Below are 121,896 nucleotides of genomic sequence, written 5' to 3'. Positions count from 1 at the left end.
CTGGTGGTGCTCAGAGGGTTTGATTAGGCAGCGGTCATTATACAGCGGAGCGGTCATTATCATGAGATAACTCACCGCTGAATTAAGCGATTGACCAATCAGAATCAAGCATTCAACCAAGCCATGTAATAAATCAAGGTAATAGACTAGACTGACTAACCCTTGTCCAGTGCGTTAGCGATAGTTCTCAACGCACTAAGACTGATAATTCCGACAGATGGCAGCCTCGGGCCGCCTTACTACGGCATCCTACTATACCGCGCAAGTAGAAGAAATATAGTCACATGATCATATGGAACTAAATCACATGCTTTTGTTTCCCTTTTGCACTGCAAAGATTGCAGTATGGCTCTCGCAGAATGTAGAGCGTTTCTATGCAATTCAACCTTTTTCTTGTTATTTCTCTGTGTTCTTTGCGACGGCCGCTTCAAAGGCTTTAGGAAATTTCATCAGGTGAAGGTTCTGGGCAGAGGGGCTGACTTTGAGGAGCAATGGTTCACCCAAAAACTGGATCACTTTAATGGTGCAGACAGCCGAATATGGAAACAAGTACGTGTTTCTTTTTGTGTGTGTGTGTGTGTGTGTGTGTGTGTGTGTGTGTGTGTGTGTGTGTGTGTGTGTGTGTGTGTGTGTGTGTGTGTGTGTGTGTGTGTGTGTGTGTGTGTGTGTGTGTGTGTGTGTGTGTGTGTGTGTGTGTGTGTGTGTGTGTGTGTGTGTGTGTGTGTGTGTGTGTGTGTGTGTGTGTGTGTGTCTGCAGACTTGTCATGCAGAATTACCATATGACATATACTAGTATCCTTGAATACTAACCCACATTCTCTCCTTTGTGCCCCAGAGGTACTTTGTAAACGACAAGTTCCACCAGGCAGGGGGTCCTGTGTTTCTAATGATAGGTGGAGAGGGCCCAGCCAACGCGGCGTGGATGGAGAATGGCACCTGGCTCATCTACGCCCAGAAACTAGGAGCTCTGTGTCTGATGCTGGAGCACCGCTTCTATGGAAAGAGTCACCCCACAGTGTAGGTGTCACAGTGCTGATGTGTAGGTCACACAGTCACAACTACTGTTTATTTAATGATAAATGGTGCATTTATAAAGTGCCTTTAATCCAAAGTGCTATGATGTGCTTTAAAATCACGCATTCACGCATGCATTTATATCGATGGCAGAGGAAACCATGCAAGGTACCAACCTGCTCATCAGGAGCAATAATGGCTTCAGTGTCTTGCTCAAGCACACTAAGACAGGAGGTGCCGGAAATCGAACCGGGAACCTTACGTTTCACAACCGGCCACCCTACTCTATGATCTACTGCCGCCGCTCTTCGTATACATAAAAGCCAAACCAACCAACCCCCTTTTGATTCTTGGGCTTTTAGGGCATTTTTCTGCTCTTACAACTCTCACAACATTATTCTATTCTGTTGTCAGTTGTAAGAGCTGAAAATGCCCTAAAGAGGGAGCCCCTTGTTTTCAGAATAATACTCAATGGCTGGTCCAGAAAAAGTTCACCTGTAGATGTATTCTGTAGAATAGTCAGTGGAAGTAGAATGATGTACTACTACTGTCAAATAAGCTTGGTGCACTTGATGCTGGGTTCCTAGTTTCTGTTCAATACATTAATACAGATTGGCAATAAAAAGAAGCATGATGAACATCTAAAATGTTCATCAACATATAAAATGTTCATCACCCCCCCTAAAACATGATCATCAGGTACTATGATTTTACTAAGAGAGAGAAGAACCAAACTCCTCAATACAAGGCGGTCTCTTTACCCATATTTGTTGTTGATGTGTCCAGTTCACCACTAGATGGCAGCCTTTCCTTCATATTTTGTAGGATTTTGTGTTTTAGTTCTCATGCTGACAAAGTCCAATAATGTTGTTTACCTCACTTCATGTTTATGTGTCACGTCACAGCAGTTTAAAGGACCGGTATTGAAACTTACTGGCTAAGTATTAGTATTTCAGCATAATGCTAAACATATTCTGGTAAAACACAGTGTCCAGTAAATACTTTCACTTTGTCCTTCCTTGGTTGGTGGTCATACTTGGAAAACATATATACTGTATATATTGGGGAGGGGGGGACACTTAAATATGCACTTGACTTTGGACTAATACATTAATTAGACTGGTTCTTCCTCCTATCCATTCAGTGACCTGAGCACAGATAGCCTGCGATTCCTCAGCAGTCGCCAGGCCTTGGCCGACTTGGCTCACTTCCGCACGGTCATGGCAGAGAGTCAGGGACTGGCCCAGAGGATGTGGGTGGCATTTGGTGGCTCGTACCCAGGTTCGCTGGCTGCCTGGTTCAGGCTTAAGTACCCTCACCTGGTCCATGCCTCTGTGGCCACCAGTGCACCCGTTCATGCTGCAGTTAACTTCCCAGGTAGGATGAAACCTAGTGTGACACAATATGCAGCCAGAGAGACAGACAGGCTCAAACACAAACCTAGCCATCAGATTTAGAATCAGAAACACTTCATTCCAAAATAGGTGGTATACTGTACATCCTAGCCGCAATTTGCAACACTAGTTATTTTTACAAGGGGGTGAATCTAGAGTTGCAATACCCTCCATTGACATCCCATTGATCCAAATTGCATTTCCGATCTGCTAGTATTAAACAACGTTAAACTCACCAACATTGCAGCTGTAGGGAAAGCTTTAATTATCCTCTTTCAAACTGCAAAGCGTTTGTTTCATAAAAATCCACCATAGACATGTTATGAGCTGCGTACCACCTGTTTCGAATTTTCACATAATGGAGGAGCAGCAGCACGACCTGTTAATAAAAACGAGTGCTTCTAAACAGCAAACAAACGCTTTGCAGATTGAAAGAGGATTATTCAAGTTTTCCCTGCAGCTGCAATGGTGGTGAGTTTAACGTTGTTTAATACAAGCAGATCGGAAATGCAATTTGGATCAATGGAGGGTATTGCAACTCTAGATTCATCCCATTATAAAATAAGCTAGTGTTGCAAACGGTTGCAAATTGCGGCTATGTACATCCAAGTAATTTTCATTACTACCAAAGTGTGGTGACAAGTTACCCAACTTGGATACAGGACTGCCAAAACGTTTATGGACATACAGGATTGCTTCATGTTTTTACAGAACATTACATTCAGACAATACTAGAATAAAGGAGATGGCAGATGTTGACGTTTACAGGTTAACATTTGGCCTTATATGGCTCAGTCTACTCTTACTTAGCCTGTCTAATAAGCCAGACTAATATATATATTTCTTTTACTCTTATCACTAGCAGGGTGGGACATGTATGCCTTACAGAGGAACCACCTGTTCCAGACATACAAACCAAATAAAGCTGTGTCCTGTGTTAATGTAATCTAATTTGAGCAAACATCTTTTTTCAGTTTCTTTGTAATTTTCTGCTGCCATTTTTGCAGCAGTATTATGTAGTATTGCAGTATGTGCTGCAGTATGTGTTTTAAAGATGACAGATTCTCTCTCTGTCTCTATCAGTGTCTGTATTGTGTTTGGCTCTTGTTTTCTTCAAAGGCTGTACTTGCTTTGAACAGGGACCATTCCTTTTTCCACCCACACACGCACACAAATGCACACTGTAAAATCCTATGAGGGTTCACTTTAACAGTTAAATTAACCCTCAGGACTTTGCAGTGCACACACTTCATTTCAGTCCCCGGCACACACACGCGTGCGCGCACACACAGACAACCGTATTGACGTCAGATCTTTCAGATGTAGCACACAAATTATTATTTCCCAGAACAACACGGCCAGTATTATTACCGGTAAGTGCTGGCCTCTTACTCGCAGAGAGTGGGTGGACCGTGTTCTCACAACATTCATTTCTAGCACATAAACCGCAACATTCCCTGTTTGGTGGAAAGTCATAATTTCACCCTCACTGAGTTGTTTATATACACACATGCACTCAGGTTGAGCTTTATTGGGTCAATTAGTACTGTAGCTGACAGAAGACCAATACAAGTCATACTTTTTAAGTACATGGTTTTAAAACGGTCTTGATTTGTCCTTTAAAATTTAACCCAAATTTAACCAAAATGTTAATATTCTTTCTTTGATCCATCTGTATGTATGTCTATGGGTCTGTCTCTCTTTTGGTTTTTGTCCCTTTAGTTTCTCTCTCATTTGCTTATCACCCTCTCTGTTCTGTGTTTTGTCAGAGTATTTGGAAGTGGTTTGGCGTTCTTTAGCCTCCGAAAATGCAGAGTGCCCCCTACTGGTGAAAAAGGCTTCAGACACCCTTCTGGAGCGCCTCAAAGACCCAGAGGCCTGGGACAACATCACCAAAGACTTCAGGTACAGTAACGGCTCCACTAAACAAACCCTTCAGTTTCTTATGAATAGGCCTACTAATGCACTGCAAAGTCTGTTCTGACCCCTGGCTTGACCTATACTGTATCTAGTTCCTGAGATAATGTCTATTTCCACCTTTTCATTGAGCGATCGTGTCCCCCAAATGACAACTCTCAAACTCATTATTTCTTCTGGCAAATCAATTAGCCTCTGTAGGTCTGTCAACAAATATCCCATATAAATAAAACATCTAGCCTGGGTTCCAGCCTGATTCACTACGTTACGTGTTTTTTTTTGTCACGAGCAAATTGCTCGTGAGAGCTGTGTATTTGAATATTAATAAACAAGAATTGATTCAATTAAATTAATTACCAGCTGATTACAATCTTCAGAATTGTGCTATTATCTGAAATGTATATATCTGTGTCTGTTTGTGTGTGTGTGTGTGTGTGTGTGTGTGTGTGTGTGTGTGTGTGTGTGTGTGTGTGTGTGTGTGTGTGTGTGTGTGTGTGTGTGTGTGTGTGTGTGTGTGTGTGTGTGTGTGTGTGTGTGTGTGTGTGTGTGTGTGTGTGTGTGTGTGTGTGTGTGTGTGTGTGTGTGTGTGTGTGAACAACAGGATCTGTCCAGGTGAGTGTAGCCTAGTACAAAATGGAGCCAAACATTGGTGACTATCAAGTCATTAGAGGAAATGGAGGTTATTTGGAATGTGTTGTCTGTAGCTTGATTTAACAGACCGAAAACAAATTAGAGGGAACATTGCCGCGGACCACCGCACCAACCTCTGCAGGGACCCCCCTTATATTCAATCAATTCAATTCAAGAATTGATTCAATATGAATAATAACCAGCAGCTTCCGTATAGATGTGTGTTTAATATAAGGGGGGTCCCTGCAGAGGTTGGTGCGGTGGTCCGCGGCAATGTTCCCTCTAATTTGTTTTAGGTCTGAGTAAACACTCAAACCTCCTGAGCAGACATCAGCAACTGCTGAGCAAACATACATCACCTTGACACCAACTAGCCCAACATGAGAGAATGCGAAGTGAGCGCCCCACACTTCACACAGGTGTGATGTTTATTTTTTTGCCAAATGGATTTTGGGAGTGAATCAATGAATAGTTAGATAAGGCAACAAGTTACAACATTTTTGTTGGTAATATCAAGGTGGTAGGCTAGCAATTTTAGGAGCCTTTTCAGGCTGTGACCCGCCAAAGTAATCATATTTGAACTGGGGACCCCCCCACCCAGACAAGCAACAGAATGGTTCCACAGAAATAGCAGATGTCCAAGGTCGTTGTGAACTTGTGGATTGGCTATTTGCACAATTGTTGCCTCTGTCTTATATAATAATATCTTGACAACAGTGGTTGTCAAGATTTGTCATATCAAGGCCCATTATTTATTCTGCATTTGAGCCACGGACCACCATTTGATGACATTTAGCCTTCCAGACCCAAACTAAAGAACTGTATTGATGTTGGTACCATTAGGAGAGATAACAGGCCAATGTTGATCAAATTAATTTTGCTACATTCTCAAATTGTGTAGAAGTAATGCAGATGTTTAACAATTTTTCAACTGTTGAGAGTGTGAAATTGAACCAAAAGGACCCACTTGGTTTAATTGTACTCGCAAGAGTTAAAGATCTCTAATGGTTCATTTGGTTACCAAGTCTCCATCATGTAGCTGGGGACCACCTGGTGGTCCCCAGACCACAGGTTCAGAACCACTGCTTTAGTGCTTTTCAAAATACTCTTATCAACATGGGAGAATGTTTGTTTTGTTGCAAATGCCATGGAAGAGGGCAGAAATTCTCAAAGCATAAACTCCACACACACGCTGCGCGAGACGAGACCCCTCCGCTCCGCCTGCCTCTCTCTCCTGCAAGCCATAGCTGCAAGCACGCGCACACACAGGCTGTCAACATTAGCTTTAGCAGGCATTAGCATGGTGCAAAAGTAACTGCTGTGTTTGTCTCCCGAAACTGTTCAGTTCAGCCTGCATGAACAGGGCTCGAGCGCTCGGTTTCTGCCCCCTCAATGTCGTAACTCTTCTATGAGTTGGCTCTGGGTCAAACCAGCGCGATGGGAAATGGCTGTGAATGTGCGTGGCAATGGAATTGGCCAATGCGAGCTCTATAATCGTAATACTTTGGCACAAACCAACTATTGGCGAAGAACAATATTGATGTAACTAAGAGTTTCGATGAGTTAGCTATATTTTATATACAGAGATTTAGAAGGAATAAGCGAAATCGTGAGGCGACAATTCCTCCTCCTCCTCCGCTGTTTCTCTTCTCCTGAGGAGAGATCACAGTGGGCGGTGGCTTCCAGGCGTGTGTGTGTGTGTGTGTGTGTGTGTGAATCACCGTCTCCACACCTTAGCGCAAAACGGTTTTAAGCTGCGCACTTCTTAAGCTGCGCGCAGCTTAAATTCTGAGTTTTTAGACAGCTGGTGGATGGAAAAGAAGCTCCACCTCCGCTGACTTTTTGAGCGGAGGAGAGCGTTTCCGGGAATCTGGCCGCCGCGCAAGTATTCCGCGGAGGTGGAGCTTAATTTCCATCCACCAGCTGTCTAAAAACTCAAGCTTTAAGCTGCGCGCAGCCGAGAACGTGCGCAGCTCTTTCGACCGTGTGGCAGCACCTTGTTTTTTGTGGGCTTTTGAAATATGCAGACTTGGCAACACTCAGCAAGAAGTACTCGGCAGTATGGTTGCCAGTGTTGCCAACTGTCGTGACAGAAATAAGCTAAGCAGCCTCCACGTTAGGCAGGAAATATGCAATATGCAGACTTGGCTGGAAATATATGCAGACTAGCAGACTTGGCAACACTCAGCAGAATGATCTAGTGTCGATCTAGTGTTGCAAGTTTCCCATCCTAATATAGACCAGCCCGATTCTTCGAATCAGCTGGTAACTTCGAATCAGCTGGTAAAAACACACACTTGTGAAGTGTAAAGGTTGTTCCATCATAGCACATTGCTCGGAGCGACAAGTCCGGACTTGTATGTAAACTATTATATGACCTAACTGAGGCCTAAATGAGGCTACAGAATCAAGAGATCAAGAGACTCAATAGACTTTCAGAGTTTATTTGCCATTTGCACTAATACATAGGAATTCTTTGTGGACAGCTCACAGTCAGTTTTTAAAGTACAGATAAGAGATCTAATTCTAAATACAATACTGAAAAGGAAAATCTGTAAACAAACCCTGTCATCTTAAAAAGCTAAATATGTTCAGTTCAGCTCAAGTTCCAGCCTTCAAATATAATAATAATAATAATAATAATAATAATAATAATAAGTACTACAGTTACAAAAGAACATCAGTGTATATAATAAGATAGAAGTATGAGTCATTAATAACAGGAGCAAGATGGGATCAGAACAGCACAGGTGTGCCTGGGAACTGGTGTGCAAGGGTGAGAGTTGGAGAGGGGAGCACTGCGTTGCAGGTAGGCTGTTTGGGGGCCACCATTTTAGACGGGTCCATTTACAGCTTCATTGTTGCCCTCCCCCACCCCCTTCAGGCCTTTTGGACCGAGTCCATAACGCTGGAATGTCTGAACCACTCCAGCCCTCTTGGGAGGCTTGAATCTCTCGATCCGTATACTCATACTGACACCCGCTGACTGAGTTCTGATTGGCTGCCTTTCTACGCAACCCATAGAGGGGGGGACGCAACCAGACACTTTAAATGCCATAGTCGAAACGGTCACGCAAGCGGCGAAGCAGAGCACACTGGAGCGCGTCCCCGTTTTTACTACCCAGTTTCGCACCAGTGAGAGGAGGGAGGGGCTAGCCCACACCGCCGCAGTCGGCGCACACAGAAGTCAAGGCAGACGGCTGTGGAACGTGAACTCGTGAAGCACAACTTGTTGAAAGAAAAAACACAAATAAAAACTTCGGCGAAAACAGAAGCCCAACACGAGGATAAAGGAAACATTCAGTTCAAATGTCCAGTTGGCTAATTCACAACAACTACTACATTGCTGTTGAAACTTTGAATTTCTCTAACTATTAAATAATATAGCCTTTCCATAGGAGTATCTTTTTATATTTGTCCAAGAAGAATACAGGCAGAGGCAGTAGCATATTAAGTTATGTAATAACTAAAACATTATAGTGGCTATAGGCTATTATGGGGAATGTAGGCTACACCAACTCGTTTACCTCAGAATGTTTTCAATCTGGATACAACCATAAAATGGTCTATGGTCTAATCTAATGGAATAAATTGATGATCAATTGTAGGACTTTTGACGATTCAACTAACTGTAACTAGGGCCGTCGCCTTGCCCCCCTGCCCCTCCCTCCCCTTACTGGTGCGAAACGCTGTAGTAAAAAAGGGGACGCCACCGGCGTACACCCGCTGATTTAACAGTAACACATTCGGACCCCCACGCAGACTACCGCAGACCCCGGCGCCGACCTCCGTGGGGACCCCCGTTTGACCTGCCATTCCACGGACCACGATTTTGACACAAAAAAAAAAAAAATGACTATGAGAGATGTTCTTTGTACCTGCCAAGCCAATGTCAACACTACAACCGACAGCTGTGCTTGAGGTGCGACATATAATGGCTTGGAGAATGTGCTACCTGAGAGTGCACAAATACAACCAAATGGACCCATAACAGTCATGTGCATGTCGTCACGTGCACACCGGATTAGCTCAATTATTATTATTATTGTCTCCACCAGGCCGAAGGCATGGGGAGAGAGTATGTTTTGCACTCCGTCCGTGTGTGTGTGTGTCCGTCCGTCATGGGGAGAGAGTATGTTTTGCACTCCGTGTGTGTGTGTGTCCGTCCGTCCGTCCGTCCGTCCGTCCGTCCTTCCTTCCGTCCGTCCGTTACCAGCTAATCTCCGGCACCGTTAACCCGGTCGATGCCAAACTTTGCACACACACTCCCTGGATGCCAACGATGAACCTCTGCCCCACATTTTCCAGAACGGCCTGTTATAGCGCCACCATGAGGCAGCTTTTCAAAATTTTTACCTAAAACTGCACCGATCTGCGTGAAATGTTGCATACACACTCCCTAGAGGACAAGGACAAACCTTTGACCTGCATTTTCCGCATCTGCCTTTTATAGCGCCACCAGGAGGCCGACTTTTGTAAAACACATTTTTTGATATTACTCCTCCAGATTCTGTCCAAAAATCTCACAAATCGTTACACAGTATCTCTATGGTCATGTGCTCAAGTCGGATCTGTCCGATATTTCATATTCCATCCTAATTGGCTATAATTGGCTTTCACAGTTTGCAAGATTGCCCCGTTTTGAACAAAAGCCTCAAATCATGAACGCAGCATGCAATTTACGTGAAATCTTTCACACATTTTCTTACTAGGCTGAGGAATATATCCCACCCTTTTCACATTGGCCTGTTATAGCGCCACCAACAGGTTGATTTTTGCAAAACACATTTTTGGAACAAAATGCCTCAAATCATCCAATTGCCATCAAAGGCGTATGAAGAAATGGCACCCTTTTCACATTGGCCTATTATAGCGCCACCAGGAGGCCACAACCTGACCTGGCTTGGTGGAGACCTGTGCCCCGAGGGGAACTTTTTCTAGTTATTATTATTATTATTTCTTTTTTAAGGTGTCTTATTTACATTTCATACCACAATTCTGGAGACATAAGGCAGCCACTGGTAATGAACTGAAAATTGATCAGTTCTTGTTTTTTCTTCTTTTAACTTGGGGTATTTTATTTATGTATGTTTGCATAACTTGCCATCACCACTGTGATGTTTTATGGCTTTTCTTTGATGGTATTTTCTGTTGGATTGTTCCGAGTTGTTGTAGTAACAACATGGTCCGTTTATATGAGGAAGTAGGCGGAGTTAGTGTATTTTATTTGTCTGGTTAGCCAGGCAACTGTTATAGTACATGATGTCATAGGCACACAGTGTATCTGTGCTATTTTGACTGTGGTCTGTGAGGACAGTGTTCATGTCTGTCTGAGAACACACAGGAACGTGCAGACATTCCCTCATACAGATATGCACACATCACTTGGTCAAGTGGTGGGACCACACCCACACACGCATGCACGCACACGCACGCACGCTCACACACACAAGCTTGAAGTATACACACCAGACCTTTAGTCTGCCTGGCTCCCTTACCACAATACCTCAGACACAATGTTTGCGTCATGGATCCATCCTGACCTATGCATGCACGCACACGAATGAAGTTTGGGTCATTTCTAAAACTGACCTATAACATCATTTGTAGAGAAGCAAATTAGCACTAAGAAGATTCTTTATGAATGAAGTGACCAGTTACTAATGACCACACACATTTTGGTCTGTAGGCAAATACAGGCAGGCATACGAACTCTGCTGCCTTCTGGATGGTCCACCAGCTCCTCCTAATCACTGTTAACTTGACGGATTGCCCTAATCGTGTGGGTGCGTTGGGCTGTCCTGCAGATTGCAGGAATGTCCAAGCTAAGACATTGGACAAAATTCTGTTCAGTGTCTGTGATCATTGGCAGTCACCACATATGGAGGAGACTATGCTTCCTGTATCCTAAAACACTTGTTGAGTTTCCCAAGTTTGTGCATCTACTACTTTTTGTGTTTTGTGAACGCAAAATGTTAAATGTGTGTGGGTGTGCATGCTTGTGCAAATTTACACTCCTCTATATACATAAGGGCTGGTTATTGAATTATGCATGTAAGCACAGTGTGGGGTTTCAAGAGAGCTACTGTAGGAGAGAAATGTTGAGTGGCGTCCAGTATGAGGGTAATGCCATGTGTTTTCAATTAGCTGTCACCAACTGCACAGTAAAAAGACCAAAGGTCACAGGCCACATTGTACAAAAACCGAACCGTTTCTTTTTTGTGTTAATGTAACTCAGGAGTGTACAACTGTAACCAAATGGACCTTTTAATGGTTGATTTTGTTACATGTGTATATACACTGTTTGAGCTATAAATTGATAAATTAACACATAAGATTTTACTGTGTACCATTTCTCCTCTTTCTCTTCCACCGTTGGTGTGTGTGTGTGTGTGTGTGTGTGTGTGTGTGTGTGTGTGTGTGTGTGTGTGTGTGTGTGTGTGTGTGTGTGTGTCGACATCCTGCAAGTGAAAGTGCGTGAGATATAACCTTTTATTCCTTGGGTAAATCCCTGTGTCGTACATATTGGTATAGCTATATTAGCTGTGTGTGTGTGTCACGACATCCTGCAAGTGCGTGAGATGTCAAAATGAATTGGAATAAAAAACAAATGTAGCCTATATGTATTGGGTCTGGATCGCTCCTGTAGTGGGAAATACAGAACGATCTGATGAATCGCCGACAACTTTAAAACTCCTACAGTCTGTAGGGGCCATAAGTTAGTAGCAATCAAAGGTATACTGTACAATACACATGAAAATATATTATCAGAGTATACACATTGGTGCAAGTACAATATTTCCAAACTCCAATCAGGGGTGTACATACTGTTAAATGCTCTGACAGCTTCAGGGGAAAGAAACTCTTGCCGAGTCTTGAGCCTTGGGCTTTGAGACACGCCAGGCGCTTGCCCGTCCACATGGTTGTTCCTCACTCTGCTCTTTTTCCTCGGCCAGACTGTGCTCCAAGCTGCAGCTCCCATCAGACATGGACTCAGCCTACCTCCTGGAGACACTGGCCGGAAACTTCATGGATGTGGTCCAATACAACCAAGACAACAGGGAGTTTGAGGTGAGGGAGGTGTAAGACTAAGATAGAGAGAGGGGGGTCAATAAAGTTGAGGTTTATTGCTTTCAATTGCTACATACAGTATGCTGTACCTGGCAAGGTATCATAAAGTAATCACGGCAAAAAATAAAACTATTTAGTGATTCATTAACACATAATCCCTCTGTAGTTTAGGATACATTTAGCAGAATAGTTGTCTGGCAACACACAGAGACACAACACAATTTGTTTGGTGTGCAATGCAGATGTTTTACTTCACCTTTATTTATTTAGAGAGAGAGAGGTTTAGAGTTTACACTAGATGAAGTAGGAATTCTAAAGTTTAAACGCCAAAGTACCGAAACAATGTAATTAATTCGTAAACAATATCCTGAAATATCATTGGTACTATCACTAGCCGACCATTTAATTGCACAAAATAATTTGATCACTTTGGAAATGAACTATAACATCTGTGGGTTTGACATACTATACTGATGAAGACAGCATGTTAGCATAACAATGAAGACACTGAAACTTGTTTCTCTCTGCTGCGGCGAGTTGGTAAACCGGCGAGTTCTCCGGTATTCGTACCACCCAGTCCGGGTGGCGAGGACAGCGCGTATTATTGAGTTAAGGGGGTGGTCGCACACAGCTCAGGTAGTGAGTTGAAACGCATAAAAGCCACCTTTGTGTCGCAGTGAGAGGTCCCCAGGACTGCACCTCCAAAAGAGGGATCCCCAGGGGTTTTCCTCTGGCCTGTTTTGCTTATCCGAGATGTGGGTGGCCCCTCTTGTAACCCAGTTAGCTTGTGATACAGCAAAGATTAGACAAAATGGGCAAGATACTGAAACAATCATTCCAAGCTCATTCAGACAGTTTCATATTTGACAACAGGACTTCCCTCTGTGGCTGTGTTTTGCTTCGATGCACACAGAAGTATGTATTTATTTTTCTCAATCATTATCTATCACCATCTTTTCGGTCCCCTTGGTCCCCTTTTCCCACTATGACACACCCTTCCTCCTCCTCTCTTCTCTTTCCCCTTCTTTCTCTTTCTCACTCTCTCTTTCTCTATCCCCATGTTGCCTTGAGAAGACGTGACTCCGGTTACCAATAAGCTGATGTGAAAAAGCAACAAAAGAGTCTTTGGTCTCTCTGGTTTCCTGTTGCCCCAGGCGACAAGAGACGCTTTTAAAGAAACCCAGAGGAGTAATGGGCTATGAAGTCCACATCGCTAACACACAAACACAGCAAGAAGCTGCCTGCTCTGGGCCAAAGGGCTGAAATGTTGGGCTCACTACCAAGTTTTAGGTACCACAAAGGAATTTGGAAAAGAGGAGTGCAGGATGGAGCTATGTGTAACCCAAGCAGGGAAATCAAACCTTGGACTTCCACGCTCGAGGTGTTGGTGGGGAGGGGAGGGGAGGGGAGGGGAGGGGGACCAGGTAGATGCAGGTAATCTACCTGGTAGATAGGCTATCTATCTATCATCTACTTGCCCTGCCTAGTAGGGCCTACCAGTTGTGTGCTGCATAGATTTGTCTCTCAATATAGGCTACTTCTACAGTAACTAAAATGCATTACCTGTTGATTGTGTGTAAAACACTACACAACATAGGTTTCTTCTGGAAACCTACTTGGAACGATGCAAGTTGGAAATTAATGCCCCACCCAGTTATTATGTCTGTGTCCCTTTTATGCCCATATATGGAGTTCTTTGTCAGGCATGCCCAAATATGGAGTCTATGCAGATGTTAGAAGTCAGAACATTCATTGTGATGTCAGAACAGGCCAGTTCCATATATGGAGATATAGGGGTGATCAGGTCCAGAGCCCGGGCAGAGGGTTTTGTGCTGGTTCTGGACAACCGGCTATCCGATGGACTCAACACCGGGCACTGCACTCCTGTGGGGGTGTGTAACGCATGTGTCGAATTTGAAGTCGGTGGGGCGAACAGTTCTCGAGTTACGTGGAATTACAGACGTACATACACACAGAGACTTGGTGCATTTATAGATAGATTTGTAGTTTTGCATTGATGTGATATATTAAATATTTTAAATTGGGTCATATGTTACTATGAAATCAAGAAACCAGTTAAATCTAGAAAAAATATTCATTGAATAAGAAAACAACAGGGAAATCAGAGGAGAGGAGGTCCTGAATGATAGGATCTCTTCTTACGTCTATAGATGGGGGCCTTAACTACTATGCCATCTCTCGACACAAGTACATTCTTGACCCAGATCAGCCTCTCTGCCAGTGCCATTCCTTCTCATACATGCCCAGATAGTTTTGATGAATATCAACTCAAGGTGCTGGTATTGCACAAGACCTGCACAAAGGGCTGTAAGTAAATATAGGAAGTACAGTGAGAGTCAAATCTGTGATACATTTTTCAGCCCCAAAAATGGTAATGGTATTTGGTTTTATGGTTAGCCAGAAAGTTATTGAATGCAGGAATATACAGCTCTGACTCAACATTTTGTTTACCGCCGCTTATGTGCATGTATATAAAATATGATTGTTTTTCAAAATATTCATAAATAAATAAATCTACAAGCTCACAACGCATCGCTTTGCGTCGTGATCAGCAGATTAAACAATTCTTGATATAGGGCTTAAATGATTCATTCATAATGATTTTTGAGTGGTGTAAACCACTCCTACAACTGGCTTTGTTAGTCTGTCTGTCTGTCTGTCTGTGCAGAAAAAATGAGCATGGTTGCTACGGTCACCCAGTTCACCCGGGTGTGATTTCATTACGTCAGACATTACGTCAGACCACAGCTGATCAGGCTATATAAGACCTTACACCACTCAGTTCACACGGGTGTGATTTTTTTTACATTTGTGTCACAAATTTCTCTTTTGGGTGTTTGAGCTGAAAGGTTGGGGAGCCAATGATGTAAGCCCAGTGTTGTGCCATTGCAGGGTGTCGTGGGTACCAATATCACCATCAAGGTGCTGTGTGGGGTGATGGCAGACGCCTCACTGGGGGGACCCTACGAGCGCTACGTGGCCGTGGCACGCCTCATGATGGACACCTTCTCAATGAAGTGCCTGGACACCGGCTACGACAACTACCTTAGAGACATGACAAACACGTCCTGGGATGGACCCGGTGCAGGAGGAGGTAGGTGGGCTGCATGCAAGAGTCATTTGTTCGGGTAGCTCAGTAGCTAGAGCGCTCATCTTTGAATCACAAGGTTCTGGATCGTGGATGAGTTCAGTTGGATCAGTCTGTGGTGCTCCACCTGGCGTAGTACCTTGTAAAGGGCATTGGCACCCTCTTTCTTGGCTGATGCCAATAATAAACCCCTCCTACTGTACTTATTACTTAATTGTGTGCTCATCATTTCAGGCTATTTGGAAAAGGCCTCTTTTAAGACGGAGAAGTCCACTCTACATTTTGTATCCCTGCCCTGAGCTACTATTAACAGTTCCAGCATTTGTTTCCTCTGTTGATGCTGGTGCCTTAATATGTTAGTCTAGTGACTCTAGTGGGTATCACTGTGAGAGGAAGTGGTCTCTTAAAAAGTTGCTACGGGGGGGGGGCTGTATTAACTGTCCTCCTGCCCTCCCTCCTGGGAGTATTTGGTTTCACTCTCTTTCCTTTCTTTGTTTTCATTTTGTGTGTGTGCGCGTGTGCGCCGTGTGGCATGTGTTTCAGGGAGACAGTGGGTCTACCAAACCTGCACTGAGTTTGGTTTCTACCAGAGCACGGATTCACCAAACCAGCCCTTTGGTGGCTTTCCACTGCCGTGAGTATTGTGTGTGTGTGTGTGTGTGTGTGTGTGTGTGTGTGTGTGTGTGTGTGTGTGTGTGTGTGTGTGTGTGTGTGTGTGTGTGTGTGTGTGTGTGTGTGTGTGTGTGTGTGTGTGTGTGTGTGTGTGTGTGTGTGTGTGTGTGTGTGTGTGTGTGTGTGTGTGTGTGTGTGTGTGTGTGTGTGTGTGTGTGTGTGTGTGTGTGTGTCTTGTGATATATTCATTACAAAAACACCATTAACAGCACTTTCCACGTCTGTGTTAGTAATTTTCCTGTTTATGTCCAGGTACCACGTCAAGCAGTGTGCAGACTTGTACAATGTGAGTGCTGAGACACTGGCAGAGGCGGTGGCCCAGACCAATGAGTACTATGGTGGCTACAACATCCACACCACCAGGATAGTCTTCCCCAACGGCTCCATCGACCCCTGGCACGCCCTGGGCATCACCCGCGACGTCACTCCTGATCTTCCCGCGGTCTTCATTAAAGGTAGTAGCGCAACAGATTACAGCAATGATTGTGAAAGTGTGAAATTTTGGATCACTCTTTGATTGTATTTCAGCATATCTTTGCCTATACTTTTGTAATGTCAATCACCAAATATTTAGTATATAGACAATATGTTAGGCCAATAAAAAAGACTATATACCAAATTTCCCGCTTTAAACAAAAGAAGGCTGCTGGACTAATAGCACTCCCACAGTATGTTTCTGAACATTTTCAAACAGGAGTTAACATTTATAACCATCTAAATTAAAACATTTAAAAAACACACCACAAGTGAAGCAGATAACAGCAATATTTTGGGAGAAATGGTGATACGAGCGGGACACCTGCATGTCGTCTCTCACCTCCTTAAACCTCTTTGGCCTTCCTCTCCTCTTACCTGACATGTACATGTTTCAGCATCCTTCTCCCAATTCCCCCTCATCCCTCCTTTTTTGAGGGGCTCCTATGTCCAGCTTTTAGTGTGTGTGCACAAACTTTGTCCTACACAAACATTAAATTCCCATTGACAATGAATGGACAATTTTACGTCATAGTGTAAACGCAAACATTGAAGACGAAGGTGAGGACGCACATTCTGATTGGCCTGAAGGAGATTATGTATGATGATGTTTAACTTTAGGTTCACGACCTGGGGTTATTTTTGCCTCAAGCAAAAACGCTCAATAGAAAATCATCTACAGGGGAGAAATAATTAATGAATTACCTGCCAGCACTGCCAATGTTGCATGTATCATTTGAATAATGTTGGCAGTCTGCATGATTAGGGGCTGAATACAGGCTTCCTGGGCCTACCCAGTTATTACTCACTGCAGCAGAAAGCTACACATTGTCAACCAGGACCATCTGCAAGGGTTTGATCCGTTTACCCACTGCAATTAAGGGCAGTCTATTTTACTTCAGCTCTATTCTCATTTGTTGCTCCACTCTACCATAATACACAACTTAATTTTGTACATGTATCATTAATTGTGACTATTAAATATATACAGCACATGTTTAGTATTATATCGAAATAGGGAGATAAGGTCTTTCATTTAGCAACATGACCTTGAGTGGATCAATGCCTCAAAAAGCCAGAGCTCGCCCAGTGTTTTATTATGTTCTAGTTTGGAAATACAACCATAGAGCTATATAAGAACACTAGTAGTTGTAACTGTCATCTTTTATACCTCTGTTATCTCTCTTGTGATCCAGGGACAGCTCATTGTGCCAACATGTACCCTGCCAGAAGCCAGGACCTTCCCCAGCTTACCATGGCACGAGACTACGTCTTCATTCTCCTTCAGCGATGGTTGAAACAATGACCTATGATCAAACAATTAGACTAGTCACTAGCCAATCGGGCACTAGAAAGCAAATTGATTGATTGATTGATTGATTGAAGAATTTATTAACAGTTTGCAGAATTACAGTACATTTCAAGCACAAACTCAATACAAAGGCTTTGAAGTTTGATCACTTTGATGTTTAATCACTGATGCTTGAATCAGGCTTCTGCTTTTAGCACTGAAAGGATTTTGCCTAGAAAAGGCTCTAAAACCGCTAATGTTCAGGTTTTGAGTGGTGTAAACCACTCCTACAACTGGCTTTGTTAGTCTGTGCAGAAAAAATTAGCATGGTTGCTATGTTCACCCTGTTCACCCGGGTGTGATTTCATTACGTCTGAGTGGTGTAAACCACTCCTACAACTGGCTTTGTTAGTCTGTGCAGAAAAAATGAGCATGGTTGCTATGTTCACCCTGTTCACCCGGGTGTGATTTCATTAAGTCAGACATGATTTCATTACGTCAGACAGGCTATATAAGACCTTACACCACTCAGTTCACACGGGTGTGATATTTTGTACTCTGTGAGGCTATCTATTTTGGACTGATGAATTAAAGAGATTTTCTTTCTTTCTTTTCTTTCTTTTTTTCCCCCACCATTCAGATACATTTTTGAGTGTCCCTTACGGAGTTATGTGGGTGGGTGCCTGGGTGGGTGCCTGCCTGGCTGGCTGGGTATGAGCACAAAAACAGCATGGTTGTTTTTCACCACCTGTGCGCAACCTAACACACACACAAACACACACGCACATATTAACTGTATATATGATGATTTTGGGTGTGCCAGTACAGTACAGTGACAGTGACAGTACAGTACAGTAGAGGGTACAGTAGAGGGACCGGCACACGGTAACTCTGTCATTTCTCTACCGTTTCGGACGCGGGGGCGGCTCGCCGGAACCGGCCCGGCACTCTGGGTGCGTTCCTGTGGGACTGGAACCCCCCCATATCTTTTAGCAAGGTAAACAAGCAGGAAAAGGGCGCACACCAGATCTATGTATAGCGCCTGCTATATAAATGCACCATTTACCATTTAACAATGAAAAAAAGGAAGAAAATATCTTTTAGCAAGGCCCTAGATTTGTATTGTATAATTTGATTTCTCTTTTTGAATAATAGCTTGAATGTCCCTACTTTAACTATCTGTTCTGGGAATGCACAATAACTGCCCAGCACATACATAGTGGGACCTGAGTACCGTACTTAGAAATGTATTTCATGAATACAGATATTTTTGTTGTAATGTATTATATAATGTGATGAATGTTGGGTTTTTAACAAAAAGGACATGCTGGTCAGTTCTCATGATCTTATGTAGAACTTGGAAACTGGCAATGTAACTTGTAAACTGACAATGTTTTACCCATGGTTTTACCAAAAATGTGTTTTGGATCATTAACAATATACTGTTGCTCGATCTGTATCCTATGGTATTAACAAATCACATACTTGGTTCGTTATCCAAAGGCATTTGGTTGTGTAATGTCCTTATATTTTACTGTACTTTTTACTATACTTAGCAAAAGAAAACAAATTAATTTCACACAATTTCACATTAAATTGTTACACAGACATGATGCAGCACAAGTTTCGTCTCTTGTGAAATGTTTCATGTCTTTGGCTGTATCACCATGACATGGGGCATTAGAAACCAAGAACATTCAGAATATTGGGTAATGTTAAAATGCTCTTATCGTCTGTCACATTTTGAATCCAGATACATGTAGAACTTTCATAGCATGCTTGTCTGCCATGGGGGGGGGGGGAGCCCCTGGCTTAGGGCATGATCCCAATACACAGCTGTGTGGGTTGTGTTCATTCAATTCCTCAGTAAACCTCTCAATACACACACACTGTTTATTTTCACAATCTACCCTCTGCAGCTGGACTTGTATGACCCTGCTCAAGCAAAACACACATGCACAGCACACAACCATCCCTAATTCCTGCCATGAATCTAATAAAACCCATGAGCACCATCCCAGGTGGGTGGCATATGAGATTTCCTTTGTTTGGTTAATGTGTGTTTTGTGCTGTGTGCACAACTGAATGATCTCTGCCTGGGACTCTGCTGGATTCTATTTCTAATGCCACTGTTAGCCTAAACTAGTGTGTGTGTGTGTGTGTGTGTGTGTGTGTGTGTGTGTGTGTGTGTGTGTGTCTCTATCTCTCTGTGGGTTTGTGTTTAATTCTGTTAAATAAATGGACACTGTTGCTCATGGACCGGTGTACTTTTCATAACCTAAAAGTGCTTTGAGAATGTACATAGCCCTGTAGCGTAGACTTATTCATTTGTATAGTGGTTTTGAGATGTCTCATGTCTGCAGGGAAGGCGAACAAACACGTCTCCTCCTGAGGATGTCATTTCCTGCTGTATAGTGTACACAACACGCTGGTAACTGTTGACTGTCACACACAGTCACTGCGTATGAGTTGCTTATTCCAAGTAACCCGACTTGAAGAGAAGGCGGAGTTCGAGTGACAAAAGCCTCCATTAAACGACACGGGGCTCAGTACACCTCACCTTGCGTGGACAAAAGGTATACATTTCACTTTTGATTAATAGAATCCGAGCGGGGAAATCGAATAACTATCCAGAAGACCGAGAAGACGTTTGTTTAAAAACAAATATCCCGTTTCACGTGTGGCAACTCGGCCGAGGTAGGCACTGGAAGACACTTTAAGTTTATTTACCCTGCAAACTTTATTATTTGGGTTAAATTAAGTGTAAAACGTATCCATACATAGGCCGATAAATGTAAACTGTTCTGTGATTAATAAGTCGACGTAATTTAGATGGGCTATTTCTGTTTTTTATTTGCGTCCACATGATTATTGTTGTTCATAATCAAGGCATCTCCTACAGGTGGTGCAAGTGCTCCTTATTTTGATAACGGTCTCTTTCCACTCATTTCCACTGTCTTCTTGCATAACTTGGTTGTGTGTGCAGCTTTTGCATTTTTACCGTGAATTCGATTATTTAGTCTAGTAGCCAGCCCATAGAGCCCCATTGTGAACCCGGACATGTTGATTACAACAATTTTCGTAATCGGCATAATTTGTGACCATACCATTAAAGGACCACTTCACCACTTTTCAACCTATCTTCATATACTAGTCCTCACTAATAAACATGATAAAATGGCTACCATTTTTTTCTACTCGGTCTGTGTCTCATAGGAGGACTGTGGGCAGTTCAGAAACCCGTCCACCAGTGACATCATCGATGGGGAATCCAAGCTATTAGAAACGGCAGGCTTTCTAGTACTGAAAAGTTGCAATGCAAAAATGGAAGCCATCATTCTCATGATAATACAAATCTAAACATTTTTGTAAAAAAATATTGTTTAAAAAAAATCTGCCTAACGATGATGTCACTGGTGGACGGGTTTCTGAACTGCACACAGTCCTGCTATGAGAAGCAGACTGAGTAGAAAAAATGGTGCCATTTTATCATGTTTATTAGTGAGGACCAATTATATGAAGATGGGTTGAAAAGTGGTGAAGTGGTCCTTTAACAACATATAGAAGGCAAAATATTCAAAATTTCATCATGCTTTATGTAAAAACGGCCATTGCCGTCATCACAAATGTGATGATGTCAGCACAATTGGGCAAGTGGGCATGGCCGTTTTTAGCCCAATTAGTGTTTTCTTTTGCAAAACTAATGCTTGGAATGGATTCAGCATCATGAAAACCCCCTAGTTTGACACATCACATGCTACATAAAGAATGATGAAACTTTGAATATTTTGCCTTCTATAGGTTGTTAATGGTATGGTCACATATTATGCCAATTACGAAAATTGCTCAACATATACAAGTTAGCATCCGGCAGTTTCTACATGCTGGGGACCCATACTAAACATTTCTAACATAAAACGTTGGTGTACTCAACATGTCCGGGTTCACATTCTGGCTACTAGACTAATTCTAAAGTTTCTGTTGATGGCGTACGTGTTTGCCACCTGCAGTCAGATAATGTGGATAGCCGCAATTTGCAACTCTAGATTTTTAAAAATAATGGAATGAATCTAGAGTTGCAAACCTCTTTCAATCTGCCAAGCGTTTGTTTCATATAAATCCACCGTAGACTAGACGTGTTATGACTAGTATGAGCTACTTTCTGTCAAGAAATTCTCTGCAGGTGATTCTTTGTGTGTGTTGTAGACTTTGAGTTTGGAAGCACTCGTTTTTATTAACGGGTCGTGCTGCTGCCTCCTGCATTATGTGCAAATGCGAAACGGGTGGTACGCATGGGCCGGGCCGTTCAGTGTCAGTGACTGACGAGCGCTTCCAAACTCCAACACTTAGAAAAAGAATCACCTGCAAAGAATGTTTTGACAGAAAGTAGATCATATTCCTCATAACATGTCTACGGTGGATTTTTGAGTGGTGCGTGCAACCACTCCTATTGACAGCTATGTGTGTGGGTCCATCTGTCCCTGTGTCCGAGCACGAAAATAGCGTTTGTTCACCACAAAGTGTCACTGTTGCACAGCCTAACACACAGACACAGACACACACAGGCCAGGGAGGAGGGCTTGTCTAGTACAGTACAGTACAGTACAGTACAGTACAGTACAGTACCACTCACTTCAGACGGGTCTGATTTTTGAGGGGCGCCCTCCTATACACAGGTTTAATGTTTGTCTTTAGTTCAATGTTTGATTTGTAAACGACATTGACAATGAAGGGAAAATTGTCATATTGTCTCTTTATTGGCGTTTAATGATTGTGTTTGCACCGTTTGTTTTACATCACCTAATCAACATGAGTTAGACTTTAATATATTAGCGCCCCTCACACACAGGTGTGATTTTTATGAAACAAATGCGTGGCAGTTTGAAAGAGGATAATTCAAGCTTGGCCTAGAGCTGCAATGTTGGTGAGTTTAAAGTCGTTTAATACAAGCAGATCGCAAACGCAATTTGGATGAATGGGGAGTTAATGGAGGGTATTGCAACTCTAGATTCATCCCATTAAAAAAATCTAGAGTTGCAAATTGCAGCTAAGTTGGATCATGTCTTAAAAATGGTTCTGTTGTTGGATCCGCAGAGTTTAAGTGATCCATCCTAATTATTAAGAACAAACACTGCTTTTTTTTCATTTTTTTTTCAAGTGTCAACAGTGAAAATGTGTGGGGCTGTTTTATAGGAATATAGACTGGGTTGAGTTTAGAAAGAATTACTGACTTGATTAAACCAAAATAAATGTGTCAGAAAAAGTATAGCCTACTGGTTGGATTGTGTTTGGACATGGGAGTATTTTTTTTTTAAACCTTTTTATTTATTGCTTTTGACAAGATGAGGTACAGTATCATCCAATTCATGTCAAAAGTACTTTTTTCTTTTTCTTCGTTTGTGCTCTTACACTCCCCCCCCCCCCCCCCCACACACCCTTGGTCCAACATACTACGTGCAACATACGACAAAAAACAAAACAAACCATACAATTACAAACAAAAAGACAAGAAAAAAACAAATAATAGTTATGATGTATCTCGCTATCCCTCTTGGCACTTCCTCATGGCACATATAGTATACATATTTTAATTTTTTTTAGAACTTGTCAACCTGTGGAGTTGATGGTTGTCTCCTGTCTTTAGTTCAGTTATATGTTTAATCATAGGGCCCCATACCTGGTCAAATTTTCCTGGTGTTCCCCTCAAGTTAAATTTAATTTTCTCCAAGTTTAGATACATCATGAGGTCTTTAAGCCATATAGATGCTTTAGGTGCCAGTGCTGATTTCCACTCCAATAAAACCCTTTCTTGCTAATAAAGTGACAAAAGCCAGATTTTGTTTTATACCCCTACCAATAGGATGATGACCTGGTATAACCCCAAACAACGCCATCGCTGGGACATGGGAGTATTATATAGCATATTAATACGTTCATTACGTTCAGCAAAACGTGTTTAAGCAAGCACAAGTGTAGCTTAGTGGTTGCGGTGAACCAGAATGAGTCATTTTGAAATTAACAACTCATCCTACAAGATGAAAACTATAGACTACATTCTGAATCAAAATATCTCAAACCCTGTTCACACACCATACAATGTTTGGATATGGTGGTTATTGTCATTACTTGCAATCCAGACATTGTTATCCAGAGCGACTAAACATGTCAAAGCAAGTTAAATGTGAAAGTACCGCAAACATTGTCAGTTATTATAAGTGGCCATGGATTTGAACAAAGATTATGCTATGACATGGCTTTTTCAATGAATTGAGTAAAAAAGGACCCCAATGGAAACAAGCCAATATACCGTAATAGGCTTATTGTACTGTACTTCCCTGTGCTTGCTCCATGCAAAATGTATTCAATCACTCAGTAACCCATGAGATGAAATAAACAACACCATCTGAACTACATAGTCAACAAACTGAAAACCCTTCCATTTGGGTAGATCTAGGTGTTGATAGAATCCAAGAAAGCTCGCCCCAAAACACACTTGCCCCAGGTCAAATATGGCGACCAAAACTATGCCTAAACCTAACCTTATTCATAAATTTAACCTCAGTAAAACTATGCCTAAACCTAACCCTATTCCTAACCTTAACCTCAGCGAGTACAAGTATACAAGAACCGCTGGGGGTGAATATGTTTTGGTTACCATCCTGTAGAGTAGACACTGAGGTTACATTTTAAGTTGCTCCTCCTCAGCCGAGTGAAAACCCAAAGTAATTGATGTTGATGTCTTGAAGGACCCCAATGGAAACAAGTAATAGGCTTTCTTATGTTTAAATCTGCAGACCTTGTATTGAACTGTACATCCCTGTGCTTTGTTCTGCAAACTGCTAATAAAAGTATTCAATCAATCAATTGTGAGAGAGAGGCTCTATCTCCAGCTTGTTTAACAACCTAAACGTACTTCTTTGACTGGGACCCACAGGGGTCTATAATTGGTACATTCTTCACATTTTAACTTGTTTTTACACGTTTAGTCGCTCTGGATAAGAATGTCTGAATGTCCTTTGTTTACACCAAATCATGCCCGACATGCCCATAATAGGGACATTAGGGTTCACGTGATAAAAGTAGGTGAACAGATTAAAAAGTGTTTTATTATAGCAATGTCTATACGGTACAATACAGGTGGAAGACCTGTGTTGCATATAAATATTTTTTATCTCTACATCATCCTGTCTATATGAAGCAAAAATGTAAAAAAAAAAATAGAATCGTCTTTTTTTAATCAACAAAAGAGGAGGGGGGAGGGTAGATTCTGAATGTGATGATTCCCAACACATTGAAAGGTACCTCTTTTGTATCATCAGGTGTTCTGCAGAACAGTATGGGGCACTCCATCTTTTTGTGTCTGGGTGTGCTGGTGGTGTTATGTGGCCACCAGGGGGTGCACTCTGAGCCTCCCAACTATGGTGAAAGAGGCTCTGATTTGGGCTTGCAAGTGTTCCAGCATGTAGCCCGCTCAAAGCCCCTGGAAAATGTTGTGCTCTCACCCCATGGAGTGGCTTCTATCCTGGGCATGCTGCTACCAGGAGCCCATGGAGAAACCCGAAGGCAGGTGCTCACTGCTCTTCGCTATAAGAAGAATGGTAAGGGATTTCTTTTCCTTTTTTTTTATAGTGTTGATGCTAAAATTTGAACAAAGGTGAATACTCATGGCCTTTTGGTTCGAGTGTCCGGCGTCCGCCCTGAGATTGGGAGGCCAGGGTTCAATCCCACGGCCGGGGTCATACAAAAGGGGCACAGGCTGTACATCATGGCTGGGTGATGCACTGTACTTGCGTTGGATACGATTTTGTCCATGGTGTATTGATGTGGTGTCATATTGTCATTGATTATTTTACATGCTCTAATTGGACTTCTTGTGTAAATTAATTAATGCAGGTGTTTAACAAAAATGTAACTCTTGTCTTGAGCGCAACAATGAAACCAAATGTATGGTTTCATTTTACACTGAAGAGTTAAAGATCTATAAGAGTCCATTTGGTTACCTCTAATGAAATTATGGTAACTCCATTTAGCAATAGCTGGGGACCACTTGGAACCCTCTCAAGGACCACTGGTAGCTGGGCCCCAATTCGTCCAAAATCAACAAGATCGTGCACTTGGTGACAAGTTTTAGATTTTTGGTATGGTGTTAGGTATGGTTATAGGTTTTCAAAAACCATCGCAAACGAGTTGGGCTCGCCCCCTAGTGGTCTGTTTGCAATGAATCAAATATTAAAGTATATGGTTAAAAACCAAAATAATTGATAAAATAGATTTTCCAATGGATTCTATTAGTATTGGGTATGCTAAATAACATATTAAGATTTGGGTGAAAATAACTTCTGGAAAGGCATAATTTTCAAGATGGCATTCACGGTGGCCTCGGTAAGCTTAAAATGCCTATAAACTGGGATTTAATACATACAAAATCATCATCATGCCAAATATCTAAAACTTGTGCATAATTGATATGATTTTTTACATACTAAATCCCAGCTGTATAGGCATTTTAAGCTCACGGCAGCCGTCGTGGACGCCATCTTGAAAATGATGCCTTTCCAGAAGTTATTTTTTCCTACATTTTTAGTATGTTATTTAGCATATCCAATACTAATAGAATCCATTGAAAATGTTCTTTTATCCATTATTATGGTTTTTAACCATATACTGGCCCATTTCATATTAGATTCATTGCAAACGGACCACTAGGGGGGCGAGCCCAACTCGTTTGCGATGGTTTTTGAAAACCTTATGCCCATCCCTAACACCATGGCAAAAATCAAGAACTTGTCACCAAGTGCATAATTGTTATGATTTTTTATGTATTAAATCCCAGTTTATAGGCATTTTAAGATCACGGCAGCCATCGTGGACGCCATCTTGAAAATGATGCCTTGTGGTTAGAGTGTCCGCCCTGAAACTGGGAGGTCGGGGGTTCGATCCCCGGCCGGGTCATACCAAAGACTGTAAAAATGGGACCCAATGCCTCCCTGCTTAGCACTCAGCATCAATGGGTTGGATTGGGGGGTCAAATCAACTAATCAAATGATTCCCGAGCGCGGTACGCCTGCAGCTCACCGCTCCTTGGCTGCGGCACACCGCTCCAAGAGATGGGTCAATTGCGGAGAACAAATTTCACTGCGGTAACGTGTGTGACAAATTGTATAATTCTCTAATATAATCCATTGAAATTTTTCTTTTATCCCTTATTATGGTTTTGAACCATATACTGGCCCATTTAATATTAGATTCATTGCAAACGGACCACTAGGGGGCGAGCCCAACTCGTTTGCGATGCTTTTTGAAAACCTTATAACCATACCTAACACCATGCCAAAAATCAAAAACTTGTCACCAAGTGCACGATTATAACTAATTGGGACCCAGCTATGGTGGTCCCCAGACCACTGGTTGAAAACCACTGCGCTACAGAAACATGGCCCTATGGGCCACAAGGTTCTACTGGGAGTTCATCTGGTAAAACAAGGTCTGGACTCTGTACACAAAATGTACAACTTTCTTTGAATGTAAATCAATGTCATGGCTTCAGACCTTGCAGGTGTGCTGGTTGAATGTATTGTTTTAAGCCTCAACTGAACTCCACTGCGTGAGAGCTGATTCCATTGTCCTTTCTTCCTGTTAGGACCTTACAAAATGTTGAAGAAGCTCCACAAAGCAGTGACGGCCAAGTCAAACCAGGACATTGTTACCATCGCTAACGCCATGTTTACCCAGGAGGGCTTCCCCATGGAGCAGGCCTTTGTAGCCACCAACAAGGCCAACTTCCAGTGTGAGAGCAGAAGCCTCGACTTCAAACACACACAGAGGGCAGCAGATGAAATTAACGCCTGGGTCAACAATAAGACCAAAGGTATGTCCTTTTTGTGGCTTTGTGGTCATTTCACTTTTCTTTATGCAGTTGGGTAAACAAAGACAAATTATAAAAAAAATGTAAATACTGGTAATGAGAAAATAAATGAAATCCTCTCGGTTTTAGAATTTCCAGACATTTAAATGTGCAAATTTAAATGTGCAAATTTGCGATATGGGTCCATTGGGAAAGTAAGTTCAGAAAGTATGACCTATTGGTTGCAAAGGCAGACCTATTGTCATTCTCGGACAGAAAACGTTTCCATATTCTCCTTATTTCAAGTTTTAGTTTGACCTACGTCGTCATACTACTACAGTGTCAATTGTCAAACAAAAGTAGCAAAAAATAGCAGATCTACAAGCGTGAGAATGTAGATCCGCTATTGTAACACAGGTCATTTTTTTCTATTTCCTGAAAAGTATGTCGTTTTGGACATACAAGGTTTCTGCCTGACAGCAACAATATCCTCTTTGTTCAGGTCACATCCCCAGCCTCATCAAAGCAGACATGCTGGACCCTGATCTGACCCGTCTGGTAGCAGTCAACTCCATCTACTTCAAAGGCCTTTGGAAGTCCCGCTTCCAGCCTGAAAACACCAAGATGAGGAACTTCAACGGAGGCAACAAGAATGTATACAAGGTTCCCATGATGTCCCAGCTGTCTGTCTTCAACATTGGTGAGTGGCGATTACTTGGCCTCCTGTCGTATAAATAGTATAACAATATGTGAAAAGAAAATAAGCTGCTGTTTTTGGCATTTGCTGCCTAGTTGTCAAGTAGTGCCATATTCATTTCTACGGTGTACTAGGGGGTTGCTAGATGGTGCTAGACAGTTGTTGGTACTAGGTTTGCCAGGTGGTCAGGTGGAGTTCCGCCTTCCCTGTGTCCAACCTGCATTTGAAAGGTCACTGGTTCGAGCCCCTTGCCCTGAGGTAGTTGCGACCATAGGTCGCAGATTACTATGAAAGTCAGTCAGTCAGTCAGTCCGTCCGTCCGTCCGTCACGCCTTGTGACATGCTCCATATATGTCCGTCTCCATATATGAAGATCACGACACTGACCTCATCAAACCCATGGAGAAGACTGGATCATCACCTAGATTTGCATGGAGCCGCCTAGCAACTCTACATCTGACATCAAACCTCAAAACCTTAGATCTCCATATATGGAGCTGACCTGTTCTGACATTCCATATGTTGATCCGCCCCCACGCACCCTTCCTCGTCGATGTCTCCCTTTTGACTGATACCTGTCTATTCAAACTCTAGATGGGCCCGCCCCAAAGTTATTAGCGCAGCCATGCCCGGCAGCCGGCAAAAACTGGAGTTCTCAACAGGCCCGAAAACTAAGGCCCGGCCCTACCTGGGCCCTAACTGGGCTGGCCCGAGTCCCCACCTGGCTTACTAAATGGCACACAATTTACGCCCTACAGTACCTGGCCCGAAAACGTAAAAAACAAAAAAAGAAACGGCGCTCTTCTGAAAGTGGCCGATCTAGTGTTGGTCATTTCTCATAGTTTATCAATTTAATGTAAAAAGGCACTGCAGTGCCTTTTAAAGGCCCCTTGTGTGAGTGCTACCTAAAGCATTTTAAAATTGAGCATAGAGCATCCTTTTTATGGTTTACTACAAATGTAGTGTCCATTTATATGATTGGTGACTTATACAGCGTATACATTACACTGTAGTGATGTACGGTAGTGACTACAGTACATCAGTTGGATAGATTTGACCCTGTGTGAAATGAAATGATATGACTATTCTATATTTAGAATAGTCAAGTCTCGCAGAGTAATAAAATATGTCAGGTCAGGTCAGTGGGCATGGATCTGGTGCTCAGCTCACCCGCCTTTGTAGTTCACTACAGTTTGTCATGAAGTTGCTTTTGGATATTCTGTGCCTTGATATTCTGTGCCTTGATATTCTGTGCCTTGATGCTTGGCTTAATTCCTCAAGTCCTTGTACATATCAGAGGAAAGTGTTAAATAATAATTATTATTTTATGTAAAATATGTCATCTTTTTATTTAAATGTTCAAGGGAGATGACAAAAGAAAAGAGAATGCAAGTATCTAAGGTGCAAAAAAAACCATAACCCACTCAGCTGTGGGTTCATATGGTTGGGTCTTTTGAAAATATTGTTTTGGGTTTTATTTTTATTTTTATGTGGTACTGGGTTTTTATAGCCATTTAATAAACATGACTTAAACACATTTGCCTGTACTCTGGCATCATTGTGGTTTGGTGTTCTTTGTTTGGCCACAGAACTCTATAACCCCTAAGGCAGTATTTTGCAACTAAAACCCACAACAGAAGAGAAATTTGTAATGATTTAAAATGTCAAAGCAGTACTATTAGTCCCTTTCCCACTGGTCTGAAAACCCATGTACACCCACTAACATCTGGCTTTTGGCTATTTGGCTTTTGATGCTATTTAGTGGGAGCGGTTACAATCTGCATTCATTCCCGGGACGGACAAATTACTGCAGTAATAGTATGCACAGGTATTTGACTCCAGCTTCGATAGGCAGCGATGGAAGCATGACACCCAGGTAGACACGGTCAGAGCTATTGACAGAACATTCATAAAATATTCAATGTGAAATCGACTTACAGTTGATTGTGGAATTTGTCTGGGTGCTTAGAGATAAGAGCATGAAGAATGCGGAGGTAACATTTGCCATCGGACAACCATAGTTCCAAATATTGAATCCTAATAATCGTTATCTTTACATAAATACAGAGACCCCAAAATTTCACAAACTTGCCCCTAAAAATAGATGTGTAAACTGGAAAAATAATTTACAAGCCCAGTGTGCAAGTAAAATTACAACCTTCTGTAATATTTTCAATCCAATGTAAAATAAATTCTACTTTTTTTTTTTTGTAATCCGAATCCTCTATTATAACCCTCCATCCCCATGCCTTACAATTAATCAATTTTAATTACTGTAATTGCATGAGAGAGAGACACAGACACAACAAACGTACTTATTTATTTTATCCTAGGAACAAATGTATTGATATGTGTATTGTGTATGCATATTAATGTAACACACCAGTAAAACAACCATAAAGACATATCCGTCTACTGTGGCTGGCTGTCAATTCCCCACATATAAAAAAAAAAGACATATACAGTAGAATGGGCTCTACCGTGTGCCCCGTGCTACATGGCACTTAAACATCTGTTAATTACGCACAAGGCAGCTGGTGTTACCCCTAAACGATATGCGGCAGCCTTATCCGCTGAACATTATGCCGATTCCATTTGCGCCTAGAGGTGTGGCGGAAGGGCATGTAGTTATCTGAACATGAAATTGCTTACATGCCCACACGCATATGGAAAGGCGCCTTGCGGGTCCTCAGACCACCCGCTATCTGTTGTCGTGCATTCTCGGGTGCACATTGGGCACGCAAGGCATGCAAGATCCCAGAGCTGATCTGAAAGACTTGTACTGTATTTTACTAACAATTGATGTGGTAATTCAAAGACTTATTCCATAATCCTATGAAGTAAAATAAAAGTTTACCGCTGTCTTCATTAATCCTTGTTTATGTTTATTTGTAATTTTTTATGTTTCTTATTTTCTCTGTAAATGTTTTTGATGTTTCTTCTATTTGTAATATGTGAAGCACATTGCATTGCACTTGCTGTATGAAATGTGCTATACAAAGTTTTGATTGATTGATTCTATGTTGTTTCTCAGTGCAGCGCATTCACACTTTTCACTTTTGCCCCCTGCTGCCCCAAAATATCTAATCTAACAGCTTTATGAGCTTGTAGATCAGATATGTTTTGGAGCAGCTCTAGCAGATAGAAAATGCAGAACAATCCCTACACTCAAGCATTCTGATGTGTGCTGCACAGTGGCATTTGCTCAAAACCACACACTTCAGTTACATGAATGCATTGCGCAGGAAATTAAGAAAGGATTGCGGCTGCAAAGTCGAACACCGGCACTTCTGAATTAAGTGAATGTGATTGTCATTACAATTTTACTGTAATAACTTAACTATTTCCGTGCCCATGACGTCTTTAACGACTTTTTTCAAAGTGGTTATTTGTGCCCATGACTTTAACGTATTTTTATATTTTTATGCATACAGACTAGCCTCGCATCCATGTACCGTAGGCGGGTGTTTTTTAATTCCGCTATGGTGGGCGATTACATTTTCCCCCTCCATTCACTCCTGTTATAAGCACGATCTTTAGCAGCGTTTTTCTCTGAATCTTTTCTTCATCTTCGCCTGGATTGGCAATTAGGCGATTTTTGTAGCTCAATGAAAAATCTCCAGTTAGCATATTAGCCCTTCTAGCGGCACCGAAGGAGCCCTCGGGTGACACATATATGGCAGATTACGACTTCTGGTCAGCTGCGGTAGTTTAATGGACCGTTCATTTTACTGTCCGTGCGGGCACGATACACCATTTGATATGCGCATGCGAATGCTATCTTCACCATGACCACAGGGAGTCATAACCTTCAATATTTTGTTCTTCTCTCAGGTCTGGCCAGTACTCCACAGGGGCTCAAATACAAAGTGATTGATCTGCCATATCACGGCAACACCATCAGTATGCTGATCGTCCTTCCCTCTGAAGAGGACACGCCGCTCTCTGATGTCATCCCACACATCAGCACGGCCACTGTGCAGAGCTGGACCAAGTTGATGCACCAGAGGAAAGTCCGGTTGCTCATTCCCAGGTAAGATGAACACACACTTTATTTTATTTTGAAAATTTTCTAGAGGATTGTCCCTTGAGTTGCAGCAACTTGTGTGTCAACTAAATCCTCCATTAGAGATCATATTAATGCAAACTAGATTCAACGAACTCAACTCTGAACACATTCTAAATATGCCCCCGAAATATTGTACTGAGCAAATGGACTGTTACCACCTTCAATAATAATAGTCTTTATTGTCTCCACATCATATATTTTCTTTGTCATGGACACTTATACAGAACATTAATAATTCTACTCGAGTTGGAAGCATTAAGACCCATTTTAACTCTCAATGGCTTCCTTTCTGAAAAATAACATTATTGTAAAAAGATTCACGAGTTTAGATATTGCTATTTACAATGAGAAGTGGACGGGAGCTGGTGCCACTTGGACCCGGACGTAATGTAGGACTACAAAATGACGTCGGACTAAAATACAGGATAGTTCATCGTGTCAAAGTGTCCTTGAGCAAGACACTTAACCCTGAACAGCTTCTAAAGTGTGTGTGCATGGATGCATTTAATGAACTTAAACTTAATTTAATAAAGAGCTTTGGAGAAAGCTACTATGTAAATGATAAATACTGCTTCCTGTCAACAACAAAACTGTGACAGTTTAGAATCTGTATCACACAATGATTCTTTAAATAATACTACTCATACTTATTATGGTAGTGCTCCAGTATATTCAGTGCTACATTATTGTGTGTGTGCGTGTGTGCGTGTGTGTGTGTGTGTGTGTGTGTGTGTGTGGTAGATTTACAGCTGAGGCACAGGTGGAACTGGAAGCCCCCCTTGAGGCGCTAGGGATAACAGACATGTTCAATGAGGCCAAAGCTGACTTCAGACACTTGAGTGAGTGACGGGCCTGACGGCATGAATCCAACCTCACATAGCCCGTCTGACCATTAGCTTCATAATAAAAGTATCATTGGTTGTTTACTGCAACGGAAGCCACAAATAACTATGAATCACATCTCACTGTCCAGTGTGAAAAGCTGAATCACTCTGCCGTTCTTTTCCGGCTTCTCCCACTATTGGAATAAACATCTTAGAACACATGAACACACTTTTGTTTTTAAAGCACTTTAGCGACCCCTTGTGGATTAATGTGCTGACAAGTGGAAGTTTACAGCATGGATTCAAAATAAGGTATTTTCTCAGGTGCTGAGCCTGTGTTCGTATCCAAGGCTCTCCAGAAGGCTAAAATTGAGGTGAACGAGGACGGGACAAAAGCATCCGCTGCCACTTGTGAGTACTAATCTAATGTGTTTGGGGGTCGTGATGCTCACTTGTATCCAGGTTTTCATATTGATATTTTATGCATTTTATTTTATGTAATTTTTGTTATATTTGTTATGTCTGCTATTGTGTAGTTTCCAAAAATGTGTTCGTTTTTCTGCATAGCTGCCATTTTGCAGGCGAGGTCTTCTCCACCATGGATCATTGTAGACAGACCTTTCCTCTTCCTCATCCGACACCACCCAACAGGTACCATACATTTCCTGTCCAGGTTTAGTCAACCATGAATTTGCAATACTCAATAACCAGGCCAGCATGAAGTGGCATTTTGGAATATTGCATTCTATATTCACATTATTAGACCATATCATAAGGCAAAGGATGAATGTCACAGGCATAAGCTAGTCGCTTTGTCTTGTCACTTAGAGCAGTGGTTCCCAAACCTTTTAGATTGTGACCCAAAAGAGAAATTAGTTAGTTTGCCCGGGACCCAAACTAGTGAAAATAGCAGATCTACAAGGTCACAACGCAAAGCTTCGGCTCGCTCCATGTTGTGAGCTTGTATATCGGCTATTTTCACTACTTCTTAAAGATTTGTTGTCTAATTTATGGAATTTCTTAGATTTTTCTTTTATTTCTTCATAAAATTAGTGAAACAAAATCATTGAATTGGTTTTAATTAATTAAATGTTTTGCTTTTTGGGGTAATGTTTTTTGAAAATGTTTTGAAATAATAAAGGGACCCATAAAAATGTGTTTGCGACCCGCATGTGGGTCTCGACCCACTGTTTGGGAAACGGTGACTTAGAGCACTTTGAAAAGAAAGTGTTCATCTGCTTTTCTCCATTTATTCCTTCAAAACACCAAATGTCTTTACCAAAACTAGCCGATATACCAGCGATATACCAGTTAACAGAGCAGAGGGGAGACGACAGACAGAGAACCTGTCGCTTTTTAGTTTAGAGGGACATCACTGCCTTTACGAGGCCGACTTTGAAGAGTGGAATTCTCAATAATACATCCCATTCCCGACTGACTTTGTTCATTCATGTCTATAATTTGAACATGTCACGGGCTTATATATGTTCTACCTACCGCGGAGCTCCGACGGTGTGTTTTACCGTTTTCAACTTGTTGTATTAATTAACTTGGCTGAATTTTGGGAAAATAACCCAGCTAAATGGACGAGCGGCCCGGAAAATAATTTTCCATGCATTTTTCCCATAGACGTTTCAAAAAGTATTTATTTAAAGATCTGTAAGCCTCGGACAAAGCCAACTCGGATCGTAACAAATCATGACAATAAACTAACAACAACACAATATTTTGGGCCGAACAAATAATTACAAAGAAGAAAGACAACAAAAAAAGTGTTGTACCCTGCCCTTTTTTTCTTCTAATTTGTTCGGCCCAAAAAAATGTGTTTGTTGCCATGATTTGTCACGATCCGAGTTGGCTTGGCGACTGTCTGAGGCTTATTTTAAATTATTACTTTTTGAAACGTCTATGGGAAAAATGCATGGGAAATTCTCTTCTGGGTCCCTTGTCGTTCTGAAAGGGGGCGGCACTGTGACGCTCTATAGTGCATGGTTATACGCTTTGACTTGTCTCTAGCGTCTCTGTTTTGGGCTTGTCAATATGGGTGAACAGCTTCCAAATTCAGATCTAAAAGCTCACAATGTGAGCTTGTAGATCAACTAATTTCACTATTTTCCATATGATCAAGAGCTTAAGTGGTTAAAATTTCACTATTAAAAATGTACCTTTGACTGTTATGTATACCATTTCAAGTTTATTTGCATTTCAGCTGGATGTTTATTTAAGGAAACTAGGTTTGATGGATGCATTTGTTCTCTGTTCCAGGTACTATTCTGTTCATAGGTCAAATCAATCAGCCTTGAGCCTACAGCAACCTTCATCTGTGTGGGACTTAATGGCACTTGACACACACACACACACACACACACACACACACACACACACACACACACACAGAGAGAGAGAGTTGTTGCCTCATGTACAATGTGGACATGTGATTTCTATGTTAGTCATTGTTTCTGTAATGCAACAGGTTGTATAACGTTTTGCAATGACTACATTTCCAACTGTTTTAAATTCATCTTTTGTATATTTCAATTTTCATGCATTTTTTATAAGACCATGAATGTCAAATATTTGTTTTATCTGAACTCTGAAGATAGTTTTGTTTATTTATCGTGTTGAATTTGGTATGTAGTCCATTTTAGAAATCATTTCAGCTGCACACCATCTAAATAGTCAGTTTAAACTGCCTGGTGCGTGTCTGTCAACAATGTAGCCCTAGAATGTCTCCTGTTGTTACATACAGTATTCTAGGTATATCAACAATGTAGCTTCTTTGAAATGAATGTTCTCTCATTTAGGAAGAGTTATGTTCTGTTGTCAAACTTTACTTTATTAATATTCAATAAAGTGAACAACACCCACACCCATAACAATGTCAGTTTCTTGTGTTTTGAGTTATGTTTCTGTAAAGAAATTCAGCTACAATATGCCTGCCCTGCAATATTCAGATGTTCATATATCTGTGAAATGTAATGTAATAGAATTTTTAAATTTCATATTTGATAAATGAAATTCTAATAATTAGAATTTCATAATAAAAGGAACATTTCTGAATCTGATCTAATAAATTAGAATCTAATTTATTAGATCAGATTCAGAAATGTTCCTTTTATGCGTGTAAATGTATTAATTTTATGCAGAAGTTCAGAATTTAGTGTGGCGCTCACATCGTGGAAATACGGTAATCGTTCTGACAGAAGAGCTTACGGTCAGCTGACCCTCCTTGCCTTGCGAGTGGAGGAGAATGAGAAAACAACAGCTGAGCTGAAAAATAAAAACATTGCTAGTATACGATCGTCATGGCAGCAGAGATTCACTCGAGGCCACAAACATCCAGACCAGTCCTCCTAAACAAGATCGAGGGACACTCGGACACCGTCACCGCAGCCGTTTTGATACCGAAAGAAGATGGAGTGATTACGATTAGCGAGGACCGGTAAGTTTGTAAGCTAGTGTTGGTGGGTACTGGGTAGCTCTAAACATCAGCAGCTAGCCAGGCTCAGTCTATTTCTTGGGTTTCAAATCAATCATTGGAGCCCCTGGATGAGGAGAACTAGCTTGTAAAATAAATCGAGTGTCCTCATTCCTCAGATATCTAATTCCCATAAGCTGTGGTTGGTGAACAAATGACGGTCGGATATGGACTTTCCAACTTCATCAGTCTAGTGGGCGCCTCCCTTTAAATAGCCGGACCCAACGTGAGATTGAGAACCTTAATGCCATGCAGCAACCAGTGGGGTGCAAATGATTAATGATCAATTAATTTGGACCTGTAGTTATTTGGATCCATGGTGGATCCAACTGTCACATCATGATGATGATATATCAATCAACGATGTCTCCCTAAATGCGTTACATTTCTCAGTCTTGGTGCTGAAAGCATTGATTGATTGATTTTTGATTGAAATATGTATTAACAGTTTGCAGAATTACAGTACATTTCAAGCACAAACTCAATACAAAGGCTGTTAACTGTGAGTGGACGACCCAATTAAGCATTACACTTGTTTACAAGAGGGTCCCAAATACAGAAAAGGTAAACAAGGGTCTCGAAAGTGGCTAGGCTCCCACTCCCAGCTGTGAAAGCGTCAATACATTGTTATTAGATTGTTTCAGACACAATATTCTGATTCCTGACTTAAAAAACGTCGACAGAATAATATGATTACAATATTTCATTCTGAGCTCCAACTTACGTTGATCTACCGGTATGTGGAGAAGTGCTGAACACGTGAAACATTCTCACTTTCAGGTCCCATGAGACTGTTCTGCTGTTCTGTCACGATAGCCATAGACAGAAAACTATAACAAGAGAAGTAGAGAACACTGGACCTTTGTTCATGAACTACTGTACCACATGACTATTGCCTCCACTTTAGTTTAGGTTTTAAAATACACATTTGGGGACAGGGACCTTACCTGGAAGTTGTCAGTCAAATGAGGGTTGTGGCAGTGCTGCTGAACTCAAATCTTATTTTAATTCAGTAAACATTTATTAACACATTTATTACATTTAAAGATTCATGCATGAGGTAGTGTCAACATCCTTGATTCCTTATTGTGGCGATTCATTCAAAGAGTTTGAATGTACATACTGCCAGCATGAAGGGTTCCTTGCTATTATATTTCCTGTTGTCTTTAACCATTATCCCTCTCAGTTAGTCCATAGCTCTAATGCGCAACGCATTAGAGCTATGGACCAGAGCTACCTCTCAGTCAGCTAGTAGACTAAAAAACAGGGTGGCCAGGGTGAACTTGATGGGTTCAAATGGAAAAAGTGGTGTCTGATGTTCTATTCGGTCCCCAAGTTCTTATATAGTTTTTGTTAGGCATTTGTTAGAGGCAAATTTATTTTCCATTATGTCATTATTCTGCACATTGCTGTAGTTAATAAATCTTCCCAACCCCTTATCCTTATGCGCAATTTCCAGAACACAGTCAGCGATCAATGTGTTAGGGACAGAACAGGAAACGGATTGTAGTAGGGTTATGTTAATTGCTACCTTGATTGATTGATTGATTGATTATTATAAGTTATTATTATAAGTATTAACAGATTGGAGAATTATAGTACATTTCAAGCACAAGTCAATACAAAACTGGTAACTGTGGACGACCATAAAGCATTACACTTGTTTAGGATCCACCATGTTCAATCCATCATAATATTTAGAGATGTACAAATATACACTTCTATATAGCCAAAAACAGGAAATCATCATAGAGGAGGTAAATAGGGGAAGAAAACATGACCGTTAATGGCCGTTGGTAGGCATAACCAAACCAGTAACTGTGTTCACAGTAGCCAGGTGCGTAAACAGTAGAGAGAGATTGCAGTTGCTACTTGCTACTAGACCAAAACAATAATAGACAACAGTCACAACAACATGATTATAAAATCAAACTCCAGTAATCCATTGGATATTAAAAAAAGAAAAATCACGTACTGTCTCCTGTCCACACTACAGCTACCAATTATGCCACTGTCATAAAAGATAATCTTTGACTGTGACACTTTGGCTATTCTTTTCAGAACAATCCGAGTATGGCTGAAGCGAGACAGTGGCCAGTACTGGCCCAGCATCTACCATACAGTGTCGTGTAAGTAGCATGTCTAAACGAGCACATAGAAAGTGTGTCCATAGTGCATATGCATGTGATTGCTGTCCTACCAGTTGTTGATCGTTTCTTCTCATCCACAAGGACGGCATTTTGCCAGACATGACCGTCTGGTTGATCTATTCTGGTCTCAGATAACATGAGAGAAGTATAACAAAAATGTACACAGTACTGTAAAACTAGACTGGTTTGATCACACGAGATGACGCAGATGTCAATTAATTGCAGGATATTAATCCTAATATATATAGATATATATTGTGTTAATAATATATTTGCCTGCACAATTGACCTTAAACCAAGCTTATGATTGAATCCATGATATATTGGTACCCCTTATCATTTTATGTATATACAACTGAACTTCCCCATGTGATTAATTCACACAAAATGCTAATATTACGCAGCAATAAAGCGTCAATTTATTTTTTAAATTAGGTTGATTTTTCACCATTGTTTTTTGAATGAACTACATACACTAATGGCATGGCATCTTCTCTATGTTTATCTATCTCTTGTCACAACACATTTATTTTTAACTTTGCATCTCCCTCCTCAGCACCATGCTCCTGTATGTCCTACCACCATGACAGCAGGCGCATTTTCATCGGCCAGGACAATGGCGCTATTGTGGTGAGTGAAACGGAGCCGTACAGATGATGATATTGACACCCGGGTCAACTCCACTGGTGTTTCACAAATGGCCCAGTTTAAAAACAAAACGACCAATTCTGGTTTTAAGACGAAACCATTATTTTCTGCATGTGTTCATTTTCTAAAATCCTCTGGGCTTCCAGGAGTTCCTCATCTCTGAAGATTTCAACAAGATGAGTCATGTTAAGACATACCCAGGTGAGATCTCAACAGAGGGCCTTCTGACTTGCACAAAGTACATCTAATCAGACCATTAGTGAAAAAACCTCCACTTTACTCTCTGGCTTCCTTTATAGTTGTGATTACACAAATACCTTCATCACCTAAGCCCAGCAATGGCGCTGGGAAACCATTGCATTCAAATTATACCTTGATTACACATCCCATCACGCTGGCATTATTGGTTGATTATAATGACACTTTTCTCTCAAATCAAACCAACAGCCACTCAGGCTCTTGTCAGTGGAAAACAATCTTAGCTGTAGGGAAACTGGAGACCCTGCCGTTTTTTAGAGGCAGAAAACCAGATGTCACTGTTGGAACGCTCCATCTGGTTTCCACTAGTGCTCTTTTGGCAAGAAAGGAGAGAAGAAAGGCAAATCCACAAGGACTCAGTTGGATTTGCTGAATGGGAAAATGTATCTTACATCATGCTCATCACTTGCTGCCAGCAGGGAACCCTCATTTGATGTGATTTTATTTATCCAGTGGATATGTATTTGGATGCCTACATTGAATGCAACTTGTTTGTGTCTGTGTTCATGTGTGTGTTGCAGCTCATCAGAACCGTGTATCGGACATGGTGTTCACTCTAGAGAGTGAGTGGGTTGTGAGCACGGGTCACGATAAGAGTGTGTGTTGGATGTGCACACAGAGTGGCAGCATGTTGGGACGACACTACTTCACCGCCTGGGCTTCGTGCCTACAGTATCCTTCTGTGTGTGTGTGTGACTGTGTGTGACTGTGTGTGTGCTGTAAGATTGGGCACCTCAATGTTAAATTAGCTATTTTTTCCAATTATGTAAAAAAAGAATTTGAAAATGATCTGAAGTATACATCATTTGTACATGCTTGAACATTTGACTGTTATGGCATAATATTTCTTTCTATAATTACAAAACGTATGGCTAGCCAGTCTTAACACTAATTATGCTAAGGACGTGTATACCGGTACACGTCTTTTCTAATCAGACTGTGGGGGGCCTTGGATGTGTATACACGTCTTTAGGTCCTTTTTAAATGATCAAACGAGATCGCTGTAATTTAAAAAAAAAAAAAACATTTTTGCCTTTCCTTCTTCAGCGATCCTAGACTGGTTTCGCGCATACGCACTGCCTTCCTTGTTTGCGGCCCGACTAAAGTGTCTCTTTACTAGGGATGGAGCTCGATACCCGATAAAATCCGATAACAAGCTTATTGAGTACCCGTTATCAATAAGCTTTGGGCTTATCAAGCCTGTTATCGAGCATAGCGGCCCATGACGGTCATGTTCAAACAATCATGGCAAGAGGCGATCAAGAAATAAATGTAATCATCAATGCTGGCACAAACATGTCAGTCTAAAAGTGTATTGATACCTGCCAACCAGCACTGCCAGGGTAAACAAAATAACACTTTTAAGTTTAACAGTTTCTTTAATATTATTTTATTGGTAAAAAGGTCAATTGCCTGTTAGGAATGTACTGTATTTGAAGGCCCTAGTAAAAGATACTGGTTCTGTTCAGAATGTATTGTCTCCTGTCTTTCCACAAAATAATAGAAAATGCTCGATAAGAACCCAGGCTCGATAAGCCTGATCTATAAGGTGATCGTTATCAATAAAAATGAACGAGCTCCATCCCTACTCTTTACTCTAAATCTACGGCGCTCTCCATGGTTTTGACCAAAACGGCAATGTTCTGTCTTCATTTCTGACTTCAGCAAGCATCTAGAGACTTTAGATGTGACAGCATGAGGTAGGAACGGAAGATTATGCCTCCCGGTTTTGGGGGGTAATGGAAGGCGGGGTACAATCTGCCTCATCATCTCTAGTGCCTTTTTATTATGAAAAATTCCCCCGACAAAATAAGTGTTAATAAGCATAAACAAGAAGTGGAAGGGTAAATATAGGTCGGATAATGATGCACTGTGCATGTTCAAATCATGTATACTTTCCGGTTATCATGAACGCAGTATAAATGGCTTATCTCCAGAATAGATACCATAATAACGCTTCCTTTCATCTTGAATTGAAGTCTGACGTGTGTTTCCGTGCAGGTGTGTGTCACTCGGTCAACGTTATGACAAAGAGCTTTTAATCTTTGAGCCTTGACTAAACGCCCAGATACGACCATGAGACACAGCATGCCTTTATAGGGGACTACTCAGGACAGATCACCCTGCTGAAACTAGAGAGACAAACCTACTCTACAATCACGACACTGAAGGGCCACGAAGGTAATGACAGCTCTGGGCAATTAAGTGAAAATGCATCAAAATGTAGGGCCTCTCACTGACTTAATCTTGCTCATGTTGGCTAATCGAATAATAGAGAAGCAGTTATCTGATATTCTTTTATTTTACAATTCTAATATTTTCAATAAAGACCTTGTCAGAGAACTGTGAGGTCACAGTGTAAACTTGTTCATTAATCTGACTAATAATCGTGATACACAGTATAATAGGCAAGTAATGCATGCACACACGGCCACACAGAGCACAGATGGATCATGGGAGTTGTGCGCTTAGACTCGACACACAAATGCACAAATCGGTATGCTGATCATAAAGCCAGATAAGCAGACATGACTGCACCATTATGATCAATGACCCAGATTCCTCCCGGGACTTAATTATGTGAACAAAATGGAGAATGCTTGATATGACCACATGAACAAGCAGTAGCTAAATATGGCTTCTGAACTAGGGTTGAACTTCGTCAGTCAATCCAGCGGCATAACTAAATTATTTATTGGGTTACATTTTTAATTGTAACTTGTAAGTAATACTGTATAATCAGTTTTGTGTATCATGTAAAATAAAATTCTAATATATCCTATTTACAACCACAATATGTTCAGATAATTTCTTGTGATGAGCATTTTCCATCCATTTGATACTTAATTACCTTACTTTACTGCGATTTAATAGTCTTCATTAATGGCATAGATGAATCAGTTATGATAGTAGTTGGTTGCAGCCCTGTTATGCACACACATTACCATGGGGAAGCAGATGGTAAATGGACTATAAAGATAAGCATTTCCTATGCGTGACCTTTTTCACTTTGTGCCTCAGTGCATTTCAGTCTCTCACTAATCGCTACTTACTTGGTGCATTTGTATTGTAATTATGTTTTTTCTGGTTTCACCAAAGGATCATTGTGTTAACTGCTAGCAAGACATACAGTATGAATGAAGTATGAATTTCAAAGACACATGCACATGGTCCGTAATCCTATGCTAAGAATCATGTGGATGGCATGACTGCCTGAGGAAGAGCTTTTTACTAGAAACGTGTCTGGTGTAGACGGCAACTGAAGTCTGTTTGTTTCAACTAACCTTTTTTTTCTATGTGGGCAACATTAAACATACTTTTGCTTTTATGTGCCTACCACATTATGACCAATTTTAGCCTTTTGGAAGCTCTTTTTCTCACTTCAGCTAGTGCATGACTGGAAAATATTGGTTATTTGCTATTAATTTGTCTGGAAAATCATGGGGTCAGAGCTTTGCAAATCAATATGACGGTGCTCTGCATTGTATCATAATGTCATTATCTGCCTGTTTTCTATTTTATTTTATGAATGACAGAAGAGGCATAGTGCTTGACTGTTACAAGCACTAGGCAGAAGGCGTTGTAGGCCTTCAGCCAGATATATGCAGAAGACAGCAGCTGTTTGTGTCTTATTGCTGAGCTCCAGCTAATATTCTCAGTCACCTCCATTCTTGTATTTGGCAACAATTTGAAGGTGGCTGTAGTGCCTCCACGAGGCACCGGATGGAGCCAGCAGGCAGAAATGCAGCAGTCTTCTGCTACAAGTGTCCTATTGCAGCTCAAAATCAGTGGTGGTCACTGGTCAGTAACTAATATTTGGTTTGTTTTTTGCAAGCTGAGGACTTTCACTCTATTTTATTTTAAATGGAAATATATATTGTGAATGAAATACATAAGCCCTATTTCAAATATAGTGAAAATAGCCAATCTACAAGCTCTTCTGAAAATGAAAAAAAAAGTTATTTTTATTTGTATTTATTTATGTTTTGAACATTTTGGGGACATGTTCAAAATGTCAATACAGGAATGCTGAAATGTAATTTATACTTAAATATTGACTATTTACTTTGTCCACCACTTCTCACAATGCATCTTTAATGCATCTCACACATGAAACAAATGGTAAGAATTCCCCCTCCGTCTGTGACTGTGCCCTTTCCCTTCTGTCTTACCCCGTCTCTGTCATCTCCACACCTTTTACATACCCCAAGGTAGCATAGGGGCGCTGTGGTGGGACCCAGTCCAGAGGCTGCTGTTCTCAGGGGCAGCCGACCACAGTGTCATCATGTGGGACATCGGAGGCCGCAAGGGAAGGACTCTGCTGCTACAGGGACATCAGTAAGTACCTGAGGTGTTGTGGGGGAACGGGTGTGTCTGTGTTCCTATGCCTGTGAATGAAGGAATGATTTGATTTTCGTGTCTGGCTGCCTTTCACAGCCCATCCCGGTTTACGGGATTATTCAGACAATTTACAATAGAGGGTATGCGCGTGACATCATCATCAAACCCGGAAGTTATGCAGGAACGACTACTGAGTGGCAACAAAATACTTTCTGGCCTTGACAGCCCATGCATTCCAAACAGAAAAGTCCTATCTGATTGCATTAAACAACATTAAACAATGTTAAAATCACTTTGCCTGTTGCTTTGCCACTCGATGTGCCATTCGCTTTAAGCTGTGCCCTCTATACATTTTATTTCCTGTGCCAACTGCTAACACGCTGACACCAAAATATTAAAGCACAATGTATACAGTAAGTAGTCCAATTGTCAAGCTAGAGACTAAAATGGAGGCAAGGGCAAGAGAGAGTTTGTGTTTACGTTACAAAGGCATAATATAATATTAGGGCCGGGACTTTAACGCGTTAATTGAGATTAATTAACTACAGAAAAATTAACGAGTTAAAAAAATTAACGCATTTAATCGCACCTTTTTTTTCCACGGCGGAACGTTTCTCACTGGGCGCATTTCTAGTACTGAATAGGCTCTGCATGCCTTGCACTGCTTGCAGGGGGAGGAGCAGCCCCCCCCCCCCCCCCCCCCCCCAGCAGCAGCAGTCCACTCTATACTACAGCTCCGTCAGACAACAACACCACCCAAACGAGAAACGAATCGAATGAAGCCGCTTATATCGCTTTTGCTCCGTGGATGGGGCATTTAGATTTAAAAGCTATCAGATGGACGCGTGGATAGCAGCATGGTTGTGTGCAATGTCAGAGGGAAAGGATCCATAAGCCAATGTTAGCTCCATGCTAGCTGCTTCAGCTTAGCATGTCTCGCACTGAGTAGAGGCTTGCAGAGGCTCGCGGAGATTTCACCACAGCACGAAGCTGTCAAGCTGTCCTCGATGCGAAACATACTGAAGCAGCAAGTGTGAAAGTCCGTGGTCAGACAATGGCCTGCCCCAACCCCATGTGAAATGCACTCCCCAGCTAGTTCATTCCACCGTTTTTTATTTTATTCCTTTGTCTAAGTGTTTCCCCCCTAATAATGCCCCACCATGCAAAGCACATTTGAGTATTCATAGACACTTTATATAGGCACTTGCTGCACTTGTTTATCTGTTGAAAAAAAAGTTGTATTGCTTAAAGGGGAATACCACTCATTTTCAACATTTTTCTATGGAGTTTTGTGGAAAACTGGAAATAATAAAAAGTCACCTCATTTTGTGTTGCCTAGAACTGGAGGTCTTACAAAAAACAGTAACAATATGAAGTACAGCTTTGTGATGTCACTGAGATGTACTTGTTACTGTCACTGATTTTTTTTCAGACCTCCAGTTCTAGGCAACACAGAATGGGGTGACTTTTTTATTATTTATTATTATTAACAGCTCTAAGGTATATTAATGACAGTAAAAATTTGAAAATTAGTGGTATCCTGTAGTCACTATTCATTGATTCACTGGGATACCAAAAAACATTTGAAAAAAAAGGTTTATCACTGTTCTCGGGTTGAATATTGATATGCGATTAAAATGCGATTAATCGAGATTAATTAATCACAAAGCTTCTAATTAATTAGATTAAAATTTGTAATCGAGTCCCAGCTCTATATAATATAAATCGGATTGGATAGTATCACTAGCTACAGCAAGCTCAATGGGGTGGCTGCAGTGCTGAGAGAGAGGGAGAGAGAGAGAAAGGGAGTGAAGCTGATGTTCTCTCTTCCATATTGTTCTCATTAATACGTGATACAAGTAAAAGATTGAGGCATTTTTTTCTCTTCTATCAGATAACTAATTGTCTCTCCCTGCCTCCCATCTCAGTGGCAGGTCTCAGTAGAGCCAGTAACAGCCGTCCCTAGAGGCAGACTGTATCTTCTCTCTTTAATCTTCATACATATTTCACTACCCTGCAGCGCTGCTGTAAGAGCTATCAAGCCATGCACACCGAGGCATGTCTGTCCAAGCCAGCATAGATCCTGTTGCACTGTTGTTGTTTTGAAAACGAGAGTTGTGTGACAAGCTGCAGGTGGTTCTCAGACACTTCCCAACCCATAAGGAGCAGGTATTTACCTCATGGTCTACCGGGTCCTAGGAAATGACCTGTCCTTCCTTCCTCCTCTTAGCTTTCTACCCCCATTCTCATCTTCCCCCTCTGCGTGTCCCTCTGTGTACTGTGCAGTGAGCGTGTGCAGGCGGTGCGCTACCTCCAGTTGACCAGGCAGCTGATGTCGTGCTCCGCAGACGGAGGCGTCACAGTGTGGAACATGGACACGACCAGAGAGGAGGTATAATTCATCACACACTGGGTCCCATAGGATGGAATACAATAACCACTTAATATACTGGCCCTATATACTGTACTTCAGTGGTTCTCAAACAGTGGGTCGGGACCCATATTTGGGTCACGGACCCATTTCTATGGGTCGTGACTCGTGAGTATATATCCTTTTTTTTTCGTTTACTAAATGTTTATTATTTCAAAGGATTTTCAAAAGTTTAAAAAAAAATCTCTCAGCAAAAAGAAATCACACTTTTTCATGAATAAATACATTCTAATATTTTTCATAAAAATAAAGGGAAGCTCCGCACACTCAGATCTGCGCACAATCAATGTATTTATTTAGCAAGCTTTCGGTCTACTGACCTTCTTCAGGCTTGATTGTGTGCAGAATGATCTGAGTGTGTTGAGCTTCCCTTTATTTTTCTCATGTTCCCTTTGTGGCTCCAGCACCTCACTTAAGTTTTTTCAGCGGATGAGCGGTGGTTCTTTTTACATAAAAAGAAAAGAAAAAATACTACAAGCTCTCAATGCGTTATGAGCTTGTAGATCGACCATTTTCACTATTTTGAGTCCCAGGGAGACCAAATATTTATCTTTTTGGACCAGGCTTAGGGAACCCGTGCACTTAATATGATGAATAGCAAAAGAAGCTGTTCTACAAGCTCCTTTTTATTTACATTTTGAATATGAAAATATATTATATGTGCCCAGAATTGGGACGCCATGGTGTACTGTAACTGGTTAACATGAACAGAATCTTCTGTATGTCTTTTCCATAATACGACCATGATCTCATTTAGGTAGCATTTATTGTGATTATTTATGCAAATCAGGGAAAGATAAATCAGCAGCCCAGTGAGCAGTTGGGGTAACCAGTGTAAAGATTAAACAGCCTGTTTCCATGGATACTGTGCAGTAACGACACAGTACCGCCCTCTGCTGTTGTAAGGAGAACATTTCTGTACACCGACTACTGAGACTAGGCTATATGAACTTTCTTGACAATAGGATTGATATCAGCCAACATTCCATTTAAGTGTATAGCATAGCACACAATAAGGAAAGAAAGTTTGTTTGTGTAACACATAGGCGTGTAACAGTAAATCAAAATTAATTTACTTTTCTTTTGTCGATTGAGTTGATTATTAAAAAGCACTACAATTATTATTCAAGATTCTACAATTAATTGGATTCGGAAAAGGAATCAATTGAGTAATCACTAAGAAAATAATGGCTAGTTGCAGGCAGCAGGCCTAATGGCACATTTCAACAACAAGTGTTTTGCACAAAACATGAGTAAGAGCATTAAGAGAGTGCAAAAGGGCCTCACCGTTAAGGCACATACCACAATATAGGCTCTAATGCAGCCTGACAGCAACGACGTTAAGGCACATACCACAATATAGGCTCTAATGCAGCCTGACAGCAAGTCCCGGGTTCGAGTCCCGAGGTCAACAGCCTTTGCTCTGTCACTCCCCATCTCTCTCACTGTCTTTCTTTCTCTTTATTGTATCAATAAAGGCAGAAAGGCCCAAAAAATTGAGTGCAAAAGAAACGCAGTATAAAGTAAAAGACATTTGAATACCAAAAATAAATAAATTAGAATGCAGAAAAAAGGCTAATAAAAGTGTTTATTCATTGTATTTCCTCAAACTAAGTCCCATTTAGCTAAACTAACAGTGTTAACACATTGACTTGCTGTTAATGTACAGTATGTTCTAGTATCTGCTATAAAGATGTTCCTGTGTAACAGAAGTATGAACCTGTGGACTCCTGTCTCATCTACTGTAGGCTCCGCAGTGGATAGAGAGCGACTCGTGTCAGAAATGTGAGCAGCCGTTCTTCTGGAACATCAAACAGATGTGGGACTCGAAGACCATGGGTCTCAGACAGGTAGGAGACCTTCATCTCCTCACACCCTGGCCTTGACCCTTCACAAGATCACAGTTTAGAGCTAAAGAAAAAATAATCCGATCTTGGGTCATCTCAGTACAGGTACCACATTGGTCGTGCATTCATGGATTTTTTTTATTTAATTTTATTAGCAAAAAACATCAAACTAAGCTCGGTTAGCTCAACCGTCCGGGCACCTAGGCTGCCGAGCCAGCCTGCCGGCGTGCCGCGGGCTCGACTCCCGATCCCGACGGCCTTTGCTGCGTGTCTTCTTCCTATCTCTCTCCCCATTTCCAGTCAGTCTACTTTCAACCTACTGTAACAATAAAGGCAGAAAAAGCCCAAAAAATATCATAAAAAAAGAAACCTCAAACTAAAGTATTCATACAAGTAAGACGCGCAAACGCGGGAAGCGAACGCAATTGCAATAACAACAATTAGAATAAATTACGTACTTTTTAAGGTTTTTTAAGTTAAGTTTTTTTTTAAGTTAAGTTTGTGTGTGTGTGTGTGTGTGTGTGTGTGTGTGTGTGTGTGTGTGTGTGTGTGTGTGTGTGTGTGTGTGTGTGTGTGTGTGTGTGTGTGTGTGTGTGTGTGTGTGTGTGTGTGTGTGTGTGTGTGTGTGTGTGTGTGTGTGTGTGTGTGTGTGTGTGTGTGTGTGTGTGTGTGTGTGTGTGTGTGTGTGTGTGTGATACAGCTGCGCCCTCTGGTGGTGGGCGGGTGTTGTTACAGCGTGACAGACACACACACAGACAGACAGACAGACAGACATGATCTGCTGGGTCTCATAGTAAATGCTCACTGCGTTCGCAATCACTGCGTTCGCAATCACTGCGTTCGCAATCACTGCGTTCGCAACTACACAAACCATACAATTTACCTTTGAGGAAAGTCAGATCCAATGTATCTCTATGTATGTATGTGTGTGTGTAAGCGGTCAGCCCAGACTCATTTCCAGTTGTATTTCCTGTCTGCAGCACCACTGCAGGAAGTGTGGCAACGCGGTGTGTGGGAAGTGTAGCTCCAAACGCTCCACCTACCCCATCATGGGCTTTGAGTTCCAGGTGCGAGTGTGTGACGCCTGTTTTGACACCATCAAAGAAGAGGAGTAAGTACCTGGATTCTCAGTTCAACTGCCTCACTGTTATACAGTTTATTAACCACTTCAACCCTGCCATCCTTATTCTCGGTATGTCGTAATGGGCGAACATTCAGCCAAAGTAGGTGGACATTTGGTGACAATAGCAAAACTACAATCTCACAACTCGTCGCAATGTGACATGTAGATATATATATATATATATATATATATATATATATATATATATATTAATGCTGGGCCGTTATCGGCGTTAACGTGCTGCGTTAACGCGAGACTCTTATCGCGCGATAAAACAAATATCGCCGTTAATCTATTCTCAAAGTTGGGTCTGGGAGCTGGGTCTCTGTAACTGCGAGTGTAGCCTTAGCCTGCTTCAAATGGAACCAAAGGACCCTTTTCTAAAAATAAATGGACTAGACTCCTCTGCGGGGACCCCCCTTATCTGCGGACCCCCACACAGACTACCGCGCCCCCGAGGAGGTCGGCGTGGACCCCCGCGGAGGTCGACGCGGATAGTCTGCTTGGGGGTCCGCGATAGTCTGCGTGGGGGTCCGCGCCTCTGCGGTAGTCTGTGTGTTCTGTGCGGTAACATCATGATGCCATCATCCATGCATCACAACCAAAACAAACTAGGACTAGCTTTGACGGTTGCCACATTTCATGACTGAGAGAGAAACAAGCAACCAGGTCTATGAAAATGTTAACAGGCCAGATCAAGTCAGAAAATCCGAAAAAGTCAGAAATTAAGTTTAAAATTAGCAACTATAGTGTTGACTGTCAAACATCATTGTCCAATGTTGTTTTAGAACAGTGGTTCTCAAACATTTTCATCTCAAGGACCACCAATATTTTAAAGAAACTTTACAGATAAACAAGTCCAAAGTAGCTTATAATGACTAGACTTGGCAACACTGTGAACAGTTCCACAAGCTCACAATATGAAATATTTATCATTATTTAGGTAGCGCACACATATTTTGAATGCCTTTGGCAGACTTCAAATGAGCCATTTTAATCGCGATTAACTCCAGGATTGCAGTGAGATTTATCGCGATTAAAAAAAGTTAATCTATGCCCACCACTAATATATATATTATATATATATTATATATATTATTATATATCAATATTATATCATTGACAAAACTGAGGACAGATGATCAATGAAAGAAACAACGAAATAAAATGCAGATATCCCCCAAGAAACAAGACAAAACGAAAACCAAACATCACTTTCAGTAGAGGGTGCCAGTACACAGGTTCATGTATTTTTTTATTTGCATTGAAATCCCCTAGGTCGCTTCATATAAGAACTGTGTTTGAAAATGATCATCCCGGCCTTTCTGTCAGGGGGGTGGCTGTGCGTCGTTAATGATGTCCATTCATATTTGATACAGCCAGTTTCTGGAGAAAATGGAATTAATGTGGCCACAATAGCCTTGAAACTACATATGAAAGCAATGTCGCTGCTAATATACAGGTACGTCACGCCCAGCTGTCAACACATTGCGTTCCTGAGATTCCTCATTGACGTAAGCTCAGCTGGCGGTGACTCGACTCGTACTAACCACAAAACATTAAATATCAATAAAACATTTGGTTTGGTTTATTTTTCAAACGCAGTTCTTATATGAAGATATCTAAAATCCCCCTATGGGGATTTCAATGCAAATAAAAAGTACACAGACCTGTGGACTGGCGCCCGCTACTGACGGTGACGTCAGGACTTCGGAGCTCTATACCGCTGGCACTGTGATACGTTCGCTTCTCAGGGCTTTTGGGTAATCGAGTCCCAATGCAATCCTATGGAGAATCATGGCAGCCTGCGGGTGGCTCTGTTCTTACAATGGAAAGGAGGGTGCCAAGTATAGAGCCCTGATTGACCCTTGTCAACTCGGTATATAGTGCAAAGTGGTTAAATAAATACCTGTGTGTGTGTGTGTGTGTGTGTGTGTGTGTGTGTGTGTGTGTGTGTGTGTGTGTGCGTGTGCGCGTGTGCGCAGTCGAACACCCTTGGCTACATTCCACGAGGGGAAGCACAACGTTGCTCACATGGACATGGACCCATCCAGAGGCCTTATGGTGACCTGTGGTAGCGATCGCATCGTTAAGGTCAGCTGTTCCACTAACTTCACATAATTACAGAAAAAGTCTGTCGTCAAGACATTAAATTGAGTAAAATCTGTAAATATCCTACACAGCTATATCCTACCCGGGATTTGAACCCGGTCTAGCTGCTCTTCAATAGCAGAGCAGGTAGATCCACTACAACCACCGTAGTTGTGGTACCATGCAGATTTGTCAAAATGAAAGTGTCAGTGAAATTGGAAAAAGAAAGAAAAGGGGACAATTGACTGACGGGTTAAATTGTTAAAGATTAAACACTAGTTTCATGAAACCTAAAATGTCATTCCTTCATTGGTATATTGAGGTTTTATTACTCTTCTTAAGCCCGATTTAGGCTCCAACGACTGTGTCACACTCCAAAAAAAGGCAGACCTACAAGTTCAAAGCGTGTTGTTGTGACTTTCTAGGATGGCTATTTCTGGCACGTATGGATAGAGTATTTATGGAGCTTTACTGGACCTTTTCTCTCCACAGATCTGGGATATGACACAGGTGGTTGGCTGTAGCATAGCAACAGGGTTTTCGCCTCGCTGAGAGGCCTCGCCCCTCCTCTGGGATCCCCGTTCTCCACCAACTCTCTGGTGACAGCTGTCTGACTGCAGTTGTCATGGAAACCCCACCATGCATATATCCCCTCCTATCAGCCATGTCCAGGCAGTGTGTGTACTGTATGTGTGTTGGGAGGGGGAGGGAGTTTGGGGTGTAAATAGCTTGGCACTTAAATTAAATAGTTAGTCCAACCAACAAATTTCACTTACTTCATTTCCCCCGAAATCCACTATACTGATGACCCAGGAGTCTTATATGAAAGTGTGTGACTAGTTTCGACTCCTGTATTTCATTTGACAGAATCCTAAGCACAATTTGTTTGAGTGAGTGTGTGTGTGTGTGTCTGTGTGTGCGCGTGTGCGTGCATTTGAGTGTGCATATGATTCCTCCAATGGGAGGAGGACTGTTTACGTACTATAGTTCTGATTTAGTTCCTTTGACAAAGGTCAGTTGTTGTTTTTTTGCACTGTAACATTGGGGTTTCACACGATTGCCAACCCTCTAGTCTTGTAAACACAAAGCTCGTCATTGACTCTGCAACTTCACACGCCTAACTACACCCCACTAACTGCAAACTATTCAGTCTTAATGCCTACAACAAATGTGCATAATGTGTATAGTACAGTATACAGTATGTGATTGTGCTGACATTCAAGTCTGAGTGATCAGAGATCAGTTTTGTTTGTTTAAGTCTTTCTAACTATTTCTCTCACTTTGTCTCTTTCACTAGCTGGCCTTAAATCACTCATTTTGTCTCAGGAGTTATTTCATGGTCAGCTTTTATCACTTGGGTTCACTCTTGCCAGCAGTGGTTGGGAGTGGTTGGGAGCCTGGGAGGTAAGGTAATCATACTGTACCAGCACGCAACAATTGGCCACCAGCACTCCATTCATCTCAAATGTCTAAAGACAAATCATTCTCTGAAAGCGCTCCTGTAAGTGTTCTTTCACTTACATTGATACCACTTGACATAGCACTGATGTTGTAGACCAGTGGGTCTAAAGGTGTTAATTTCATGGACCCTCATAACTCCGAGTGTACAAATTAAACCAAATGAACCCTAGCCTGGCCTAGCCAGCTTGCTTTCTGGTCTAGAGGGGCGGGCGCGCCCCTGAGGTCTCAATTGTTCAGAAATTATGTCTGTTATGAGCTGGTCACTGGGCTCTCATTGACTCCAGTGCATTCTGCCGAACTTCCGGGTGTAGTTTGGCTCCCATGAAAGCATCCATGAAAGTGTCATGGCGCAGCCCAGTCACGTGACCATTTCCTTTCCTTCTGAAAGCTTCCTTGTCCTAGACCAGGAAATGTCTCTCGTTCCCCCAGGCTTTCATTTTTTGAGCCGAACGCGAACGAAAATAAAAGCCTGAGTACCGAGGCTAAATGAACCCTTACACTCTTATGCAGACCTGTAAGGGTCCATTTGGAACGGTGGACCCCGCTGTGTGAGAACCACTGTTGTAGATATATTAGTTCCAGACCCACAGGAACGCACCCAGGGTGCCGGCCCGATTCCGGTGAGCCGCCCCACGTACGAAACTGTTGAGAAATGACAGAGTTACCATGTGGGGGTCCCTCTACTGTACCCTCTAATGTACTGTACTGTCACTGTACTGTACTGGCACACCCGAAATCACCATATATAAATATACAGTTAATATGTGCGTGTGTGTTTGTGTGTGTGTTAGGTTGTGCGCACAGGTGGTGAAAAACAACCATGCTGTTTTCGTGCTCAGACGCACTCACCCACCCACCCAGCCACACACATAGCTCCGTAAGGGAGCTATGTGTCATCATCATAGATGATGTCAGTCATCTATGATGTCATGACATGTCTATGACATTTGATCCCAAAATGTGGGCGAGGTAGCAGCCCAATTCGTGCCCCATTTACTAAAACTGGAAGAGTTGAGCTCTTCCATCAAAAAAGTATATAACATGCGAAAATAAATCGGTGGAGGTACTTCTGGGGCCTATTTGGCAGTATGCACAAGACATTTGGCACTGATTGGTCCAGCGGTTTGCAAGATTAGCTTTGATTGATTGATTGATTGATTTAATAGTTTATTAGACAGAAATGTAAAAACGGCAACAAAGTACAGTCAAACACACCAAAAGGGATAGCACCAAAACAGGTCTTTGATGCAAAGCCAAGCCATGCCATACAAAAATGTGTATATACAATTATACACAGTATTATCATCCAGGCATGACAATGGCAAGGACAATGACACATTCTGGGTGATAAATAGTTTATCACATTCCCAAAGCTTTACTTATTCACAATATGAAAAATAGAATTTGATTACCGTTACTGTAAACAAGGAACTTCTTTGGTGAACGGAATTGGAGGAGGTGGTGGCATTTCCAAGCACTGTGGCTTTCATTTTGTGGTGCAAAATTGGGCTTGGGCACATGTTAAACAAAGGCACTTAGGTACAGAACTGGTACGAATGGTATGTAGCATTTATTGGTGTTTCGTGGTCCCAGCTGAAAAGGGTGAATTGGCTGCTCCATGTGTTTCCACTTAAGCCTTAAAGACACCTTTCTACAATTTGCTCATGGCTGTTACCTCAGTCACTCTTCATTTACTTGAATTAAATCTGCATGTCTTGGTGGATTTTATTCTTTCTTTTCCTTGTTTCCCGTTTAGGCCTATACATTTTCACTGCACAACTGTCCCATGGTTAACGTTTTCGCCACTGCACTGAATTGCACAATATGTGTATGTATTTGTAAATTCCATGTTCCTTTGTGAGAGAGATTTGCTGTATTTGACCTATGTAGTGTAGTGTCCTTACATTACATTGGCTAATATACTTTAGAGTGCAGACTAGCGCTTGCCTTATTGTATGTAGGAGCGGAGAAGGAATAAGCATTATACCGTTTGCGATTCCTGATTTAGAAATGTCGTCACATTCCAGGTTTCATGTAGTGTGTGTATTTATATTTGTAGCTATGTTGCTTCATTATTTACTTGTCTGTGTCCATCACATAGTATTCATTCCCACCACCAGGCATGTCACATATATCCATGTCATAATTATATTCATGCATGTCCCATCCTGGTCCATTGCACCGTGATTGTCATAATAATGTTCCAAAATGTGACAGTGTAACATTACTCTACATTCATGGTGTTTCTCATACTGCTACTGTTGTTCCACACCAATGTCATTAGTCCATTGAAAATGCCTGTGACCACTAGTGGGCTGCGAGGGTATTGCAAGTGGGCCCCCAAATAATCGGCAAAACATTATATATACATAATATTAAAAAACACCTTTTAGTATTTCTTCTTTAAAACCTTGAAAGAAATGTGTTTTCATACGTTCCATTGATCCAAGCAAGCTGGAACACAATCCATTGACTGATCATTAAATAAACATGTGAATGAAAATGCATGTGGCTTCTTCTGAGTTCTGACCCATCAGATGGCTGGGCTGCCAACACTTTTATCATACTAGTATACTCAAGTGGTCCAGGAAGGGCATCGCTGGTCTAAAGACACACATAGTCACCAGGGACTTACAGGGTTATTGAAGATGCATTGCTACAGTACAATCAGGATTCAAACCCCAACCTTTCTGTATTGGTTGACAAGACCTGGAATTCTTGGGTTCATTAATTTTCCTTCCCTCCTGCATGTGGCAGATTTCACTGTATCATCCTGGGCTTTAATTTGACTCAGAGTTGCAAATGGAAGAATTATATTAGGATTTTACTATGTTTGAGCTTAGCTCACTAGTCTAGTATAGATGATGACAGGTGTGACTGAGTGGGGCAGGGCTTGTAATTTGGGTTCATTGCTTTGGTTTTCTTTTTGATATGTAGTAATGAAAAAGTATTTAATTATTGTTCCGTCATTGTTTTGTAAATGTTATTGGGTTTTTTGCCAAGTTAAGAGCCCTGTGTTTGTGTCTACATCAGTTCAATGGGATTGATTGGCCTCATTTGAACTAGAGGCCCAGGCACACTTTCAGATTTTTGCTAATTCAAAGCCTCTTTTTTTCAAACTGAGGCACAGACCTGTAAATCTGTAACTTTATTTTAATAATTTTGTTTTCTTCTAACTGCTTGTTAAACAAAGTTGCTGTTCCAATTTGTTGCTGTAATTGTATATCTCAATTTCTTTTTTTAAAGAGACCTTTTGGTTGACTGACTTTTGTCTTTCTGTGAACGTGCTGATCACAGAGAGGAAAGAACTGATGCTTAATAAAATATATTATGACCTCTTGCACAGACTGTATGCTTTACTCGGTAACCTCGCTTCACCAGGCTTTCCACCTCGGAGGAAAGCCTGGTCTCTGTGTGAACCGGTCTGGAGCAGATGATATAACTACGTCATGTTGTAGTATTGTTTTGTAGTCAACAGGCAGGAACAATCAATCGGAACTTCCTTTTCCCTCAACAGTGGGATGCACAGATGGGCACTAGGGGGTGTTTTGTTTGTACAGTGTACAGTATGTGGACCATGGTGACATTGATCAATTCTTGATGAAAAGCTTCTAATATATTATTTAGGCCCCAAAATCTATAAATCTCACACTATTAAGGCAACCGGCCGGTTTCACACGCTGCACAAGGTGCCCTATTTTTTTTTCACTTGAGCACCTGCCACTCTAAATTTCTGTGCACGCCACTGTCCCTCAAACCGGAAGAATAACAATAAAAGATCACGTAAGCCTGCATCTTTTATTGAGAAAAATCGGTTTGAGGGAAAAGGAAGTTCCGGATGATTGTTGACTACAAAACAATAGAGGGTATGCGCGTGACATCATCATCAAACCCGGAAGTTATGCAGGAATGCCTACTGAGTGGCAAAACTACTTTCTGGCCTTGACAACCCATGCATCCAAACAGAAAAGTCCTATCTGATTGCATTAAACAACATTAAACAATGTTAAACTCACTTTGCATGTTGCATGTTGCATTGCCACTCGATTTGCCACTCGATGTGCCATTCACTTTAAGCATGCGCATACCCTCTATACTACAACATGACGTAGCGATATCATCCGCTCCCGACCGGATCATAAACCCGAAATGGAATGCTGCCCAGGATTTACTCTGTACTGGCTAGCCTTTAGTTTTTAGAGAGCAAAGGTAATGTCTGTGAAAATGTGTTTGTTGCAGTAATTTCCTCTTCTACCTCCATTATCATGTCTATTAAACAAACAAAGCACAAATGGTATTTTAACCTATAGGGCAAATGTTGCAACAGACATGGAATCATAAAATAAATGCTAGTATGCTCTTGACAAAAAACATTATTTAATTAAGCATGCATTACAGAATAAATTAACACCAAAGCTTGTTACAGTCAGTAAAACTCTCCTTTTCTAAGGTGCTGGGCAGATATCACAAGTTCACATAAATGGCATGCAATCATATAGTGCTTATCTAAAGCACTTTACAATATGTATAAACATCTCATTGCACATTCACAATTGGCAGTTGTGAATGGTGTGTAAATAGTGAGAGCAACTCTCAAGCTTGAGCTCAGCCTGTGACATACTGTAAGTAAACAATACTACTGGCACTGGAATTAAATAATTTGCATAGACATTAAACATTGTCAGCAAGACTGCACGCATGTTACATTAGACACATGACAGCAAACAATGGTGAACATTAGGTTGAGCCCTTATAGCTGTGTGTGTGTGTGTGTGTGTGTGTGTGTGTGTGTGTGTGTGTGTGTGTGTGTGTGTGTGTGTACGCGTGCATACGCACACGTGCGTATGCATCCTTGTGCACAATGAGGGTATGTTGGCAGTGTCTTAAGTCACATCAGATTCCCATCTGATTGACTGCATCTATAAAGTCACTGAACAGTGTGTGTGTGTGTGTGTGTGTGTGTGTGTGTGTGTGTGTGTGTGTGTGTGTGTGTGTGTGTGTGTGTGTGCACAGAAAAAATATTATGAGCTTAAAACAACATTGTATCCTAACAGTGTTTAAAGTACAAGCTGACCTCGCACATATGAATATATTAGTATTAATAAGTACGTATTTTACGTATCAAAGGCTCCCATGCAGTATACCAGTTCCCAACCATTAATGCAGTGGTTTCTGGGGAATGGGTGCAGATCTTTAGGTTCTCACCTTAAGTAATAAAATACTTTGTTTTGTTTGTTTTTCTTTAATGGTACCACGGTCATTCCAAGCTGAGATGCATTTGGTAATTCTGCCTTATTGAGCAGTACAGGTTGAGGAAGGGAAGATGTTGTGGTTGTAGTGCTGATGGGTGGGTGTGGTGCTTCAGTGGGGCTGGTGGGTCTTAGCCAGGTGGTTGTAGTGCTGATGGGTGGGTGTGGTGCTTCAGTGGGGCTGGTGGGTCTTAGCCAGGTCCTCCAACAGTGAAATGAACTTCTGGTCCTCCAGAGGAGAACTACGGCTCCAGGCCAGGGGCAGGTGGGTGGGCACCACCCTCCGGTCTACAGACACACACACGGTTTGGGCTTAGAAAAACCAAAACCAACGAACCAACACGTATACTAACAATGTAGTCGTGCCTACAAACCTTTTTGTAACCATAAAAAGTACACTTTTCCTCATGGGTATGAGAAAAATGTCCCACAAAGGCAGAGTTTATTTAAGTAAAACCCGGGGTCCCCCCAGGGCTCTATCCTTGGCCCCCTGCTTTTTTCCCTCTACACCAAATATCTTCACTGAACATAGCCGGTCTACAAACTCAGGTAGACAAGCTATTTTTGTTGAATGTTTGCCTATCTTCACAGAATGTTCGACTATTAAGAAATGTCCAGATAAAGGACTTTAAGCAGAGAGCGATCGAACATATTTTTACTTCCATGCAGTATATTTCTACGTTCTGGGTAATAACAAGTTAGGTGGTTGTTTATGTGTGCGCTTCTCTGTTCTTCTCAACAGATCACTCAGGACATTTAAGTGTGTGTGTGTGTGTGTGTGTGTGTGTGTGGTGTGTGTGTGTGTGTGTGTGTGTGTGTGTGTGTGTGTGTGTGTGTGTGTGTGTGTGTGTGTGTGTGTGTGTGTGTGTGTGTGTGTGTGTGTGTGTGTGTGTGTGTGTTTTATAGGGGTGTGCACTGTACTCTGGCAGTATCTGGCACAGAACAGCCCACTCCAGCTGCAGTGGATGCACGCCAGTCCTTCACACACACACACACACACACACACACACACACACACACACACACACACACACACACACACACACACACACACACACAGCACACACACACACACACACACACACACTGTTGACACACTTAATCTTTGGCCCCCATCTGACCTACAAATGACAAACACTGCATTGAGCTAGCTATCTCATCTCCTCTCCTCACTATGTCTATACCCATGCAGTAATTGGTAGTTCCTACCATGGAAGAAGCTTCCACTGGGGTGGGTGGCTCCGGCATCAGAGATGGCCAGCCACACCACAGTGTCAGCCCCCTGCTCTGGGGCACGCAGGTTCTCCCTCATAGAGCGATGGAAGTCTGGGATGGCATTGGCCACTACTGGAACTCCAGAGAGAGAGGGGGATACCAGAGAGAGAGACGGGGGGTGAGAGAGACAGGGATAGGTATAGGAGATAGAAAGAAAGAGAGAGAGAGGGAGAGGAAGGGAGATAAAGAGACAAATGAATCACCCTGGATTACAAAGTAAAAACAAGAACACACAGGTGCTCACAGTAGATACAAAAAAGTTAACTATAGTAAAAAGTGTCAATGGTGCCCACAGATCAAACTGGATCAAAACATGTTAAAACAATAGAGAGAAACAGCCTTTATTTATTAAAAGGCAATTGCCAACATGTTGTCAGCCTCGAAACGACTTCATCAGGTCCGGGTGGAATGATAATTTTGCCCTGATGAAGACCTTCCGAGGTCGAAACATCTTAGCAATTGCCTTTTAATAAACAAAGGCTGTTCCTCTTTTTTTGTGTCCAGATCATCTGTTGTTTTTCACATCAAATTCAGTGTTGATTTAACTCTGACAATAAAGAAATGCATCCATAATACATTATTAATAATGCATGCGTGTGTGTGCGCGTGCTTGTGGTACCTGGAGTGTCCACCCAGCCAGGGTGCATGACAGAAAAGTTGATGTTCGCATGCACCTTTGCCAACTGCTCTATCATCACCACCTGCTGTCTCTGAAACACACACACACACACATTTCTGTGCAAGGCCATTTCATGCTATATATTCTGTTTGCTACGTTTAGAAAGTTTGCAACCATGTAAATACTTTGCCAAAAGCTCCTTTTATGTAAGTGGTCTCCATTATACATACTGTACATGAGAACATGCATGTGAAGGGGTGGGTGTACTGTATATAGATGAGGAAATGGCCAGGTCCCCCAGCTGATGGCTGCTCAAATGGTCATGAGGAGTGCTCAGGAGAGAGCTGTTAGGTTCTTGCTCAGGGACAATTAGGCTATCCTGAGTGGGCCGGGGGTCAAAGCGGTGACCTTCTGATTAGCAGATCAGATTCTCTGCCACTAAGCTACAGCCGCCCCAGGAGAGGATACATAACATAAATAGTGCTTACAGTGGCATTTCATACAACTGTCTGTTGACCCATCTGTATGGTAGAGCATGTTAATACCATATTACTAACACTGCAGTGGTTGTATATCTCTACGTGTATTGCATGAAGGTCAAAACACAATTTTTGCCACCAATCAGGCTTTCTATCTTTGCCCAAAAGTATAATTTTAGCACTCGAGTAGGGGACAGTGCTTTCGGGGAGGACATTGAGGTTATGGATTGCAGCTTCAAGTAGTTGGGTAGTTGTAGGTAGAAAAGCCCATGTCCTTTCTAACCTTATTCTGGGCATAGACCATGGTACCGTCATAATTTCCTGCACAGGACTGCAGGTTGCCTATCCTCAGCTTCTGAACCAACATGCCCCCGGATGACACCGTGACCTGAGAGAGATGGAGGGGAGGGGAGGAAGAAGAATGAGAGAGGAAATGAGGTCAGGAGAAGACCATTGGATTTTCACTGGAGAATGATGAAAACAATGAAACGCAATCGGGATAAATTCACTCTTCCAATGTATTCAGGCATGCAGCCTGAATGTAATACACAGTAAAATGTGTTCATTTAACATAGAGGTGTATTACTATGTACGGCCTCGGACTTGCTGGCTTAATGATTGCTCTCTATTTCTCTCTCTGTCTCTCTCAATCTTTTGTGATGTGAATGGTTTACTTTATAATTTGATAGTGACATTTTGAACATATGATCCCGGCCACTAGTTCTCATTATGCGTTGGCAGTGGGTTCCAAAGGTAAGTCAAAATCTCAAGGCACATAGTCTATGTATTCATCTTTGTGCAAAATAACCTGTTTTATCACAGTTATGAATTACTCTATACATGTTTATTTATATTTTCTAATGCCAAATAAAAAGTTTCAAATATATATTTTTGGGGTTATGGAATTTGCCTCTACAATTTTAAATGAGTGTAAACAAAGTACTGATATAGGCTATATAATTGATAAAAATAAAATAAAATAAAACTTTATAAAAGTTTTATATTCTGCAATAATCATGTGTAACTCTTTGTCACACCATTTGGGAACCACTACGTATGATACAATATTGAATTGAGGCACTCACCACTCTGGCATCTGTGCTCTTCTCCAGCAGAGGTATGAGGCTCTTGGTGAGAATGTACACTCCTAAAAGACAAATGAACACTTTCATTATTCTCTGCTTGCTTTTTCCTAACTATTTCTGCACGGTTTCCATTGGGCTATTTTTAAGTTCAGGTCTCTGGTTTAATATTCAATGTAGTACTATAACAACTTTCAACCTGGTGTCCTTATTTTGGGCATCATTATTGTTTATGTATAGAAACATTGATGTGGATTGATCTGATACCCAGCATGCATGTCTGTTTTTTCATATACCACAATGTCTCTCTCACCCAAGACATTGATGGCGAAGCTCTTCTCTAGCCCCTCCGCGTTCACCTCCCTCTGGCTCATGATGCAGCCAGCGTTATTGATCTGCACACAGTACAACTCGTTAAGGTACCAATAATCACAATTAATCGCAATCGCTAATAGTAGTTAGCTGAACCTGGTGGCTCTCACCAGCACATTGAGGGTTTTGTACTTCCTCTTGAAGGCCTCAGCGAACTCCCAGACCTTCCGGGTCTCAGTCAAGTCCAGTATGTGCACGAAGATCTCCTGCAATGGCACAAGACTTTAGGATGGATGCAATCTGTATCCATAGCAGCAGAGTTACCGTAGTGACACTGCCTTATATTTCTTAGAAACATGAGTCATACTGTACTTTGTTCCCTGTCTCCTTGACAATGTCGGCCCTTGCCTCCTCAGCCTTGTCCTTGTTTCTGCACACCATGTGGATGGTTCCACCTGTGAAGAAGGAAGTATAGTGACAATGGAATATAGATAAGAAAAACAATCTTCAAACTCTTCAACTTAATCCCAATTTCATACTCTAAGAAAAGGTCAAAAAGCTAAAATAGCAATCTAAAAGCTTCGTAACATGTCATGGTGGAGCGTGTTGTGAAGCTTGTAGGTAGATCAGCTATTGTAGGCTATTGTGAAATGAATTAAAATAAATATTCAGAACTTTTTGTATACCCATAGTTTTATATCTAAATCAAAATCTCAAGGCACACCTGAACTTGTCCCACAACACACCAGTGTGCACCAGGATGGTGTGTACCTTTCTTAGCGATGGCCATGGCCGTGGCTTTCCCAATGCCACTGTTAGCTCCAGTTATCATGAAGGAACGGCCTGCCACGGACACCTCCAGGTCCTTCTCCACAAACCTCTTGGAGGACGACAGAAAGCCATTCCTGCAAAACACACACACATATACACACACACACACACACACAACATGGAGTGGTGATATTGAAATGATAGAATGCTAGAACACTTGTTAGAACACTCAAATAACTTCAAGTACATTTAATTATAGTTCAATTGAACTACTCCTCGTTTGGCTGGGGAACCCCTGGAACCGGCCATCAAGGATCCCTGAACCCCACTTTGGGAAACCACTCGCTTGTACGGGTCTGAAATGAAAATTGGATGCATCTCCCTTTCTGTATCAATGTGTGTACGTGTTGAGAGAGAGACACACAGACATGCTCTGAGCAATCAGGTCAACCGGGGGCACTGAGTGTGTCACTTCAGTTCAGTTTACTGTAACAATCTGATGAGAGAGAGCGTGCCTTGCATCATCTCGTTGATGAGAGAGGCAGGAGTGCTGTGTGTGTGTGTGTGTGTGTGTGTGTGTGTGTGTGTGTGTGTGTGTGTGTGTGTGTGTGTGTGTGTGTGTGTGTCCTTGTGAGAGAGAGGCAGCGACATTATGGACCTCAATTCCCCCCATTGTCCTGAGCACACCATTGTTAAGGCGGCAGGCAGCAGGGGATCAAGGGAGCATGGTGCCGCCGTGCTTAGCGAGTTCTGCTGGGGCTAAATGGTGGCTCTGTTCGCGTGGTGTCATGCAGAGAGCACATTAGCACAGGGTCAGCGCGGGTAGTGAGACTTGCTGCTATCTGGGAGGAAAAACAACACTGAACAAAAGGGAGAAGATGTGAATCAAGCACAAACGCACCTCTTCACAAGGCTTGGCTTATACTGTTGTGAAAACAAATTAGATTTGATTGATAAGCTAGCTCCACTGTGATTATATGAAAGACTTGGGGCCTCACGGAGCACCTGTTCAGTTACATTATAGGCCTGATACATAAATCAATGTTCTATCACAACCATATGCTTCTGTTCAACTGCCCAGAGACTATTATGGAAGTGAGCTACAGCTAAATCTGTACAAAACATTCTCTTTGCTTGAGTTTAATGTATTTTGTACATGGCCCCTGATACAAATACAATATTTAAATTGAATTCAATATTCATTCAGACATCAACCAGTCAGATTCAATTCATTATTCTATTCTATTCAATGCACACTTGAGCCATCTATTCTAGGCTGATGTGAGGCCCAAACATTCTCTGTGTCTGTTCACATTGAGTCTTCTTGGTTCATCTACACTACAGTATATACAGTAGTGATCTACACCAGGATCTACTGATGGTTGTTTTTTTGCGTTAATTAAGTTATTTTTGTAAAGCATCTTTGAGGAAAGTGCAATATGAGGCTGATGTATTATTGTCATCATCATCATCATCATTAGACATTTCAACCATCACATCATTTTAATAATAGAGTAATCTGTCAAAAATAAATTCATTATTTGATTAAACCATGAGTGATTTATTTAGACCATAACATAATGGAATAAATAAGTAAATGCTCATTCATCACAACTTATATGAACCAAATCATCCTGAAATTGCTTAATGTTTATCCAGCAGCTTTTCATTTTAGATTTAATAAATATAAAGATGAATACATATAGTATATAAGATATTTTTGTACCTGATACATCCATAAACTGATTATTTGATCACTACAAATGTATAACATTTTCTGACATTTTCTGTGTATTATTTGATTAAATATTTACCCCTACCTCAAATGAACAGCCTTGACTTCAGGTATCTTTCTTACATTTTCAAATGCAGAAATTTAGACATAGGCTACTGCGAAATCAATGCATTTTCTCTTTAACACAAGATTGAAATGGACATCTTTGAGCTGCACATTAATAACCATGAACCCTTTATACTACTTTATACTTTAGACCTGAGTTCCACTGTAGCCTACTTGGTACGTAACTTGGATTCTTTTTTTCCCTCTACACCAAATCTCTTTGATACAAATAGGCTATCATTCTGCTATTTGTGGCAAATATTCCCTCCATGACTATAGGAAATGCTGGGGTTCAAGTGGTCAAGCAGCCTACAGGACAGAACAGGCACTTACCTGGTGAATTCAGTGACTCCTTTGAGGAACCAGGCGGAGTTGCGGTACAGAGACATGCTTTATCTCCACAGGGTCTCGGTCACAGCGGGGCAAGCTCTCCTCCGGGCTTTAATATGGACCAGTACCACGTGTAACCAAGGCATTAGAATGAATTTACATAGGTGGATGACACCCTTCCAGAGGCCACCAAGCGGCCAGACAGAGGGCTGAATGTGTTATAGTGACAATAGATACAGTATATATAAAGGTCATCAGGGTGCATTCAACTTGTTTAAACTAGCTGAATGCTTTCCTATAGACCTTCAATGGGATATAGCTGTCTTATTTCTGGGCTTATTTCACACATGTTGAAGAACATAATATAAGATGCATGCCTAATTGCCTATAATAGTATGTAGGCTATAACACGAAAAGGTCCAGTGGTGGAAAAAGTATACTCTCGTACTCCCAACTGAAAGTCTGTTATTCAAAATGTAGCCTCATTGAGTAGAGGTAGATGTATTGAATGGCATCAGAATGTACTTAAAAGTAAAAGTATAGGCTACTCAATATTATAATGTCCCATTTCACAAGTTTTCAAATGTAAAATGCATACAAATGTTTTGAAAACAAACTCACAATGTGTCACACCGATGGATGCTGTTTTCAAACAGCCGAAGTATATAGAGTAGTGGGCTGAAGTCGTTAATGTTGTAATAATAATCAAAATCAACAAATTAACTATAGTAACTAAAGTTTTGAAATAAATGTACAATATTTGCCTCTGAGATGTATATGAAAGTATTGAAATATAGGCCTTCAGTAAAAGTAGGCTATACCTCAAAATTGTACTTAAGTACAGTATTCGAGTTGCATGAGTAATGTACTTAGTTACTTTCCACCACTGACAAAGTCATATGCATCAGTTCTGTTTCTGTAAACTGAAACTTAGCTATTAGACCGATTAGAACCATAGGCTATATAGCCTACAGTAGCCTAGGCTATATGTTCTATAATCTGTAGCCTACAGTATGTGGATTTGGGTGATCACTCAATCAATTTCTATAAGGTAATGTAAAGAGAACAGAATATTGCTACTTTTAAGTTTAAACTTAAAGTCATTGTATGAAGGCTCGCACCACATGCCTGAAGTTACCAAGTAGATCTACTGAAGTTCAACATATAGCAGATCTTGCTGTACCGTCCTTTCTTAGTGTTAATTTAACACTAAATTAAATGAACAGGGATGATGTTGCTGTGCAGACGGCGGCAGAGTGACAATTCCATGCTGCAGATAAGCAGAGGGCGCGGCAGTACCTTGGGAAGGTGTTGCAACGCACGTTACGCACAGTGCGCAGCACTGCGCATCGCACATGAGTTCTGTGAAGCTCAGCGATGTCACCACATCCCAAGATACGCAAGAAATAACAGTGTTTTAGTTTTAAACCGTGCGTGGATTCTTTACCGTTATCAAAGACTGTTTATCGCAATTTACCGTGACAAAATGGTGAGTATTTGAGTTTACATAGGCCTATTTGGCCAGTGTACACTTTAGGCTAGGCTACACCTGCACGGTGCACCTGGGAAGCAGCGTCGATACCCAGGCTACCTGGGAAGTAGCATGGTGCTCCTCTCGGAGTGCAGTGTATAATAGCAATAGCCTACGTTTGAGCTGGTGTAGCATACGATATCTGTTCTGCTCTGCTTTTCATTTGCTCAGATATTAAGAAAATTTAAATGAAATTGAAACCAAATGAAGTTAAACTGATGTTTAAATGTGGCACAGGTCTCGTCTTTTTGTATCAGATTATAAACTGCTGCTTTAAAGCACAGAACATTTTCATCGTCACACGTTTATAGGCTACTCTTTTTTTGCCAGGTCGCCTGTTCTATATGTTCTATTTGAAGTCCTGGAAGTAGGCTGTAGATTGCATGTGCACCAGGCCCCAGCCGGTCAAAGATCTGTTGACTCCCGATAAGAGCAGCAGTGAATACATTGCACAAAAGCGGAATAGAATGAATGTTTAGAAAATAATTTCTGCAGCTGTAATCCCACAAAGTAAAATCCTTGGTGTTAATTTATCCATTTGTATAAACTATGTGAGTATGGGCTAAAAATGTCACCAAATTGACTCTCAAACTTAAATGGACAGTTGGACACTCAGGATTTGACAGTGTAATCCCAGTTTTTTGGAACAAGCCATTGTGGTAGACGTGTTTTGATTGCAACACTGGCTGTAGGATTAAACTGTTACTGAACACACCCCCTCTATCTCTCTCTAAATGAATGGAGAAACTGAGACTGTACTTTATCCAGAGAACTGATTTATACATTTACATTCTGACAAACAAACAGCATAGGCTACTGTAAAGACATTAATTTAGTAGGCCTACTGTAATATTAATGTTTTGGTGACAGCAATGTAATTTTGTGGCAGCAATCAACAAGTGTGTGTGTGTGTGTGTGTGTGTGTGTGTGTGTGTGTGTGTGTGTGTGCATGTGCGTGCGTGCGTGCGTGAGTGAGTGAGTGAGTGCGTGCGTGTGTGTGCGTGTATGCGCAAGGATGGGAACCCGTGTGGACATGCCTCTGTGCATACATTCATGCCCATAAATCTGTAGCTACACATTAACTACATGTTGATAACATGAACATAAATGAATGCCACATTGTTGCAGCCTTGTATTTCCTCCCTTATCTCAGATGACATTCAAACTCTTTGTGAAACTTTACTTAAGGTGTATTATGTGTATATATAGGACCTTTTTCAATACAGAATTTCGCTATTAAATCAAAGCCCTTTACAAGAATTTCTTCATTGGGCCAGACTTGTGACTCAACCAGTTAGTCTGTATACCAGATACACATTATGTAGCTACAGACTACAGGTTGTAACGTTAAACCTTTGTTTTCCCTATCTGCCTCTAAAACACTAAAACAGATACGTAGTAGGCAGACATAGGCCTACACTAAATAATCACACATGATGCTAAACAATTGTTTTGTTTTGTTTTTACTAATCTTTTTTTTTCTTTTTCTGTGGGTGCCTTATTTTGTTCATTTATGATTTTCATGAAATTCTCCATCTCCCATGAGCATGACATTAATGGTCTGCCTTCATTTTCTCTCTGTGTACATTTGATTTAAAGGCTACAAATCTGCGATTAGGTTGAAATGCAGTGAGAAGCGGTATAAACACAGATGTGAGAAGCGGTATAAACACAGATGTGAGAAGCGGTATAAACACAGATGTGAGAAGCGGTATAAACACAGATGTGAGAAGCGGTATAAACACAGATGTGAGATGAGGTCGAAAAACAAATGTGAGATAAATAATATATAGTTTTAAAAATTGCATGTACATACGAAATAACAGAATTCAGAAGAGGAAAATAACCTATATTACCATTGCAAATTTAGAGGAGCTAATCAATCTGCACCCAGTCTAACACAATTTGCGTCCTCACTTTTGTCTTCAATGTTTGTGTTTACGTAATGTTTGTGTTTACACAAACGCTCAAAAATCCATTCATTTTCAAGGGCATTTAATGTTTGTGTTAGGACAATGTTTACACACCCTCAAAGCTGGACATAGGAGGGGATAGCGCCCCTCAAAAATACAGAGACCAATTGACACATTGAAAAGTTCTTTACACTTGGTCATGACGTATCCCAAAATACTTCACACCCACACAGGACTTAGAAATGCTGAGGAAACATGTCTGTTTATTTCTTCTGTGTTGTTAAACCCTAGATATACGGTAAGGGTACTTCATCAACCTGTGTCTCCCAGGGCTCTATACTGCATGGTCTGATCCTTTTCCCTACAGCAAATCCATTAATTGTAAATAGCCGTTCTATAACGCGCTGCAATGCAACATATCTGCTATTGTCCTGGAATTGTTCATGCAGACAGGGTCAAACGTAGGATGATAGGGTTTAAGTGGTTAAAAGCGTTACTACATGTGCCATTTTTGGCTTTTGAGCCATTGTTTCTAGCTGAAATCAGACTTATCATCAGGAGGGGAAAACAACACAGGCTCCAGCCTTTGTAGTGAATGAGAGCAGAGCAGAGAGCAACTGTGGAGAGATAATGAGGGAAATTATGTAGATGTGGTAGACCACAGTCCCACAGCTCCCGGTTATTACTATAATTCACACTATATGAATCACAACTTGATCACATACCGGTATTTAAAACCATACTGAATGAGACAGCACAACATATGGAGATTTAAATGCTTATTAGAAATGAGGGTTATACAAATCTGAGATGAGGTTTAAACTTAATAAAATGGACCTGAGTTCGCTCTGCACTTGGACTGCTTTTCCCCCCATCTTCACCAAATCTATTTGCCAAAAATCACACCCGTGTGAAGTGAGGGACGCTCTTATCATCGTACATCATCATGACGTAACATGTCTCCGTTCATTGTCGATGGCAATTTAATGTTTGTGTAGGACAAAAATGCCGATTTGCTCGTCCACATAAGACGTAAATTCTCTATTCATTGTCAATAGGATACATCACTGAGGATACGTCCCAGGTGCATCCATGCGATGTATGTTTTAGTTATAGTTCTTCTATTTATAGTGACTATAGGAATAGACTATGTGACAACCAGGTATAGTCTGGTGACCACCGGAGAGACGGGTGACAGCCGGAATGTAGACGGCACCCGGGTGAGCAGTATGGGTTAGAGCCCCAGCCTGTGTCCTCCGTGAGAAGGAAGCCCAACAACCCTCGGTGAGGCCTTTAGGAGGGCCATGCAAGCAGCAAGCGGAGCCGCAGCACCATTGCCCTGCGGAACCATTGCCCACCACTCATGAATGAAGTGTCTGGTGCTGGGACTCTGGTGCAACGCACAGGTCCTGGGCCTGCTGAGAGCAGGAGTGGACCTGGTGAGACGTAGGAGGGGCCCGGACAGGAGTCAACCCACAGAGCCTAGTCCTTCCATGCGCCAGAAGCGTAGCCCAGGCGGTGGCGTAACCGTCTGGGCACCCGACTGGTAATCCAGTCGCAGTGTGCCGCGGGCTCGACTCCCGAGCCCGACACGGCCTTTACTGCATGTCTTCCCCCATCTCTCTCCCGTTTCCTGTCAGCCTACTGTCTGTCCCTTCAAAAACCAATAAAAGGCGTAACCCGCAAAAAAAATATCTTAAAAAAAAAAAAAAGAAGCGTACCTCCCAGCCCTGGCAGAGTAGTTCTGGAGTAGTTCCAACGGATTGTGTGGCCCTGTCTTTCCCTAATGGGACTGATCGAGGGTAGCTACTGGGACGTAGGTCAGGACTTGATCAGCCCGGCTGGGTCGCCTGAGTGAGGGGTATGATGTTGGTAGACCCGAAACCCTGTTGACCTCAAGATACATCACTGAGGATACGTCCCAGGTGCATCCATGCGATGTATTTTTTAGTCAATGGGAATGTAATGTTTGTGTAGGACAAAAAGGCCAATTTGCTCGTCCACATATGACATAATTTCTCCATTCATTTCTCAATGGGAATTTAATGTTTGTGTAGGACAAAAATCACACCCGTGTGAAGTGAGGGTCGCTCTTATCATCTTACAACATGATGATGTAAAACAAACATTGAGACAAAACAAACATTGAATTCCCTTTATTGTTAATGCCGTTTTTAAAACAAACGTTGAACTAAAAACAAACATTAAACCTGTATAGGAGGGGCTTTGCTCGTCCAAATATGACGTAAATTCTCCATTCCTTTCTCAATGGGAATTTAATGTTTGTGTAAGACGAAAATCTTTGGCTGAATATAGGAGGGGCTAGCGCCCCTCAACAGCTAATGTTCCCCCCAGATATGGATGGTGGGGTTCAAGTGCTTAAACACAGATCTAAAGTCTATTGTCTTCTGGTGTCTTTTTTATGTTGTTTGAGTGCAGATGCACTTCCTGCTGCTGTTCAGCCGCCAGGGGAAACTGCGGCTGCAGAAATGGTACACCCCCATGACGGAGCGGGACAAGAAGAAGGTGATCCGTGACATGACCATGATGGTGTTGGCCCGCCCCCCACGCTCCTGCAACTTCCTCCAGTGGAGGGACCTCAAGATAGTTTACAAGAGGTGATGCGGGTGTGTATGGGCACAGCTTGTGTGTATGTGTGTGGGGTGGGGTTGTACATATATGAACATTGACGTGTGTGTGCGTGCGTGCACGTCTTCCAGTTCTTCGCATATTGTTCTGCTCTCAGCCTATAGAGAGAAGGTCAGTTTCTCCATAGAATCTATCTCTCATTACTGTAATCCAATCTCCTTTAGTACTACCCTTTATACTTCTTTTTGTTTTTCTTAAATTTTTATCCCACGATTTTGTAACCCATTTTTCACCCCTGTGTCAATTATCTAATGTGATCCTGGGCTCTACACACCCTCCGCCAACCTAGTCCCCATATATGGGGGACATGGGGAGAGCAACAGAAGCTGTGAGGCGACAGCACTACCAACTGTGCCACCGTGCCCCTCCCTTTATACTTCTTGAGACAGATGAGAGCACAAAGGCGTGGGCAGCGTTCTGAATATTTCCTCTATTTCATGTTTTTTTTCCCCCTAAGCATATAAACATTTCTTCCAAATTCATTACAATTCTACTGTGTTGTCCTACCTTACTGAAATGAGTGGTATCATAATCTAATAGTAAGAGAAACCTATAAAAATCTGGGAACTAAATCGTTACCAAGAAATTTCTTCACCAATATGTTTCTAAAGGTGTCTAATAACATGTACGGTACTAAAAGATTGAAATTCAACTCCCGTGGGAAATTTGAGTTATTAGCATACTATGTGACCATACCATTAACATCCTATATAAGGCAACAAAAATCATCATTCTTTAAAGGGGCATTCCACTCATTTTCAACATTTTACTATGTCATTAATATACATTAAAGCTGTTGTGTGGAAATAATAAAAAAGTTCCCCCATTCTGTGTTTCCTAGAACTGTAAGTATGAAAAAAATCAGATCTCCAGTTTTAGGAAACACAGAATGGGGGAACAGCTTTAATGTATATTAATGACATAATAAAATGTTGAAAATGAGTGGAATGCATTTGAAATTAATAAAATGTATAGTTTTCAGGATTCCAATTAAAATATAGCAAAAGGTAATTCAGGATTCCAATTAGATCGGCAAGTTTAGCTACTTTTTTGTTTTCTTGAGGTTTTTGCCCGACAGTATATGGAAGTGTCTGGAGTGACTGTGGAAATATAGTGGCCCTTTCCATCATCAAAGTTGCCATCTGTTTAACTACTTTAATCATTGGCTATTGGCAAATATAGCCAGTGGAATATTCTTTTTTTTGGGGGTCCTTGATATGAAAATCTTTCCTAAACCACTGCTCTAGTGCCACTCTTTGGCCAATTCCAGTTGGGTGTGAGGAGCAGCACGGACTCTAGGGGCTGCTATGTTGAGCTTTTAGATTCCTTGTTTCAAAATCTAACAGGAGCACTACAGGTTTGAGAACGACATGCTGCTTTAACCTTTGATGTTGTCTGTTCCAGGTATGCCAGTCTGTATTTCTGTGCTGGTCTGGACGACCAGGACAACGAGCTGCTGACCCTGGAAGTGCTGCACAGATATGTTGAGCTGCTTGACAAATACTTTGGCAATGTAAGGAAAACCTCACCAAATGGAGCAGATTGTATTGTATACTATGCAGTAAAATCCTCAGTGTTAATTTATCCATTTGTAGCTCAGAGGGTGTATGTATGTAACCAAATGGACCAGTTAAAGTCAAATTATATGCACATATACTAGTGATAGATTGTTGTGCCTATATTTATATTGAAATCTACTACATACCTATAATAACTACATGCTTTTATGAACAACGTAGGTCGCAAATGACTATGAAAATCAGTCCGTCGCTCCGTCACTCACACCTCCATACTGTATATGGTTGTCAGTCCATCACGCCTCATGACATCACGCCTCGTGACATGCTACAGTATGGCTGTCTCCATATATGAAGATCACGACGCGTCGTGACACGCTCCTGAAGGTTGTCAGTCCATCACGTCTCGTGACACACTCCATATATGAAGATCACGACGATGTCGATCTGACATCATCAAACCCTCTACACTCAAGACACGCTATATATGGCCATGAACCCTGGCCATACCTGTTTTTCATTGTGCATTTTTTGGTCAATGAAAAACAGGAGAAATATATGGGAATGTCAATATATGGCTGCCGCGACGCGAGTCACACTTGCAAATGAACCAAGTTGGTACAACACATGGATCTCCATATGTGGAGCTGACTATCATCACCTGGATCTCCATATATGAAGATCACAACACTGACCTCATCAAACCCTGGATAGCCATACATGGTTTGACATACTAGATCTGCATATATGGATCCGACCAGCAACTCTACATCTGACCTCACTTTAATAGTTTCCTGCTTCTCAACTGTGCCGTATTAAGAAGCTCTGTTGTTTCAGCACGACCTCAGGCGTCTTACTGGTTTATATGCCATTTGTATTGGTGCCGGCATGCACACGATACCTACATAAGCCTCTATTAAGTAATTTTTTACTGTCTTTTATATTGTTATCTTATTTTAGTGTTACTCTACCACTTATTCTGCAACTGTTCTATACCCTTACCTGTTTCATCTTCACTGTGCTGCTGCTATGACAACTGAATTTCCCTCAGGAACAATAAAGGTTTATGTACTCTGTGTGTGTGTGAGTGCGTGCGTGCGTGCGTGCGCGTGCGCGCGTGCACGTGTGTTGAAATAGCAATTTAATCAAGAGAGCAACTATTGAATATATCTTGCCAATATTTGAAGTTACAAAATGGCCAGGTTGTAGGTTTGTGCTTGTCTGTAGTTAATCTATCAAGAACAGATTCCACGCTACTGGATCTGTCGGCAGGGGCATTCAGAATGTGTATGCATTGTTGTTAGTGGGAATGAAAACATTGGCACCCCACCAGAAGAGGAGGGCCTAAGGCGGAGCAAACATCCTGCTATCCACACATTCTATTTGGTGCCACCCCCAGAGGAAAACAGGGCGCTGTTCTTTCCTTTTTTGCCGATGGGTTCACAGCTTGGTTTGTAGTTAAACAGAGGAGGTGTTCATCTAATGTGTTGTCCCATCAGGTGTGTGAACTGGACTTAATTTTCAACTTTGAGAAGGCATACTTCATTCTGGACGAGTTCGTGATGGGAGGAGAGATTCTAGAAACATCCAAAACAGATGTAGGCGTGTGTATAGAGGAGGCTGACACACACCAAGAGGTACTGTACACATACATCACATACGTGGCATGAATAATAGTAAATCTACTCATACCATATCGACTCTGTCGGGTCAAAACCTCATAATATGTGCAAAACTGATACTTTTCAGAATGCTAATTCAAAAATAGCAAATGTATCAGATCGACAAGCTCAAAATGTGTCGCTTTGCAAGCTTGTAGATCTGGCTTTTTATGCCTTTATTGATAGTACAGTCGGTACAGTAGACTGTAGGAAATGAGAGAAAGATGAGGAGTGACACGCAGCAAAGGCCTTCAGGATCGGGATTCAAACCCACAACTGCAAGGCCAGCGGTCCGGGCCTAGATCTGATACTTTTGATGCTTTTTTGTGACGCTGTAGTATGAAATTAATTCATGAAAAAACACAAAAAGTTAAAATATGGAGATAGGAGCTTTCTGCTATATTAACGATATATTATAACGCATGCTTTCTTCACAGACCATGGAGGAATATATGAGTAAACCTGCCTACTGAAGCCAACTGGAAGACCATGGTGTTCCAAATCAATGTTTTTCTATACTGTACAATAGACTACTTCTAAACATGCACTGTAAGAACTATTACTCTGATATTATTCTGTTCATAGATCATTGATTCATTTTGTATGCGAGCATTTGACCAAGATACTGTTTTGTCAAACAGAAATGTGCCTGCATGTCCAATGCCCACATAAGTGCCTTTTAAATGTCAGACTTGTGTTTCTCAGGGCATAATACAGGGGATAATGGACAGGAATTAAAGTGGTCTGATTATTTAATACAAACATATATATTTCTTTTTTCTTTACTTGAATAAATGCATTTTTACATTAAGGAGATGTCTTCATCTGTATTATAAATATTACAATACAAACTGCCACATGTCAGGCTGTTTGAACACAACTGAATACACATTGTGTCCTGTTAGTCCTGTTGCCATCAGCGGTGGCCACGATGTCCAACTCTTCTGTGTGGTTTGTTTCTGCATGTTTCAGAAGTTGATAACTTGCAGTAATAAAAGGCTGTAATGTACAATAAGTCAATACTTCCATCAACTTGACTGACTTCAACGTGACTTTATTCATGTCAGTCACAAATAGAATAAACTATATATACTGTGGAGCTAAATTACCCATGTCTGTGTTCAGAAAATGAAGAAATACTACACAATACGGAAATAGATAAAGTTTTATTATGCTTTATTAACCTTAGTTATGTCACATAATGAGCACACTTAAGAAGTAACTTACAGTATGAAGAACACGAGTGGACCTGAAGGATCCAACACTGATTGGATGTGCGCTGAAATGCCGGGTTGGTGGTAAGCCACAGGTATGACTGGTCTATTGTAACTAGTGCTGTTGAACAAATAACCTACGTATATAAAAATAAATAAGTGAATAGAAATAGAAAAAAAACATCAAATTAACCACAAAACCCAGTTACCACCACATGGCCTAGGCATGACCATCACTACATAATTTAATCATAAAATCACTAAATCAATTGGTTGTAATGACCAAAATAGTGTAAACTCTCAGAATGAACTCAAAGCAATATTTTCACAATTTTGGATGTAGGGCTTGCTATAAATTATAGCAATATATAAATACAGAAAGAAATTGACTCACCAACATTCATCTACTGTATCTGTTCACATTGTATTTGCCCAATCACTTGCATTGAACAAGCTCAAGTCCGAAGTTTGCAAAATACTCTGGTATACTGTAATTATAAATTAAAATATGGAAAGAATGTATTGGGCAAAATGCAAACAAATGAGCTAGAATATGATATCGATATAATATGGAATCATGGTGAGTCAATTTACAGGTGTGTATTAATACAGTACATTTGTAATTTGATATCAAGCCCTATATTCAAAGCTGTTCAAATATTGCTTTAAGTCAACTGCATTATTTATCTTTGAAAATACTTTAATCTGATTCCTCTTTCTCTCCACCAAAACTACTAAATATATATACAACCCCACAATATAGGCCTACAATCCATTAATAGATTTGCCAGCAACATTCTTGTCCACGATCTCATCAATTTCTGTGTTCAGGTAACTTAGGACTTTTCTCAGTGCCTCGTCGTCCAAACTCTGCGCTTGGGTCGTGTCACCCACGTCCTCGCTCTCAGACTGTCTCTTTTCATGTGGGCTTTTCTCTGAGTCTGTTTGATCTAGGTAGTCCTGTATCATCTGCTCGAATGACCCCAGTGTAGTCTGACCACCCTCATAGGGATCAGAAGCTCGTTTTTGGCCCGCCTTGTTGTAGTATACAGAGTCAGGATACTGCAGCATTTGACCTGCCAAATATGCTGCAATTTCATCCTCACCCACAGTGTCATCATAGTCATCCTTTAATTTCTCGGGTGGGGGAATGTGGTCCTCTTGCCACGAAGGCGATTGGGAGCTTTTACGGTGCTTCTGTTTCTTGAGGGGAGCCGTGTTGTGATTTCCCATACTTCCCAACCCGAGGATGTTCAGTATCTCTTCTGTCTGCAGATCATCTGGAGTATTGCTGCTTTGTGTGGCAGGGAGGTGTCTGTTGTACAAGTTTGCTGGAGGGCTCTTGTGTGTTTTGTGTGAGGCTATGTGAGAGAGTTTGTTTTCTAGCCTGGCCAAGTCGCTGTCCATTCGCAATTGCATCTGGCTTTGCGGAGGCGATCTGTCTTGTTTTGTCAGCTCTCCTGTCTTGAGCATGTCCAGCAGGTCTTCTGGTGGAATCTGGAGCTTCTGAGAGATTTGAATGAGCTGGTAGATGGCCTGTGGGTTTATATTGTCACTGTACTGTGACTGAGCTGCCCTTCTCTGAGCTCTCTTTTCTTCCTCTAACTCTCTTTTCTGCTCCTCTTCCTCTGTTTTTTCCAGTACTTTCAAAAGGTAATAGTCCACCAATTTAGCAAAGTCTTCTGGGTCATCTCCAAGACCAGTGTGGCTGGATCTTTTCACTGGATATCTATCATCATCTACATCAACATCTTCATCTTGGTCATCATAAAACAGGTCTTGGTCACCATCCTGTAAGTTGTGTCTCTCTGCCTCCTCCTCCTCCTCCTCCTCTCTCTCCTGCTCCTCCAGCGGAGACCATAGCTCTCCTCCGGCTATGTCTTCGTTAACAAGATTTCTCACATTAAAGATGTCATTGTCCTCCTCTTCCTCGTCTTCATCGGCCAAGTCATCACCATTGTGGTCCTCAGTCTGACGTTTGCTTGCAGCCTTGGCGTTCGCCAGCCTCCCCAGTTCCTCGAACAACGACTGCAGAGTGGCCAGGTTCTGAGCTGTGTACTTCTCTTCCACATTCTCGTTCATGCGCTTGAAGGGGCTCTCATGGTTCAAGGCCCGTCCTTCCTCCTCTTCCTCCTCCCCCTTCTCATCCTCGTCAACCTCCTCATCGTCCTCAAACGGGGGATTCCTGTGAGGCCTGGTGGCGTGCGGCTGCCGTGTCCAGTGGTATGCAGTATCGTCCTCATCTGTCACCGTCCTCCCACCTTGGCCCGGCGAGGGGAAAGCGTAATTGGATCGATGCGCGGCAGGCTTTGAGGCTTCCTCGGTCTGCTGGAGGCTGCTGAGCACCGCCTGGAGCCACTCCTGACTCTTATCCTCCTCGTCATCTTTTTCTTCCTCCGCCCTCTCCTCTATATCATCCATCCCAGCCTGGCTCTGGGGATCAGGGGCCATTCTTAGCATGGTGCGCAGCTTCTCAGAATCATCCATGTCAGTGGCGTCATACTCTGAGGCAAGCGGGATCTGTAGCTGGGGCTCTGCACCGCTTCTTTGGTGGAGATTCCCGATGTACTCTAGGGCTTTGAGCATGTCCGCATTGGGGGGTTGGTATGCATCATCTGGTTCACTACCCCTCAGTCTGTGCTCTCTGAGAGAGGCCCCCCTGACAGCAGAGGTGCCGAGGAAGAAGATGAAAGAGAGGAGGAAGATGGTCCCTGCTGTGGAGGTGTTAGGGAGGGCTGGCATGGTAGGGGATTGCCTGGAGAGGAGACAGAGAGGGGTCAATGCTGACCTTTGCACATGAAGATAACAGCTTGATCTGGCATTTATGAAAAGTCCTCTGCTTTAATCGTCAGATTAAAGGTCTGGTCTCGATATGATAACACAATAATGTGTCAATAATGTTCTTATCTGCATTCTTTTCAACATTATTTCAGCCCTGGTCTTTTTTCTTTTCTGTTCATATTTCCAGGCCCAATGTGTTAATAGTGGCATCAATCTATTGATAGTTTGCCGAGGGAGGGCGGTACAGGCATTCAGCTGCTGCCGGCAATTATATACAGTATTAGTACTCATTAGCGCTTAAATTACTGCTCTCTGGTTGAGTCACAACCCCTGTTGTCAAGGTAACTCAACCTGAATTAATTGCAAGCTCTGTTGGGTTGCAAAGACAACTATTATATATTTAATTGTCTAGATAACGGCCACCTTTTGGGGTTACTAAATTCATACAATGAATGAGCTCTGAAATGCACTCGTAAACAAGCGTCTTTTTGGTGAGACGACGCGATCAATCAAGCACAGAACCAACCAAATAAGTTATGATGATGATCAACACACTGTAGGCTACAAACGGCTACAAACACCGCAAACTAATTATAATGTAAGAGTTTTTTTTTATTATAAATAGGCCTAACATCAACATCATGATCAACCGGCTGCCAAGTAATTAAGTAACAGATTTCCTGATGCATGTTTTCTGAAATGCAGTTGAAAAAATATAATAGCTTTGACTTTCACATGAGTTCGAGTATCAGAGGCGGGGACATCTAAACAAAGATTAAACAAAAGGATATCTTTTGCCTTTCCGTCCTTTCTGCGAGAACATGATGCATCAGGTTGTCAAACGAGCTTTGCAAGTGAAGAAGAAAAACAATATAACACGATGCAAACAATAATGATATCAATACTAAATAACAGTGTAGCCTACCTTAGGCTATAACATGAATCAAATATCTCAAGTTTGAATAATAAAGTCGTCTTACGTTTGCAATTAGTTTGTGTCGAGTGTCGTCAGCGAGCTTCGCATCTCCGTGTGGATGTGAGCAGAGAGCAGGGATGTGTGTTCAGAACCGTGGACAGCTCCCCGAAGCTATAAGACCATCCACCTCACCAGTACGTCAGAGGAAGATACGCATCTCTCTCTCTCTCTCTCTCTCTCTCTCTCTCTCTCTCTCTCTCTCTCTCTCTCTCTCTCTCTCCCTCCCTCTCCCCTCTCTCTCACACATGCAAGGTTAGATTTGAATCTGGCGGATTCAAACTTACTTTGAATGGTATAGTGACACAGAGTTATACTGTAGTGTACACTATAGTTAATTAGTTTGTCTAAAACAAAGAATAGCCTATCTGTTTGTGCACAATTTGTGCACACCTTTTTTTTTAATTGCATGCAAGTGCCTTCAACATTAAAACAGACCATGGGCACCGACTGCAATGCAACCTGACAGTGTGTTGCGGGTTCGAATCCCGATGACCTTTGCTGTGTGTCACTCCCCGTCTCTCAATAAAGGCAGAACGAAGCCAAAATAATATCTTAGGAAAAAATATATATAAACATGACTGGCGGGAAAAATACCGTAAAAATCAATAAAACATGACTGGCATGATAGTTATCGGGTCCATAAATGATGGAGGCCATTGGACATCATTCACTATCGTCATGAATGATGGACAGTCCCTGGCTGCGTCACGTTTCCAGTATTGTCACTGACTGCGGCAATAAGATCCATCCATCCCTGTCCTCTCCCTCTCCCTCTGCCTCTCTCTCTCTCAGGGAGTTAAAGACCACAGATGATGACTCACACAGGGTCTTAGCCAGAGTCGGGCGGGGTGATAAAGGGACTGCAGAGACACAAGCCAATTATGGTGTGTGTGTGTGCGTGCGTGCGTGCGTGCGTGCGTGCGTGCGTGCGTGCGTGCGTGCATAGTATGCATACCCATTTGTACAGCACTCACACAGTCTCTATTTTTGGCTGCCAGTCAAGTCCTTTCTAGCTTACATCGGGGAAGTCCAGCTCTTTCATTCATAAATTCCTCGTTTCTGAGTTTGCTGTAAACCCAAGGCAAGCTCAAGATTGGAGTCCCTTCAGAAATGTATTCTCTGAAGTTATTTTTCAATAGCCTTAAAAGTCTATTTGAACTCAACTTTGAAGTGCTAAAAGTCAACAAATAAGGATCCACAAAGTATAAAATAGTACTGTATATAAAAATCACTTCAGAAGAGCAGGCTATAGCTATCCTTGTAGTGGCGTATACATACATACCGGTTTATAATTGCTTGTGGCTGTATAGCGGATGAATCACTGATAAACAGAAACCATGCACCTAGTGTTTTGTTTGATCCCTAACAACTTTAACAGCTAAATATTCTGTATTAACCTCATTAACCTCAGGCCCAAGAATAAAGGCCCAGCCCTATACCTGCAGTGCCCTCATCAAACCCACTCAAGACACTGCCACCGCTGCCACCCTTAGATCTTCATAAATGGAGCTGAGCTGTTCTGACATTCCATATGTTGATCTGATCTCATCAAACCCTGTACTCCATATATGACCAGTGCAGAAGCTCCTCTCCTCTCCTCTCCTCTCCTCTCCTCTCCTCTCCTCTCCTCTCCTCTCCTCTCCTCTCCTCTCCTCTCCTCTCCTCTCCTCTCCTCTCCTCTCCTCTCCTCTCCTCTCCTCTCCTGGCTGCACCTAATTCATTACCAGATAATAATTCTGTTCTTTAATCCATATTGTCAGTGTCCTGGCAGGGACAATGGAGAGAGAGACAGAGACAGGGAGGGGTTGTGAATGGGTCTAGTGGGTTTGACGTCAGTGGGTGTGTGTGTGTGTGTGTGCGTGCGTGCGTGCGTGCGTGCGTGCGTGCGTGCGTGCGTGCGTGCGTGCGTGCGTGCGTGCGTGCGTGCGTGCGTGCGTGCGTGCGTGCGTGTGTGCATGCATGTGTGTGTGTGTGTGTGTGTGTGTGTGTGTGTGTGTGTGTGCGTCTGTGTACATCTGTGTTAGATGAAACCAAAAACAATGTATTTATAGATACATTGTTTTTGGTTTCACATCTGTGTTCAGTGTGTTTGCTGTGATGCGTCATCTGAGTCAAACCACTAATAATATCGCACTCCCACGCTCAGCCTCCAGCATAGTCTGTGTGACTACTTGATTGACAAAACAAAGAAATGAGCCCATTTGGAGCAGCCTGACCCAAACACTGGTTCCACGTAACCTTACTCAACCTTACTCAAATTCAATTTCCGTTAAGTGCTGAAAACAGGGGGCACTGTTTTTGTCTAGCACTGAGTTTGTATTTTGATGAGAGGATGAGTCACAGTCTGCAGTCCACTGGACCACAACACAAATCCATGCTGTCGGGTGGAAACCTTGTTTGGTTGTCACAGATCAACAGGTGTACGATTATGGGGCAGGTTGGCTATAGGTGGTTGGTGTGACAGTCTTGTATCATTGACGATCATTCTCAGAATTCAAGTCCAAATTCCAATCAAGGTGGAAAACATTTGTTTATTATGTACTTATTGTGGCATTATAATTATTCTATTAATTATGCAATACACCCTTTGTCAGCCTTTTGATTGGTCCCTGACTGACTAGCCAGCAGGCTCTTTTTGCCTTGTTCTGCCCTGGTTCCGCCTTTATGTTGAATGATGTCCAGTCAAAGGTTTCTTGCAAAATACCAAACTCCTGCATGTCCTGCTAAACAGACATGTATAAGCCGGTTCAAGTTGTCGAAAAAATTGAGGGGGTATTCATATAAGATCAATATACTTTTCGTATTACAAAGGGGGAAAATAGCCGATCTACAAGTGTACTTGTACAGTTTTATTTATTTCATTTTGAATACAGATTTTTCTTTATTTTTCTCCTACATGACCTCTGATGTATCCAGTCTCCATTTCTCCTGCTGTTCATTCAAATGACTTCATGTTTGTCTTGCCCAAGGCAGCTGACAAGCCACAGGAAAGAGGAATGACAAACAACAAGACTACGTCAAAATCTAGTAGGCTATGGTATATTACTATACCACTGTGGAAATGTGATAGATAGATAGATAGATAGATAGATAGATAGATAGATAGATAGATAGATAGATAGATAGATAGATAGATAGATAGATAGATAGATAGATAGATAGATAGATAGATAGATAGATAGATAGATTGTCAGTCTGCTGGTTCTGGACCGGATAGATCGGTATCTCCTATATCAGAGGGCAGACGTTGGAAAAGATGGTGTGCTGGGTGGAACTGGTCCTGTAGGATGTTATTCGCACGGCGTTTAGCATCCTTTCCCATAAACACCTGCATGATCAGACACACTGAATATTATTTGCAGTGCATAAAAATAGCCTCCCCTGTGGACTTTGTGGACCTCCCTTGTGGATCCTTGTCACAACTCACAATATCCTTATTAAGACAACCAATCATGCGGCTTCGTTACACTTCACAGAGCTGCCAGGCTTTGAGGTCGTTCTTAATGAAGGCCAAACTATCTCCTAAACACATATCTCTATGGGGCCTCAGTCTGCAGCATAATTAGTGGTTGCAAAGGTATTAATTGATTGCCTCCTGGGGTGGGGGTGGGGGTCTGGGCGACACTCATTAAAAATAAATTAATCCACAAAACTAGCGTCATTTGTATGGTTGACCTATATTTCTACCATATAGAGCAACTTTCGTTTACCTTTGACCACCATGGTCAAAGGTCACTACGCTACAAAAACATTTGTACCATGTGACAGAGTGGTTAAAGTTGAACGAAAGTTGCACTATATGGTAGAAATACCATATCTTTGAGCAGAAGAGATCTGGAGTAAACCAAACAAACCAGGTTTTTATTATCCTATCTGTAAAAAAAAAACACAGTTCTCTTGGTCTGGTGTTCACCATTGGTTCGATTACTTGCTGTAAAGGAAATCACCCAAATGAAAGCATATATTCTCGTGAGCCAGACTGTTGCCTGACTTGCCTCCAACAATTTTCAAATGCTTCCGTCATACAGCACGGAAGCTCTGAAAATGATCAAGTGATAAAGCGGATGTGAAGCCTCCTATACCCACTTCTGTTTCATCTTCACAGTCACGCAAATCTAGTGGCTAGTGGCTATACGTATGCTAAGTGATTAGTGAAACTCACCTGAGTAGATACAAACCATACCCACACCAACATCTGACTGTTGTTGTTGTTGTTGTTGATTTTGAAATTCTCACCTTGACCTTGAGTGTAATCCTGACCTTTTGACCCAAAAGTTAATCAGCACTTTAGGGGCAACCTACCTATAGTTTCATGGAAATCCGCTCAACTGTTCTTGAGTTATGCTGTTTGCAGACAGACTAAATCAGACAGAAACACACTAATACAATACCCTGCCCATACAGTAGCTGTGTATTATATCACTCCTATCTGATTGTTTTTGTCATCAAAGTTTTTTATTGATTTTACAATAAAAGAAAGAGACAAGAAAAACAAACAAAAAAACAAAACAAAACAACTAGCAGTCAAAAAAGAAAAACCCCAATGGACAACACCCCTCCACATTCTGTTGTTGACAATAGTGATTATATCCGTAATGTATTACCAATTACAGATCATCAGAAATTCTTAATATTCTTCTCAGAGAGCATATTGAGCATTCTTTTGTCCTAAAGTTTAAGACAAACAACACCATACTACATCATCTCTTCAAATACACCCGCCATTCATACATTTGACGGATTCCTTATACGTAGGTAAGTGTATGGTAAGGTAATTGTTTCCAAGGTTTTTGTTTGTGGTCTAAACTCCTCCCTCCTCCCTGCGGTGCAGAGATGACTGATGGCTCTTCTAATTGACAGCTAAACAGGGCCTGCGCCTAGCGGTTGCTAAGTGCCCACAGAGCCAGACAGGAAGCATTGTCGTGTCGGGGCTGTCTGCTACGGTGCTGTCCTTCCTTCAAAACAAGCAGATCACTGGTTTCCTTTAAAAAGGGTCTGAAAACTCACCTGTCACTGTCATCAGGTCAAAGGGAGAGAAGGTGATTGGCTCCCCCCTCCCCCCTTTATGTTTATTAATGTATTTCTATTCCAACCTGTACATGTAGATTTAATGTGTTTGAGAAACGTATTGTTTGTTGTCACTGTTGTGACATGTTGTGAATGAATGCATAGGACCCGAATGGAAACAAGACCGCAAGGTCTTTCTTCGGTGCTGTCCGTTTGGACCAATGCTGTGCTTGACTGTACCCTGTACTGTTTGCATTTTTTTTGTCTAATAAAATTATCAATCAATCAATCAAAATCAATCCATCTGTGACGCGAAGTCCTGGTTAGCACACTGCTCCGGGCAGCACACCCCCCGCGCCTCCGCCTCCCAGTTCTTCTGCCCCTTATTTTCCATACGGTTGTCACGTTTTCGTTTTACTTTATACCTGATGTAAAGAAGCCTTAGTGCTTTTCTGGTTTTATCCTATTTACAAATGTCAATCAAGCTTGTTTGTTAAATGTAGGCTATATAATTGTACATATGCGGTAGATATTAATGTCTTTTTTTGATTGATTGAAGTATTTATTAACAGTTTGCAGAATTAAAGTACATTTCAAGCACAACTCAATACAAAAGCTGTTAATTGTGAGTGGATGACACCATAAAGCATTACACTTGTTTACAAGAGGGTCCACCGTTTTCAATTCATCATAACATTTAGCCAAAAACAGGAAATCATCATAAAGGATGTAAAAAGAGGGACAAAACATATACAGTGAGGGGGAAAATAAGTGGGTGGGGGATTCAGATTTTACGGGGGCCAGTTTCGAATTGCAGTGGTCCGTAGGTGCCCTTTGAGAGCGGTTTTGAAGGAGTCAAGGGATTCACATGTCTTAATGACAGTTGGTAGGGTGTTCCACATTTTTGTGGCAGGAGCGAAATTTATTTAGTCCCTTGTTTGTGCCGAATCTGGATCTTCTTGCTGAAGAAGAAGAAGAAGAAGAAGAAGAAGAAGAAGAAGCTATACAAGAGCATAGCTGCCTGGATCCTAAACAACAAAAAAATCATTCTGATTCAAGTTTTCTGTAACACATATACTTAACATCTTGTGAATGGTTAAATCTTCAGTAGAGAAGATGCTAAATGCTCTCCTCTTTTAATGTGGTGACTGGTCATTCAGTTGAATGACTCATTTTTGTCAGTGCGAACTCTGGGAACAAGATGAGTCATTAAGTAGTTATAAACCTATGTACAGATACTGGGATGTGGGTCAGGTCTTGTAATGCTTACATCATATTTTGGTTTGCTTCACGGGGATGAGTGGACTAATGGTGAGTTCATTATCAGTCAACGAGCAGAGAGGTGGGGCTGCAATAGTCCAATCAATAAGATGTCATAGGTGGGAGTGGCTCAGGGGTAGAGTGGCCGGTAGAGCAGCTGAATGGGATCCCAGTTCGATCCTGGACTCACCCAGAGTTGGTGTCGAACTCTGAACCCCTAATTAATTATGTATTTTCATGTATTTAATCTTGTTGAATGTATTTGTAATTATGTATTTATGTACTTTTTGTATGTATTTTATATGGACCCCAGGAAGATTAGCTGTCGCCCCGGCGTCAGCTAATGGGGATCCATTCAATAAACAATAAACAATAAACAATAATTGCTCCTGATATACAAGTTGGTGCCTTGCAAAATGCATAATTTTATGAGTTCCGATTCAGTGTGTGTGTGTGTGTGTGTAAATATGTTTCACATTTCCACATCAATGGTGGAGGAAACCATGAAAGGCATCAACCTGCTCATCGGGAGCATTTAGGGGTTAAATAAGGCCCTCATTTATCAACCGTGCGTACGCCAAAATATGGGTGTACGCCGAAATTACCGCAATTTTCGGCATTTACGATTTGCGCCAAAGATTGAAAAGGATCTTGTGCCAAGACAAAACTCACGTCTGGTCGGGAGCTGTCGTACGCTTTGTCCTCACCTGTTTTTCTGTCGTAGAACAGCGGAGCAGCATTGTTTGACCAGCTGAGAGGCTGTCACAGGCATCGAAACATATGTATTCACTCCTAAAATGTTTATATAAAACTGTATAGGTATATATGGGCTAAATACAAAAAAGGATTTGGAAAAACTTCAGCTCACTCAGAACAGGGCAGCACGACTCGCTCTGCACTGTTCTGGGAGAACTAGTGTTGAGTGGATGCATGCTGCCCTGTCATGGATGAGAGTGGATCAAAGGTTGGCTTGTAGCCTTGTGACATTTCTGTTTAATATATATCATTCTGGTAAACCTACACAGTTGTTTCTACAGATACAACCCACCAATACTAGACATAGCTATGCCACCAGACAGGCTGTTGGTCGTCACTTTACTCCACCTTTGATACCTAGAACAAATGCACTTAAGAGAACAGCAATGTATAGAGCAGGAGCCCATTGGAATGAGCTCCCGCCTCATATTATTAATATAGAGAATAAATCAAGCTTTAAAAAGAAATTGAAGGCAGCAGTGATTAGGAAAGAAATAGTGTTTGGTTAGATTGGTGAGTGTTTGATTCGGTTGATGGGATATACAATGTTTGTAAAGTTGTTGTATAGATTTGTTGTAGTGTGGTGTATTTTCTGGAATGTATGAAGACAGAAAGCTTCAATTGTTTTTCTTTTGTTTTGTTTTTAACTATGTAATGAAAAAATACATTGTATTACGTTTTAAATTGATTGTATGAGTGTTCGGACCCCAGGAAGAGTAGTCCTCACTGTAGTGAGGACTAATGGGGATCCGTAATAAACATAAACATAAAGATGTGTCTTTGTGTCATATGAAATTAGTAGGAGATTTCCAACTTTACAAGTAATTATCGCGCAATTAAAAACAATGTTGCAAGTTAGATGCTTAAGCCATTTAAACAGTGTTTTGCATGAGCGCATACATGCGAGGATTTGGGCTGTCTGTGCTGAAATATTTCCATGACGGGACGTTGGAGAGTACTATAGGCTAGTGCAATGCTGCAGCTGCGGAGAGTCCCAACGTGGTAGCCTACTGTAGCCTAATCTACAGCAGGCCGATGTCTTTCTGGAGTTACGGTATGTGCAATCTCCTCCTCGTTTAATAAACCCGACGCGTCGCTCGAATGCCAAATGTACCGTGCCAGCGCACGTGGGAACCGCATCGGAGATATAGGTAGGCTACCCAGCCAGCCCACCACCACCAGTGCCCAGCCACTGCAGCGACTGCGAGGCAATCTAAATAGTCTGTCGAACGTGCGGTGCATGGTCAGTTGGTCACGGTCACGGACGGACCACAGTGATAGAGAGAGACAGACAGACAGGACAGGAGGAGCACCTATGCAAAACAGCAGCCTGTGTGTGCCTATTTGTTATTTAATTCATGGTTCACAGGTTCAGGTTTTCGTTCACCAATATATCTTGTTGTATATTAAATTAAAAAGACTTTAATAATTTAATATACAACTAACAACACACAGTGACAGTTGCTTGCAAATTGCTATATGTGCGTGCGTGCGTGCGGGGGGGGTGATGCGGGCAGCAAGGGAAGCGAAGCGAGAGGAGAAACAGACAGCGTAGTCCTACAGCTTTATTTAATTCATGCAGGTTTATTTATTTAAGATACAACAAGTTGCTTGTGCGTGCGTCTGTGTGTGTGTGTGTGTGTGTATGGGAGGGGGCAAGCGAGTGAAACTTTTATTTTCCTGTAACCATGGTTTCCAGGTCGTATTGCAGTTGTTCATGTCGCAAAAACGAGGGCGAGGCTTGATTTTATAGGGCGTGCCAGATTGATTTCAGCCGTCACATTTATCACTGCTAGGAATGAAATTAGGAAGAAACAGCTGTCTGCGATCACTTTGTAAATGCCGACCCGACGTGGGTGTACTACGAATCCTACACTCGAATTTGGGGCAGAATTTACACTCAATTGATAAATGAGGGCCAATATGTGCTGTGTTGAAGCAGAAGATGTTTGTGTGTGTGCCGGCATAGTTGTTCGTCATACTAATGCTTGAGGCACACTAATATCGCTAAGACAGCCACTCTCTCACCAGCCACATTTCCAACCACGTTTCCTGATGTCTCCTAATGTAGTGCAGTTGTCTGCTGTAGTTCAGGAAGTCGTTTGGCAGACAAATCAATGCTGGTCACAGGGCACTGGTGGAAGAAAAAGCACACACACACATGCACACACGCACGCGAGCGAGCTAGCGCGCACGCACACTCACACACACACACACACACACACACACACACACACACACACACACACACACACACACACACACACACACACACACACACACACACACACACACACACACACACACACACACACACGCTTTTACAGAAGGAATTGATTGTGTAAAGTGTCAAAACAAGCAGATTATGGGAGGTAATAGCTGACAGAGGTTTTATCACCCATGGTGCTGCAGACTCACTTGTCATGTCATGTGGAGACGCCTACAAGAGCTGTTCCCTTCCTAGGGGACAAATACAGAACCCTTGAGTCTTAACAGACTGCGTGCGTGCGTGCGTGCGTGCGTGCGTGCGTGCGTGTGCGTGTGTGTGTACGTGCGTGTGTGCGTGTGTCTGTATCTGTGAGTCTGTGTATAATGGGCCTAATATGTGACTTCCTATGTGCTGTTGTGCATTCACGCACGAACACACACACATTTGAAACTGTGTATGTCCAAAACCGTTCCAAGCTATTTTTGCTTGTACAGTATGTTGAAGTAGGACATTCATTTACAGACAAAGGACAATATGTTCCTGCAGTTTTCTCCACACCAACCACGGCCATCCGTATGTATCCATGGAGACCAAAGGTTGTACTCCATTGGTGGACCGGTTATCTGCTGATCCGCTAGGCTGATTTATTTTTCAACACACCGATCGGTTGGAGTACAGTACACCAAGACAGTGTAATTCATCAACACGTGGGCACTGGGGAAGCTACCATGGTGTGTGTGTGTGTGTGTGTGTGTGTGTGTGTGTGTGTGTGTGTGTGTGTGTGTGTGTGTGTGTGTGTGTGTGTGTGTGTGTGTGTGTGTGTGTACAATCCCCCTCCCCTCTCTGACAGCTATCAAAGTGATAGCTGTCTTTGATGCACTAATGAGTGTGGTGGGAAAAATTCATAACACTAGGGTATTGATCAATTTAATGAAGCCTACTAGTAGATGGGAATTGTAACCCACTGAGTACCACCTGTTCTCCTCTGACAAACTGCGACTCATGCAAGCCTTCTCACCAAATCTAGTTACAAATAGGTTAAACTAGACTGCACCTAAAACAAGACCTATGTCCGTAAGGATTTGTGACTGCACCTAAAACAAGACCTATATGTCCATGTAAGGATTTGTGACTGCACCTAAAACAAGACCTATATGTCCATGTAAGGATTTGTTGAATGACCATCTGTTGTTACCGTTGTGGACATAATTGCCTGTCAATATAAGTGTGTGTGGGGATGGATGAGGGGAACTGGGAGGCAGTGATGCTGTCATTCTGTTGTACTGAGAAACTGATAATAAAAGAGTCCAAATCCTGAACATGGAGTCCTGCAATTTCCTGATTTGTCTGCCCTTCATCTCTCGGCATTAAATAATGCTACAACACGAGCACAGAACGTGTTTGACACCACCCCTTTGGGATCAATTAAGAGCTCCTGGGAAGTGCAGTAAAGAACTAAAGACCTGCAATGACGGTAGTGACCAGCAGGGAAATTAGAACCCAGTATATTGAAAGAGTTTGCATGTGAGATCAGTATTCCTCTTTGTGGCATCATCAACAGTTCATTTGATGAAGTGGTCATCCGTCGTTTCTGGACAATGGAATACTGTTGTCCCTATACCAAAATCTTCCCCATGCAACATAGATGAATTGAGACCGAATTCAGCTCAACTCTCAAACATCCAGGGAACTGGATTTTTAATGGCATCACGCCAAACCTAGACCCTATGCAGTTTCGCAGTCGACGGGAAACGTTCCACAATAGATTCAATACTTTATTGCCATGTCAACAGAGTGGATTGGAATTTGTTTCAGTGCTCTAAAAAAAGACATACAGACAAACATCACATTTCATACAGTAGAAGAGGATACGAAAGTACAAACATCTTATGAGAAGGACCAATAAATAAGAAAGAAGAAAGGTTACAATTCATGTTGAATAAATAACAATTCATCGCAGATTAGTTCATTGTTTTTACAACCAGCTTCACGCTGTAAAGTGCAAGAATGAAAAACGTTACAATTCATTTCAAATAAATAACAATTCATCGCAGACTAGTTCATCGTTTTTACGAATGAAGTGAAAAGGGTTGGAGTTCAGGAGGCGAACAGCCTCGGGATAAGTGCTATTTTTGAAGTGTGAGGTATTTCACTTTAGAGACCGAAGTCACTTACCTGATCTAGTCAGTTTAATAGGACCAGTGATGTTGCAGTCTCAGTGTGCACAATAATTACAACTGACTTCGATGCTGCAGACCACACAGTGGCAGTGCAGTGTCTCCTTGATCTAGGAGTGAGACCGGGTCCGATTCCATGATTTGCAGCTTCATGACTGATCGACAGCAAAACGTGTGCTACCAGGGAGTGCAGGGACACCTGTCTGATTAAGAATACCACACATGTGGAGTCACACAGGGGACAATATTAGGACCTATAATCTTCCTAGCACTGATTAACAGCCTGGAGTTCAGAAATGGACTTGCAGAATCATACTTGGTCGGAGGTACTCGGGATACACATTATAGCTCTCCGCACCCTAACATTGTGCATTAGCAGAGAGGCACACTCAACAATGCCTTGACTTCGCCAAGGACAGTCTAAGAAGGACGAGACACGAAGACCGTAAGGGCGACGCCATGTTGCTCACATGGTGCTCCATGGAAGGAAAGAAACATGCGCAGTTGAGACCAGGAAGTTGGACATGACAAATCATAGATATGGCACAAATGGCCCAGCAGATGGCGTGATGCCAATGAAAGGAGAGATGCTTGTACATATGTCACGTCCGACCAACATTACTGTCTGTGTGATGATCCATGCTGGGACTTACTTTATATCCATTTGCTGTTAAAACGTTAATATAAAAGGTAAAATGCAATGACGTGACATGATATATACAAGCATTAATCTCCTGTCAGTGGCATCACGCCATCTTTTTGTGCCATATCTATGATTTGTCATGTCCAACTTCCTGGTCTCAACTGCGCATGTTTCTTTCCTTCCATGGAGCACCATGTGAGCAACTTGGCGTCGCCCTTACGGTCTTCGCGTCTCGTCCTTCTTAGACTGTCCTTGGACTTCGCCAGGAAGCTGTTCAAGTCCAACCCATGGCTACCCCCCCTGAGGAAGGAGATCTCTGGTCGCCTGGACACTAGAACATGCTGAACTGAGAGACACAAGAAATCACCAATCCAATACATGGGCAAACTCTTAAATGATAGTGGATTTTTACCAGCTGCTATGCAATAGCAAGCTGAGTCTATCATCGATGTGCAAGCTAGTCCTCTAAACCAGCTGGTTTTCTCATTGGCTGATGTATGTGCGCACCGCAAATATGTCCAGGCGGAAACGAATGACTCAGAACACAATAGTTCCGCCTTAGATACTTTTGGTTCCTACCTAAACTACTGCGCTGAAACGGACACAGAGGCAGTTATAGCAGACCACCGCAAATGCAGCTGCGGGACTGGGGTCTTGAGACATGGCCAAAGCATTCCCGGGGTTCCCCAGCCTTCTTACTGAACAACATGCAAAACTTTTTTTTTTACATTCAACAGAAGGCAGTTGGCACTTAACCAGATTTGGACCTGCAGTGCACTTGTAAGGTTGGATGTTATTAGTTCAACACTCTTACCATGGATGAAGATGACCGCATCATCAGCATACATTTGTACATTGCATTCAGGACACACACATCTGGCAAGTCATTGATATATAATGAGAATACTGTAGTAAAGGGCCATGGATAGATCATGCGGGACACCGACTGGATTTAAGACATATACTGTATGGGGATTTGACACTGTTTATCACCACACACTGTTTTCTGTTTGATAGATATGACTTGAACATGGTAGTAACAGAGGAACATTTAAAATGTGATAGTTTCATTACTCTGTTTCTCACCATGATGCATGGACTCTGTGACCTATTCGAAGTAGGCTATACAACCGCTTACGGCAAGGCATTGAAAACATGACTTCAAATCCGCTTTCTCATTCCCTTCCCTCCTCTTTCTCATTTTTGATTAAACTGAGAAGACTGCAACTCAACCAACACCCCAGGACTCAATTGTCCCCAGACCACTCCAGCCTAGCCTAGATGCTAGGCTGGAATGGAATGGCTCAGATTGGAAGACAAGAGTACATCAACTTGCAATGGTCTTTCAAATACAAAAAAGAAAATGGTGCAGCATAGCTAAAAGCCTGTTTCCCAGATTCACTTATCACAGCAGGAAACTGATATGACGTGTAATTGTGTGATCTCAGATTGTAGAATGATTCATGTGCAGAAGTAAGTTGGAAGCTGCCCCAGGATAGCTTTGGATACAATCACCAATGTGTCTTCTTACGGTCTGCGATGACCGAGGATGCTGAGTAAGGCTGCATTACACAGCATCCTGTGAAATCACCAACCTGGGGAGCATTTTGGAGTCATTAAATGACTCCAAAACCTTCCCCATGATGCAAGTTCATAATTTCAGGGAACCTAAACAAATGTAGAATGCAGATTGATGCATGGCTTATTAAGACACGCAATGGAATTTCAACCTTAAACAAAAGTGGATTATTTTACCAGGACATGATTCAGGACATGATTTGACCAGCAAGCAATATGTGCATGCGTGCGCTCGCGCAAACACACACACATGCACACACACACACACACACACACACACACACACACACACACACACACACACACACACACACACACACACACACACACACACACACATACATACACATACACACAATTGTATTTGGAAGGTGTATCAAACCATAATATTAATATCAGTTTCATACTGTATGAATGAGTGTTAATTATGTTGCTCTGATTGCCTGCCCTATACAGACCCACGCCCAGCTCCTCCCCCCACTTTAATGACGATAGTGTTCAAATCAATGGAACTATAAAACACATCTTAAAAGTCCAAGTAGTCTCTGTAGTGTGTTGACCCAGCTGTGTATCTAGTCTGCACCCTGTACGCCATCGCTTAACACCTTACATGAACACAGCCACCTGTCAACTATAATTCACGTCAAGCTGCTTGCGGCCTTATGCAAGTTCAGGTAGGAATGTAATGGTTTTTCGGTTGGCTGCCGGGTGAGGTGACTGATGCAAACTGTGTGGGCCGCGTTTGGGTGGAGCAGACAGACGCTGCTTATTGGCATAGGAGATTAGCCTGGAAAACATGAATTGTGCAATAGTTAATGAGGGTGGATAGAGAGGGGGGCATGTATGTAGTCACAAGTGTAACAAAGCAAAATGGAAAAAGAGGGCGGGGGCCAGACAGGGAGAGGGAAATTGATTGGGGGGAAAAAGAAAGCCGGACACTGGGATCATTAAAAGAAAACCGATTGAGAGTAAGAGAGAGAGCGAGAGACAGACAGACAGACAGACAGACAGACAGACAGACAGACAGACAGACAGACAGACAGACAGACAGACAGACAGACAGACAGACAGACAGACAGACAGACAGACAGACAGACAGACAGACAGACAGTGGCCTTTATTATAGTGCAACTTGTGCAATGCCTATAGATTCATTCAGCCGCACAGAGATCGGATTAGAGCATAAAAAACATCATAATTCTTCCTCTCCCTGAAGGATAACAACAAACTAACATCACACAAAAAAGGGGGGTGTGGGGTCTTGGGGAGACAGCTAAAGTAGAGGTAAATGTGCCATTATTCACCACACTGTTCTCAGCACGCAGTCAAGGTCCACAGCAGGCAATAGCAGCATGCTGCTCTCTGGGGCTGGGCTGCATTAGCCCTCTCATCCATCTCACGGTGTCCGCCCCAGCCTTCACAGACCTGCCTTTGACACTACCTCTGACCTATTCATCATCACCTGTCCTGGCTGCACTGTCGCTCCTTCAGGGGCATGCACCGCCTGTAACCAACAACAAACGCAGTTGAGGAGCAGTGGTGAGGGAGAGACAGAGGGAGATAATCTGTGGTGGAAGAACTACTCAGATGTGTTGCTTAACCACTTAAACGTGGTTAATGTGTCATTAACCGGGGTCTAGGCTATTTGGTCCATTCCTTTTGGCTATGCACAGCTTTTTTTTGTGTTGGTGTGTTTGTAGCCCCATATGTGCCCTCTCCCTACGCTCATTCTGTAGCTCCGAGATGAGTTCACACCCTGTGCCCCTCCCACCGCGGTTCAGAAACGGCGCATGTTTCCACAAGGAACGCTTCCTACCCTTTTCTGCACAATGAATCCAAAAAGTGAAGGGCCAAAAAGCTTTTACACTAATTCAAATTTAGGATCGGCCAAGAAAATCCAAGTTTAAAACGGTTACACGAGCGTTTACAGCTTCCATGTTTATCAATATCAAGGAAGTCATGCGTGTGCACGTGCATGTCGAGTGAACTGAAGTCAGTTGGAAATCTAATTCTACTTTCGATCAGGGGAGGCGCCGGGGAGGCGCTAAAGCTTTTCAACTTCCTTGAAAAACATGCTAAACAACCACTGTAAACGCTCGTGTAACCGTTTAAACTTGGCTTTTCTTGGCCGATCCTCAGTTTGAATTTGTGTAAAAGCTTTTTGGCCCTTCACTTTTTGGATTCATTGTGCAGAAAAGGGTAAGAAGCGTTCCTTGTGGAAACATGCGCCGTTTCTGAACCGCGGTGGGAGGGGCCCAGGGTGTGACCTCATCTCGGAGCTACAGAATGAGCGTAGTGCTGAGGGAACATACTGGGGCTAGTGTGTTTGTAGCATGGAATGTGATGATTTGTTGGCTGATGTATGTGTATGATGATAAGAGTGCAACTCACTTCAGAGTTGTTGAAAACAACGATCTACATCCTCACAATATAGATCGTTTGCGGCACGTTTTGTACTTAGTAGACAAATGGTTCTTGTAGTTATGATTAGAAGTGTAAAACTAGTGGTATCATTCAAAATATAGTTTCAGTACCAAATGTAATTAAGTAGCCTACTGTAGTGTAGGCCTACTCATAATGTAGAATGGCCCATTAAACAATGATAATTATTATTCGATTCTAAATAGTTGAATCGAATAATAATAGCTGCTGTGTAGCTTATATAAATTCATCAGTTCCTATTGTATGTTTTGTATCTACAAAGTACATTACTTGAGTAAACCTACTTAGTTACTTTCCACCATTATACACCATTGTGTGTGTGTGTGTGTGTGTGTGTGTGTGTGTGTGTGTGTGTGTGTGTGTGTGTGTGTGTGTGTGTGTGTGTGTGTGTGTGTGTGTGTGTGCGTGCGTGCGCGCGTGCGTGCGTGCGTGCGCGCGTGCGTGCGTGCGTGCGTGCGTGCCTGCGAGCGTGTCTGCGTGTGTGCACGAGAGAGAGGGAGAGAGAGAGAGAGAGAGAGAGAGAGAGAGAGAGAGGGAGAGAGAGAGAGAGAGAGAGAGAGAGGGAGAGAGAGAGAGAGAGAGAGAGAGAGAGAGAGAGAGAGAGAGAGAGAGAGAGAGAGAGAAGCAGCAATACAGTGGCTGATGATGACTCACCGAGAGTATTTATAGATATAAAGGGGGCCAATAAAGGAGGGGCTGTTCTGATGAGAGGGCGACACAAAGTCGTCATAAACTGGCACACACAGCTACATAATACTGAGTTCAACACGCAGAGGTAAGGGTGCACCTTCTCCTCCACATATAGCCAGGGAGCCTATGACTGCACCTGCGTGTGTGCATCGTTGCATGTGTGCGTGCGTCCACAGCCACACACACACACACACACACACACACACACACACACACACACACACACACACACACACACACACACACACACACACACACACACACACACACACACACACACACACACACACACACACACACACAGAGTGCCAAGGTGATTGTCATCACAATGCTGTTGGCCGTAGTGATTGATGTCTCCAGGTGTGGCTGTTCATTCCCTGTTGGCCGCAGCTGATACCACCACCACCAAAGTCTTTCTGACCCAGATCTCCTTTCATAACATTGCTGTCTTTTGAGAGCACAAACTATGTTTTGGACAAAGCTGTGTTATAAAGGTAGCCTGGCAAAGCACTCTGCTATTGCAATTCACTCTGCAATTGATTTGATTTGCTGAAAAGAACATTTCTGAGGGTTTAGCTCTGGATCAATTCAGAGATTTTGGACAAAGGGGAACCTGCTGTGGCCTTCTGACATGATATGAAGGTTGAGTAAGAATCCCCCCCCCCCCCCTTTTTGAGCAATGCATTGCCTTTTTATTTGATGACTTTTATATTTGGAAAATAGAAGATTTTTGGTTTGATTACTTTTGTGCGATACTTGACTCATTGAAAAAAAGAAAAGGCTCGCAACTCACTTTTGTAATGCTCCAAGTATTTATTCACAATCACAGCAGGTAGGACATACAACGTTTCGACCGGTATTGGTCTTTTTCAAGTATGACTCATTGGAGACATTGAAAGGAATGTTTGCAGGACACGCGAGTAGCTCCATGCCATGCTGCAGGAACCCGCAAAACTCTCGGAGCTCGCCAACCCACCCCTGCAGTTGCCACCCAATCTGGAACACCCTTGCCGCAAACCGTTCAACCCTGACCTTGCAGATGACCTCGCTGTCCTCACCAACTTCTGCAACTGGTGATGTCGTCTATGTCCCAGAGCGAAATTATCCGCTGATGAATAACTACCCGATTAAGACAGATGCCTTCCTGTGCTGGCGCGCCAACATGGACACCAAGCCGGTCACAAGCCGCCATGCCATGGTCCAGTACCTCACCAAGTACTGCACCAAGCATGAGCCCCCTTCTGGGACGCTCAAGGAGGTTACGGAGAAGTTGCAGAATCATGACAAGGCAAGGTCCGGTGAGGCATTTGCCAAGGCACTGGTCGGCTCTGTGGGGGATCGCGTATGGATAGCCATACATGGTTTGACATATAGATCTGCATGCCGGCCAACAACTCTACATCTGACCTAGCTCTGGTCCATAGCCTTCTACTGCTTCTACGATTCTGCCCTGCAGTATAAGGCTATGGGACTTTCGGTTTTAAATCTCAAATCGAATCTCAAATCTCAGACCAGCCTCTCCTCTTTAGCGTATTTTACAGCCGCGCTGTCCGATAGGCCCCACTTCTTCATAGATGACTTGAAGCGTTCCACGCCACAGCGCAGACGGTTCAGCGAGGTCCATAGATGGCGTGGCATGTCTTCTCCTTTTACGCCACCTGCTGGGTCCCGGATGTATTGATGGATCCGGGAGGGCCCGGCCGTCTCCCACGACTGTTTCCAGGATGCTGCCAGCCAGGCGTCTCTGGACAAGTCTTCAGGAATCGACTGTAGCATCTCTTGAGCTGCCTCGTTGTAGGAATGGCGAGACTTAAGCCTGCCTGGTGGTGCCGCCGTGCCGTTGTTGTGACCTCACTGACACCAGATTAATAGTTTAACTCCTGCTTCTCAACTGTGCCGTATTAAGAAGCTCTGTTTAAAGGTCGAGGTCGCTTCTTGCCCTCAGAGCATCTTACTGGTTATAACACTATGTGGAAATTGACAACAGATGTTTCTTCTTCTGCACATCTTTTGGAGGATTGTTGAGTAAGAGTTTGTTGTTAATTTTCAATCTGTAGGCCTGGGCCATGGCTCAGTGGTCCAGGCACCTTGGCTGGTAATCCAGTCTGGCAGTTTGACTCCCGATCCCGACGGCCTTTACTGCATGTCTTCCCCCCATCTCTCTCCCCATTTCCTGTCAGCCTACTGTCTGTCCTTCCATAAAAAATATAAAATAAAGGCGAAAGCCACAAAAAAACATTTAAAAAAAGGTTTCACTCAGGCAAATCACCAGTAGGAGACTGAATATCCAGATTGATTCACTGTGGTTCACAAAACTTTGCATGTAAACTAATTAGGGTTCTCATGGTAATTATATTCCTCTGTGTATATTCAGTAGCTTCTCCTCAGTGGTGGGAACAACATGCATTTACTCAAGCTGTTTTGAGGTACCTTTACTGCAGCATTTTTATTTACACTTAATGCTTCTACTCGACTCCATCTCAGAGGCAAATGTGTACTTTTGATTCCACTACAATTATTTGACATCTTTAGTAGTTACTTTGTAGATTTAGATGCTTTATTACAAAACATACATTGCCCGATTAATCCACATTTTATACTTTATACTTAAAACATTGGATCTACAAGCTCAGCATGCGTGGTGAGCTTGTAGATCAGCTGTATTCTCAAAAACTGACCAATTGTGACAAATGTTACTACTTTTGCTTTGGTATATGAGTCTTTTTTTGTACTTTTATACGTTTTATTCAAGTAAAACATTGTGAATACAAGCCTTTTATTTGTAACACAGTATTTGTATTCTATATTGTGGTATTGGTACTTTTAAGTAAAGTATAAGTACTTCTTCCACACTGCGTCTCCTCTTCCCTGACTTGTAGCAGTGGTCTCTGCCCCCGGCAACACACATACAAATTAACTGCAGTGTTCACTTCAGCTTGGGTCTCCATAGTAACACTCATTAGGTGAAAGGGTGAAACAGGCTGCTTATTTGAAGGAAGGAATAGTCATCCGCTATCTCCACAGAACAGACGTCTAACTCCCGGACAAAGACAATTGCATGTGCAAGTGCATAAATATTCAATCCTCTGCATGCTGTCTTTTGTCCGTTGACAGCTTAGTATACTCTAAGGTTGACAGGTGTACATACTGGAGGCAAAGACCAGAGGTTCCTGTTACATGTCTCTATCAGAACAGAGCCTCCTTTTTGTCCTTCTTGTCTGCTTTATTTCCGATGTTGATGTATGAACACATAATCGCAGTAACATATGTTTCGTTGACACTGGTTATTCAAAAAGCTTTTGAATAACCTGCGTGTGCATTTCAACGAACCAGTGCTCTACATATCACAATTAAAATATCACATACGGCTGCAACTGATGATTCATCTGTCAATTATTCTTTTGATCATTACATTAATCTGCATGATTTATTTATCACAATTATGTAGGCCTATATGAATCTTGCAATTCTTCATCTTGAAAATAATTGTGTTTATCCAGAAGTCACATAATAAAAACGTATTGTTACATTATAGGCCTACTACATTATGGAACAAATATAGGCATTAACATTTTGGTGAAGTTGTAAATAGCAAACATTAGAAATGTTATGATAAACCAATTATTGAATTACTCAAATGTGATTGGATTCATTTTCTGATGATGGATTAATTAGCTATGAATGAGATCATGTACAAGATATGACCAAATTACATGCTGGTTGTATTTTAGAAGATATGCCGATGGACATATATGAACATGCAGCCCAACAACAGATGTAGGAAATACAGAGAAAAACAGAAATTGCGAGAAAGAAAACGAGAGAGAGAGAAAGAGGGAAAGAGATGTGCATGTTTGAGGCAGGATTCAGAGACCACTATCTCACTTGCAGGAGCTTAAAAACAAACATCCTGCCTCAGACATATCCACTCTGCTTCTGTCTGTCTCTCTCTCTCTCTCTCTCTCTCTCTCTCTCTCTCTCTCTCTCTCTCTCTCAGATCATGATGGACTGTCCATGTTTTCATCAGTTGCTGTTCCTTGCAGGACCTGCAGCTGTTTGTAACGCTCGCTCTGTCTCTCTCCCTCACACACACACACACACACACACACACACACACACACACACACACACACACACACACACACACACACACACACACACACACACACACACAAACACACACACACACGTAATAACATGGTAAAAACGCATGTGAAAAAGTGTGTATTATAGGGGCCCATTTGGGACTTTCTCAATGTCATTACTGTGTGTGTGTGTGTGTGTGTGTGTGTGTGTGTGTGTGTGTGTGTGTGTGTGTGTGTGTGTGTGTGTGTGTGTGTGTGTGTGTGTGTGTGTGTGTGTGTGTGTGTGTGCGCGCGCGCGTGCGTTTGTTTTTCCACATTTGTTTCTAGATGTGATGTATCATTTGCCATGCCGTGGACACGTCAAATCAACAACAGAAAATGTTGTATATGAGAGAGAGAGAGAGAGAGAGAGAGAGAGAGAGAGAGAGAGAGAGAGAGAGAGAGAGAGAGAGAGAGAGAGAAAAGATATTATGGACTAATTATATGAACATTAAACAGCCCTGAAACTGTCCCTTGCTGTTTGTTTATTTACAGTCAATAATGTGCAACAGCTGCATGGGGGGAGGTTAGCTCTGATCCATAGGCCTATAGCTCTATGGACCAGAGCTAGGGGAGGTGGGCTGTCGCCTATACATGCCCAAAATAGGGCTCGGTTAATTCAGGTGCAGTCGTGCAGACCAGGAGAGGACCCTTAGGGCTTCTTTTAGCAGTGGTTAGTAGGCCTATGCCACTCCAACAAATTGAAAACAGTGAAGATGTAGCCTATAGGCTATATGTCTTGTTTAACTGAAACAAACTGCAAGGCTATACTACTTGGCCTCACTCCCCGAACCCACCTCACCCCTGCCCATTTTGACAGGCTGGAATGGCTTAGGGTTGATGACTACTACCCCCTTTTCCCATTACTGGATTTTCTTTTCTCTGTTTACTTCCTTTATGATGATTTTCCAGTTTTTCTTATAAGTGTATATTTGTACTTCTCTAAATGTTCTGATGAATTGAAAATGGTGGACCCTGTTGTAAACAAGTGTAATGCTTTATCATGGTGTCGTCCACATTAACAGTTTTTGTATTGAGTTGTGCTTGTTTGAAATGTAGTAAATCAATCAATCAATCAATCAATCAATCAATCAATCAATCAATCAATCAATAAATCAATCAATCAATCAATCAATCTCAATCAATCAATGATTTCAAGTAGGCCTATATGCCCATGATTTGAAATAGGCGTGCACCCTCTAAAACTAGCATAGAGCCCTATTATATGTCCGTTCTCTTGAATTCTCTCCATCCTCTTCAGTAACAACTAGGCTTGCGTTGCGTTATTACAACACTGCCATCTAGCGGTTAAATTAAACATCACATCAAAAAAGAAAATGGAAAAAATCACACCCGTGTGAAGTTAGGGGCGCTCTTGTCGTCGTACATCATCCAATTAAAAATATATGATGTAATCCATTCATTGTCAATGGCAAATGTGTTAAGGAGAGTTAAGGACAAAAAGATGCAGGCACCCCTACCCCTCAAAAAAGTAAATACTTGTACAAAATGTATTCTCTTTTATTCTCCACACAGCAGACATTTTGTTTTAAATTAAGCCTCACAAAGTGAAAATAACAATGAATATGTAGGCTACACGCTACAGTGTGTTACTTTCATCAAGTATAACTATGAATGCTTATAGGCCTATTTAACAGTGCGCCGTGTGTAGATCATAGTTAAAACAAATACGATTTAGTTATACAGACAAAACAAAACAAGCCTTACAGATCTTTCAAGTGGGTCCCAGGTACATTTTACTCATGATCGAGCTATATAGTAAAATCATCACTGTTAAGTAGAATACAGGGGCCCAAATTTACCCTATAGACCCCTCTGTAACTCTGAGAGTGGTGAGTGGAAGTTTAATTTTGTTCCACTGTGGAACCAAATGTACCGTACAGTAGCCTACCCGGGGATCATTTGGCTCCATTTATATCACTAGTTAAATTGAATAACACTCAGGATTGTATTGCACAGAAGCGCTCAAGAGCAGTAGTAAAGTTCTATTTCATTGAGTCCGGTTGTAAAGTCCTCTACCTTTCATACTCTTTGGTGAGTGGGCACGAAGTCTGGCACCTCAATGTAAAATTCTATAGTCTATATTTTTTCCCAAACTTGTTGATTTTTTTTTAACATGCTTGAACATTAAGCATGTTAAGGCACAATATTTCAACAATTGCTACACATTTCTACAAAACCAGCCAGTCATTCTAAACAATAATTTGAATGGACCATTTTCCAAAGCATCAGACTACTAGCCAATTTTACATTGAGGTGCGCATGCAGACTTCTCAAGGAAAGGGCCAACTCTTCCTGTATCCAAGCTAAGTAACGAGCTCTATTTTTGGTCACAGTTCTCCTTCCCGGTGGCGGTGGGTACCGTCATAGATATATATCTATGGGTACCGTCGCCGGCCGAGTCATCGCTGTTCTCCGGACTTGATGATGATCCCTTGTCGCGAGGGGGGGTGGCGGTGTCTTCGGAGCCAGGCTCCATCGTCCCACTGTCCGACTCCTCCTCGATAGCGAAGCGCACGTCCGGGCTGGAGCACAGCGAGCTGACGCTGCTCTGTTCCGCGCAGAGCGCGCAGGCCAGAGGGGACAGCGGAGACAGCTGGACCCTGCAGCCGCCGACATCATACAGTCCATGAGGCAGGGATACCTGCACGGCTCGCAGTGCCGCCGGGATGTAGGGCTGCATGAACGGGATGCTGTTCTTCTTCGGGAACAAGCCCCACTCTCGCTCTTCCTCCTCGTGCACCAGGCGCGTGAACACGTTCGACCTCCTCTTCTCTCGCCGCTTGGAGCGAACGTAGCCCAGCATGATGCCGAACAGAAAGACTCCATAGAAGGACAGGACTATTAGAATGTACAGGTACGCGTTGCCAGTGCTGGTCCTGTCCGTCCAACTCTGGGACACTTTCGACGTCTCGAGAAACTGAACCTCCGGTGCCGTGGAGTTGTGTGGTGGTTGTTCCATTCCCTGCAGCCTACGATGGCGGCGTCAGAAGTTGTCTGCAGACGTGGGAGAAAATACAGGCTATGCATGAGGATGCGCACTTTACGCACGGGATTACGCACACAGTTCAACAAATTTAGAAACGCAAGAAGCTTATGTGTGTTAGCAAATAAAGAATATTTTATACCAACATGAATTAATAAGAAACAATAACCAGACACATATATTGCCTTTGCATTGAATGAAAATGCCAACTCACCAATAAAAGTATAGCTCGGGTGCATATGAGCCTGTGTTGTCTCTGTTATGTGCGCCTCTGCAGTTTGGCAAGCTGGAGGATGGACGTGAGCATTTATGTTGGGACCCCGGGATGTCATTAAGTCACGTGGGAGGGGCCCAGTGGTCGACAGAAATGTTTGGCTCAGAGCTGAGAAGCTGCCTTGTGAACTTATACAGAGAGCAGAGTAGCATGCAGACTCACACATGAAAACATTCAATACTGTTGTATCTCCTATTTGTTGAAGCTGTGCTTGTCTAGTATTACTGTACTGTTGTAGTGAAAATCTAAAATAGACAGACAACATATAGGAAGACAGACAGACAGAAAGCTTAATAGTTTAACAGTTCAAGTTAGTTAGTTAGTTAGTTTCATTTATTGTCCACGTGTGGAAATTTGTCTTCGGTCTCAACAACAGTAAAAAACTAGAAAAAGTGCCCTTCTGGGCACAGGTCTCCACCAGGAGGATAGTGTGTGTGATGTTTGGCAAAATGTTTAGGAGTAGGTTAATTAATATAAACATGTTTTTTTTGTTTTCTTTTTGCAACAATTTTCTTCATTTTGTTGAGGAAATGCAGATCCAGATCACTCATAGCATCTCTGAGGATAGAATTCTGGATGAGCAGGACAAAACGGGCCACTCCTGAAAACTTTGGAAGGCAATCTTAGCCAATCAGTGTAGAATCTGAGAAATCCAACAGACTCGTCTTGAACACATAACTACAGAGATCATGTGTACCGATTAGCGTGAGATTTTGATGAAATCTGTGCGACTAACATAAACAGAAAGCGTGTGTTTTCCAGAAAGCGGCCTCATGGTGGCGCTATAACCGGCAGATGTGGAGGGATGCAGGGAAAATGTTTTTCCATGGCCTCTAGGGAGTGCATACATAAGTTGTATAGTTCGATGTAGTTATAGGTAAAAACAGGAATTGCCCTGTTATAGTGCCACCGTGAGGCTGATTTGTTAAAAAATCACACCTGTGTGAACTGAGTGAGTGGTGTAAGGTCTTATATAGCCTGATCAGCTCTGATCTGACGTAATGTCTGACATAATGAAATCACACCCGGGTGAACTGGGTGACCGTAGCAACCATGCTCATTTTTTGAGCACAGACAGACAGACAGACACGTAAACTAACAAAGCCAGTCGTAGGAGTGGTTTACACCACTCAAAAATGAGCATGGTTGCTATGGTCACTCAGTTCACACGGGTGTGATTTCATTTCTTCAGACATTACGTCAGACCACAGCTGATCAGGCTATATAATACCTTACACCACTCAGTTCACACGGGTGTGATTTTTTAATATAGCATCAACATCAGCTGTAGCTCCACTATAAACCCTATAGGCCGCTATCGGCTATTTGAAACTAGCCGATCTACGAGCTTGTTGATCAACCATATGTTCAACAAATCAGTCAATAGGCCTACATTTCAAATCATATGAAATAAAACATCGGGTCTTTAGAACACTAAACAGTGATCCTATGAGTTATTATTAATCGTTCACCAAATCACCAAGACTGCAAAGCATTAAAACGTTTCCTTTGGAAAGTCAGAAAGTGATCTATTAGACGTGCAAAATAAAAAATAAAATCAGCCAATTTATACACACTATGTTTAATGTTACGTACCTTTTCTGTGGTCAAGAAAAAGCATTTTACCTGTCAGTGCTGCTGCTGCTCGGGTCTTCATGTATAGCCTAGTTGTGGCGTAAACACTAAATCCAGGCCAAAATCGCGAGATAGTCAGCTAGTCATTAATTACAGAAGTATTTCACAGACCTTGATTTGATTGTTCGCTGTGATAAAGGAACTAAACTAAAAGGTGATCATGAAGAACAGCAGAGGGAAGAAAAATAAACACAAGTCAGTTGGCAGCGCCACAGCCCATTGACACCCATGTTGTGGCCAGAAATGTCATTCCGTTTATTACACATTTCTAGTTTCTCAGTTACATTAACCTTGATTTTACAATATAAATTGGGGGTCCCCGAGATAGAAATGCCATTAAATGGGGGTCCGTAGCCTAATGCAGGTCAAACTAACCCTCACAAAAACAAGTAATCCGTGGATGTTGGAAAAGTATCGGATAGGCCTTGAACTCGCGATGATGTGAAGTTTGGACTGAAAAACCGACGTGGAGTCCACTAGACCACTGAGGATGCTGCCAGTCTGGAGATCAGGCCCTGTATTGACTATTTAAGCCATGACGTCAGCTGCTCTTCCACAGCCACTTCCGGGTCTTACTCGAGGAAACTTCCACGTCATATATTTTCTTGTACAGTTACATTAATAATTCTAGTTCGAGTTGGAAGCATTAAGACCCATTTTAACCCTCAATGGCTTCCTTTCTGGAAAATAACGTCATTGTAAAAAGATTCACGCGTTGCTAGTATTTACAATGAGAAGCGGACGGGAGCTGGTGGGGACTAGGACCCGGACGTATCGTAGTAGGACTACAAATGACTACAACAAACTCGCGGGAAGAACTCGTGGGCGGAGCCTCACACCGGAAGGAAGTGACGCCCCCCTCAAATAGGGCGCAGACCATATACTCTATGGCGCAGACGCATTGATGTGGGTTTGATCACAGTTTGTTGAGAGTGCCACGTCACCTCATCGTGCTCGTTGTCTGCAGGTAAATAATTAATGTTTTTTAATACTTAACGCTGTTTTTGTTGTTTGTTTGTTGATGTGGAATTGGCGGGGAGCAACAAACATAATTTGGTACTAGTGGGAATCAAACCCAGGCACTCATGCTTACAAGGTGCCGAGACTAACCATTCGGCTACAATGATATATTAGTAGCATCATCACGTTACGTATATGTTATTTATATGCTATGTTACTGTTATGATGTTGCATTGTGGTGGTGTAGCCGTGTGGTTAGAGTCCGGCGTTTTTTTTGTTAACATCAGGGCCCATACCTATTTAGCAACCAAACAAACGACATTTATTCACATCTAGTCGAGGTCCATTATTGATTCAGCATTTGAGCCACGACCACCATTGGCTCAAATGGGCCGGAGAGGCTAAATGGCCTCAAATGGTGGTCCGTGGCTCAAATGCTGAATAAATAATCGACTAGATGTGAAAAGAGTACTATTTGTTTGTTTGGTAAAAGGACAAACATTCTGTGAAATTGGCGGGAAGCATACAAAGATTCTTTGGGATTGGCGGGAACCAAACCCAGGGCCTCATGTTAACGCGGCGCAGTCACTAACCACTCTGCTCAGTAATATATGAAATGAAATGAAATGATTACTATATTTACCCAGGGTATCTGGGCTAAGCTCAATAACTTGTTTCCAGCCAGGCCCTGCTCATAGAACATTTCATGGTAGTGGTTCAATGCCTTGTTCAAGGGCACTTCAGCGGTGGTAATTTTAACGTGTCGAACTGGCGACCTTCCGGTATCAAGACCGCTCCGCAATCCGTTCGGCCACCGCTGCCACTTTATAAATATTATCAGCATTGTACAAACAAACGATCACAAGTAGCAATCTTCTACATTCTCTAGTTTTTTGGAAATTAAGCAGATGCTTAACGACAAAACTATTGAGAGTGTAAATATCTACTATTGGGGTCCATTTGGTTACCTAAATTAAATTGCTCTGTATTGTGACAGTAATCATTGCTATAGTGTGTGTTCAGTAACAGTGTTACATAGCTCTATAGTGTGACCGTAATCATTGCATCAGGAACGCAGTCAGGATACAGATTAAACAAGTGGAATTGTAATGTAACAGACAAAATGAGAACTGGAACATTAAGCTCATAAATAGCTACTTGCTCCTGATTGGCTGAAGTTTTGTCACCTACCTGATTTCTTTTAACCCTTTACTATTTATTAAAGAGCTGGAGAGACAGGAATATTCCTGTTACTGAACACACACTATAGCAATGATTACTGTCACAATATAGAGCTATTTAACACTGTTACTGAACACACACTCTATAGCAATGATTACTGTCACAATATAGAGCTATTTAACACTGTTACTGAACACACACTATATAGCAATGATTACTGTCACAATATCTATTTAACACTGTTACTGAACACACACTATAGCAATTATTACTGTCACAATAACTTTGTAATGCTACTGATGTTTGTGTGCAACATTTGAGCTGACAGGACTTTTTTATGTCAATCAATCAAGTCACCTTAATTCAAGTGATAGATTATATACAGGGGCATGCCATGTGGTCTACCTGCACAGCCTTTGTGATCTACTGGTAGATCACGATGTACCTTTTGGGCACCCCTGCAATACAGGATTCCTGTCCAGAATTGTTTTATTAAATATAGAGGGTTTAAGTCGTTCTGAATTTATGTGTTTCTTTTTCTGTCTTTCTTTCTTAGGACGGAGATCAAGGTAGACACCGTTGGAAGGCTCTAGCCAGCAAGCCCACTCAGTCAGCCAACGCAGCCACCCAGCCCCGCCAGTCAGCCAGTGTAGAAAGTCAGGCTGCCAAGCCAGCACACTTCAGCCATTGCAGCCAAGGGTTAGGGTTAGTCAACTGAGCCAGGCCTCGAGAGGCCTTGCTCTCTGTCTGCCTGGCCCGGTCTGCCCCGCCCTGCCTTGCAGCAACAGAACCAGCCGGCCTGGCAAGCCAGCCAGCTCAGAATGCGAGCTCAGCAAGCCAGCGCAGCGAAAGTCTTTACAAGCCCAGACTCAGGATGCCCAGCAGACAGCCAGGGTCTCCTACCTGACAGCCAACAGTCAGCCAGACCAGACCCGCATTTGCAGCAAGCCAGGCTCTCAGCCCTAACAGTGCAGTGCCTTTGATTAGTCATCCAAGCCAAAGGGTAGGGTTTGACTGCCCAGGCCTGTAGTGCTTTTGATTAGTCATCCAAGCCAAAGGGTAGGGTTTGACTGCCCGGGCCCAGTGCAGTGCCCTTGATTAGTCATCCAAGCCAAAGGGTAGGGTTTGACTGCCCGGGCCTCCTGCCAGCTGCCAATGCTTTCCTGCGACCCTTCCTGCTTGCCAAGGTCTGCCACAAACTGTCTGTCCTGTCCTGGCCTGAAACTGTATTTTTCTGAGTCTGGGCTTGTAAAAATTTTCGCTTCGCTGGCTTGCTGAGCTCGCATTCTGAGCTCGCATTCTGAGCTGGCTGGCTTGCCAGGCCGGCTGGTTCTGTTGCTGCAAGGCAGGGCGGGGCAGACCGGGCCAGGCAGACAGAGAGCCAGGCCTCGAGAGAGGCCTGGCTGAGCTTACTAACCCTAACCCTTGGCTGCCTCGGCCGGCCTACCTGCATGCCTGCCTCGGCCTGCTTGCTTGCTTGCCTGCATGCTTGCCTGTCTCGTCCTGCCTGCCTGCCTGCCTGCCTGCCTGCCTGCCTGCCTGCAACTTGAATGAGGTGTGTAAACACTTATTTTACGGGTGTGGGTGTTGACCGTGGCTTTTGTGTTCTCCAGTTGTTTCTTGAAGGAGAGTGTTCTGTCCAGTGTAACTCCAAGTTACATGGGGTGGGTATGGTTAGGTTTTTGACCATCCCAAGTGACGCTCAGTTCTTTTTTCGCGTCTCGGTTCCTCAGGTGGAAGCTGCATAGTTGGGTTTTTGATGGGTGACTCAATCTTCTGGAAGTCTGCTTGTTGGGTGGTAATGCAGAGGTCGTCGGTGTAGATGAAACGCTGGCATTCTGTGGGTAGTGGCTGGTCGTTTGTGTAGATATTGAAAAGGAGGGGGGTGAGCATGCTACCTTGTGGGAGGCCGTTCTTTTGGGATTTCCATTTACTCCTCTGGTCATTTAACTGGACATAGAAGCGCCTGTTGTTGAGGAGGCTTTTGATGACTTGACACAGGTCCAGGTCACCAGTCATGTCCAGTAGTTTCCTGACCATTGTGCGGTGTTGGACAGTGTTGTAGGCAGCAGAGAGATCTATGAATGCTGCTCCAGTTATTTGTTTTCCCTCAGACCCATCCTCAATGTGTTGGGTGAGGTTGAGCTCTGTCCAGCACAGGAGCGGCCGGGACGGAAACCAGCTTGGTCTTTAGTCAGCTTGGTGTCTATGAGTGGCATGAGGCGTGGCATGAGTAGCAGCCTCTCATAGAGCTTGTAGGTGATGCAGAGGTGGGAAATGGGTCGGTAGCTCTTTGGGGATGATGGGTCTTTGCCATGTTTGGGGATTGCAACCACTTTGGCCTTTCTCCAGACAGAAGGGATGGTTTTCTGTGCCATGCATGTGTTCAGCATCCCCAGGAGCCAGGTCTTTGCGTTAGGTCCCAGGTGCTGTATCATTCTGCCATTATGTCATCAATCCCTGCTACCTTTCCAGATTTCAACTTTCCCATTGCAGTTTCGAGTTCTTCTAGGTCGAAGGGTTTGGTTTGAGGGCTGGCTGATTGTGGTTGGTCTGATACCACTGTGTGATGGTGTTCTCCTGTGGGTCGGCAGTGGTGTTTGTTACGACTTTTGGCCACCAGTTGTGATGCAACAGAGTTTGCTGTGACCATTGTGATTATGGGTGGTGTGGTCTTTGCCAAGAAGGCGGATTGTGGCCCATGCCTTCCTGCTGTTTATTGTCATGTTGGTGTTCTCTATCATTTCCTTCCAGACTTTCCTCCGTTCATCCCCAACTTCACTGTCTATAACCTGTGTTCTCCATTCATCTTGAGCGATACACAGTCGTCTGATGTGCGGGGGGGAGGTGCCGGCTAGCGCATAAAGGCACGTGATCGGCTCCAGCTTGAGCAGGCATACTCTGCTGTAGAGAAAGACAGGGCCATCCATGGCAGTTGCACGGATTGTTTGTGGGTCTGCGCCCCACTTGGAGTTCACTAGTTTTCACAGGATGTTATTGTGGGTGTTGACCGTGGCTTTTGTGTTCTCCAGGTGTTTTTTGAAGGAGAGTGTCCTGTCCAGTGTAACTCCAAGATACATGGGGAGGGTATGGTTGGAGAGTTTGTGACCATCCCAAGTGATGCTCAGTTATTTTTTCGCGTCTCGGTTCCTCAGGTGGAAGCTGCATAGTTGGGTTTATGTGTGTCTTTCTTTTTTTCTGTCTTTCTTTCTTAGGACGGAGATCAAGGTAGACGCCGTTGGAAGGCTCAACACAAGCCGATGCCCCTAAAGATCCTTCCCAAAGCTTCCCCCGGGGAGCCCAGCAAGCCAGCTAGCCAGCAAGCCTGCCCAGTCAGCCAACGCAGCCAGCCAGCCCCGCCAGTCAGCCAGTGTAGAAAGTCAGGCTGCCAAGCCAGCGCACATCAGCCCTTGCAGCCAGCCCTTGCAGCCAGCCTTGCTCAGTCAGCTCAGCCTGGCCTCTCTCGCGGCCTGGCTCTCTGTCTGCCTGGCCCGGTCTGCCCGCCTTGCCTTGCAGCAACAGAACCAGCCGCCCTGGCAAGCCAGCCAGCTCAGAATGCGAGACCAGCAAGCCAGCGCAGCGAATATTTCAGGGTCAAGGTCATTTATACTGGTGAAGGTAATTTATACTGGTCAAGGTCATTTATATGGTGAAGGTAATTTATACTGGTCAAGGTCATTTATACTGGTCAAGGTAATTTATACTGGTGAAGGTAATCTATACTGGTGAAGGTCATTTATACTGGTGAAGGTCATTTACTAGTCTTATGAAGGTCATTTATACTGGTCAAGGTCATTTATACTGGTGAAGGTCATTTACTAGTCTTATGAAGGTCATTTATACTGGTCAATGTCATTGATACTGGCGCGCTATAGTGCGCGATTCTTCATCATTGCCTCGGAGGGCATACTATAGTATGTCGTTTTTCACCATTTCGGAGGATTTGAAAAAAAGGTGGAAATCACTGAAAAGCGAAAGGCTATAGTCCATGGTTTCGGAGGGCCACTTTTTGCATGATTTTTGAGGATTTGAAAAAGGTGAAAAGCGAAAGGCTGTAGTCCATGGTCTCGGAGGGCTTACTATAGTATGTCGTGTTTCACCATTTCGAAGGTCATCTATTCTGGTCAAGGTCATTTATACTGGTGATAGCTGGGTCCCAATTCGTCCAAAATCAACAAGATCGTGCACTTGGTGATACGTTTTAGATTTTTGGTATCGTGTTAGGTATGGTTATAAGGTTTTCAAAAACCATCGCAAACGAGTTGGGCTTACCCCCTAGTGGTCTGTTTGCAATGAATCAAATATTAAAGTATATGGTTAAAAACCAAAATAATTGATAAAAGAGATTTTCCAATGGATTCTATTAGTATTGGGTATGCTAAATAACATATTCAAAATTTGGGTGAAAATTACTTCTGAAAAGGCATATTTTCGAGATGCCAGCCATCTTGAAAATGATGCCTTTCCAGAAGTAATTTTTTCCTACATTTTTAATGTTATTTAGCATAGCCAATACTAATAGAATCCATTGAATATTTTCTTTTATCCATTATTATGGTTTTTGAGTGGTGTAAACCACTCCAACAACTGGCTTTGTACCCGTGTCTGTTCGTACCAAAAAACATCACACCCGTGTGAACTGAGTGGTGTAAGGTCTTATATAGACTGATCAGCTGTGGTCTGACGTGTGAACTGGGTGACCATAGCAACCATGCTAATTTTTTGGTACGAACAGACAGACAGACACGTAAACTAACAAAGCCAGTTGTAGGAGTGGTTTACACCACTCAAAAACTAGTGGCATGTCATCCTCGGCCTAGTGGAAATGTGCGTGCATAATTTCACGGAAATTGTGCACACTGCGTTTGTGATTTGTGGCATTTTTTCCGAAACGGACCAATCATGTGAGCTTTGGAAGCCAATCTTAGCCAATCAGGATGGAAGATGGGAAATGGTGCAGATCCGTGTTGATCACATGGCTATGGAGATAGTGTATACCGAATTGTGTGATGTGGATAAAATGTGTATGAGTAATCTACAGAAATGTGTTTTGCCTAAATCGGCCTCATGGTGGCGCTATAACAGGACGTTGAGGAATATTTGGGGCAGAGGTTCGTCGTTGGCATCCAGGGAGTGTGTGTGCAAAGTTTGGCATGGATCGGGCCAACTGTACCGGAGATTAGCTGGTAACGGACGGACGGACGGAAGGACGGACACACACGGACGGAGTGCAAAACATACTCTCTCCCCATGCCTTCGGCCTGGTGGAGACAACAAACAGTTACAACAACAGCAACAATACTTACACAATTATTTTCTCATGGCAAAAAAGTGCAGGACAATAATTAACTCTCAGACTGATCTGAGCATCTCTGAAAAACAAAGAATATTGTAATCTCTGCTATTCGTATGCTTTTCAACACATAATAGTAGCCTATATATTTGTCATTATGAGCCATCAGAATTCACCACAGCAGCATGCAGCTCAGGGTTTGTATATGAGATTTTATGAAAACCTTTTCTATCTGGTTTCTTGTTTTGGGAGGGATGACTTCATGTTTAAGCAAAATAATGTTAATTGAGTTGCAGTGCATTTTTTTAGGGTGGTCCCAACCCATCTCCCAAGTGATTGAATCCATTCAACAGGCTTACGCCACTCCTCCCATTTACACCAGGCATCACCAGGTCATCATGACTGTGAATCTGAGTCTAAACAATCCTAATTATTGGTGAATGTTGAATTGGATTAGACGGCAGCCAGGCGGTCATCACTGCTTATTGAATGTTACTCAAGGCGGAGTTCATTCGGTTCACTCAACAGTTTGTTGGGAAGATTAACATCTTTCTCAGTGATGCTCTATACTAGTGAAGTTCTCAAACTTTTTAATTTCATGGACGCCACAGTTATAGACCTGTAAGGGTCCATTTGGAATCCTCTCAGGGAACCCTGAGGGTCCACTCACAGTTAACAGTTGTTGTATTGAGTTGTGCTTGAAATGTTTCTGCAAATTCTAAAAGTATAACTGTTAATAAATACTTCAAAGTATAACTGTTAATAAATACTTCAATCAATCCCCGGACCCCACTTTGGCCCCCTTTCCACCAAAAGAACATTGGTTCTAGAACTGGTTATGTTCTTTATTTTTTATGATGGTTTATATCACATCTGCATCTTATAACCTGACTGACACGCCCACTTTGGTTCCCACTTCAAGGCAAGAAAAAGGTTTTTTTGGTTCCAGTTCCGAACCAACTTTTAGGGATCTGAAGAACCAGTGAATTTGGGTCAAAATTAGGTGGAGAAAAAAGAACGGAACCGGTTCAGCTCTGGTGGAAAAGGGGACAATTTGAGAACCACTGTTCTACTAATGAAAACCTGTATCTCCCGTCCGTCCGTCCGTCAGTCACCCCATGCCTCCATATGGTCACGCCTCGTGACATGCACACCTCCATATATGGTCACGCCTTATGACATCACCGTGACATCAGACCTCCATATATGGTCATGTCTCGTGACATCACGCCTGCCTCAATTTATTTAGGTGTGGCATACACCTTGTGACATGCCACACCACCATATATGGCTATCTCCATGAAGATCACGACACTGACCTCATCTAACCCGACATCAATTAATTAATACAATTTAAAGTTATACATAGACTCCATTACTCAAAAACTAAATTACATAGGATATTCCCAACTACCTCCCCACTATGTGATCGATGTGGAATGGCAGAAGGTACCCTGACCCACCTCTTCTGGACATACCCAAAACTGTATACATTTTGGTGTGATATATTTAAATGGTTAAATGGTATCTTATTTTGAAAAAACTTAATACAAATATTAAACCGACCTCATCTAACCCTGGATAACCATACATGGAGAAGACTGGATCATCACATAGATCTGCATATATGGATCCGACCAGAAACTCTACATCTGACCTCAAACCTCAAACCCTTAGATCTCCATATATGGATCTGACCTGACCTGTTCTGACATGATTCCATATGTTGATCCTTTCCCAGCACCCGTCCTTCCTGTTCTGACATTCCATGTATTGATCTGACCTCATCAAACCCTGTACACTCAAGACACGCTCTATATATGGCCAGTACGGAATTAATTCCATAGAGAGGCGGATGCGTGCCTTTAGGGCGAAGTCGCTTCTCGCCCTCAGGGCATCTTACTGGTATTATATTTTAAACACTGGCATACCTATTTTGGGCATGTCATTTTTCTGTGCTTTTTCAATGCCTAACATTTTCTAGTCAGTAAAACAATTTAACCAAAAAGTATGGTAGAGTATCAGTATACACACTTACACAGTACAATATAATGAACACAACTGGTTGGAGGTTGTCTCTCTGCTTTTACATATGGGGCTCCATTTTCGTCACCGCTAAACCCCTTATCCCTAAACTTCTTTGCCTTTTTTACTATCTTGAAAAACATTTTTTAATAGTTCAACTAGCCAATCTACATTGACACGTTGTGAGCTTGTCGACTGGCCATTTTAACTATTCAAAAATGTTTTGCAAAATAGTAAAAAAAAAAAAGGCAAATAAGTTTAGAGATAAGGGGTTTAGCGGTGACGAAAATGGAGCCCATGGTCCGGTAGGACCATTACTGGTTGACAGAAGGTATTGCATGAAACTCAAATGGAAATTACTGACATTCCCGAATGTGCTCGCTGTAATGTCAGCGCCTGAATGGGGGACTCGGCTACGGATACCATGACAGTAACGTACTTTGCGAGGTTACTCGTGTACTTTAAGTGGTTATATGGGAACAAATGACCACAATGGACAGTTTCATTCAAACGACACAGGAAAGCCCACGTAGACCAAACACAATCTTTATTCGTTGATTTCATTTGATCCAAGGCAAATTACAAATAAATATTGTTGGATGCACTTGTGTATCAAGGCCGATCTCCTCACATAAAGAGGGAAAGGAGCTCCAGAACTGGGCTATGACAACAAAGCTTAAATAGATTCAAAATAGAGACTATACATTTAGCTTTCTCCAGCGATCACTGCTCCACATTACATTTAAGTATTTACAGTCAAGGAAAAGAATCACGACAAAACGAAATCAGGAATTGGACAGGCGTGTTATGTTTGTGTAACAGTATAACAGTATAACACACACTGTCAAGAAAACGTTATCATTAATCTTTGTGCAGTAATATTTGGAACATCTCAGAAGTGGTTAGAGTCTAGAGACCGAAGCCACTCAGAAACAGGAGAAAAGGCAACAGGTGTCACATTGTGGGAATGCTGATGCTGAGATTCTGAGTGCTGTTGAGCACATGTACTCCATCACACATGTGCAGATGTGCTCGGCTACTCAGCCAGGAGGGCGGTCCGAGCCAATGTTCTAGAAATGTGCAGATATTTCACTCCCACCCCAAGTGCGTTAAGCGAGTTTCTTTTTTGGTGCCTTTCTTTCTATCTGTAATCAAACACCCTATTTGGACAAGGTGTAGTATTTTTATATTGCACATTGTTCATAACAAAGCTTGGCGATGATTACATTAGACATTAGAGTGGTATGAGCAACGGGACAGGAAAATGTGCTTTTCTTTTAGTGCACAATCATGGTCTGTAGGAGTAAAGGCATGTATTATCACTGTGGTGAAATACAATGGACCACTTTTGTTCTTTTTTTTGGTACACATTTAGACTGGGTGCAATTTTAAACCAATGACCTTTACCTTTACTAGACTTGTTATAGTACATGTTCACTAACGACATTTCTAATTTGCCCTGTAATGACTGCCTGCTATAAATGTGCTGAGGGACGCACTGTCCCAGCAGGCTGTGTGGCAGTGGGAGGGAAACAAAATAAACCACTCAACAGGACTGAAAACAAGTGAACTGTGAAAAGAAACATGAGGGCTAATGGCTTCCTGACCTGCGGGAAACACAACGAGTCGCTAGGCACAACTAGGCTCGGAAATGAGAAATAAATGAAAAGTAATCTTAGGGAGAGGACAGGAATTTGAAACCGTAAAATATAGAAGAACAATTAAGCAAATCATCCAGTAACAGATTTATGGAAATCATCGACATAACTTGCTTAGAGTCTTTTGTTGATTTAGCATCTGAATCCGAGCTGAAAAAACAATCCCACAGCCATGTTTACTCCACCCTGAGTTTCTCCTTGGAGTTCAACAGACAACCGCCCACCAAAACCTGCTGTTTCATAACTCATATATGTGACAACGACACAAGTCCTCCCCGGAAAGGACGGGGAAAAGGGAGGCAGCAATGTACATGGAGGGCTCTCATAAACGCTTTGTCTCAACACAAAGCTCTTCGCACTGCTCCTCAAGGCAAAGTGATGTGTTGATTAGAATTTCAAGTAAAAGCGGTTTTTGAGGTGAGAGTAATACTTGATTTATGCTTTGTCACACACCGGTGTCGCACACCAGAAATACTGTAATAATTTGCAAGCTCACAACAAGTCACATTGCATCATGACATGATGCGTTGTGGGCTTGTAGATCTGTTATTTTCGGTATGCAACACTGGCGTGGAACTAAATCAGGCTTAAGGTTAGTAAATCATACACAGTAGAGGGAAACATTGTAACATGGCCTCTATTTTCTGGCATCTGTATCTCATTTGCCCTTTCCATCTTATGGTCTCTGGAGAACAAAGAGTTACCAAAGATTCAAGTAATTGTGGCTTTTGTCTAGTTTTTGTTTGGGGGTTGGTAGGGTGGCTTCCTGGAATATGGTACAAAAGTCACGGAGAAGACATGGGGACAAGCAAGTGATGGTCTGTGTTTGGACGTTGAATCATGCCGCTGAGGTCTTCATTAGCTACTTGCCACCGTACATTCTCTCGATGTCGTCCTGGTAGTGCGTTTTCAGCTGCACGCGCCTGAGTTTGAAGGCGTCGGTCACTAGGCCAGTCTCGGGGGTCCACGGCTCTGGACTGAGACGGATCTTGCGTGGGAACTCAAACCGCTCCAAGTGGGCTGCAAGTGGGAGAAGGGAAACTATATTAAGGGCTATATCTTGCGCCACCCCTTAACCCTTATCCCTAAACTAATTTGCCATTTTTTACTATTTTAAAAAACCTTTTAAAATAGTTCAAATAGCTCACAATGTCTCGATGTAGATCGGCTAGTTGAACTATTTTAAAATGTTTTTCAAAATAGTAAAAAATGGCAAATACGTTTAGGGATAAGGGTGGCGCAAGACTAAAACTAAGGACATTTTCTCTATGATGTTTGTTTTAGTTACTTTTATGAACACTATACAGTTTCAGTTGGTTATGTTAGTCGCACAGATTTAATCCAAATCTCACGTAAATCGGTACACATGATCTCTGTAGTCATGTGATCAAGACGAGCCTGTTGGATTTCTCAGATTCTACACTGATTAGCTAAGATTGCCTTCCAAAGTTTTCAGGAGTAGCCCGTTTTGTACAAAATGCTGCACATGTCCTGCTCATCCAGAATTCTATCCTCAGAGATGCTATGAGTGATCTGGCTCTGCATTTCCTCAACAAAATGAAGACAATTGTTGCAAGAAACAAACAAACAAAAAAACATGTTTATATTTTTGCCAAACATCACACACACTCCTATCCTCCTGGTGGAGACCTGTGCCCAGAAGGGCACTTTTTCTAGGGCCATTTTTACTTCAGTTAGCTAATGCTATCATTAGTTTGTTAGCCCCTCTCCTCACCTGCCACGGCAGCCTCGGTGATGACCTTGAGCGCCAGCTCCTCCATGGCGACGTTGCTGCACAGCTCCTCCCACGAGCCCTGGATACCATGCTGCTTCGCCAGCACCAGCAGCTGCTTCTGATTGGGCACCACGAAGCTAATCACGTACGTCTCGTCACTGCCAAACAAAAAGCAAAGGAAGACAGCAAGAAATGTCACAATTAACAACTTGGTAACAATGATACACACATAAGCATTACATGTGTGCATACTTTATTTTATTCAGTCAGTCTGAAACCACACATCTACCAGGCAGGAAATCCTGCCATGCACAGAGATTACAGGTAGTTCAATTAAATGAAATAATTCAAAGTAGCAATCCGTATCTTTTATGTATTACCCGGTATCTGACCGATATATTGCTTTTTGACTTTGTAAATAATATACATTTCTCAATAGAATAGCAGTTAGAACAACTACAACCACTGCAGTTCTGTCAGCTATAGTGTTACTTATTCAAAATCACATTTAATTCACTAAAAAAGGTTATAGCTTGGAAGCGTTTTAGACACACACGCACCACATGTGCGGAGATCCACAGACTGTACTATGTACTATAGTACTATGCAAACACATGCACGCAGGTGTGTGTGTGTGTGTGTGTGTGTGTGTGTGTGTGTGTGTGTGTGTGTGTGTGTGTGTGTGTGTATGTGTATGTGTATGTGTGTGTGTGTGTGTGTGTGTGTGTGTGTGTGTGTGTGTGTGTGTGTGTGTGTGTGTACCTGTTGGCGTAGGCACAGATGTTGTCTATCAGAGAACAGTTCTTGAGCATGGCCTCCACCTTCCCCAGGGAGACATACTCTCCTGCCTGGAGCTTCACCAGGTCCTTTCTACGGTCTGCACACAAACATTTCATCCAAAGTTCAACTAATCGATTTCATCGATTATACAAAAAATATTTAAAATTTGAATAAAATCCTTGATCAAAAATCGATGAATAACCTGTGTGGCACTGCCCTTGATGTGACCAGTGAGATTAAATATGTGGGACATATCACCACCTTTCTGATGCCATCTATAGACAGTGTCCGAAGCTGTATGTCCAAGCGAACATGCGGTGTCGCAAATGTATCATGTGCTCACCTTTTGTACACATCTGTGTACTGCCAACCTGTGGTGTCACTACATACAATGCAGAATCAGACGACTCACAGAGGCTTGTAATGACAGCATGAGGCTGCTGCTGAGCGCTCCAAGACGCCCCAGTACAAGCCATAATGTGTGTTAGTGTTGGGGTACCCACCTGCTCTGCTGTGCTACATAATGTATATGTATAGATTCATGTATAGGACATATCTGAGTCAGTAAATGACATCATGGTGGTTATAACCAACCCTACAGTACGTAGTTCTGTCAGGTTCTCCTCTAGAGTAGACTGTGGAATTAACCATATTGGTCACACAGTCTGTATGTTAGATGTACAGTATATTGTTTATATGTATTTATTGTGATATGGATTTCCCCTGGGTCTGAAATAAAGATAGAATTCTTAAACCATATTTTGGGCATGCCATTATAGGCAAAAGGTTTCAACAAAGTTCATTGCAGATCTACAATCAGATCTACACAGTATGTGCGTGTGTGTGTGTGTGTGTGTGTGTGTGTGTGTGTGTGTGTGTGTGTGTGTGTGTGTGTTCAAAAGGAAGACGCGGCTGCAAAATGCGGCTGCAGTAAGACAGCTGGTTTGCCTTGGGGTGCACAATCTACGAAGAAAGGCAATGAAAATAAACATCCATTATGCATGGCAAACCGCGTGTGCGCATGTTTATGCATGTGTGTGTCTATCTTCAAAGGGGGAGAGACGCTGAGCGGATGGTCCATTCTGACCTGGTCTGACCAGTCTGATAAGAGAGAGAAACAGTTAAGGTTTCTGGCTGACTGTAAACACGACTCGGGAGGAGATTCTGGGAAGTGAGGTAAATTTAAGTCATCAGCACGCGGTTCCCTGGGACTGACGGACGACAATGGAAGAGATCCAGGAACACAGGGAATTTTGAGTGTGCTGATAATCCAGGGAAAACCCAGGAATTTGCCTTATGTTTATTAACCAGTTAAGCATTGCTAAAACTTAGCAGGTGATTAAAGTAAAGCTAAGTCAAATTAAATGAAGTTCCATCTTCAGTGGGAAAGGTACTTCTCTAACAGTTGGGTACAGATGAGTATCAGCCTATATCCATCCATCCATCTAGAGCTTTTCATGGGTCAAAAATGACGGACCCAAACCCTAATGGACCATGAAATTGGTTCTGAGATCTGAGTGGACCAACATTATTTTTTTTAAATACAGATCCAGATCTGATTTGTTCAGAGATATTACAGACCCCATCCTATTATTTTATGGACCCATATACCTAAAATGCCTTTCTTTTTTATATATATTTTTGGGGCTTTTTCAGCTTTTATTGATAGACACAATAGTCAGACAGGAAATGGGGAGAGAGAGATGGGGATTGAGGAATGACACCCCAATGGTGGTTGGGATCGGGAGTCGGGTTCCCAGACGGCTACACCAGCTGTCCGGGCCCTACAATGCCGTTCTAACAGGTTAGATGTTAGTTGTACTTCTTAATGAAACTCACTGTAGCAGCTACGTACTGTAGCAGCCTACAATAAGAGACAATATGACATTCAATTACATGTTTTCACCTCAATGAATAAGGAATCGGTGATCGCACACGCCACATACACACTTTGATTCCATTTGAATGCGCTCTGAGTCTGTTTGCTCTCCACTCTCACTGAACTGACATGGCTGCGCTGTTGCTCTGCAGTAATCTGATTCCAAATAGCACTTCATGCTTTCTCTACCGATCAGCGCTGAGCACGGGTTTTCTCGAGTCCACTCAGGTAAACGTATTGATGATAAACAGACGCGAGGTCTGGGGGACCTGTGAAGAGCACTCCATCCATCCATCCATCCATCCATCCATCCATCCATCCATGTCTCCATACTCACCAATAACCTTTAGACATCCATCTTTGTGGAACTCTCCTATGTCTCCGGTGCAGAACCACCGCTGGCCGCTCTCGTCTACAATGAAGTCCTCCTGGTTCTTCAGATCCTTCTTATAGTAACCCATGGTTACGTTGGGCCCACCAACCAGAATCTCCCCTCTCGGGCAGGGCTTGTCTGTGCTACGGTAACCACCTGGAATATATTACAGTGGAATCAATACAAAACGAATGGCCATGGTTGTGTGCTACAATAGACTGAGGATAGAGCACTGCTATGTGGACTTCAACACAATAAGACCCATGAACTGTAAGATAAGACACAAAGATATGAGATGAATAGATGAAATGATGTTGCAGTCCGCAGGAAGTAACACAGTGGACTTTAATTGCGGGTCCGGGGGACCCCCAGGGGTCCTTGAGGGGGTTCCAGAGGGCCCCCAGCAAAATGAGGAACAGTTAAACCACTTTGACCATATTTTATTTTGAGATATGCAAGATTGCAACAGGACGTGTTGCGAGTTTGTACTGTTAGGTCAGCTATGTTTGAAAAAAAGAAGAAAAAAAAGAAAGAAAAAGAAAAATATTTGGAACAAGTTTGACATTTTTTCAACTAATACTCTCTTCTCTCTCTCTTTTGTGCCAGGGTCCCTGGCACAAACAGTGTAGGAGAGTGGAGTGATGTCCTTACAAGGATATGAGCAGACTGTGGTTGCTGCTCATAGGAGATGTGGTGACCTTTCTCACCAACCAGGTCATGTGGACAGAACCACCTGAGGAGCCACATTATTGATAATATTGATTAGGGGGGGGGGCACGGTGGCACAGTCGGCAGTGCTGTCGCCTCACAGCTAGAAGGTCCTGGGTTCGATTCCCGCTGGGGACACTGTGGGCGTTGGCAGAGGAAGCATAGCGCCCAGGTTTACATTAGATAATTGACACTGGGTGAAAAAAAGAGTCTTTGGTATAATCGCCTGGGGATTGAAACCCGACCTCCCAGTTTCAAGGCAGACACTATAACACAAGGCCACTGAGCTGATGAAATGTATTATTGCAGATGTAACTCACTGTGTACAAATGGACGCTTTTGGTTCCATTTGTACACACTGTGGGGGTCCGTGGCCTAATGCATACCAAACTGGGGGTCTGCTGTAGGGTGAGTGGGTGAGCTGTGCACGTGTATGATGTATTACTGTGTGTACAGTGATGAACTGTG

General features: G+C 42.4%; 7 protein-coding genes across 11 annotated transcripts in view; 3 read left to right on the top strand and 4 right to left on the bottom strand.

The window, feature by feature from the left end:
• Window positions 1-222: 222 nt before the first annotated feature.
• prss59 (serine protease 59, putative) lies at window positions 223-18,178 on the top strand. The gene is made up of 9 exons (XM_079514049.1): window positions 223-549; window positions 836-1,017; window positions 2,159-2,391; window positions 4,178-4,313; window positions 11,912-12,026; window positions 14,940-15,141; window positions 15,679-15,769; window positions 16,060-16,262; window positions 17,478-18,178. Exons 1-9 carry the CDS (start codon window positions 346-348, stop codon window positions 17,585-17,587), a joined length of 1,476 nt encoding a protein of 491 aa, XP_079370175.1. The 5' UTR covers window positions 223-345; the 3' UTR covers window positions 17,588-18,178.
• A 1,771-nt stretch (window positions 18,179-19,949) lies between these two features.
• On the top strand, window positions 19,950-35,885 carry serpine2 (serpin peptidase inhibitor, clade E (nexin, plasminogen activator inhibitor type 1), member 2). 2 transcript variants are annotated; one of them, XM_079514047.1, is made up of 9 exons: window positions 19,950-20,148; window positions 24,892-25,170; window positions 27,213-27,440; window positions 27,919-28,116; window positions 31,948-32,146; window positions 32,924-33,021; window positions 33,331-33,417; window positions 33,574-33,657; window positions 35,272-35,885. In XM_079514047.1, exons 2-9 carry the CDS (start codon window positions 24,909-24,911, stop codon window positions 35,307-35,309), a joined length of 1,194 nt encoding a protein of 397 aa, XP_079370173.1. In that variant the 5' UTR covers window positions 19,950-20,148; window positions 24,892-24,908; the 3' UTR covers window positions 35,310-35,885. The 2 variants fall into 2 exon arrangements, with proteins under 2 accessions (XP_079370173.1, XP_079370172.1); XM_079514046.1 differs by having other exon boundaries at window positions 19,950-20,269.
• A 368-nt stretch (window positions 35,886-36,253) lies between these two features.
• On the top strand, window positions 36,254-74,867 carry wdfy1 (WD repeat and FYVE domain containing 1). Of its 3 annotated transcripts, XM_079514618.1 has the most exons (15): window positions 36,254-36,448; window positions 38,546-38,613; window positions 39,191-39,264; window positions 39,429-39,483; window positions 40,062-40,212; window positions 41,609-41,721; window positions 43,752-43,878; window positions 46,168-46,273; window positions 48,061-48,162; window positions 49,140-49,270; window positions 51,268-51,376; window positions 70,675-70,853; window positions 72,289-72,397; window positions 73,901-74,038; window positions 74,500-74,867. In XM_079514618.1, the coding sequence occupies exons 1-15, from the start codon at window positions 36,312-36,314 to the stop codon at window positions 74,533-74,535; spliced, it is 1,635 nt and encodes a 544-aa protein (XP_079370744.1). In that variant the 5' UTR covers window positions 36,254-36,311; the 3' UTR covers window positions 74,536-74,867. The 3 variants fall into 3 exon arrangements, with proteins under 3 accessions (XP_079370744.1, XP_079370742.1, XP_079370743.1); XM_079514616.1 differs by lacking the exons at window positions 70,675-70,853; window positions 72,289-72,397; window positions 73,901-74,038; window positions 74,500-74,867 and adding an exon at window positions 51,866-56,177; XM_079514617.1 differs by lacking the exons at window positions 36,254-36,448; window positions 38,546-38,613; window positions 39,191-39,264; ... (6 more) ...; window positions 49,140-49,270; window positions 51,268-51,376 and adding an exon at window positions 66,161-66,280.
• Window positions 58,256-64,862, bottom strand: dhrs12la (dehydrogenase/reductase 12-like a; the record flags this gene model as incomplete). The annotated part of the gene is made up of 10 exons (XM_079514293.1): window positions 64,795-64,862; window positions 62,622-62,755; window positions 62,223-62,305; window positions 62,021-62,116; window positions 61,852-61,933; window positions 61,542-61,603; window positions 60,740-60,844; window positions 59,978-60,068; window positions 59,293-59,430; window positions 58,256-58,371 (listed from the first exon to the last, which is right to left on the bottom strand). Exons 1-10 carry the CDS (start codon window positions 64,848-64,850, stop codon window positions 58,256-58,258), a joined length of 963 nt encoding a protein of 320 aa, XP_079370419.1. The 5' UTR covers window positions 64,851-64,862.
• A 1,174-nt stretch (window positions 74,868-76,041) lies between the features above and the next one.
• Window positions 76,042-78,018, bottom strand: scg2a (secretogranin II a; the record flags this gene model as incomplete). Its single annotated transcript, XM_079513808.1, has 1 exon — window positions 76,042-78,018. One exon carries the CDS (start codon window positions 78,016-78,018, stop codon window positions 76,042-76,044), a length of 1,977 nt encoding a protein of 658 aa, XP_079369934.1.
• A 23,443-nt stretch (window positions 78,019-101,461) lies between these two features.
• kcne4 (potassium voltage-gated channel, Isk-related family, member 4) lies at window positions 101,462-103,236 on the bottom strand. Its single transcript, XM_079514380.1, has 2 exons — window positions 103,141-103,236; window positions 101,462-102,937 (listed from the first exon to the last, which is right to left on the bottom strand). Exon 2 carries the CDS (start codon window positions 102,900-102,902, stop codon window positions 102,261-102,263), a length of 642 nt encoding a protein of 213 aa, XP_079370506.1. The 5' UTR covers window positions 102,903-102,937; window positions 103,141-103,236; the 3' UTR covers window positions 101,462-102,260.
• Window positions 103,237-114,825: 11,589 nt separating this feature from the next.
• Window positions 114,826-121,896, bottom strand: part of acsl3a (acyl-CoA synthetase long chain family member 3a) — a 45,915-nt gene continuing 38,844 nt past the window's right edge. For both annotated transcript variants that reach the window (XM_079514614.1, XM_079514615.1), the window contains exons 12-15: window positions 120,685-120,876; window positions 118,451-118,565; window positions 117,689-117,846; window positions 114,826-116,973 (exon numbers count right to left, since the gene is read on the bottom strand). In XM_079514614.1, the coding sequence (XP_079370740.1) occupies window positions 116,816-116,973; window positions 117,689-117,846; window positions 118,451-118,565; window positions 120,685-120,876 (623 nt within the window). In that variant the 3' untranslated portion in view covers window positions 114,826-116,815. The remainder of the gene's footprint in view (window positions 116,974-117,688; window positions 117,847-118,450; window positions 118,566-120,684; window positions 120,877-121,896) is intronic.

This window comes from Electrona antarctica (genome assembly GCF_951216825.1).
Source record: "Electrona antarctica genome assembly, chromosome: 11".
Classification (NCBI taxonomy): domain Eukaryota; kingdom Metazoa; phylum Chordata; class Actinopteri; order Myctophiformes; family Myctophidae; genus Electrona; species Electrona antarctica.
The sequence above is the reverse complement of the archived record's forward strand: the minus strand, read 5'-3'. Positions and strand labels throughout refer to the sequence as shown.

What these genes read in the sequence shown, in the direction of transcription:
- kcne4 (XM_079514380.1), bottom strand. Translation starts at nt 102,902, where the DNA reads ATGGAACAACCACCACACAACTCCACGGCACCGGAGGTTCAGTTTCTC.
- prss59 (XM_079514049.1), top strand. Translation starts at nt 346, where the DNA reads ATGGCTCTCGCAGAATGTAGAGCGTTTCTATGCAATTCAACCTTTTTC. An exon ending in ACAGCCGAATATGGAAACAA is followed by an intron (nt 550 to 835) that starts GTACGTGTTTCT and finishes TTTGTGCCCCAG; the next exon opens with AGGTACTTTGTAAACGACAA. An exon ending in TGCTGCAGTTAACTTCCCAG is followed by an intron (nt 2,392 to 4,177) that starts GTAGGATGAAAC and finishes GTGTTTTGTCAG; the next exon opens with AGTATTTGGAAGTGGTTTGG.
- serpine2 (XM_079514047.1), top strand. Translation starts at nt 24,909, where the DNA reads ATGGGGCACTCCATCTTTTTGTGTCTGGGTGTGCTGGTGGTGTTATGT. An exon ending in AGCTGACTTCAGACACTTGA is followed by an intron (nt 33,022 to 33,330) that starts GTGAGTGACGGG and finishes GTATTTTCTCAG; the next exon opens with GTGCTGAGCCTGTGTTCGTA. An exon ending in AAAAGCATCCGCTGCCACTT is followed by an intron (nt 33,418 to 33,573) that starts GTGAGTACTAAT and finishes TTTTCTGCATAG; the next exon opens with CTGCCATTTTGCAGGCGAGG.
- wdfy1 (XM_079514618.1), top strand. Translation starts at nt 36,312, where the DNA reads ATGGCAGCAGAGATTCACTCGAGGCCACAAACATCCAGACCAGTCCTC. An exon ending in AGGACAATGGCGCTATTGTG is followed by an intron (nt 39,265 to 39,428) that starts GTGAGTGAAACG and finishes CTGGGCTTCCAG; the next exon opens with GAGTTCCTCATCTCTGAAGA. An exon ending in TTGACAAATACTTTGGCAAT is followed by an intron (nt 72,398 to 73,900) that starts GTAAGGAAAACC and finishes TTGTCCCATCAG; the next exon opens with GTGTGTGAACTGGACTTAAT.